Genomic DNA, 144179 nt, shown 5'->3' with positions numbered 1-144179 from the left:
GGATGTATTAAGACGAACATGTATTATTTTTTATCTATGTGATGCACGCTGTGCAAACATTTCGACACATATATATGTACATATGCTTATTTTGGATGGATCTTTTACATGTGATGATGTTTTTATATACTATGCAGATGTCTAACACAAATGTAATCTAATGTATCATTTACATAACAAATGACCCAATGCGAAATGTATTTAATCACATGTTTTATCTTTACGCAAGCTTAAAAGCACACATGACAACACATATGAAAACTATGCTTGGAAATGAATTTTATTTTTATGCAAGCTTAAAAGCACACACATGCAAACTATGCTTGAAAACAATGGAAACGGGCATGCCCCCCAGCATGATGTCTCAATTCGAGGTACATGCCCCCCAAGCTTTAGTCCATTGAAAATGGAGTGAAGGTTGACAATAGCTTGATTGCACTCGAATTGAACGAGCTCATGTTTCATTATTTTAACAAGGTTGACACACTTAAGAGAACTTTCCTTATGACACCTAGTTTCATTTGTTAAGGAGCTTGACACAGGAAAGGAACTATGCTCCAACCGGACCTAGTTTCATTTTTTAAAGAGCTTGACATAGGAAAGCGAACTATGCTCTGACCAGACCCCCTTGACATAGGAAAGCGAACTATGCTCCGACTAGAGCTAGTTTCATTTTTTAAGGAGCTTGACATAGGAAAGGAACTATGCTCCGACCAGACCTAGTTTCATTTTTTAAGGAGCTTGACATAGGAAAGGAACTATGCTCCACACGAACTTCATCATAATGAACAGGAAGTCGTTGCTTCGAAGAGTGCCACTCCCAATGGAAGGACAACATCTTAGAAGTCAGGGCCCAATGCCCCCAGGACATCATGCATGACAGCATCATCACTGGAGACAAGCACAGGATAAGTAGCCACGTAGTTGACCTGCAGTGGGGAAGATACATCCGGTGGAGAAAAACCAGTAGGGGATGTGAGCTGCGCAGGAGGCATTGGGGTACCAAAGAATGATAACTGATCGATGGTCACGATTCTTCCAGCGTGTGGAAAGCAGACCACACGGAAAAGGGAAGAAACGAGGGCCCCCATGGCATAAATGTAGTCACGGCCAAGGAGAAAACTGAAATTCGCACCTTGGACAACCATGAAGTTGAAATAGACGGTTTTGCCCCCCAAAGTAACAGGAAGATTGGGGAGGACTCCTACATATTGATAGGCTCCTCTGTCGAAGGCCAACAGATTCTACATGACCGGCACAAGCTGTGGGGAACCCAAAGCTTGCCAAGTAGTGGACGGCATAAGACTGACCGACACACCCTCATCTAGAATAGTGCCAGGTACTGCTTTATCATAGGCGTGTACCGTGATCTCGAAAGGCACATAGGCAGGGAGGCGGAAAGTAGTCAAGTGACTCCAGTCGAAGGAAGTGACCAAACTCTATGGATCAGCTGAGACAGGAGAATCGTTTTCGAACTCTGGAGAATCTGATGAGATGAGAAGGACATGAGCATGATGCTCTTTCGAAACAGAGCGATCAACAGGTGGGGAACCCAAGTTGATACTCTCACCGACCAATGATTGGTCTGGACCAGGCTTAGCATAGCCAAGTTCGGGAAGAGGAGTTCGGACAAGAGAAGAATCTAAGTCAATCTCCTTGTCGACAGGGGAGGATTTGAAGAGAGACTCTAATAACCAATAGGAAGTTGGGGTGAGGAAGCTGTAAGAATTTCCAAAACAGCGGAAACTTTATCCATGAGCGGACAAAGGTGAAGGGGATGATCGCCTTCACATAGTCTACAGGGTATTCAAATCTTCCCTTTCTTCTGAATGTTGTCAGTTGAGAGGGTGGCATCGCCATGAGATTCATAGGATGATGAGGGGCAAGTCGGATCATGAGACCATGCTTCTAAGACCCTAGGAATGCCAGGACAATCACGAAGAAGATGTTCTCCCTTGCACAATCTACAAGGAAACTTAACCTTCCGCGGAGGAGCAGAAGGAGTTCTGACTTGAGATGTACTTGGAGAAGTAGCTGCACAGGTGGCCTCACATTTATCAAACTTCTTCTTCTTCTTCATCTTCTTCTTCTTCTTCTTAGTCACCTGGTTACTTGAATCCAGACTTTCACCAGGCGAAGTAGAAGATGAGGACGTAGAGACAGGTGAAGAAGGGGAGAGGTCAACCTTGGAATCAACATGATGTTGTTCAGGTGGAGGAACTGATTGACCAGTAGTTAAGACATTAGGGACCATATAAGTTGAGAACAACCAAATAGGCAACCCAACAGTTAACCCAGGAAGGGACAACATTGCCATGTAAGGAGCACCAACATTCCCAAAAGGAGGAAAATGACTAGGATTCCTGTCAGAGGGGATTCCTGGGTTGGTGAACTCTGGAAAAGTTGCCATCAAAAACTGAAAATCGCACACGGGGATGAAAAAGAGTCAAGACACATATTCAAATGGCCAACAAACAGAATCTAACAGGGTGTGTGAGCACAGGGGATTTAATTTTTACCACATTGAAATTAAGAAACTTCACCGTTTCATATTTTAAGAGTCAAGAAACGGATAAAAGGTGACTCTATCACTTTCAGATTTGAAGCAAGCATGAAAGGACAAGCGCTTGGTGATCCTTTCAAATTTAGGGAGTCAGAAAAGATCGAATGACTGCTCAGGGATACTAGGCAAAGAGGGTGTACCAAATAACCGTGAACTGCAATATACACCTTGGTTTTAGAAATGAAAGAGAAATCAACCAAGGACTTTCCGTACGTGCAGGAAATCTCCCCGAATGCTGTGTTCGGTGTATCATGGGTATAGGGCGGCAGACTCGGCTTCCTATGGATAAAGGATGATAACCTAGTGGGGTCTCCCCATATACTCGATGGTACGTGGGAGCACAATTTCGTACTAGACCACTATTGAGTCACAAAAGGAGGAATCACCCAACCTTGAGTGGAAACAAAAGTGACTAGGTTTAACGACGCCGGAGCACGTCTCTAGCCTAGACCTCTAAATATGTTTCGTTAAATTCCAATGCTGCCTTAGTGTAAATTGAGTAGATTTTAATGTTTATCTTCAATTACGTTTCAGTTTTCAGGCCCTAACGAATGTAGTATCTCAAAATCTCCTAAATGCAAGCTATATGCCACAATATATCATTTCATTCGATGAATGCTAACTATGAGAGAGTTGAGAACTTTCACACAAACAAAATGATCATAGAACAATCAACAATATCTCTAATGTAGCTAATGGAAATTAACAAAATTTTCTTCAAAGTCACTAATCACTAATAACAACAAAAAGCTCTAATTCACATTAACTAATGAAAAGCAAAAGATATTTTTTTTATTTTTCAATGTTAAGGGCAAAGTGCACTTAAACAAACTGAAAAACTAATGAAAAGAGAGCAATCTGAGAAATGATGATAAGAGAGAAAAAACAAGCAAATTTCACTCAGTACAAGCGCAATCAGATCCCTAAATTGAATCTTTTAAAACTGAGAAAAGTCCCAAAGACACAAATGTGCCGTGTAATCTAGGCCCAAAGCGAAACAAGGCGGAATTCAAGTGAAAAAAAGGTAGGTCAATCAAACAGTGCAATGAAATGATTAACAACCACTAAACGAGTACAAGGGAGCAATCAGAAAGTCGACTGGACCAATAAAAGACCAAAAACTCCTAAGGAAGGTTCAACACACAAAGCCACTAGATGCCCTAGGGCTAAAAACTTGGAATCGATAGAAAATGGAAAAAAACCAAAGGATGAAGGTTAAAACCAGTCAAACAGGACTCCAACACACTCAAGCAGTCGAGAAAATGTAACCAAAATCAAAGACCAGGCTTAGAAGGCTTAAAATCAAACAAACTCTAGCATTCCCAGGCCTGGCGCGACTGTCAGGCTGAAACTAGCTCATTTTAAGGATTGGCGCGAGTGATACATTGACAACTAGTTCCAATTGAATATTGGCACAAGTGATACATCGACAACTAGTGCTAATTGGCATGACTGTTACACAAAAAAGAGTGCCAGTCAAGCTTGCTGTGCCAAAATGAAAAATAAGCAATCCAAAACCAGGCCAACGATAACCAGGTAAACCAAGAAGCAAAAACAACAAAAGAACCCAGCCTAAAAGGCTGACCAAGCAAGCAAAAAATCAAGAAACAACCAAAAAGGCAAGACAAGGTCCCCAGTGGAGTCGCCAAATTGTTGAGGAGGTAAATCCCCTCTACGGACAGAGGCGATCCCTACTAGCCCAGACTGGGTCTAGCAACAATCATACAATGCTACAGTGCAAGTTCCTAATTGCAAATTAATAGACCAGTGATGAAGGCCTACCTGGATTCCAACGCTAGTGCTTGTAGAAGAGGTGGTGCTCTCGTTCCTTTGCTCCGACAGATCACAATCCCCACGATCTCCACGAATGGACACCTGCACATACAAGAAACGACGCAAACACAAACATAAAATCCAACATATGCAACTATATATCAGTCAGAAAGGATATAACTCATCATCATCACAAATAAAAATAAGGGTGGAACCATAACCAATAGTCGTTCATTAACAATTCATCAAAGAAGAATACAACCAAAGTTCTGACGCTAGATTCTCCTTCGGCTGGATAGTCAGCAGCACATGTCTTGCAAAGCTTGTTGGGAATAGGGACAAGCCTCTCTCTCTTTGGTTATTGGACAAGAATCTCCTTGCTTGGATTTGGCCTTGTGGGAATTAAGAAGGCTTTTGCAACATGAAGCTTTTGGAAACTTGACAATTCTCAATCTCTGGAACTATGGAACTATGGAACTCTCCAAAAACTCAAAAACTAGCTTGCAAAGGAAATGGGCAAGCTTTTATGGAGGAAGGGGAGTTGGGGTCCCTATAATCATGGGATTGGCCATATCATCAAGGAAGCTTCCATGAGAGGTGGAAAACCACTTCCTCTCTATGGAAATCTGTAGCCAACCCACCCAACTCAAGATAGATTCAGTCCAGGAATTTGTTAGGATGAAACTTCTGCCATTTGTTTGTTAAAAAACACCACTGATTATGGTTGGCGTGGGCATGACTCTGTGACAGAGCGCCAACTGGCGCGCCCTCTTTGGAGGATTTCCCCCATTGGCACGAGGTCTGCACTATGGAAAGGCGCCAATGGAAAAAGGGCTATTTTTAGGGTATTTTAGTAGGAGATGTCTTCAGGGCAAACAAAGCTCATGTTCAGAGGAATGCAATGCAAGTGTTTGTAGGCCATGTCACTTCTCATAGGTCCCGGAATGAGTCCTCCAAGATGCAGGAGAGGGGTAGCAGGGACGGTGACAAATTGCTGTGTAACTAAGACATTCTGGGCGTGGTGGAAGAATCTCAAAGAAACCAGAAGGTATGTCTAGGCTTAAACTCAACTCTCCTATCTCTTATTCCCAAAACTGCTAAGTCTAAAGATCCCCAAGGTTTTAGACCCATTGCCCTTTGTAATGTAATATATAAAATTATTGCAACTCTTATGGCCAAAAGACTTAAGCCAATCCTTTCTAGCATTATCTCCCCTAAACAAATAGGTTTCATGGAAGGGCGTCAAATTCTGGATGGATTGGTAGCATCTCAAGAAGTAGTGCATTCCTTGAAAACCAAAAAATAAGCTGGAATGATGATCAAACTGGACCTCTCCAAGTCTTATGATTGTCTGAACTGGGCATACCTTAAATCGGTACTAGCGGCCTTCGGTTTCTGCATTAGATGGATCGAATGGGTCTTTGCCATGATCTCTACCCCGAATTTCTCCATTCTCCTGAATGGATCACCATCTAAAACCTTCAAGGCCTCTAGAGGACTGTGATAGGGGGATCCTCTGTCCCCCTTCTTGTTCATCATTGCGGCAGAGGGGTTAGGAAGATATATGAAAAAGGAATTGCGGGAAAAGAAAATCAAAGGGCTCCAGATATGGGGGAATAACCTCCCGATCACACACCAACAACTTGTGGACGATATCATGTTGTTTTGCGCAGTTTCTCTCAGAGAAGTAAAAAGAATAAAAGGGATCATAGACCTCTTCATGGAAGCTTCTGGTACTCAAATCAATAAGGAGAAATCATGTATATATTTCTTCAACACTGCAGGAAATGTCAAAACATATTTAACAAGATTATTGGGTTTCCGTTCGGGAGAATTGCCCACAAAATATCTTGGCACCCCGCTAGCCTTGAATCCTCTAAAGATGGCGAATTGGAAACAAACCATTGAGAAACTTACCAGCAGATTGGCCAATTGGTCCTTCAAAACCCTGAATATAGTAGGAAGAGTAGTACTGGTCAAAGCAGTCTTACAATCGATTCCAATCTACCAACTCTCGGCAATGGCTGCCCCCAAAGGTGCGTGCACCAAAATGGTGGAGATATTCAAAAAATTCCTCTGGGGAGGACCGAAGCAGCAAAGAAAGTGGGCATTGATATCCTGGAAGGGCCTGGTTAAGAGTAAAGATGAAGGGGGATTGGGCTTGAGAGATCCATACTCTTTGAACCAAGTAATGGGGGCTAAGCTCTGGTGGAGATGGATGATGGGAGGGGGAGACCTATGGAAAAGAATCTGGACAAAAAAATATAACATGCCAACAACCCCAGAGGAAATCTTAAGACTGGAGGAAACCCCGAAAGGCTCAACAATATGGAATCTGGCCAGTCAAAACAGAGACATAGTATCCAAGCATGCCTTCTGGGAAATTAGGAACGAAAATTCAGCCAAATTCTGGGAAGAAGCTTGGAAACAAAGGGAGAAACTGAATGATGTTCAGGCTCTAAGAGGCACATGCCAGAAGGCAAAAGAGGAAGGGTTGAACTATGTTAGATAATTCTGGAACGAAGATCGCCAAGAGGAATCGTGGAGAACCTAGAAAAATCTGGAAGAATGGGATAGGAATATTGATATGGAACAAAGAGAGTTGTATATAAAAGAAATGAAGACAAGGAAAATAGCTATTAGAACAAGTCCAAACATACTGAGATGGGGTCATTCAATAAAGGGAAACTTCACGATCAAAGAAGTATACAATCTCATCACACAACAAGAACAAGATGACATGACACCCCTATGGAAATAAATATGGAAGGGTAATTGGTGGTCGAAAGTGACTCACTTCCTAGGGTTGGTTGGTAAAGGCTGCATTATGACCTGGGATCAACTTCAAAAGTGTGGAATTCAGGATCCTCCCAGATGTTTTCTCTGTAAACAAGATCAAGAAACACAGGAACACCTCTTGAACTCTCGTCGTGTTGCCCAACAACAATGGGAAGAAATAAGGAGACTCTTTGGAAGGAAAAATAGAGATCATCAAAACATCAAAGAAATAATCAAACAATGGGGACGAGGTCAAATCATGAGCCCAGTGGTAAGAAGAGCCTGGAGTCTAGCAGTAGGCATGAATATATGGATGATATGGAAAGAAAGAAATAGGAGAATCTTTCAAAAAAAAGAGCTGTCTCTACAGCAGGTCTGGGAAAAAACCCTGAGTCATATAAGAGAAACTATTCTAGCGGAAACATGGAGTCAAGAGGATTAGAAAATGACACCTGAGGAAGAATAGATTCTGAACAAGCTTAATCTAGAACAAGGAATGGTAGCACCTCAAATGTGGAAACTCCCTAACATAGGCAGCATTAGCCCTATCCACTTTTCTCGCCCCTCGGTAGGGTTCATCAAACTGAATTTTGATGGAGCCTCCAAAGGCAAGCCAGGGCCGGCAGGGCTTGGAGGCATATTTCGGGATGACCAAGGCAAAACAAGATGGGTATACTCAGACTATGGTGGTATCATAAGTAACAATGAAGAAGGGCTTATGGCAGTCTATGAAGGACTAAGAACAGTTGTAAGAAATGGCTATAACAACCTAGAAGTAGAAGGCGACTCCCAACTGGTTACTAACATGATAAAGAAGCTCAATAATGGGACGACATGGGATAAAGTCATGAAAAGATGGAGGACAGCTAGCCTAGTCCAAGATTTGGAAACCATTATAAAGAGATTTGAATATATGATCATCAAACAAGTAAGAAGGGAAGGCAACAGAGCAATTGATTTCCTATCAAATTGGGGAAGTAATGAACAAGGAGGCAAGCTGGATAGCATATGGCTGACCCAACTAGAGGAGCCAAGATTAGAGCCCCTCAAAGTAATCCTTGCCTAAGATTGCCATGAAGACACGACCTCAAGATAACAGACACAGGTGGCCCCCGATCGAGGTGCTAAATAGGGATAGTACGAGAAGGTGGATAGTGTTAGGGAGAGGACGGCTAGGACGACCACCTACTACCCTCACCGTAGATCAAATGGTCATGGTGGCGTCCTGCATGCCTACGGGAGTTTTGAGGTAGCATAGTGGAAGGAGTGTGGGGGGAGAGGAGGTAAGAAACAGCGACGGTAGTGGGATGGGATGTGGACCAGATGGGCTAGGGTACATGAGGGTGGTAAGGTTGGGAGAAAAACTTTGTATGCAGCGAAGGGAGGAGGAGAAATGTGCAGCGCGGGCGTTGGGATCTTCAGCAGGCGAGCATGATTACAGGTATGTATCCTTTGGCTTTCCTCCTGCATTTCACTCTGACTTGATTAGTATGGTGGAGGAGGGGGGATCGATGGGAATTGCTGGGGAGGGGCGACGTATGAGAGGGTTTTCTTTTTACTCTGCCATGCATAATAAGGTGGAAGAGGGGGGTAAGCAGGGAGCTGTAGGAAAAGGGTTGTGGCTGAGCGGGTTAGGGGTTTGCTTGGTGAGGAAGAGTGGGGATCAGAGCATAGATATGTCAGGGAATTGTAGTAGTGGGGCAGGGGGTCAGCCGGAGAAAACCAAGAACCCTTCCCAGGCGGAGGGCAACATGACAGAGGGCTTGCCCACCTTCCTTTTTCCAGGGGGGGAGAGACCATTGACTCTACAGAACAACGGGGGTGGTCGGAGTGGGGCAGGAAGGCTTAGTGACAAGGAAATGTAGACTGATGGGAAGATTGTAACTCCTCGAAAGCTAACTTTTGTTGTTGATAGTTGCAAGCAAGAGGCAATAAAGGAGAAAATGGCTTGCTTGGGTATAGGCAAGGGTCGTGGAGGCAGAGGGCGATAGAGCCAGTCGGGCAGAAGTGATTCGTCAACCTCGGCGCCAGCAAGCCAGAGGCAAGGAAGGAAAGCCATGAGGACGACAGTCCAGGAAGCCATTTGAGCCTATAGAGAAGGGACATATGCAGACATTCGGCAACTAATTCAAGAGATGGAAGACAATGTAATGGAAGAGAATTCAGAACCAGAGATGGAGGAATGGGGAGATATTATCCCCAATCCAGGGCACACCAGAGGCCGAATGATGCTTTATCGGCAAGCTCTGCATGTGTACTGGGTTTTAAAGTGGTTACTAGCTAAGGCTCTGGAGCAGGTGGTAGGAGAAGTGGCAGCAATAGCCCAAGGCATGCCTAATATTAAAAAGGAAATGAAAAACTTGTAGATCATCATGATAATGCAAGACAACAAGTTGGATGAGATCCAGCAACGGCTGATGAGGTTGTCTCCAGCTCTAAATGACTCGATGGTAGCACCTGCTAATGCAGATTTTGACACAAATGACCGAAGGATTAGTCCTTTACAGTTTCTTGTCTGATTATTTTGTGGCTAGCTTTTCTTTTCAGAAGTTTGTATGTTAGTATGTAGCATGTTTAGTGTTTTTAGATGTGCAGTTCACGTAGCATGGATGGAAAGACTGATTAAATTTTGTTATTGGATGGCATATAACAAAATCAGGTGGCCAACAGACATGGTTTCCCATATGGGCAAGTTGAGGCCACCAAGACGCTGTATCTAGATCAACTTGTTTTTATAAATAGAAAAGGAAGGTACTACCCTAGTTACAAAAAAAAAAAAAAATCAACATATAAATACGTCATTTTAATAATACAACTAGTAATGTTAAATTTAAATTAAATAGATTGTAAACATGATAGGTATCAAAACACTTACCTCATCATACATCTCACATTGTTCAAATAAACAACAAAAAAAATATTAATTAACTTATAACTTTATTTTAAATTATTATTACCAGCCTAAATCCATCTTAACTCTACATCAACCAAGCTCCAAGAGGGATCAAATCTCTTGTGATGCAAAACCTCTTTGAGAGTGAAAAGAGATTTAATCCCTCTTGGTACTTGGTAGAATAGACATAAGAAGGATCTAGACTACACACACACACACATATATATATTACCACACCATTACTTTTGTATTCTTTAATGCTTTAATAAGTAGGAGTAAAAATGTAAATGTGCAATCTTAGTACTGGTTATTACCCACCAAAATTTATACAATTCTTTCTCCACTTCAAATAGCAGTTTATTAGTCTTGGATAAGTCCTTTTGCTTAATTTCACCACTTCAAATATCAATTTATTAGTCCTTTTGAGGACATTACTATAACAATTGATTTATTGACAATTTTAGTTTGACATTGATCATTGCAAATTATGATGTTTAACCTTAAAAAATAAATATTTATTTTTTAATATTATTTAAAAAACTATTTTCAATACATACCTATTTATAGTCTTTATGTGTTAGCCATTTTCAGTGACTCTCCTAAATTCCTATCAATTAGAGCTCAAAATCTAAATTCCTATCAATTAGAGCTCAAACTCAAATTCTGCAAACCCATAAAATGATTATGAATTACATTGGACACAACTATCTTATATGCAATTTTTCCGAGAGTATAACTACTAGCTTGAGTGCTAGGGAGGGACTAAACTGTCATGCAACACTTGATATAACAAAATTCATCAATATATATATATATATATATATATATATATATATATATATATATATATATATATATATATATATATATTTTATAAGTACATAATAAAATAAATATACAATTTTATGATTTATTTTCTCTTTTTGTTTATTGTAATTAAGTTTTTAAAAAATATTATAGTTTTATATACTGAGGAAAAAATGTAAGAGAGTTTTTTTTTATCAATGAATATAAAATAATGATTAGAAAAAATAAGATTTTAATAGCAAAAGGTACTAATGTAAAATAAAATTTCAACATATAAATATGTCATTTTAATAATACAACTAGTAATATTATATAAATCAGTCTAGATCTATCTTAAATCTGGATCTACCAAGCACTGAGAGGGATCAAGTGAGGAGTTAAGATATATCTAAGCTCATACTCTTGTGTTCCACGGTGGATTTCCTCAAGGCTTTAAAGATACTTCATCTCAACAAATACCACAGACAAATACCATGAGCTATGCAATACTATGAGCTTGTAAACCACAATTGGAAAACCCATCAAATGACTAACTCAAACTTGTATATAATTACTAATTATTATTTTGTTAATTATTTATTTATTTAATTTTAATTTTAATTTTGACCAAGTGAACATAACATTACATTACATAACACTTTACATAACATTTTACAACATCACTACCATACTCGGTTGTAGAAAACCTCATATAAACCAACCTAGATCCATCTTAACTCCATATCTACCAAGTGCCGAGAGGGATCAAATATCTTGATATGAAAACCTCTTTTAGAGTGAAAAGAGATTTGATCCCTCTAGGCGCTTGGGAGATCTGATGCAAGAGCATCTGGACTTAGCCTTGATGGGTCAAAAGGCAGTTTTACTGATTTAGAATCTGGACCTTATTCGGATTTAGGGAGGGATTGCATCACCGAATTCCGAAATCGCGACATAACCGGATCCGAAATGTTATAGAGACGGGTTGATAGTCTATCGGGTCTGCAAGCGATATCGCATCGCCACTTTAAAGCGCAAGGTGTCTGGCAGTTGGACTTTGTGACTTGCGATCGGGCGATCAAACCTCAGCCATTGGATCGCTGGACAAACCCGCTACAGTGGATGGTTATCGGGCATGTGGAAAGCCATAAGAGGTTTTAAGTGGTCCGGCCCCGATTCCATTGAGGAGGTGCCACGTAGCAAGGCAGAATAGAACGAAACCATATATCGGGCGGTTAAACCCCGATATATTGAACCACTCGAAACCTTGGACAACCGTCAGATCTCGCGGCTCCAGATCGATGACCATCAGCGCTCGGTGAGTTGACTTTTGTGTACTATAGGCGCGCCAATAAACAAAAGGTAAATATCAATGTTTTTAGTGGGTTTTCAATGTATTTCGATTAAAAGGGAAAACAATCAGATATAGTTAAAAAGGGTGATCCGCGGGGTGATTTGGGTTTTTTTGAGTTTCGCTTCCGCGCTGCGTCATTTGTGGTATCAGAGCAGAAGAAAGGGCTATTTGCAGTGAAAATTCCACCAAGGAGAGGCATTGGTCGAGGAAGACCTGAGCCAAATGCAATTCTACTGGAAGAAGTAAAGAGTCTATGTACAAGAATGGATTCAATTGAGACTGCTCATAGAAGAGCACCCGATGAGGGAGAGGAAATTTCTTCAGAAGAATCTCCTGCAGAGGAGGTAGTAGAGGAAGACAATGAAACTGCCAAAGTCATCAATATGTTGGCAAAAGTAGGAGGAAAACCTAAGGCAGAAATTCCGATGTATGAAGGGAGTCTGAACGCAAAAGAGCTAATGGATTGGATTAGATCCTTAGACCAATACTTTGACTATGAAGAGGTTGATGAGAGGAAGATGGTGAAGTTTGCAGTTACTAGATTGAGGGGTCATGCATCTATCTGGTGGGACGAGTTATAGACATCAAGATCGAGGAAAGGGAAGTCCAAGATCAAGCTATGGGACAAAATGGTGAGTAAAATGAAAGCCAAGTTTTTGCCTAAAGACTATCATTGACACCAGAAGTGATGATTGACGCTATGTGATTCATTTCACTAGTTTCAATCCCACTTCTTCACCCATGTGAGCATTACCCGATGCAATGAGTGCTAAGTTAACTATTAAAAAATAATAAGAAATTAGTCAGTTACGACTACCTCTCATGGAAATGGTCATACGTAAATGACTTACTTAACGCAATTGAATCCCAAAATGATATCTAATATAATGCACTGTGTAAACCCCCTAATACTTAAAATTCAAAAAGAGTGAAGGGATCTCTTCTTGAATGGTTCATGAGGCACAATACTTGCTAAGGTTTTGAAAATGGGGTAACAAGCTAAGTGGGTTTGATTGTGGGGAAAACTCCACAGTTAAGCGCACTTGAGCCAGAGGCGATCTAGGATGGGTGACCTCCTGGGAAGTCCTAGTTACCGGGTGCAAGCCCCAGAAGTGATGATTGACGTTATGTGATTCATTTCACTAGTTTCAATCCCACTTCTTCACCCCTGTGAGCATCACCCAATGCAATGAGTGCTAAGTGAACTATTCAAAAATCATGAGAAATTAATCAGTTACGACTACCTCTCATGGAAATGGTCATACATGAATGACTTACTTAAAGCAGTTGAATCCCAAAAATGATATCTAATATAATGCACTACGTAAACCCCCTAATACATTTGAATCTTTTTAAGCAATTGCAAAATTTAAGGAAAAAAGGAATGTCTGTTAAAGAATATACAAAAGAGTTGTATAGATTGAATATTAGAGCAGGGCATGTAGAGGATGACATGGAAAAGGTAGCTAGATATATCAATGGCTTAAGGTATGACATATAAGATGAAATTAGCTTGTTAAGTTTGAAAACTATTGAGTATGCCTATCAAGCAAGTTTGAAGGCAGAAGAAAATATCTTAAGGAAACAAAGTCAATGGAATAGAAGAAAAATCTTAGCAATAGGTAGAGGAACTACCAGACCAAGGGGACAATAGCATCAGCATGAAGCAGGAAGCTCAAGTAGCAGACCACCATAGAGGGGAGAATCTAATAGAGGAAGATTTGTGCCCAAAGGAAGAGGGCGAGGAAGAGATGTTCGATGTTATACATGTGGACAATGGGGACATATGTCATGGGATTGTCCTCATAATAAACCAGAAAGTCAGAGGAATGTGAATGTGGCTGAGGCAAAGCCAGAACCACCTTGACTTATGGAAAATGAAGAGCCCCCTAAAGAAGGCGAATCACTGTTATTGAGAAGGACTTTTCTTAGGGCAAAGCTGGAGATTGGAGAACCAGCATAGAGGAAGAATTTGTTTAGAACTACCTGTAAATCTAAAGGTAAGTGTTGCAAAGTAATAATTGACAGTGGAAGCACTGACAATCTTGCTTCTACAGAGATGGTGGACAAGCTCAGACTAGTGAAGACCATGCACCCTACTCCTTACAAGGTATCATGGTTACAGAAGGGACATCAGATTATTGTGACTGAACAATGCAAGGTGGAGATACAAATTGGTACGTATAAATATGTGATATTATGTGATGTAATGCCTATGGATGTACACCATGTATTTCTGGAAAGACCATGGAAATTTGATAGAAAATATATTCATGATGGAAGGAGAAACACTTATACTTTGGAGAAGGATGGAACTAAACACACATTGCTACCATTGAAGGATGATGCTGACAAAGGAACCCCTGGAAGTAGTATTATGCTGATAAGTAGAAAGGAGCTACTGCAAGAAGTAGTGAAGAATGAGGAGTTGAATTTTGCTATTGTGGGAAGACCAAAGGTAATTTTGACTTCCACAAACTTGGATTATTTTCCTGAAGAAGTTAAAATGATGTTAGATGATTTTGCTGATATTATTGTGGATGAGTTGCCAAATGCATTGCCACCGATCAGGAGTATTAGTCATCATATTGACCTAATACCAGGAGAAAGTTTTCCAAATAAAGCAGCATACAGATTAACTCCTCATGAGAACGTAGAAGTTGGAAGGGAAGTGCAGGAGATGATGGATAAGGGGCTAATCAGAGAAATTCTTAGTCCATGTGCTGTACCAATAGTACTCAGTCAAAATAAAGGAGGAGAATGGTGTATGTGCACAGATTCTAGAGCCATCAACAAGATTACAATCAAGTACATATTTCCTTTGCCATGCATGGATGATTTAATGGACTGTTCAAGTGGATCAAGATAACTTACTAAAATAGATTTGAAGAGTGGATATCATCAATAAGAATCCGAGAAGGCGATGAGTGGAAGACTGCATTTAAAACAAATAGTGGGTTTTATGAGTGGTTAGTGATGCCTTTTGGACTCACTAATGCACCTAGCACATTCATGAGATTAATGAATGAAGTCTTGAAGGAATATGCAGGAAAGTTTGTTATTGTTTATCTTGATGAATTCTAGTTTTTAGTAAAAGTAAAGAAGAACATTTAGAGCATCTTAAGTTGGTTCTAAGAACTCTACAGAAAGAGAAACTACTGATAAATCTAAAGAAATGTAGTTTCATGGAGGAAGAACTGGTTTACTTGGGATTTGTAGTTTCTAAAGAAGGCTTGAAGATGGATCCAGAGAAAGTCCAAGCAATTTGGAATTGTTCTAATCCCAAAAATATATTTGAGTTAAGAAGCTTCCATGGTCTTGCAAGTTTTTACAGAAAGTTTATCAAAAGTTTTAGTCAGATTTGTCCACCTATTCTTGAAACAATCAAGGAGATCAATCAGCCATTCAAGTGGACAGAAGTAGCAGACATAAATTTTAATTTGCTGAAGAACAAGATCACTGAGGAACCAATTTTGGCTTTACCTGATTTTGAGAAAGTCTTTCAAGTAGAAACAGATGCTAGTGGAGTTGCAGTTGGAGTAGTTCTGAGTCAGGAGAAAAGACCAATAGCATACTTTAGTGAGAAATTGAATGACACAAATAAGAAATATTCTTCTTATGATAAAGAGTTTTATGTTATTGTGCAGGCCTTAAAGAAATGGAGACATTATTTTCTTCCAAAAGAATTCATATTGTATTTAGACAATCATGCCTTACAGTTCATCAATAACCATCCGAATCTGAATCAGAAACATGCTAAGCGGGTAGAATTTCTTCAAAGCTTTACTTTTGTAATAAATCACAAGATTGGTAAGTCAAATAAAGTAGCAGATGGATTAAGCAGGGTAAGTTCTATTGTGCAAGAATTCAAAGTGGGTGTTGTAAGATTTGAGGAAATGATTGAAATGTATAAGGATGATGCAGATTTCAAAGATATATATACAATAGTTCAGAATCCAATGAGTCATAACAGAAGTTAGTGGTTGGACTATGTCATTCAAGGAGGCCTATTGTTTAAAAGCAACAAGTTGTGTATTCCCAAATGTTCCACGAGGAAAACATACTAAAGGAGAAACATAATGGAGGATTATCTGGTCACTTTGGACAAGATAAAACCTTTGCTCAGGTGAATGCTTTTTATTATTGGCCAAAAATGCAGACTGATGTTAAGAAGCTTGTTGACAAGTGCAAGATATGTCAACATGAAAAAGGAAGGAGTCAGAATACAGGATTGAGCCATTGCCAATACTAGACCGACCATGGGATGCAGTTAGCATGGATTTTGTTCTGGGATTACCAAAAACCCAGAGAGGGAATGATTCCATTTATTTTGTAGTAGATAGATTTTCTAAGATGACACATTTCATTGCTTGTAAGAAGACTAGTGATGCAACACATATAGCTAATTTATTCTTTTCAGAAATTGTAAGATTACATGGATTGCCTGTAAGTATTGTGTCTGATAGGGATGCAAAGTTTGTAGGGCATTTGTGGAGAACTCTTTGGAAGAAACTGGGAGCTAACCTCATTTTTAGTTCAGCATACCGTCCTCAAACAGATGGACAAACCGAAGTAGTAAATAGGAGCTTGGGGAATATATTGAGGAGTTTAATGTGTCAAAATCCTAAGCAGTGGGATTTAGCACTAGCTCAAGCTGAGTTTGATTATAATGATACTCCAAACCGAAGTACTGGAATGAGTCCATTTCAAATTGTTTTTGGAATAAATCCAAGAGGTGTGTATGAGCTCAGAGATTTGGGTAAGCAGGAGACCAGAAGTGCAAAAGCTGAAGAGTTTGTTGTTGGAAATAATACTGAGAGGGGGGGGTGTTGTGGGGAAAAGTATCCGATGCGGATGACACTAACCCTTTCTAAAGGTGACAGACTTTAGCAACAACTGAATGACAAAGTTTTCATGTTCATCTTTATGAAAGCACAGAGAGAATAGAAAGAGGATCAACCAACCTGGTGTCTTGCGCTTAGTCGATCCTTGTCCTTCTCGCTTTGTATCCCGTTCCCAGCTCTTTACTCTCCAAGCCGATCCAGCTACACACAGAATCTGCGCAACAAAAGGGAGCAAACTACGAGATACAAGCAATCATAATTGAAGCATGGATTAGGTTGCATCAAATATACATGTAAACACAAAAGCATCTATGTAAAACAAGTATATAGAAGAACATGCAAACTTTATTGATAGAAAGTAACAGGGTTCCAGAGGAAGTTACAACCAATGATGTTGGCCCCAATCCAGCAGCACCTCCTCGGCAGCAAGAACTCTCTTCTTCACCTCTAGTAAAACAATCACCCAATAATCCTGGCAGTATACCAACAGCACCTCCTTGCTTATACCAAAATTCCAGCCTCTATAGACCTCATAGAAGAGCTCTATATATAGGAGAGAAGAGAAAAGGATGAGTCAGCTTGAGACTGACATGAAGCTGCCTTGTGTCCTCTCCATCTCCAGTTAATCTTCAGTTCCTGTGTCCACTTGGAGATCCTTGCTTACACATGGTGATCAAGTACCTCTTACTCATCACAGGGCGAATCTCATGACCCAAGTGTCAGTTTGGAAGCTTCCTGGGCAATTGACACCTTGCAGGAGGACTGTGCCACTTGGCCAATCTCGCCCAGCGCAGGTAGCCTTCATTGTTTTTGACTTCCAGCGCAGGTACAGAGTGGGACAGTTGCAATACAGCGCAGAAGCTCAGTTAAGCAGCTGACATGATCCAAAATAAGCCTGTTCTGAAGTGTTTTCAGGTGGAGAACTGATTGGAAGTGCTGTTGATTGATGACCTTGTTCTTTTAGGGGTAAGAACAACATGTTTAGGGACTGAGGATCCCTGTAATTATCGACATTTCCTGCTCCTTGACGCGAGGCACAAAAATGTCTATAACAGTTGCCCCCTAAAGTATGAGGCCGTTAATCGGGTGAAATGCTTTAGCTAGAGGGTCCGAAGTTCGTTCCAGTGCTGAGGAGAGTGCCCTGTAATACAATACAATACAATACATTATCTTTCATTCATCATTATTCTCATGATCTAGCTGAGGCGGCTATTCCCATGCTCAGCTTTCTATAAATACATTTTGGTACATATGACAGACGATCGTCTGAAGACAGACTGATAATCTTCCGCTAAAATTATCATCCTTTGAGGAGGATGATCATCTGCTGCAATGATGTACATGGCAAATGCTTTTATATTTCCTGAATATATATCGCAGCCCGGATGGATGAAACTAGATCCGGGGTCTTCAAACTCGTTCGATCTTCACTCTAAGTACAAGTCGATCCATGTGAGAATTACGCTGAAGTCGAACATGGAAAGACATCGCTTGATTACCGGTCAATAATGAAAACCGTTAACAAGCGCGAGAGGAATCACCAATAATGACGATGACCCTCAAGGTACGGCAGTACAATTCACGTGGCGTGAATAAAGGACTTGGCGTCGAACGCCACGCAAAATCTTCTGGTCGAAGGTCATTGATGTATACCTGTCGCCGGAAGTGAGAAACTTGCCATTGAGGCATGCAAGCTTCAAAGTACTGATGGGGGTGTTCCTAGATCGACTTCTTGGATAATGAGTTGAAGTCGACAAGAAGTGATCCGTCAAAGGAGGGCCTTGATGAATCCCACATCAATGACACGGAACGGAGCTAATGATTTAGTGGAGGTGAAACAAACTGTGACATATGATTCAGGGTGGCGATCATGAAATGGATGAAGGAAAATGTATGGTAGTGGATGGGACACGGTTGACACTTTCTGAATGACCCCTCTTGAACATATAACGACACTGATGTGATGGATCGGTAGCATTACCCCGAATGGATGGTGTGGCGAGGACCATGGTGATGAAACCGGTGAATGAGACAACCCAACCCGATGTGATACGGAAGAAAAGTGTCATGTTCAAGAGTGACTTGCTACCTCTAAATTTTGATGTTCTCCCAATTTTTCCCCAGTCATTTCTGATCAGTACCTCTTTATTTTTGTCAAGCTTGAGGAGGATAACATATGCTTGTTCTATAACCTGCCCTTCGGGCAAGCCCATCGCTAAGATTTAACGAGCCTAGCGATAGGGAAACTCGTTCTCGTCTAAAGACAAGTTTGTCGCTATTTAATTATTTTAACGAGTCTAACGACAAGGAAAACTCGGTCCTTTTCATTTTTAGAGAGTCTAAAAAGGTACAGAAAGTCAACTCCATAATTCCTTTTTCGTCATCTAATCCCTTAAGTCCGAAAAAGTATAAAACAATACAGAAGGGATGGCTATTCGGTACTTTTACGAGCCGAACAAGACAAGCGCTCGATCTTTTTGTGTAATAATCCCTCAGGTCCAAAAAGATTAAAATCTAGAGGAGGGATAGCTTTCGGTCGTTTAACGAGCTAGAAGGCCAAAAACTCGGCAAACTTTTCATATTTTACGAGTCAGTGAAAAGAGCTCAAAGAAGACTCGTCTTTTGAGGAACGAGTGATAAACAAGGATAGCAACTGATTCCAGGTACAAATTGGAATTTTCCAATCACGGTAGTGTTACAAGGAGGGCTAGGTGAAATCACTCTTCGCAGCCGTTCCTCAAAATAGGTAAACACACATGGGGGTGAACGATCGGCCAAATGAAATGGAGGTGATGGATGAGAACACGACCAAGGCTTTTAAGGCTTATAAATTTACGATCGCAATGGTTATTTACCGAGACAGGTTCATTTCTTAATGAGCTTGAACTTTGGCGAAAAACCTTGCTCACACTTTTCTATTTTTTAACGAGCATAAATTCCGTGGTAAAACTGCTCGATTCATGGTCAAATTTACTTTCATTAGCTTTTCTCTTTTCAAATGTAGTACTTCATTATCAATTGCTGCAACAAATTTTGTTAGAAATGGATAATAATTGCATGAAAACGAGAATATAACCCTAATATTTAACTTTAAACGGTGTAAAAAGTCATAAAAAGGGGTTTTTACCTCTCATTTACCATTTCATTTGTATTTTGCTTGTTGGAGCTCTGGAGGTGCCTCTTCTTCCTTGATTTTCACCAGCTGATTTCGGGAGATTCTGTGGACGATTTTCGGCGCCGTTTGGACCAGGTAGGAGCTAAACTTCAGCCCTTCACTTTCATGGTTTCCTTTTTCAGTTTCATGCCTGTTTTTCAGTGTTTCTGGGCCCCAGGGGTTCCATTAGGGCGCCCTGGCATCAGCGCAAGTTCCCCTTTCGAAACCTGCGCTGTATTCCAGTCAGCTTTGAGGCAAACTGAATTACAGAGCAGGGGGAACACTCTCTGCCTGCGCTGGGCCTAAAAAGACTGAGTTTGCATGAGTTTTTTGATGTTTTTTCGCCAGATTTTCATCAAATTCAGGAACTTACTCATTCTCTTGTTTGATTGTAGGGAACTTTGGACAAAATGTCCCTTACATGGCGAGAACGAGAACATGAAGCAGAGGACATGGTTGCACTCCATGACCCAGTCACGGTGAACGCGCTTCGGAACTGTGGCCTGCTGAAGTTCTTCCGTATCTCTAGCATGAGAGCACAGATTTCTTTACTGCAGTATATGCTTGATGCTTGGGATCCTGTTAACCAAGTATTCCAGATTAGGGGGAAGTCCTTTCCCTTGACCATAGAGGACATGTACTTCTTGACTGGGTTGTCAAGGCGGGGTGCTCCCATTTCTTTGTCAGGTACGGCTCGAGGGACTACTTCCACCAGAGACTATATACGTCAGTATTGCCGGGAAGGTTCACAGCCGAGCAAAGACGGCAAGATCAATATCCGTGACATCACTGACAGGTCTCTCAGATCCATTCTGTTTACTATTGGTAGGATGGCCGGTAGCGCAGCTTTGCATGTTGCCAACAGATCTTATATGCAGCACGCCTTGGAGTGTCTCCAACCGAAAGTGTTTAACTGGTGTGACGCAGTACTTGTTCAGATGAAAAGTCAATTGACCAAGGTAAAGGACGGGGGGCTGAAGAACTTTGGATTTGGTTCTATTCTTACTGCCTTTGTCTTGGAGAAAATCCCATTGATGCAACCTCAGTACATCTTGCTTGATATGCCTTCTCCGACCGAGCCACGCATGCAGAGGTGGGTCGACCATATGTCCCGGCATGCTGGTCAACCTCATATTACATTCACTGAGTCCTTCTTTAGGTGGTTCGAGCGTCAGGAGATGGCATTTTCTGAGTATCCATACGTGGGTATGGACTACCGAGGTGATCCGGACTTGGTGCTTCCGGATGGCGAGCAATGGGGTGCTATTGGTAAAATCTCTGACCATATCACTGTTTATTGTTTTCATTCATGATGTTTACTGTTCAAAACTGATCAAACTCTTGGGTGCATGCAGATGTTGGTCCTGTTCGTCCAGTAGCTCGTCCACGGTCGCCAGTTGCTGCCCCAGCAGCAGAGCCTGCTAGGAGAGTTGTTATTCGCGACCTTGGTGATATTGAGATACTTGCAGCTGTGCAGGAGCAGGTTGAGAGCCTTACTCGTGGCCTTCCGGATGTACAGATTGACGAGTTACCTTTACAGTTGCAGCGACACACCATCGGCGTGCCTAGACGATGGACTCGTCTCTTGCGCATGATCGCACAGACCGTGACGTACTTTCATGAGCACCATTAGGCTAGGGTGCCCCCTAGCATCTTTTTTGAGTTCTAGGTCGTATGACCAATTTTGTTTTGATTACAGCACATTATGTACAAACTATAAACAGCTTTATATATTTTGATTTTCGGAGTTTATTTCGGTTTATTTGTGATCCACTTACATAGCACCGATGCATCTCTTTTTATATATGTTGTAAATGTCTATCTAATACATAGTTTGCCAATGAATCTGTTAATGTGTTCAAGTTTCTGGAAATATGCTGGTATTGAATTGAATCAAACTCTCTTTCCAAAATCTTAACTCTTAGAAACATACGATAAATAGCTGGATTGCGGACTGAGTATATACCAGTGAGCTGTAGTATCACAAGTTGTGAGTCTAGCCTGACAATTAGTCGGCGTATACCATGAGCAATGGTATCAGAGAGGAGTTCGATCAACGCACTATACTCAGCGATATTGTTTGTCGACCGTCCAATACACACACCTCTGAAACTCACTAACTCGCCGCTTGGATCAAAAATGGCCCAGGCAGCGGAGGACAAATTCCGCGTACTACGACTCGCTCCGTCGGCATATCCCACATATGTTTCAGAATAATTCGACATCTGCAACAAACGAGAAGGGTGGATTACTACCGAAGCAAACATTTTAGCGAAAACAAAATACAACAAAAGCACTCAGGTTACTATTTAGGCATAGTAACGCTTGAGGTACAACCCGTTACGGGGTTGCGCCAGTGGTATTCCGTCATAATCCATTAACTCGTAGGCTCCTTTTGCTAACACCCTTTTAACAATATAAGGACCCATCCATAAGGACTGAAATTTTCCTGCTCCTAATTTATCGGATTCTTGGTCGTAAAGCAAAACCAAGTCACCCTCAGAGAAGTTGCGCGGTTTGACATTCTTATCGAACTGTGCTTTGACTTGTTTCTTATGAGCCTCGTTCGCCAAAGCGGCGTCACGACGGTTTTCATCCAACTGGATCAATTCCAGGAAACGAGCCTCTTCTTCTGAGGTTCCGGGGAGGAGGTCAATTGCGAGTTTAAGTGACGAAATTTCGCACTGGATCGGTAAAACTGCCTCCAGGCCATACACCAATTGGAATGGTGTGAACCCAGTGGCGTTTTTTACCGAGGTTCGGTAAGCCCATAGTGCTGAGTACAGGATTAGATGCCATCTTCTTTTATGAACCCCGATCATCCTTTGCAACATACGCTTCAGGACCTTGTTGATTGCCTCAACTTGTCCGTTGGCTTGTGGATAATACGGAGTAGAGCTGTCGTGAGATAGCCCTAATTTGGCAGCTAATTCGATCATCATGTGATTGCGAAAATGCGATCCATGATCTGTCACTATAGCTTGCGGTACGCCGAACCTGGCGACTACATGATTGAAAAAGAAAAGGGCAGCTGTTTCACCAGTGTTATCCAATGTAGGCATCGCCTCGGCCCATTTGGTAAAATAGTCAACAGCGACTATAATATACCCATGCCCCCCGGTCGAGGTGGGGTTACATTGCATGAAATCGATGCCCCACTTGGCGAAGGGCCCAACAGCAACTATCGGCTGTAAGGGTGCGGGTGGTCTTCTGGTTTTGCTATCAAAGATCTGACATGCATGGCAACTTCTGACAGCTATTATGCAATCTTTAAACATAGTTGGCCAGAACTATCCTGCTCGTAAGATTCTTTGTGCTGTCGCATATCCAGATTGATGCCCCCCGCACGCGCCTGAATGACAATCATTCAGGGCTTTTTCGGCCTCCTCATGGGTAAGGCACCTCCTCAGAACCGTATCGATGCCACGACGGTAAAGTGTATCACCGACGATCATGTAGTCTTTTGATTGGTATCGTATACGTTTTCGTTCCGAGTGTGAGGTATTAGGCCTAAATTTTTGGGTTTGGAGATAAACAATGATGTCTCCATACCACTCATCGCTTACTGATATCAGAAACAAATTTTCATCCACGATTGACTCTTCTGATGTATCATCGTTGGACGACGATGGGAGATCGCATAATAATTCCGCGAAAACTAGGGCTTTCTTCGATTTGGATTTTACAAAATCTAAATCAAACTCTTGAAGGATGGCTATCCATTTTGAATATTTGCCCCCAAGCAACTGTCGCGACAGTATATATGTCATGGGATTGCAATCTGACAAAACGGTAGTTTTCCTAAAGAGGACATAATGTCGAAACCTTTGAATCGCTTGAACAGCAGCAAGCGCTAGTTTTTCAACATAGGAATATTTACTTTCTGTGTCATTTAATTTTTTACTTAAATAATAAATAGGATGTTCAATTCCATCGACTTCTTGCACTAAGACCATCGCAATGGTCGTATCTGCTGCAGCAATGTACAGGTTAAAATCTCTTTGATAGTCCGGGGCGTACATTAATGATGCTCTTACTAGACAATCTTTCAGAGCGTCAAAGGAAGCTTGCGCAACCTGGTCCCAGACAAAAGGTACATCCTTTTTCAAAAGACGAGTATAACCTTTGGCAAGTTCTGCGTAATTAGGAATGAACCTCCTCAGAAAGTTTGCTTTCCCTTGGAGTTTCTGAATCTGAAGGAAATTTGAAGGTGGAGGCAAATTAATGATTGCCTGAACCTTACAGGGGTCGAGACGAATCCCGTCCTTAGAAACTACAAATCCAAGTAAGCGACCAGAGCCGACGCAAAACACACACTTATGCGGATTGAGTCTTATCTTGTAATGTCGGCAACGTAGAAATATTGCTCTCAAATGCCGCGGATGATCAGTCCGCTTCCGCGAATGAGCCGGAAGATCGTCGAGGTAAGGTTGAACGATGTTCTTGATGTCATGGAAGGCATAATTCATTGCCCTCTGAAACGTCGCCCCTGCGTTCTTTAAACCAAAGGGTAATTTTCGATAAGCGAATGTGCCCCACGGACAGATGAATGCAGTCTTAGACTGGTCCTGTGGGCGGATATTTATTTGATTATACCCGGAAAATCCATCCATAAATGAAAAGATTTCACATCCGGCGCATTCATCAATTATCTGGTCGATGAAGGGTGTAGGGTAGTTGTCCTTTGGACAAGCTTTGTTTACATCCCTATAGTCGACGCACACTCTTATCGTCCCTTGTTTTTTTCATAACAGGGACAATATTCGATACCCAATCGGTTAGAGGAACCGGGTAGATGAATCCAGCATGGAGGAGTTTTTCAACTTCCGCCTTAATGGCAGCGGATTTCTTCGGATGTACCTGCCGAAGCCGTTGTCTTACTGGTTTGACATCAGGATACATTTTAATTTCATGTTCAACTATGTTCGAGTCAATGCCTGGCATTTCATCATATGACCATGCAAAGACATCTCTAAATTCGCGAAAGAGAGCACTATATATTTTTAGTTCTGAAGGGGAACAACTTTTGCCGACATGAATATTCTCAACAACATCAGATTTTGTCGAGATATTTATGGCTATGGTCTCTTCAATATTGGATAGGTTTCTTTCTGAATCCACCGTATTTACAGTATTTGTTAGGAATTCAAACACTGAAGGGTGGTATAGGTCGTGATGAGTTTCTTCTTCACACTCTGGAAGAAGGGAACGATGGTGGTTATCATTCCATGGTGCCCCCTTAATCATCATTGATTGCAAGATTCCTTCGTCAGTCCCATGAACTTTTGACCATGGATCTAATGGGGTACCATATTCTTCGGATCTATCTACCCAAATGCTTGACGAGCGTTCTTTTGGGCTCGCCTCCCATGCCTGAAACATTGATTGCTACAATATTTCAATAGGGCTAGGGGGCAAAACCATTTGATGATCCATGACGACTTTGTCTTCTGCGACCTTCGACGAAGATACCATGTTGCATGTTGCTACAAACGGGATATTCCCTTCATGGAACGGAGGTGGCAACGCGAAAGTTCCCATCATTGTGGGATCTTTTAGCAAGCCTACTCCTATATCTTTTATTGAATGGTCGCTCCCATGGATCAGGGGAATGCTTCCAGTAACTTGTGAACCATTAGGGAGGAAATTCTGTTGGTCGACGATCGTAATCCCTCCTTCAAACGGGAATGCGATCTTCCTAAAATATGTCGACACTACAGCTGCCATGGCATATATCCATGGTCTTCCCAGTAGAATGTTATAGTCAAGATTGCCATCAATGACTTCAACATCAATCTCTACTGTTTTTCCTCCTAGTTCAACCTTAAAGTTATTTAGGATTCCGTACGGAGTGTACGTCCTACCGTCAAATGCTTTCAATGTCGTCGAAGATCGCGACAATGTTGGAGATCCAAGAGTTTTCCAGCAACTCATCGACATGATACATGTCGATGCGCCCTCATCAATAATCGTTCTATGAACAGTTTTGTTGAGTGCTTTCACTTGAATAAGGAAAGCTAATTGCGCTGGTAACTGAGGATCATATCCTTTGTGATCAAAGGATACAAGATTGGAATCTTTAGGATCCACTCCACCAATTGCTGATAACAATGCCTGTCTTTGGGATGGGCAATTTTGTAGTACCTCAAGAGTCGACATAGCAGATGGCGATTGGGCCAAATCCTCCACTACATTATAGTGTTGCGCCGCTCTGGCGCGAGGGTTGAATGTCGACTTGTGGACTACTCCCTTAGGTGGCTTTATTGTTAATTCATGCGTGAGGGGGGGTACAACTTCTGCCGAAGTTGTTGTCGAACTACTGGGTTGATCTTTCCCTTTGTCGTTCGACACCGGCGGATTTCCATAATCTTTATTCCTAGTCGATATCAAAGCATCACTTTGCTTAGAAACCGACAGCATAAGCACTTGTGACGGGGAAGCATTTCCACTATCAACCATATTCTGACCTGGGGCAGGAAACGGATCAGTCAACACAGCTGAAGTTTGGGAACTTTTCAGGAACCTCTTCAACTCAGCTTTGAACGGACAGTTCTTTGTTGAATGATTTTCATCACATATTTGACATGGAGGAAATTGTTTCTTTTGCCCAGGAGGGTTTGAAGAAGTTTTTTGAGGGGATGATCCACCTTGTTTCTTCTTCTTCCCTTTGTTTTGTTTCTTCTTGCTTCCTGGTTGATTGGAGTTTTTGTTTTTATCTGTAGATACAGCATTTACCTCCGAAGCAAGAATCTCTTGATTTGCTTTTTGATTCGAAGTCTTACGGGCTTTCTTATTCGAATCCCTTGTCGACTTAGCGTTTGCAGTTCCAATCACGCCATCACCGGCATGAGAGTCACTATTCGATCCGGGAGGAGGAGGGATTGAAAATTCCGGTCTGGGGGCATCAGGTATCTTATCATAGAGCGTGCCCGACTGAGTATACACTAAGTCCAAATACTGAGCACGAGCAATAACCTGCTCCTCTGTTACGACGCCCCCCTTGGCCACATCTTCTGTAATTGCCGGCAGAAGCGACTTTATAAACCACTCAGCTAATAGCTGATCTGGAACATAGGTCTTTACCATTCTGCGACGACGACGCCACTCATGTATATGATCAGATATATGTGTGGCGGTTGTCTGCTTGAAATTAGTTAAGATTTCTGTTCCAGTTTCGTACCTTATAGGTAACTGAAAGTGTGTCAAGAAAGTCGTGGCTAGGGAACTAAAATTGTCGAAAGAGGCTCTAGGTAATTCAATATACCATTTGGCCGCCGGACCAGTCAATGTCCTCTGGAAAAGACGAAGCCTTATTGAATCATCATTCAAGGTATTCGACGAACACCACAGATGGAATGTCATCACATGATTCGACGGGTCTTCGCCCGGATTTCCATTGAATTTAGGAATGTCCGAAGGAAGTTTGTGAGGAATCGCTGGCCACCAATGGGCATAGGCGATTGGATCGTTCATCAATCGATGTAAATCTGGTAATTCTAAAGTCGCCACGAATGGCAACTGCTGATTCAGGTTTGGCGAGGCGTACCCAGGGTACGATTGAATCGCCTGAGCAGTAGGTCTTTGCATACCAGTATAATGCAACTGATGTTGATATGACTGATATGGTTGGTGGGCTTGGCCACTGTAAAGTGGTTGGTTTAACCCGTTCTGAATATAGGGTTGCCCACTATTCGCAAAGATCTGTTGCTCAGATCCCTGGTATACCTGTTGAAACTGAGGTTGTTGGTATTGCACCATCCATGGTTGTGAAGCCATGTTTTGTTGTGCAACACTAACCGACGGCCCAAGATGCGGGGTTATGGTCCCCGTTTGTATCTGTGTCGTCCCGGCAGTCGGCGATTGTGGTTGTGTTGCAGGGTCAATTGGCTGTTGCATTACAACTTGGGGTTGACATACAACAGGCATCGATTGAACTTGCGACACGGTTACAATTGCTGGCGTCGTCGGGATATGAGACATAGGTACACTTTGTTGCATAGAATATACAACTCTTGGTTGTTGGGGTAACATAGGTACCCAACCACTCGTCGTTACTTCAGTCAAACCTGAATGTGGTTGAAAACTGCCATATGGGTATCCTCCCGAAAGAGGAAGTGAAAGGGCATATTGCCCCCCATACGGTAACAATCCGGAGCTCAAGGGTATAGATGGCCTTTGAGGACTGGATGGCCCAAAATGATTCCCAAAGGGATCAATTTGTCTAGTTTCAACATAAGAATTACCGGGTATTATACCGGAAGAGCAAACTGGAACAGACCAAGTTGTCATAATAGTCCCTGGGTGGACTCCTTCTAGTTGATGAGAACTAGTTGGGACAGATGGTATGCCGGCAAACATCGTTGGAATGGCAGCAGGAGCTTCTGCTGTCGCCGTGTCGTTTGGCATAGTTCTAGATGTCGACGATTGTTCAGACATTTTAAGTCTATCCAATAAACTTCCTAACGATTCTTCAGGAACTTCTTGTGGCGATAGACAAACTTCTGATGCAGAAGGAAAAAGAGTGGAACCTACTCCAAAATGAATTGGAGTATTCGCTTGCTGGTCCTCTACGATTTCTTCTATTGTGATCAGACCAGGAGGAAGAGGCAGACCGTCAGGTCCGTAATAGATTTCTGGTGCCGAAGAAGGGGTTGTTTCGACAGCGACAGTTGTTTGAACAACAAGACTCTGTGGACCGGTTTCAAATGGAACTGGTTCAGTTAAACAAGTACTTGTTTTCAGACTAGGATCAATACAATTGTCCTTCTGTTGCCGTTGAACTTCTTCAATAGAGGCAGAGATTCCAGAAATATTGGGAGTGACCAGAATCTCAGATGTTGTTGGAACTTTCGTTCTAACTTTAAAAGGAGATTTTGACCTGGTCCAGCGAGATCGCTTTGCTCGTACTACTTTCGGTTTCGGAGACAAAGATGGTCGACCTGCAAGCCTCCCTGAACGACGGGGTTTTAATTGACTTTCCTCCACGATTGCGGATTACTTGATCAACTAAAATACAAAAAAGGGGAATTATGTTTCCGTATTGAATGAATTTTATTAGACGCTTTTAGACACAACTTTGCTTTTTCATGTTTTAAGAGTCGAGAAAAAGCTAAAGATGACTCTAGTCGCCTTCGATGTATTAACGAGCCCGAAGTGACAAATGCTCGGTTGGACCTTTTCAATTATAGAGTTTGAAAAGAGCCAAAAGAAACTGCTCTGGAGATCTAGGCAGAGGGTGTGCCAAACCTTTCGCGAAACCACAGAATACGTTTTACGGTACGGGTGGTCGATCTTCGTGAATGCTGTGTTCACTGCATCGCGATCAGTAGGGCGGTCGACACGGCTTCCTAAGGATAAAGGATAATTGCCTATAGGGGTCTCCCAATATACGCGACGGTACGCGGGAGCTCAAATCCGTATTAGTGCTATCGTCCCTCAGGAGGAATCACCCACCTTCGTAGAGATCGACAGTCACTACGTTTAACGACGCCGGAACACGTCTCTACCTAGACCTCTATTGTGAGCGTTATGTTACAATGCGTTTTTAGATTCATTCAATATATTTTAAGTTGATCTTGTTTATCAGTTTGTCTTTCAGGATCACCACGAGATGTATTGGTACAAATTCCTAAATGCAGCTAAAATGATAAGCAAGCTTTCACAATCCTTTTAGCTTTGAAAATCCTAACTACTGAGGGGAGAGAAAAACAATATCTTTCCACACAGAGCACAAAGCACAAACTAATGCACTTTCTCCTAGATCAGACACCCAAACTTATCAAAAATGCAAATGCAAGATGCATGTATTTCTTTTCTTTTCCTTTAATGTTGATGCTTAACAAAAGGAAAACTGTTGTATGACTTTCGAATTCAATTTGAAGCGTAAACAAACAAGTATTGTCTAAATGAAAAGACGCTTTACAGGTACTTGTTTTACACCAAAAATATATGAATTAAAATCATAAAGTGAAAACAAACCAACTTAAACAGCTATGAACAGTAATAACACTAACTCATAAGATCGCAATCTAAGAGGCCACAGCTACTAGGTTCGCTTTTCACAATGGGAAATTGTAACTGAAACAAGAAATACTGAAAGAACATTTACAATTTCATCACACAACTGAGGCGGAATAATGTCAAGGAGATAAGGTCTACAGCAAATACAATAACCAGCAAGCAATCAGCCAAAAAACAAGTGCAAACAGGGCCAAGACACAAAGGAAGAGCTGAGCTAGACTAAGGCCAACTGGACCAGCGCAGGCACTGGTCTGCCAGTTTCACTCTCAGCGCAGTTCCCGAAGGGAGCACCTGCGCTGTAATGCAGACTGCCTGTGGACAGCCTGCACTGACTTACGAGAGTTACGTCTGCTAAGAATTCCGGGTCATAAAAAGCTCAAAAATGTACTGTTTTGACTGAAATAAAATGCTATGGGTTAAGTACAGGCTAAGGGATGATCAAGAGGATAAAGATCTATCACAAAGAGTAAGGATTCATCTGTAGATTAGCTCTTTAAATCTTGAATTTGCTCAGCAAAGGAGCAAGAGTAGCAAAAACCCTCTACTTCGCTTTTGATAGAGTCAAAAGCTTTTCGATTCGGTACTCCTTTCTTCAAGAAATGAATAGCAAAATACTACAACAACAAGATACTAGGATCTCCCCAGTGGAGTCGCCAGTTTGTTGTGGGGAAAAGTATCCGATGCGGATGACACTAACCCTTTCTAAAGGTGACAGACTTTAGCAACAACTGAATGACAAAGTTTTCATGTTCATCTTTATGAAAGCACAGAGAGAATAGAAAGAGGATCAACCAACCTGGTGTCTTGCGCTTAGTCGATCCTTGTCCTTCTCGCTTTGTATCCCGTTCCCAGCTCTTTACTCTCCAAGCCGATCCAGCTACACACAGAATCTGCACAACAAAAGGGAGCAAACTACGAGATACAAGCAATCATAATTGAAGCATGGATTAGGTTGCATCAAATATACATGTAAACACAAAAGCATCTATGTAAAACAAGTATATAGAAGAACATGCAAACTTTATTGATAGAAAGTAACAGGGTTCCAGAGGAAGTTACAACCAATGATGTTGGCCCCAATCCAGCAGCACCTCCTCGGCAGCAAGAACTCTCTTCTTCACCTCTAGTAAAACAATCACCCAATAATCCTGGCAGTATACCAACAGCACCTCCTTGCTTATACCAAAATTCCAGCCTCTATAGACCTCATAGAAGAGCTCTATATATAGGAGAGAAGAGAAAAGGATGAGTCAGCTTGAGACTGACATGAAGCTGCCTTGTGTCCTCTCCATCTCCAGTTAATCTTCAGTTCCTGTGTCCACTTGGAGATCCTTGCTTACACATGGTGATCAAGTACCTCTTACTCATCACAGGGCGAATCTCATGACCCAAGTGTCAGTTTGGAAGCTTCCTGGGCAATTGACACCTTGCAGGAGGACTGTGCCACTTGGCCAATCTCGCCCAGCGCAGGTAGCCTTCATTGTTTTTGACTTCCAGCGCAGGTACAGAGTGGGACAGTTGCAATACAGCGCAGAAGCTCAGTTAAGCAGCTGACATGATCCAAAATAAGCCTGTTCTGAAGTGTTTTCAGGTGGAGAACTGATTGGAAGTGCTGTTGATTGATGACCTTGTTCTTTTAGGGGTAAGAACAACATGTTTAGGGACTGAGGATCCCTGTAATTATCGACATTTCCTGCTCCTTGACGCGAGGCACAAAAATGTCTATAACAGGGGGGGTGAATCAGTATTGTCACATCAATAAAACTTTTTCATTTCCATATTCAGATTCATATATGCTACTTCCACAACTTCTTATGATTCAGTTAGTTGATCCTTAATGAGTGCATTAGAACATTATCAACCATATTAACAGTAAACAGGTGCAGTAAAATAGAACAAATCATCACACATAAGCCACACACATGAACACCATGATATAAGGTGGAAACCCAATGTGGGAGAAAACGACCTGCTGCAAGTCATCTCAATCTTCTTCTTAATAAGAAAATCCTTTTACAATATTTCTGTACTAGTGCAGTCTTATACCAGTACGCAAGCTTCTACCTATAGAGAGCTACAACCCTCTCTCGTTCTCCAGTCTCTCCTGGAAGGGAGCTACAACCCCCATAGTTCTTGTACTAGCCGATCCATTTACTAGTACGCAGGCTGCTACCTGCTACAATGCTCCAAAGTTTTCAACTGCTACTGGAAAGGAGCTACCACCCCCTTAGCTCATGTACTAGCTAAGATACTAGTACGTAGGTTCTGCCCTACAATCTTCTCTCCTCTGGGTACCACGTTTCATACATTTTCATACTGGATACTCCTGAAGCACAACACATAATCTGAAAGGCCACGTTTCATCCAATTTTCATACTGGACCCATTAATATCATTGAAGCACATAATCAATCAATCTTCTGAATCACCCAAACACCAGATCAATACATATACAAGGATAATATGTGAGTTAGCAACTAGATCTAGTCCATTAGATCACATAAAGATAAGTCATTAAGAACTTGATCCATTCAACCATCAATACTGAAGCTAAACATAATCATGTTGTTATTAGAACTCAATACCAGTAACCAGACAACAATTACGCACCCAGAACCCTGCAGAATAGTCAAAGGCAGTTAAAACAAATTTCAAGCAGGGTCCGCAACTTCACCAATAGACATCTGCAAACATCCGCGCCTGTGCTGCTTTCTGATATGCGAGTATCTACACCTGCACAGTCTTCTTATCTGCGGGTATCGACACCTGCGCACTCTTCTGCTCTGTAGGTATCTACACCTGTAGTGTGTCACACCAGCGGTCCTGCGGCTACATCCGCACCTGCACACTCTTCTGCTCTGCGGGTGTCCGCACCTGCACCGTGTCGCTCCTACGGTCCTGCGGCTAGATCCGCACCTGCACACTCTTCTTCTCTGCGAGTATCCGCACCTGCACTATGTCGCACCCGCGGTCCTGCGAGTATAGATAGTTTTTTAGTCTTAAAGCATACCCTAGACTATTAGATCTACAGATCTAATCATGCGCCATGGAGATCTCAACCCATTCATATCTAGCTATCACTCAGATCTAGCTATCACTCACCAACCAATCACAAGTATTTCAGATCTAGCTCACCTTAAGATATTCAACCCATAAGTGTACAACCAAATGATCTCCTTTCCTTTTTATAGCCTTAGGCCTTCCACAATACCACGGACCAAAAACCATAACAATTCAATACCATGGACCCAATACTTGGGATCAACACTTTTGGATGCAATACCACAGACCAAAAACATAGGATCAAAAACTTTCGGACTAATACCATGAACCAATCATGAAAGTGCATGATCTTTTCTCTACATGAAAGAAACTTTTCTCTGCATGAAAGTGCGTGAACTTTTCTCTACATGAAAGAAACTTTTCTCTACATGAAAGTGCGTGAACTTTTCTCTACATGAAAGAAACTTTTCTCTGCATGAAAGTGCGTGAACTTTTCACCATATGAAAGAAACTTTTCTCTACATGAAAGTGCGTGAACTTGAAAATAAATTTGTTGCACTATAATTTATCATCTGTGTGATTTGCCATCAAGGACAACACTTGTCTCATAATGCCAACATTTGTAGAACAGATGCAGTGACTACAGGAAGATGTCAAAGGCAGATTGCAGGGAAGCAGCAACAAATACAAACAGAGGGTAGATATTGAAAGAAATGAGAAAGAATTCCAAGTGGGAGATTTAGTGATGGTGTCTTTGAGAAAAGAAAGATTTCCTGCTAAAACCTACAATAAATTGAAAATGAAAAAGATAGGACCATGTAAAATTGTAAGGAAGTTTTCAGCTAATGCATATGAAATTGAGTTGCCAGAAGGGATTGGAATATCACCCATATTTAATGTTGCAGATTTATATCCATACAAAGAGGCAGAGATAGAGCTACAGGAGGAAACTATAAGAGATGAATTTAAAACTCTGAACTGGGAAGAACAAATGCCAAAGACAACAAAGAAAGAAGTGGAAGTTGTTTTACAGAAAAGAGTATCAAAAAGAACCAGAGGACAGACTTATTACCAATATTTAGTCAAATGGAAAGGACAGCCAGTGGAGGATGCTAGCTGTTTGAAAACAACAGAATTGCAGAAGTATGGAGTAAGTCCTGAAAATTTGAAGGAAAATTCTTTTCTTCCCCGGGAGTCTGATGCAGGAGCATCCGGACTTAGCCGACAATGTGAAATTTTGTTCACATGTTGTGGCTAAAACAAGTGAATTTCATTAACTTGACGGGTCAAAAAAAAGTTTTACTGAGGGTTTGATCTCTCAAGAAATGAGTTGTATATCATTATTGTAATAAGTTAGAAATTATCTTATTTTCGGCTAAAGGATGAGTTGTTAGCATAGGTGTGAGATAGAGCTAGGAATTAGAAGATTTTCTGTTAGATTTATTAAAAATAGGGATTGATTTGTTAGATACAGTTAGAGTGGTATCCAACTTATAAAAAGGAGGAAAAATGTAATGACATGGAGAGAGGATTGAGGAGTGGATTTAGTAGAGAACGAGCAAGATTGTGTGTGGATTGTATTGGAGACATAGGTTTTTATTTGTATAATCAGGCCCAAGGCCGAGACTCTATAACTCTATTATTATGAATGAATTGATGTTGTGCACATAATTATATATATGCTGCCCGTGGAGATCCTCGAATGCTTGTTTTCTCTATATTTGGATGATATTGATGCTTGCTCTATTTTCCTGCTTTATAAAATATAAACACTGAGTTAAAAGAGTAATTGGCGAGTCTTTTTATATCGTTTTGGTTCCGCAAGCGAAAAACCCAAAATACAATAAGGATCGATGAAAAACACATTCGGATTTAGAATCAGGACTTCAAATTTTATGGATGGAAGTTTTTAATGCTATCGCGTCCGTGGAGCCCAAATGACATCGCTTAAGTGGAGAGGAATTGACTTGTTGCATCACCGAATTCTGAAATCGCGACATAAGTGGATCCAAAATGTTATAGAGATGGGTTGATAGTCTATCGGGTCCGCAAGCGATATCACATCGTCGCTTTAAAGTGCAAGGTGTCTGGAAGTTGAACTTTACGACTTGCGATTGGGCGATCAAACCTTAGCCGTTGGAACGTTGGACAAACCCACTACAGTGGATGGTTATCTGGCGTGTGGAAAGCCGTAAGTGGTTTTAAGAGGTCCAGTCCCAATTCCATTGAGAAGGTGCCACATAGCAAGGCAGAATAGAACGAAACCATATATCGGGCGGTTAAACCCCGATATATTGAACCACCTGAAACCTTGGACAACCGTCAGATCTCGCAGCTCCATATCGATGACCATCAGCGCTCGGTGCATTGACTTCTGCATACGATAAACGTGCCAATAAACAAAAGGTAAATATCAATGTTTTTAGTGGGTTTTCAATGCATTTGATTAAAAGGGAAAACAATCAGATATAGTTAAAAAGGGCGATCCGCAGGGTGATTTGGGGTTTTCTGAGTTTCGCTTCCGCGCTCCGTCAAGATCCGAAGTTAAGATGGATCTAGGTTGGTTTAATTTCTCCTTTAAATAGGCTATATTCCACATGAATACCATGGGCCATTTTATTTTTAAGGAAATGGGTATCTTTATATTATCAATTTGGAGAATGGGCTAGAACCCTTATATTAACATACTGTTCATCGACTGTTGGAAACCAAAACTGATCAAAATGCATCCATCTCTACTATGCCTATGTACTATAATTTTAACTGAATTAAGCTTATAATTCTCCAATACAGGCCATTATAAAGCACTATTTTACATAACATTAAGCATAATCAAAATTAAGACTGAAAGTAATCTAGTTTTCTGGAGATCCTCCACCCACCATCACTATGTTATTTTCTACCTTTGTGTGCACTAGAATATATTCATTTACTGGCTCCTCAGGCTTGCCTGGATTTTTTGTTTCAGGAGAAGGGCGGTCTTGCATACCAAAGACTTCCTTAAGAATCCCAATTTCTGCTACTTTGACTGTTACCTCGATTCTATCTACCTTTGCAGATAGAGTTTCAACCTTTGTTACTAGATTCACTACTGTAAGTTGAAGCCTCTTAATGTCCTCCCTCATCATATTGAATTTTCTCATCAGCACTGAGAAGTGATATCTTGCCTCCTCTAAAAACTGGGCCCCAACACCACCATGATTGGAAGGATTCTATGCCATTGACGCCACTTCTAGAACTGCTCCCAACCCCGCTGCATTGGCCTGAGCTAAGGATGCCAATCTCAGCCTCAAAAAAATTGATACAAAGACATGCCGAAGTACCTCTCCAACCACTGGCCATTTATAATAGTGCTTGTTTCCCATACCGAGTGGTGAGCCCTGGTATTGCACCATGAGTGTTACAACTCCCAAGGGTTCCTCAACCCAAATTATCAACTCAGGGTTTGTGCAAAATTAGAGGTGATAATGCTATATGAATAGTAGGTTATATTCTACTCATTCCACCCTTAGTCATGACATTATATCAAGGTGTTCAGAGACCATTCCTTCAATTTCAACTATAGTGAAAGCACAATTGAAAACTAATTCTTAACTATGAAAATGAAAATGCCATTTGTTCAACTTGTAGATGCTAACTAACATTACATGAAAGAGAAAGGGATAATCTACCTGCAGAAGTAAAGCTACTCTATCTTGCATAATTCATCAAATCAGTAACCTATTTGCATGTATCATTGATCTACTTCACATTTGCTTGAAAATCAGAAATCTAACTTGTATCATGCTTGTGAATGAAAAACACTAATTCTACTTTGTTTTGCAGTGAGAAAAAGAGGTGGTTGGAGTGGTCTAGGAGCTTCTCTTGATCATCAAATCACAAGTTGGGGTCATTATTCATCTTGAATGAGATAAGGTTGAAGTGGGGAGAAAAACAGGTGGAGGAAAGTGGTGCTACAGGCTGACTACAGGTGCTACTATAGGAGGTCATGTATTGCTACAGGAGGACCTGTATTGCTACAGGAGGGGTTTCGAGAGCCTTTTTAGGGTGGAGATGGTGTCTTTAAGGCATGAAGAGGTGGATGAAGGTAGGAGGGAGTGAATGAAGGTTGGGGAAGCCTCCTAGCCAATCTCAAGACCTATTAGAGGTTTGTCTTGCACCAAGATGAATGCCCACGATGTTCTTAATTGTCTAAATAGAGTGACTGTGGAAATAGAGTTTTGGGAGAAAAAATGGAGGGTGGAAGGAGAAGATGGAGAAATCCAAGTGGTGATGAAAGAGGTGTGTTATAGAAATATTTGGGCACTTCAAACCCAATCACATATGTTGATAAACCAAGGGTTCTTTAACCCCTAAAAGTGTTGTTTCATACCCTAAAGGATCATGGTCAACTGATTACATCATTTCCCAGAAGTTCCACTTGAAAAACCACTCAGAACTGGCCAAAACTGGACCATACTGATTGCTCCATGGTCAAGGTGTGATGCATATTGGCTGCTACACTAGCCAGGTGTGATGCATACTGAAAAAGCCTTCTGTGAGGTGCGATGAGAGAGAATAGACAAATGGCAGAGACAGTTTGCTAAGTGGATGCCCAGGGAATCTTCTAGAAACTTCTCATATGACACTTGCCTCTCTGAATTCGCCTAGGGATGAGTAAGAGATCAATGAAATATCCAAGTGGAACCAAGAACTATCAGTGGAATGACACTAACAAAAAACCCAGAGCTAACTCACACCCTTGCAAGACATCTATATATGGATCCCTCATCTGAGAGATCTGGAGGCTGGAATTTTGTCATTTGTAAGGAAGTGCTATTGGTTTCTCTTTGAGAAGAGACATTGTATTGTTGGGTGATCTTGCTTTTCATGAGGTGAAGAGGGCTTTGATGCTGAGAGGATGATGCTGGATCAAACAGCTGGGTTGTAATCCTCTCTTCTACTATTAATAAATTTATTTGAGTTTTCCTCCATATAATCGTGTATTTGTGAATCTTGTTATTTTTAAATGCAATTGTATGGTCAATGTATTTCTGATTCTGAATTGTTTATGGTATTATAGATCGATATGCTTTGATGGTGTTTTGTTTCTTTGCCTCTACAGGTATTCTCTAAAGTGGGAAAATTAGGACAGGAGTGGCAAGCTCTATCAAGGGAGAGAGGAAAAAAGCAAGGAGCCAAGCGGAAGATCCAGGTTGGTACCCTTTGCTTCTCTCTTATCTATCATACATAAAGGAAATCACAATTTTCTTTGATTGTTTGTTTCTAAGATAGCTACTCATCTTAGTGGGACTAGAAGATTAAAAAGACACTAGTTTCCCGGAAACAAAATGGTGACTCCGCTGGGGAGCGATTAGTTTGTTTGCTTTATAAACTACAAATGGAGTCTGAAGTTAGCCAGCTAGCCTTCGAACTGCTCTTGCTATGCAATTGCAAAGTAGATGAATGTTGCTTCAGTCAATCTCCGGGTTGGTTTATGAATTGAACATCTGACTTACAAGCATTCTAAGCACCCTTGTGGTAGCTCAATAACCTCCTAAGATCATACCCCTGTACTTTGTTTTTTTACTGTTCATAATACCTCAGCCTAAATCTCTGAACTCAACTGCAAATTTGGCCAAAAACCCAACTCAGTTTCGCTCCCTAGCCCATCGCACTGTCTGTAACTGGAAGCCTGTATGCATCGCACCTCCCGTGTGTAGCAGGTGAGATGCATCCCTGTTTCTCTTAAGGACAGGTGCGATGACTGAGTATTCCTATTTCTCTCTTTGAAATTTGGGTTTTTTCACCTTGTTTTCAGCTCTGTTTGATTGTGTTGCTGCATATGATCAATATCTCATTGCTGAAGCCTTCTTCCTTTACATTATTTAGCCTCCATTGATTAGGATTTGTAAACGTTTTTTATGTGTTTTTCATCATTTACAGTCCTTCCTTGTCAAAAGTAGCTTAATTGAACTGTCATTTTTTGATGCAAAAGTGTCGTAATTGTCATTTTGAGTCAAGAAGAAGAGTGTCGTAAAGTCATCCTCCTCTAGATAGTCGATTGTACTTTTTTCATTGTATTTGATTTGAATTGTCAATATTTGAAGTGTCGAAAGCAGTTTTCCATTCGAAATCGAAAGTGTCGTTTTAGTCTTCCTTTCATTTTGAAAAGAAATTGTTGAAATGTCACTTTGAAGAAAATAGTTTAGATCTGTACTTAGTTTTCCTTTTGGTATCCTCACATTAAGGAAACGAAAAACAAATACATGCATTTGCAATTGCATTTAGACTATGTGTGAAAGATGATTTAGGAAAAGTTCATTTAGTGTGTGCTCTTTGCTCTTTGTTGAAAGAATCGTACTCTTCTTTCCTTAGTAGCTAGGATTTTCATTGCTAAAAGAAAATAAATGATTGTTTATCATTTTAGATTGCATATTTAGGAATTTTACATCTACATCACGCGGTGAACCTTGAAAGACAAACTTATTAAAAATATCAACTCTAAAATAAATCTCAATGAATATAAAAACGCTTTGGAAGCTAACGCAACACATCTAGAAGTATAGGCTAGAGACGTGTTCCAGCGTCGTAAAACCTGGTAACTATCGTTTTCATCGAAGGTTGGGTGATTCCTCCTCTTTGATACGACAAGTGCCAGTATGGACTTGTGCTCCCCGTACCATCGAGTATATATTGGGAGAGCACAATAGGCTGATATCCTTCATCCATAGGAAGCCATGTCTATCACCCTATCGATTGCAATGCACTGAACACAGCATTCAGGAAGATTGACTGCCATATCTAAAGTCCTTGGTAATTTCTCTTTATTTACCACCAAGGTGTATATTGTAGTTTTGCGATTGGTTTGGTAATCCCTCTATCTAGATTTCCAAAGTAGTCACTTTCATTCCTTTTCGACTCCTTAAAAGAAAAGTTCCATATGAGCACTTGTCACTTCAGGCTCATTAAAAATCGAAGCGGACTAGAGTCATCTTTAGCTTTTTCTCGACTCTTAAAAATTGAAAAAGCAAAGTTGCGTTAAAGCATCATTAAAATTTATTTAATACGGAATAACATCCCTGTTCCTTCGTTGATCTTAGGTTGAGATAATGGAGTCCACCAATCAAGGGATCCCTCTTGGAGGGAATCCTAGTCCTTTCTCTTCTTGGGGAGATATTGGTGCTCCATATATGGCTACATTGTCCCTTTCGGGAATCACAATTGGCCTGCTAGTATGGCTATTCTCAACCTCTGTCGTTCAAAATACCGTAATTCCTCAACAATCAAATCAGCAACCAGTTGATATCGAAAGTGACCCTTCACCTTCTACTTTGTTTGTTTATCCCTCCCCTTATTCCTCTTCGCTTGGTGAAAATAGTGATACTAGTAACCAAGTGGCTGAGAAGAAAAATAAAGGGAAGGAGAAGAAGAAGAAGAAGTCAATTAAGCAAGGGGGCAACAATGAATCACCTGGTGAAAATCCACACATTAAATCTCCTAAATATCCTTGTCTAATTTGCAATGGAAACCATTTTCATTGACATTGTCCTTGCATTTCACGGAGCTTGAGAGAATGGTCTCCCCGTTTGAACTATCTGGTGTCATCAACCTCTATCGATCATGTTGACAGCACACTGTCAACTAGTGAAAATGAAAGTCCCGGATAGGAGAGAAAGGTCAGAACTCCATGTCTATTATGTGAAGGAGACCATCACCTTCCCCGTTTTCCTTTTCTAGATGAGGCTAAGAGAATCTTGTATAATCGTCCTGCTTCACCACAACGACTTCCACCTGGATACAAGAAACTCTTAACAAGTCCATCACTAGTTGAAAATCCGACTGAAATAACTCAATCGTCGGTCGAAATGCCTACCATTGAAAGAAAACTTCCGAGTCCATACTGGACCAAAGTCAACAGGTTGAGATGGCAATTGACCCAGTCTTGCCTTCAGAAGGTCCACCTTCAGATGATACAATTTCCAAAGAGAATGAGAATGACACCGTTCAAATTCTTTTTGTTAATACAAAGTCTAATGAACTTGGGGGAAATCTACCCATTCCTTTACAACAGGAGGAAAGTTCCTTAGTTTAGGAGGTTCATTCGGTCGTTTATCCAGTATCTCCTCTGAGCAGTCTAGTTGTTTCCTTTGATTGGAATCAACTAGCAAGACCCCGCCTTCCATCTAATGTACCATTCCAGATCATAATACAAGTGTACAAAATGATCATGTCTGACACTATCATAGATGAAGGGGCTTCAGTGAGTATCCTTTCCTCAACTGCTTGGAAAGTGCTTGGTTTACCATTGCTTGCACCTATCACACAAAATTTGTCAAGCTTTAACAAAGGAACCAGTCGACCGTTAGGGATCCTTCTGAAGTTACCAATAACTTTGAAAAGGAAAACTGTTCACTTGAATGTGATGGTAGTCCAAGGGCCACTAGATTACAATCTACTTCTTGGACATGACTACATATATGGCATGGAAGCTATTGTTTCCACACTCTTTCGAGTGATGTGTTTCCCGCATGAAGGCAGAATGGTACAGCTTATTGACCAGCTTTCATTTCCCGGTTCAAACACAGCTACAAGTCAAACATCATCCCTAAATGGTCTCTTTGCATCAAGAATGTCTCTTCAACCTTCATTCCATCCACTTGATTGCAGTGAGTAGTTCGGTGAATGTAACGAAGCTTAAGGGGCATGCACCCTGGCCTGCTTCAGCAGACGAACCCAGCTGAAAAGATAGATTTCCTTATAGGTTATATGATTGGTCTGAAACACCATTTCCTTATAGGTTATGGGATTAGTATGAAACAGTTATTTCCTCATAGGTTATGTGATTGGAAGCTCACACCATTCACCTTTGTCTATTTTGATGGGCAGAGCCAAGGAAGAGTTTTTGTCTAACCGCTGACAGAAACAATCCTGCTTAACTGCAGGGACTTCCATATGGTTTCCTGGGAACTCTCCTTTTCTCGATGCCTGGGGGCATGAAAACCTTTTTATGCAATAAAAAGATGTCAAATTTCATTTTTTAGCTTTTTAGCATTTTTAGCCTTTTAGCTTTTTAGTGTCAACTTCTTAGGTTAGGAAGTTGGTCCATAAATGTCTACACAACAGACGGACCAAAGGAAGTGTTTTGTCCAATCTACTGATGAAACCATCCTACCTAACTGTTGGGCAATTTATTGGGCTTAAATTGCTGCATTAAATTATCAACCAGGGAAACTCGTAAGCTTGTGATGGTGCCAGCAATATATATGCAAGAGTAGGCAACTAACTTTATGTCTAGCTAAATTATTTACGATTCAATATAATATGCAAGGGAAGAGGCTCCTAACTAAGGAGGTCCTGGTTGTCCTTCCCTACAGTATCATAAAGAGATCATTGATTACATAAAACTAGAAACTTGAAATGAAGACAAGAGAATGAACTTTAATTGTTGTTTAGATTCAAAGAGAGAGAAAGACTAACTTAGTCTCTTGATTGTCCTCTCATGTACTAATCCAAACTAAACTAAGATTCATCCATAAGCATAAGAAATGAAATAACTTGAAACTTAAAAGCAAAAGAATTTCAATTATCATGTGAATCAAATGGAGAGAGAGCCTAACTTAGACTCTTGGTTATCTCCTCATATGATACTTGAAACATAAAAGCAAAAGAATGAATTTCAATCATCATGCAAATCAAATAGAGAGAGAGAGCCTAACTTAGACCCTTGGATATCTTCTCATATGTTGATAAGATTCTAATTTAAAACTCATTTATCAATCACAAACAAATCCTCAAACATCTAAGCAATTAAATGAAATAAGATCTAATATGAAATAACATGTTCCTCTCATCCTTTTAGAGTGAGCTCAATTCTCTTAAGAACAAGACAAGTTATTCCATATACTACATTAAGGAAACTTATATCTAAAAACTACATAATGGAAATGTATGTAAAATGGAGCTTTATTCTATTCCATCATAAGCTGGATACATGCTCTAAGAGTCCTCCTCTTGGAATGGAGGAGGTACTCCTATTTATACAATGAGATGAGATAACAAACTCATAATGATGATCCACTAATCTCTCTTTAGTTCCATACATTTCTCAACCATCTAGACACATAACCCTATCCTCCATGATTTCCTCCATGAGGTCCATGATCTTCTCCATGAGGCTTATCTTATCAAATTCGAATTTGATCATTCAAGGCCACATAAAGATGCCCTGGAAGCTTCCTTTGTGCCTACACATGTCAACAAACTCATTCTAATTGTTAGGTATAAGTATAAGCATCTTATTTTCTAAAGTTTAGCCATAAATTCACTTAAAAATGTTAAGAATTAATAAACTTTGGAAAAGCATTGTTAGAACCCAATAATGAGGTAAATGTAATGATATGGAGGTGGAATGGAGATGACATGAAGGTAAAATGTGAAAATATTGATGAATAATGGAGTGAAAATAGGGACTATTTTGAGGCCCAACACTAACCTCAGTATTTCCTTAGCTTAGTGCAGTTAGCTTTGTAGTTTGGTCATTTCTAGCCTACATGAAAAGGCAATGAGCAAAGTTTCGCATGGTGCAAGCTCACTAAAAAATGAACCTACCAATGAGAGACATCTTTAAAACGACTGGCATGAGCAGTGTTCCCACAAGGTTCAAGCTCGTTAAAAAATAAACCTGCCACTGAGCATAGTTTCTCCCGATTTAAGCTCATTAAAAAATGAATCCACCTTAAGTAAACAACCTCTGTGATTGCCATGCTATCAACCTTTTGAACCTTGGTTGTGTTCTATCGTCACCTCCATTCTTTTGGCCAATCATATGCTTCCACTTGATTTTTTACCCTTTTGAGGAACAGTTGTGATGAATGATTCTGTTAGCCACCCTTTTCACACTGCCATGTTTTGAGAAGTTCCAAACTTACTTGGAACCAATTGCTACCCGAAAACACCACTCATTCCTAAAAAATGAGTCTCTTTTAAGCTCTTTTTAGACTCATTAAATATGAAAAGATTGTTGAGATATTGGCCTTCCCAGCTTGTTAAAGTAAAGGGAAGCGTTGTCCCTCCTGTACATTTTAATCTTTTGGGACCTGAGGGATTATCAAACAAAAGATCGAGTGCTTGTATTTTTCGGCCCGCTAAAGCGAATAATCATCCCTTTCGTATTATTTTATACTTTTTCGGACTTAAGGGATTATGCTACGAAAAAGGACCACTGGAGTTTCCTTTTCATCCCTTTTCAAACTCTCTAAACATGAAAATGACCAAGTTATCCTTGTCGTTAAACTCGTTAAAAAAATCATGACAAACTTGTCCACCCAGACAAGAACGAGTTTCACTGTCGCTAGGCTCGCTAAAACATAGTGACAGGTTTTCCTGAAGGGAAAATTATAGAACAAGCATATGTTATCCTCCTCAAGCTTGACAAAAATAAAGAGGTACTGGCCAACAATGACTGGGAAAAAAGGGAATAAAACTTGAAGAACTTCATTGGTAGTAGGTCGCTCTTGAACATGACACTTTCACTCCATCACCATGATTGAGTCGGGTTGGGTTATTCCGTTCTCCGGTCATATCACCATTGGTCCTCTGTACCATCCATTTTTGGGGTTAATGCTACCAATCCATTTCAGTTTTGCCGATATGTTCAAGAGAAGTCATTCAGAGAATTCACCACCCAGCTAATGCCTCATCCACTGCAATACCTTCACCCTCCATTTTTCATGACTTCCATTCCTAAACCTTGTATCATTAGATTGTTTTCACCTCCAAAAAATCATTTGCTTCGTTTCATGTCGTAGATGTGGGATACATCAAGGCCCTCCTACGACGAGTCACTTCTTGTCGACATCAGTTCATTATCCAAGAAGTTGACTTAGAAACAACCCTTTCAGTACTTTGAAGCTTGCATGCCTTAATGGCAAGTTTCTCACATCCGGCGACAGGTTTACATCAATGGCCTTCGAGCGAAAGATTTTGTGTGGTGTTCGACATCAACTCATATATTCACACCACGCAAATTGTATTGTAGTACCTTGAGGGTCATTATCATTATCTGTGATTCCTCTCGCGCTTGTTAATAGCTCACATTATTGGCTGGTAATCAGGCGATGTCTTTCCATGTTCGACTTCAAGACATCTTTTCACATGGATCGACTTGTACATTGGGTGAAGATTTAATGAGTTTGAAGACCTCGGATCTAGTTTCATCCATCTGGGCTGCGATATATTTAGGAATATAAAGACATCGAATGTACATAGAAGCTGCACAGATGATCATCCAAGCTAAGGGATGATGACTCTACATATAAGGGATCACCAGTCCGCGACAACAGATGATTATCTGTCCTATGTACATGAGAATGAATTTATAAATCTGAGCATGGGAATGCCCGCCTCAGCTAGATCATGAAAATAATATGATAATGATGTATTGTATTGTATCTTATACAGGTCACCTTCCAGTTCGAATACCTCCGATCCTCATGATAAAGCATTTCACCCGACATTGAAAGATTTACGACCTCATGCTTTAGGGGGCAACTGTTATAGACATATTTAGGTACTTCAACCCCAATCACATATGTCTATAAACCAAGGGATCTTTAACCCCTAAAAGTGTTGTTTCATGCCTTAAAGTATCATGGTCAACTGATTACATCATTTCCCAGAAGTTCCACCTGAAAAACCACTCAGAACTGGCCAAAACTGGACCATACCGATTGCTCCATGGTCAAGGTGCTATGCATACTGGCTGCTACACTAGCCAGGTGCAATGCATACTAAAATAGCCTTCTGTGAGGTGCGATGAGTGAGAATAGACAAATGGCAGAGACAGTTTGCTAAGTGGATGCCCAGGGAATCTTCTAGAAACTCCTCATATGACACTTGCCTCTCTGAATTCACCCAGGGATGAGTAAGAGATCAATGAAATCTCCAAGTGGAACCTAGAACTATCAGTGGAATGACACTAATAAAAAACCTAGAGCTGACTCACACCCTTGCAAGACATCTATATATGGATCCCTCATCTGAGAGATTTGGAGGCTAGAATTTTGTAATTTGTAAGGAAGTGTTGTTGGTTTCTCTTTGAGAAGAGACATTGTATTGTTGGGTGATCTTGCTTTTCATGAGGTGAAGAGGGCTTTGATGCTGGGAGGATGATGCTGGACCAGACAGTTGGTTTGTAATCCTCTCTTCTACTATTAATAAAGTTATTTGAGTTTTCCTCCATATAATCATGTATTTGTGAATCTTGTTATTTGTAAATGCAATTGTATGGTCAATGTATTTCTGATTTTTCATTGTTTATGGTATTATAGATTGAGATGATTTGATGGTGTTTTGTTGCTTTTCCTTTACATGTATTCTCTAAAGTGGGACAAGTAGGACAGGAGTGGCAAGCTCTATCAAGGGAGAGAGGAAACAAGAAAGGAGCCAAGCGGAAGATCCGGGTTGGTACCCTTTGCTTCTCTCTTATTTGTCATACATAAAGGAAATCGAAATTTGCTTTGATTGTTTGTTTCTAAGATAGCTACCCGTCTTAGTGGGACTAGTAGATTGAAAAGACTCTAGTTTTCCCGGAAACAAGGTGCCCTCCCCTGTAGATCAAAAAACCCTGTAACTAGCCAGATGCATGCATCAATTGATCATTAGCACAATGATATAAACTATGATGGAAAATATGAGTTGAATTTGAATAACATCTATTTTATGCCACAACACTATTCTGATCACTGAATTAACTCTTAAGTTGCAGAAATTAAATATGAAGGAGGACAAATAAAATTTATTTGTTTCCAAGAAATCATAAAAAAAATGTTTTTAGACTAAGATTGTAAATCTTTCCAACAATTCTCCCACAAGAGAGGTGATAGGGAAGCCTACAATCACATATTTTTATAACTAACATCTACTGCAATGAAAGAAAGACATGAAATGCTTTAAACTAAGAACAAGACATAAATACAAAAGAGGGACCAAAGCCTTTGGGTTGGGCCCAAACCCAAGGGTTTCAACCCTCTAAAACTAGCTCAGATGAAACTTAATAACCAACTTCTCATTATCAGAAAATAGTAGTCTCATACATCATATGAAAGTTAACAATGACAATGTCAAGCTCTGGGATCAATATCTACTCCTATTTGAATAAAAAATTCGAATCATAATGAGCCTTTCAGCTCATTTATTTATACAAAAGGGTATCTGATAGCAACTCCCTTGAAAATAGGAGTGATTTCCTCCTTGATCTCAAAAATTGTGGATCTTATCGTCCTTGAGCTTCTCATGCACTTGGATTTACTTGGATGTCAGTGAATTCGAGCTTGTGAGTGAGGATTTGGTGATCTCAAGTCAAGTTAGAGAGTTAAGGAGGTGGACAAGCCTCCCTAGATTCCCTCCTGATTGTCTTCATCAATACCCTACATAGTAAATGCCTAAAAAATGATTCTTTTTCCTGCAATTTAATCACATTATGCCACATACTATGACAAACACCTTTTACTCTTCTTACTAAGCATATTATAACCAAAAATGTGAATAAATGTGAGAAAATGATAGTTTTAAGGTTGGAGGATAGAATAATGAACTTCAAGATATACCTATTGATGGGAATCATTACCAAGCTTGACTTTCCTTCTTAAGCATTGAATGCCTTTGCAATTAATTCACTCTGTGATTTTATTTCTATCCTGCATCCTTTCCATATTCCAATAATCAATCTTTCCACATTTACTTCATCTGCTAAGGAATATGTGACTGACATGAGAGATGTTATATTTTATGCGAGGAGAATATTTTCATGTTTCCTTTACTATGACATGTGCCTTCACCATTGTACATATGGAGATGCTGCTTGCCATGATGTTTTCTCTTGAGGATCGTTGCTTCATTACCTTCTTTGATTTTTTACCAGATGATTAATGAATACCCAGACATACCTTAGGTCCTTTTCAATCCAACACGTCCTCCAATGATTAATGATTCCTATTATGTCTTTATCATAATTGATTATTATCATGGGATGTGATGATATGTTTTATCACCCTGATTAAGTAATAAATCACCTTGTTCTAGGAAAGCACTAATGTTTGCCTTCTCATAAGCAAATCCATTATTTTCTCTTCTTATATGATAAAAAATAATGATATCAAACTTTATAATTTTCTCTCTAATCCTTAAGTCCACGAGAAGCCAATCATGCTCACGATGCTCCTTATATTTATGAAATTTTTGAATGTTTAACATCAAGTCCCCTAGAAAAATTAACTAATGTATACATTTTTTTATGGCTAGCTTCAGATTGAGCCATAGAGCCAATGCTTCTACTTGATTATTGGTGGAAATTCCAAATCCCCGTGCATATTTAATCTCTATTTGTTCGTCAGGGAAAAAAATTACCCCTCCTGCTCCTAAATCCCTTAGATTTCCTTTCAACACTCCATCAAAAAATAATTGGTGGATTCACAAGGAACTTTTCCATTTCCTGAAATGATGTCCTTCGAGCCTTATAACATACGATGGAAGAAAATGTTGTTTTCTAAAGTTGCAAGCACGATAAATGGGTTTAATTAAATAGTAATATTCCTTTTCCTCAGGGTTGAGCTCTTCCATATATTCTAGGTCAAAGCCTTTGGATGAGATATTTTCAAAGATGAACTGAGTTACTTTCAAGGCTGATATGATCGGATCAAGAGTAAGGCTTTGGAAAATAGTCTGATTACATGTTATCCAAATTGAACAACAAATAAATCTTGGTAAAGCAACCCAGCTCTGAATAATTACAGAATCATACATCCTTTTCCATCGGTATTAAAGCCTCCAACTTTCAAACATATATTCCTACGACGGGGGGATGGATTGGATGGATTTGAGAGGGATTATTGTTGAATTCCAAAATGCATTAGAAAATTGACATCTAAGGAAAACATGTTGGATATTCTACTCCTCCTCTTTGCACAACGCACACCTTGATGGTCCTTGGATTGACCTTTTCTTAAGGTTCTTCGTCTTCATGATTTTCCCATGAACTAATTTCCAACAACATGTGTTGATTTTGGGAAATCCATCATTTGACCATATCTTCCCCCATATATTGGATGAGGTTGGATGGGGAATCTGAGATATTAATGTGACATATCCTTATTTTACCATGTAATAGGGTTTCTTCCCTCCTGTCTAGATTTTATGTTCCTATTTATTAGTCGCTAAAAGAGTTGACCCTTTAAGAGCTTTAGTCAAAGCTTTCCATTGAGAGGAGAGGTGAACCAAGGGATTTTTATACTAATATGCTATCCACAAACCACTTGGATCCCATTTAGAGACATCTTCTACCATGTGTTTCCCATTCTCTTCCATCCATGATGCCAATTCTTTGTATTCAATCCGTCACAAATATATGAGGAGGATGGAATCTGATCCTTCAAGACATGGATTCTTCTTCCATTACCTACTTTCCAACCCAAATGTTGCATGACCCTTGGTGCTGCGACTTTACATAATTTCCAGATTTTTGAACCACTTGCCTCCCATGATTCCTCCTCTAGCCAGATAAGTTTACTCTTGTGAAAATATTTCCTTAGAAATGCAAGCTTCCACCACTCCTTGGATTCAAAAAGAAGCTTCCATACTATCTTTTCTCCTAGAGACAAGGTCATGTATTCCTAGTCTTTAATTGACAACCCTCCATAGTTTTTTGGTAATCTTACGATATTCCAATTGATTAAGTGAAAATGTTTGTCATTTACTTTTCCACCCTGCCATAGGAATTTCTGTATCACACAGCTTATTCGATAAGATATTCCTTTTGAGGCTAATAGTCTAGAGCTGATGTACACTGGAAGAGAGGATAATACATATTTGATAAGAATAATTTTCCCCGTCACATTCAACCATTGAGCACCCAATGAAAAAAATATTTTCATTATTTTCTGAATGACCAGTTCCAAATCATCACCATATGTTAGGTCAAAGGATATTGGGATGCCTAAATATGAGAATGATTTCTAGTTTCTAGTGACTGGAAAGCCCAAGACACAAGAGATATCTTGAAGGTTTGACTCAGATCAATTCTAGCCAAATAGTTGATTCTTTCTCTTGTTGACTTTCCCACTAGATAGGAATAAGTACTTATCCAATATCTTTATAAACCGCAGAGCTATAATTTTTTATATTCCACCCATAAAAAGAGTATCATCTGCAAATTGGGAGTGATTGACCTCTTTGACATTTTTTGCTATACTCAACCCTAGGACACTTCCTTCTGCTCTTGCCGCTTCTAAATTCTAGCTTAAACTTTGTACCGTTATAATATAAAGTATGGAGGAGAGGGGAACCTTGTCTCAACCCTCTCGAGGCTACAAAGAAGGGGGTTGGCCTCCCATTTCAAGTAGTGCTACCTAAGTGGCACCAATGCATTCTCATATCTATTGCATGAACTCCATGCAAAAACCTAGCTTTTCTAGAATTAGAAATAAAAAGGAATAGTTTACCTTGTCAAAAGCATTAGCCATTGAACTTAATTACCATCCCTGCCTCTCCTGCATTTTTACTGGACTGAATTTTTTCCTCCACCAAAACAATGTTGTCTAAAATGTTCCTATGTTGCATGAAGCCCCCTTGATTCTTTAACCTATTTTCCATCACCTTTGTTAATATTTTATATGTTGCATTACAAAGAGATATTGGATGAGATCTTGAGAAGTTAACAAGGTTTGATTCTTTATGTATGAGGGAAAGGAAAGAGGAATTTGTACCACCACCTAACTTATTTTTATTTTTGGAATTTTTTAACATTCACAAGAGATCTTTCTTAATTAGGAACCACAAGGATCTATAAAAAATGATTATAAATCCTTAAGGTCTGGGAGCCTTATCCGAATCTAATGTTCATATTAACCTCATGACATTTTCCTCTTTTATTGTCTTGATGAGCTCCAAATTCGTCGTTGGTGAGATTATCAGGTCAATGTTCTGGAGGAATTCATTGGCCTTATGCGTTGGGATTTCCTAAGCTATATATAAGGATTTAAAATGATTAAATGTCTCTAGTTTGATATCTTCAAAGGTTGTGATTCTTGGTTTGCCTTCAGGAGCTATTTCTATGACTCGATTCTGGGTTTCTTGAGCTTTGACTTGTTTACGGAAAAAGGTGGTAATCTGATCTCCCACCTTCAACCATAAAATTCTTGAATTTAATATCCATAATTTGTCTTCGTTGCTACTTGTTGCACCATTTTTATTTTTACTATTATTTTATTTTTATAAGGTTATTTTTATTTTATTTTATTTTGATGGTTATTTTGATTTTTATTTTGAGTTAAAGGTTTACATTACATTAATTTTTTTTAATTTTTTAATTTTTTATTTATCTAATTTGACTTAGTAAAATGTTAAAATTACATTACAAAATCTCTACCATACTGGGCTAGAGAGCACCTCTTGATGCAATTAAATAACTGGTAAATGTGATAGGCATCAAAACACTTACCTCATTGTACATCTCACATTGCCAAAATAAAAAATAAATAAAAATAAATGATAACTTTCTTTTAAATTATTATTACCATCCTAAATTAATCTTAACTCTAAATCTACCAAGCACGGAGAGGGATCAAATCTCTTGAGGTGCAAACCTCTTTTAGAGTGAAAAGAGATTTGATCCCTCTCGATGGTTGGTATATCTAGAGCTAAGATGGATCTAGACTAGTTATATACACACATGCACTTACATAAGAATACCACTGATAAAGCCATGGATTGTCAAAATATGGAGCGAAAAACTACCAACGGTGAACTGACTATTTTATTTCAATTTATTTATTTTATTTTTTTAATTTTAATTGTATTTTATGTAATTTGACCTAGTCAAAATGTTTACATAACAGGAAAAGACATTACAACATATCTTCCCTGGAGAGCCTAGTTGCAATTATTATTTATTGTAAAAAGAATTAATATATGAGTTAAACATATATACATTTAGAAAAACATGTAACAAGATTCTTAACCATGGAAATTCACCCCCACCTTACCATAATAACTCTTAATTTATAAATAGAATTTGTTACAATAAAATTAAATCATAATAATAATAATAATAATAATAATTATTATTATTATTATTATTAATAAATTAATAATAATTTTATTTACTATTAAAAATAAATTTAATAGAAAAAAATATGTATTGGTTGTCAATTTCCTAGAATTTAATCATGTATAGATTTTGGACTGTCCAACATTTCGGGTGGACTCATTACCCATCATCATGGACAAAAGAAAATCTAGATGAACTGGAAAAGGAGTTGTGGTGAAGTAAAATTATAAGTGCGGACACGAACCAATTCCTCTAGCCCGATAATGGGTCTAGCCACAACAGATACATTCTATGGAAGATTTCCTTAGGTTAGAACCAATCAAGAGGGCCTGCCTCTTGGTTGCTTATCCCGCTTGATGATGTCCTCACTTGCTTGCTCCAACAATCTCTCGCTTCATTCTTCAAGCTCCTGAAACAAGTAAACAACAACAACACACAAACATAATAATAGACAAATTGCAATTCAACCTATTTAATGAGTCAAGAAGCATCAAGATACGAATATGTAATATTACAAAACATGTAGGAAATCAATCAATAGTTGCATATATTAATATCAAAGATAGATTACAACCATTCATCTTGACGTCGCGTCTTCCTCTGACAAGCCTAGGTTCCCACACACTTCTGCTAGCATTCCATGATGGCTTCAAACAACAATAGTTTAAAGGCTCTTACCTTTAGACTTCACTCCAAACCAAACACACTTCTCCCTCACACAACTAGATGGATACAACTAGTAATAGCTTGCTTGACACAGTATACTCACACTCAACCAACACTCTAACTGTGACTAACTTGTGCTTGGGAAGAAGGGAGGTTTATATAGGAAATATGGATGGGAGAGGGATCCTCTTCTCATGGGATAAGGACTTATCCCTTGAGGTAGTTTCATCATTATAGGAGAAATGAGCCCAAACTGTCATCCTCGACCCCATCCGGCCAAACCATTTACTAGACTTCTATTACAAAGCTTCTAGAGTTGGAAGCTTTGGCTCTAATTTAAAAAAATTTCCATAACAGGACCGACACGACTGAAACACAACTAAATCGCTTCGATCGACGTGAGGATTAGTGCTAATCTCTGCACATTGGCGCGGGGGAGACAAAGGCCATTAGCGTCGGTCTTGTAAGTTGGGCAAAACAAAAGTTTCAGGGGAAATGGTGTAAAAGAGAAATGATCTGCTCATGAAGAGGGACATAATGGGAGTTTCTCCGTGAAGGAAAAGCATGCAGGGTTCACTGTAGAGGTTCTCTAGGATCAAGGAATGGGGAGTACAAGGACAGTGAAAAAATGTTGTGTAAAAGATGCCCCCTAAAGCGTGAAGGCCAAGTTGGAGTGAGGGATGAAATGCTTTATAAATTAGTACAGGGAACCGGTCTGCTGTTGGAAAACATGCAAGCAAGTATAGATACATATACATAAACTGAGATCTCTGTCAAATGATACATGAATCGTGGCATGGACATAACCATCTAGGGAATGATCATGTAAATGGATCAAGGTATGGGTGCAACCATCTGTCAAAGAGGATCATAATGAATCCAAGGTATGGTCGCAGCCATCTGATAATGAGAAGGATCACATATGATAACTCATGGTTTGGTCGTAGCCAGCCATCTGATAGAGACATGCATATCATCATAACCATGTCACATCGCTTCGCAACCTAGACTTTTGTTATCTAAGTCCAGGGTCTTGCGCTCCAACATGACTCGATCAAAGTACAGATTCTAGCATGCGAATAGATGTGTTGACATCGAACATATTATAAAGTCACTTGATTACCAGTCAATGATGTAAATTGTTAACAAGCACGAGAGAAACCACCAATAATGACAATGGCCCTCAAGGTACTATCAGCACAATTCACGAAATGTGAATACAGGAACTGAAGTCGAACACCCATGAAATCACTCGATCGAAAGCCAATGATGTGAACTTGTCGTCGACTGCGAAGAACTTGCCATTGAGGCATGTAAGCTCTAAGGTACTGGAAGGGAGTCTCTCGGTCAAATTCCCGGATAATGAGTTGAAGTCGACGGAAAGCGACAGTGTCGAAGGAGGGCCATAATGAATCCCACATCATCGACTCGAGACGAGAGGATGCAAAATGATTTTGGATCATATGGAGAATCAAGGGTAAGTGTAACTGCAGAAGGATAACTCTTTAACATATCGGCAACACAACTGGAAGTTTGGCAGCTTTTGGATCCACGGGATTGGTGGTCATAAGGACGTGGGAGAGATCAAATGGAAGGCAAAAATGAATGGCCTAAACCCAAGAAGGTCAAGGATGCAAAGGAAGATGTCCCCAACCTAACACGAAGCAAAGAGTGTCATGTTCAAGAGTAAGCTACCAACATGACTCGATAGATTTCCAAATTTCACCCCACCATTTCTGGCGAGTACCCCAATTATTTTTTAATCGCAAGCTTGAAGGGGATAGCATATGCTTGCACTATAAGTTCATCCTTCAAACGAATTCGACCTAGTAATTTTAACGAGCCTTAGGAAGGAGAAGCTCGTGTTCATCATGGTGACTAATCCGATGTTGTTTAATAGTTTAACGAGTCCGACAAAGGTGTAACTCGGTATCTTTTTCATGATTAGAGAGTTTGAAAAAGACACGTAAAAGAAAACTCCACATGGTCCTTTTCGTGCATTTGTGTCTCTTGAGCCTAAAAAGGTAGAAAAAAATACTTGAGAGAACCGCTTGACCATTTTAGTCAAGGAGTACCTTTTTCATAAGTAGTGCCTCCTAGTCCGAAAAAGGGGTAAACTTACACTGGGCGCATGACTTTTTGCATCCGTTAACGAGTTCAAAACGACAAGGGGTCGACCATGTTTTCACTTTTAAATGGTTGAAAAAGAGCTGAAAGTGGACCCCCCATTTTATTCTCTTTTACGAGTAAAAAGGGAAAAATACTCGGTGATCTTTTCATTTTGTACGAGTCAGAAAATAGCTTAAAGGTGACTCGTCCTGGAGGAATGAGTGGGATAAAGGGTAGCAACTAGTTCTGATAATGGTAGAACTACTCAAAACATGTAATGGTCAAGAGGATGGCTAACAAAACCACTCATCGCTATGGTCCCTTAGGAAAGGAAAAACAACCAAGTGAAAGCATATGATTAGCCAAAGATATGGTGGTGATTGAAAACAACCAAGGCTCATCTAGTAGAATTTAGCTGATAAAAATGGCAATCATGAGATGTAAATTGGGCATGGGTTCATTTTTACAAAATCTTTAACCATAGATAACTCTGCTTGGATTCAGTTTCATGTTTACACAAACTTGAAATGAAAAACTATGCTTGTTATAAGCTGGCATGCCCCTAGCATAATGACTCAAATCGAGGTACATGCCCCCAAGCTTCACTTCAGTCAACTAGGTGGATGGAACGAAGGTTCACTTTCAAGACCTTGGAAATACTCGACTGGGATTTTATGAGATCTTAATCAAAGACTCTATTTGGAAAAGGGAGGTGCTTCATTTCTTAATGAGGTTGACACAGTAAAAGAACTATCCTCGGGATTCCTTGTTCATTTTTTAACGAGCTTGACACAAGACGAAGAACTATGCTCACCCCTTGCTTCATTTTTTAACGAGGTTAACACAAGAGCAAGAACTATCCTCATTCGTTGTTTCATTTTTCAATGAGGTTGACACATAAAAAGAATTATCCTCGTGACCCTTGTTTCATTTTTTAATGAGATTGACGCAAGTCAAAGAACTATGCTCACCTCTTGTTTCATTTTTTAATGAGGTTGACACAAGACCAAGAACTATCCTCATAACATATGTTTATGGACCATATGATAACATGGCTCCCAAGAGGTCCTCATTAGATGGAAGAGCCATGATTTGGGAGGAATACATGTTATTTGGTACCAAAGACAGATCGGGTTCCAATGCCCCGAGTACATAATGTACTATACCATCGTGTGATCATCAACAGACGTGGAGAAGGAAAGGGTAGCCACATAATTGACCTGGGAAGGTACTAATTGCAAACAAGAGCCGATAGGGGATGATGGTTGCAAAAGAGGTGCTTGGTGACCAATGAACGACAATTGATCAATGGTCACTATTCTCCCTTCATGTGGAAAACAAACCACACGAAAAAGTGAAGAAACAAGAGCTCCCATGACATAAACATAGTCGCGTCCAAGGAGAAGATTGAAATCTAATGAACCTTGGACTAACATCACGTCTATATAGATGGTCTTTTCTCCCCAAGTAACAGGGAACTTCAGTAGGATCCCTAAGGGTTTACTGGTTCCTCCGTTGAAAGCCAACAGATTCTGGGTGACAGGCACAAGCTGTGGGGAACCCAAAGCTTTCCAAATAGTAGAAGACATGATGCTAACAGACGTGCCTTCATCTAATATAGTGCCAGGTACTGCCATATTATAGGCTTGTACTGTGATTAGGAAAGGCACATAAGATGGGAGGCGGAAAGCAGTCAATGGAACCGAATTGAAAGAAATGACAGAACTACTTGGTGGGGGCATCATATGATTGCCCCTATGCTGTACAGGAATAGGAGAAGGACTCTCCTGAAAAAATGGGATGGGAGGATCACTCTTCGATTAATTAGAATCTAAGGAGACAAGAAGAACATGAGCAATATGATCACCACTCTCTTTTGGAACAGAGTGAGCAACTGGTGGCGAAACCAAGTCGACACACTTTTCGACCAATGGTTGGTCGGGAATCGATCCAGGTCCGAGTGTGACAAAGGACCCTTCCAAGACCTTTTACTTTCATGATTTGTTAAATTTCATTTTTAAAAGAACATAAATGAATACATTTGCATGTTGTAAAGAAGAGGAACATGACAATCATCAGCACATGAAATAACAAGACGTTGATAACAGAGTTCATCGAGGAGGGACTATGTCTCCGGGCCCCGGTGTCAAGATGGTGTAGGTCATTACATTAAGTGTTGTCAATAGTGATGATGTACATAAGAGGTGATGTCGCTATCATACAAGGAAAATGCTCTCACGCAGGAGTGGCTCCAAGAGATGTTCCACTACAGGAACTCTCAGTCACAAAAAGGACTCCTATCAGTATGACACAAAACTCATGCATGATGATAATGAGCATCCTGCCAACATGGCATAAAAGGGATCTCAATGAAAACATACATGGTGACAACATGAGTATCCCATCAACGTACAAAAAAGGGATCTCGAATAAAACATGACGAATCATGACAACAAGTACATCACATATATGGTTCCGCATCACATCAAGCAAGAATCATGAAAACGAGTAAGAAACAAGATCCCACATCAAGCATCAAATAGGGATATGTGTAGCACAATGAATAGCAATAATTACATGAACACACTGCATATGCCTCACATCCAGGGCCATCTAAAGAAAAGGATGTCAAACTGCTAAAGCTATTCATACCATCGATCTCATGGCATTGAATAGCATGGAAAAGACTGCTCGCTCATGAATGTTGACACATGCACTCCACTTAGAAAAGTGGCTGAAAAATGAAATGAGCAAATGGAAAATCTGAACACACCATCAGATTTTTGGTGTCGAATAGTGCAAAATCATTTGTCAAATTTCTGAATTCTTAGAAAGTGAAAATCTGGGGCTCAAGGAATATTTTAGATTCCCCTTAGATTCCTCAAAGATTCCCTCCTCCGGGTCCTTTGCAAATTTGTTGCCCAGATCAGGAAACTGATTGTGCCATCGGGTTCGTGTCACTGAGAGGTGTAGGATCGACATAAAATTTGTCCATTTTGGACACTGCAAAAATTTCAACCTCTTGGAAATTTCGCTCAATCATGGTTCCCCCTGTAATAAATTAATTAAAAAAAATCGTCTCAATTTCCATGCCTACTCCTGGTTCCTCCATGCCTGGGTGCATTGACAAAAGATAGGTTTATATATAAATTTTCGGGCGGAGTTTGCAAAAATTATTGTTGGTGCATTGGTAAATTTGGAAAAATCGTTGAGGAGGGGTTGGGGGATCAAATCCCACCCCTCCCTTTTTTTGGAATGGAATGGTTATATTAGTTTAATTGGGAGGCAGGTCCGCCGGTTTGGTGGCCCACTCCACTAACTTATACCGCAATTTCAGTTGGTATGAGGGTGAGGTGGAGGGGCGGTGGGGTTGGCAGCCCGTGCCCCACCACATTTATGTGTTATCGTTGTGTGGCTCTGGAGGTGGCGAGGTCATGGCCGCCCACCCCTAATTTAAAATGTTGTTTGGTGGTGGAGGGCCAGTAGGGATCATGGCCTGCCGACCTGTAATTAATATTTTCTTTTAATACATGGGATATTGGGGGGTGGAGGTGGCGGGGTTGGTGGCCCGCCACCCCAAATTATATATATATTTTTTGATTTTTAAAAGAAATTATCCATTTTTAAAAATTCAAAAAATGACTGAAGGAGACAAATTAAACATGCCACGAATTCTTCCAAAATCTAGCCCAGGTTGGCTGGAATTCGGTGGCTAGATTTTGTCCAAATTGCTACCTCCTTAACCTTGCCTAGTTAGCGAAAGTCAACCAAACTTTGACTGGCTCATTCTCCCTCATACGAGCTCGGATTGATGAACCGTTCACACCACTGTGATCAGGACGACGAGATCTACACTCTGGTCCTAGTTTGAAAGCATTCTGATCACTTTGATTTTTGAGCTTCCATAAGCCCTCTTTGTCCTGTGTGTGTCCCTAGAGCCACCTGGATAAATCCTCCCCACTAAGGAGCTTTTGGTCCTCCAAAAGCATGAAAAACAATTTGCAACTTCTCTGTACCTTGTCTACATCATGACTCATGAGCGTCCTGAAAATGTCTCACTCCCATCTCCTTCACCTTTGTTCTTCGGAGCCTTGAGCAATGATCCGAAACCTGCAACCTCTGCATCCTGTAGTACATTGTTTCGCAAATTACACGCTTGAACTTCATGACCAACTAATGTCCCAAACATACCACACTTGCCACAAGTTTATAACACATACTCGATGGTCAAGTTTACGTCGAAATGGACACAATACCCTAGCTACGAAAACAAGGCCAGCATATCATTGTTGCTTCAAAAAGTGATGGAAATCACATCATCACTGCAACAAATGATTTACAAAAATAAGGCAAAACACTATTTTTTCTTTGACAAGTGATGGAAACACGACATCACTTTCATAGTTTATCATGCAACACAAAACAATATCAGACATCATTGTTGCTTAAAAATTGATGGAAACACGTCATCACTTTTACATTTTAAAATGCAACAAATGATTTGAAAAAGCACGACCATGCCAAGCTAACATATCTAGAAACCATTTTTCACTTATCGCTGTGAATGGGTCATCTCCCTGTGGTGGTTTTTCTTGTCAAACCATTGTTTAACCTGTTTCATGCACCGACACTTTGTCTTTAAGGTGCTACTCTAGATGGAGCCTCCAACAAGTGGCTCTTTGATGGCCACTTCTGTCACAATGACTGCAATAGGTCTTCTTCCTCCAAATCTGTTTAACCTGCTGTTAAGAGGGCCTTTCATGCCTCATCCTTTTGTGTGCTGCCATTCTTTTCCAACAATTAGAAAATGTATGGTTATGTAATCCACAAAAGGTACATGTTTTTCGATGTCTTGATTTATGTTCGTCTTTAACAACATGATCATAATCGAAATGAACATTCGAATGTTGAAAGTGGTTATACCTTTCCTTGCAATCTCTGGTGTAAGTATGGTGATGAAATCTTGCCTCAGTTCTTTCCCTGCCATGGGATGATGGGGATGTGTTACCATCATTCTCCTTCCTAGTTGATTTCAAAGATGTCTTGGAAGCATCTAACACCTTCGAGCATTCTCCCTTGGTGTATCTCAAGCCTGCAAGTTGAGGTCTCTGCACAACCTCCAATGGTTGAGTTATGCCTTGGTTATTAACACCAAGTCCTTTTTCCTCCTTGTTCCTCGCCATGGTAAGGAGCCTCATGTTTGTCCCTGTAATTGGGATCTCCACATATCCAACAGAAATCATACTATGTGATGACGAAACTGAAAGGAAATCAACATCCTTTACCTCCTCTGTCGATTTGGAAAGAACTGATGAGGGCTTCTCGTCATCTGTTGTTGGTGGTTCGCTAGCTGTCTCGACACATTCCCGAACTTCCTTTTTGACATACCCAAGTCCTGCCTGACGGGGTAATTCTTCTACTTTGATGGGTTTGACAATGCCTTGGCCATTAACGCTTAAGACTTTTCCTTCATATCCCATTTTCTTCAACATTTTGGAGCCAATTCCCGTGGTATGATTTTCAGAAACAGCGAAATCATCATCCAGACACATACATGAATTCAGAGAATTACATTTTACCTCACATGGGTCATGTTGCAGCTTTTCAAAGGCCTTGTCCTTTGCTTGAATCTTTCGTATCAAACTATGTTTCTCCTCTTTCTATTCATGTAGAAGCATCTTCAATTCAACGTTATTTGTTTGAAGACTTTGGTTGTTGTGCTTAAGTTCTTCCAGGGCCTCTTCCATGGCTCGCAACTGAAGCTGCAATCGCTCCTTTTCCTCTGTCTCTTTCTGTAGAGCTTCATACCTTATTTCCACCCTTTTGGAAATTTTGAGCATGGTCCTGTACATCACGTTTTCATCCTCTGTCACTGCACGTTCCATTGTTCCTGCTTTCAATTCACATCCACGCAAAGACCGCTCTGATACCACTTGATCCAGGTTCGGGTGTGATGAAGGACCCTTCCAAGACCTTTTACTTTCTTGATGTGCTAAATTGCATTTTTAAAAGAACATAAATGAATACATATGCATGCTGTAAAGAAGAGTAACATGACAATCATCAACACATGAAATAACAAGATGTTGATAACGGAGTTCTTCCAGGAGGGACTACGTCTCCGGGCACTGATGTCAAGATGGTGTAGGCTGCTGCATTAAGTGCTGTCAATAGTGATGATGTACATAAGATGTGATGTTGTTATCATACAAGGAAAATTCCCTCATGCAGGAGTGGCTCCAAGAGATGTTTCGCTACAGTAACTCTCAGTAAAAAAAAGGACTCCTATCAGTATGACACAAAACTCATGCATGATGATAAAGAGCATCCCGCCGACATGGCATAAAAGGGATCTCAATGCAAAAATACATGGAGACAACATAAGTATCTGATCTAAAAATGGGGCACTAAAGGCTTCTTGTCAAGCTTACAAGAACCTCTCCCACTCCCAAAGCTTATATATTCCCAAGACCCAAATGATTAACCAATTGCGGAATTAATAATGTGCTTGAAAATAAGGTGTATGCTGGTGTTTATTTTTTACTGTTTATGTGCTTTAAAATTCTGTTGTTTATGCTGATATAACATACATATAACAATAAAATATTACAGCAAATAACAAACACATAAGACAACAAGTTTAATATGGAGTTCACCCAAAACTCTTGGGCTACGTCTCCTTGAGCTCTAGTCAACTCAACTAGGCTCTCTGGGATTATGGCAGCAATTCTTTTACAAGCTCCACGCTCAACTCCACTAGTTTACACAGAACATAATGGGCTTAGAACACCATCTCATCCCTGGCCCTAAAGCTCTCATCTTCTTGGCTCTCGGCTCTTGCTCTGGCTCTCAGATCTGGCTCTGGCTCTTGGCTCTAGCTCTGGCTCTGGCTTTCGGCTCTGGCTCTAGCTCTTGGCTCTAGCTCTAGCTCTCGGCTCTAGATCTGGCTCTTGGCTCTGGCTATGGCTCTAGTTCTTGGCTCTGTGAGCTTTTAGCAGTCCGCTTGACCTCCAAGCGACTCTCTCGACAACTTTCAGCTCTCTGGTTTTTCCACTTGACCTCCAAGCGACTCGAAGGCTCCCTCAGCTGCTATGCGCATTAGCGTTTTGCTAGTTGCCCCATTAATTGGGCTCTTTGGCTCTCTTGAGGCATTTTTTTGGCTCTGCGGCTTCCCTTGCCATTTCTTTACATGTAATCATCCCTTTGCGGCTCTGTGGCTTCTTTGCTCCTTGTCTATTCGACTAACCATCTCGCTCTGTGAATTTGTGGCTCTGCGGCTTCTCTGCTCCTTGTCTGTTCGACTGGCCATATCGCTCTGTGACTCTGTGGCTCTACGCATTCCCAAACATATCATTGTCTGCAAAATGCCTGTTTGCAGCGTGGCATAATGATTAGGAGCCGTTACAAAGGGATTGGGGCCTTTTTCTAGGAAAAAACCCAAAAATGGACAAAAATTCCAATACACAGAAATTTTTCGAAAATTACACTATCGGGCGTGAAATCCGGACTTCAAACATTATGAAATCTTCCCTATAAATCCTTTTAGGTCCACCTTTTATGGCTATCGCAAGCCCACTATTGATCTGCATGATCTCCGATCCAACGGCTGACAGTATATTTCGGGTGGCTTAAGTGCACGGAGATTACCCGCCCAAAAAGGCGGTTTTCTCTCTCCTATGCCATGCCACGTGTCGGTCAGTGTATGGGTTCAGGCGGAGCCCGTCCAATACCACTTACCGCCTAAGGCTTGCCTGAAATCCTGCTTACCACAGAACTCAAAATTTATAGGGTTGCATTTATAAACCTTTCGGGTCCGCCATTCTATCCCAAATCGCTATCGCATGGCGTAATGGCCAAAACCCCATTTACACAGGAAATACATTGAAAATCCAAATTTTCCAGATTTCAAATTATATGAAATCGGGTCTATAAACCCTATTGGGTCCACGCCCTGATTGCTAATCGCAATCATGCTGCCCAATGACCCTTTATATCAGGGATCACCGATCACCTGATTGTTGATCTACCGATCCGCCGATCATCGATATCGCACCTCACGTATCGCATGGGCAGGGGTCTATTCCTTCTGCTCCTTCGATTGCCGATCGTTCGATCACTCCGATTGTCAATTATCACAATCGCATCATCGTTATCGCATTATCGCAAGTCTGGGGTCCCGATATCACATACATGCCTGCCTCCGATGCGATGAGTCGGAGATCACTGATCGGGGATCCTTCCGCCTTGGCCTTAAGTCCACCCCTTTTCACATTTGCGATGCGATCTGCTTAATGAGCCTTTTAGGCCATTTTTAGAAGAAATGCCTCCTTTTCCAAAGGACAAAGGAAATCTTCTTTCTGCGATAACTTCTTCATCCAAAGTCCATTTTAGCCCATTCAAGTTGCAGTAGATTTAGAATGAGAAGATCTATGCAGTGGGACTATTTCCAAGAGCATCCTTGGAATTTCATTTTCCTCTGTGAGGAACACTTTAGACTTAGAAATCTTACCTTAGATCTATTTTGGATCACACCTTCCCACTAAAAGAACTTTTGGTCTCCAAAAGACTGACATACTGATCTGAATAGTAAATGAGAGTAACAACACCCTCTTCTTTTAGCCTCCATACACTTGCCTTGCATACTGCCTCTGAACTAAAGTCTCTGACCACTTTCCTTCCTAGATGTGTTGGTCCTCTTGGGAAGAACTATTTTCCTCCTTGACTTCACGCAGAACTCCTACTGAGATGGTCACAAAAGGTAGTTTGAAATTCTCTGCCTTGATCATTGATCCAAGGTGGCTCAAACAAATTTGAAGTACATCTTCTCCACAAAACTTTCATTTGTACCTGTTTAACAAGCTGTCAACAACAACAAAAATACAGACAACAACTGGATGGCCTAAACTCCTGCTTGAACAAAAGAAACAGATTTCACATCTTGTGAACACCTCCTTGTCTTACATCTGCATATAAATTATGGACTAGATACCAAGCCCACAAAACATGCCTTTAAAACAAATGACCCTTCAAGTCAAGCATGTAGAAAAAGACCTCTAGGACTCTTTTTCAAAGATGAAACACTTCATCATTATCTCTGACTTGGAGACCAAGTTAACTTCTCCCAAGTCAACATTGCATCACATGCATGTCAAAGCAATCAACCCTTCAAGTTAATCACACACACATGTTCAAAAACAAGGAAATCATCAACATCCCTGTGTTCATGCACAACATTCTCATGCATGCATTTCATCCTTCATCTTTCACTTAAGAACACTATACTTTCGAAGCTGAAATGAACATAATGTTGCAGCAACAAAGTGAGTCTCCTACTCAATTTTTCCATTCACCTTCTTGGTAAAAACCTGCAACTTGCATTCCATTAAAAAAGAAATACGAATAGATGCATCAATAGACATGCAATCTTAATTGGATAAGAAATCTAACCATTTCTTACCAATCCATTTCAAAGGTACTACCTTTGTCTGTACATCAGCACCAATATGTGAATCATCCTGAAACACATCAATCATGGAAGCTTCCTTTCCATTTCTGCCATCTTCTCTTTCCACTTTCTTCAACTTTTGTGGAAGCATTGTTGGGTTTAGAGTCCAACACTTTTTAGCAAGATGCCCTTCCTTATGGCAGTAAGTGCAACACATGTGCATCCTCTTAACAACATGATTTTCCTTGTCCAATGGACCTTTGGCTTCTTGCTTCCTTTCCTCCAAAAGTTTCTTTCATGTGGCTATCCTCTTCCAACATCTAGAAACATTATGGTTATCCAAACCACAAAGGAACATGCAATTGTTTTTCCATATCTATGTGGAAATTTACCATGTTGAACATAGTCAAAAGGAATATGGTAGAACCAGATTTAAACCTTTCTCTTTCACCTTTATTGCCTTCATGAGGAGGTGAATCAAATGAAGAAGTGGCTCCCTATGGAACACTATCAATCTCTTCAAGGATTTCAAAGTTTCCACAACTCTCTGGTTCAAGTGTGTGCTTCTAAACACCTGCATCCTGCAGATGATGTTTCAAGCTATTGCATTCCTCTTGAATACAATCTTCACACTCTTGAGGTAGAAGACCTGCACTGCAACTCCTTCTTGGAGTTGTTTCAATGGCCTTCATGGAAGCTTTGGAACTTTCTCCATAAGACTGTCCATAGCCAAGACCCAAATACTTAGGCCTTTCCTCAACTATTATTGGCTCAAAAATACCTTATGCATGTCTACCCAAGCCTTTTCCTTCATAGCCCATCTTGGACATTAGCTTGGAACCTATGCCTCTGGTATGTTTTTCAAAAGAACCAATATAAGCATTCTAGAAGAATTTGAAGACAAACAGGAATTGTTTACCTCTTCTTCAAGCTGATACTTGACCAAGGCTTCCTTGGCAACAAAGAGTTGTGACTCCAACTTATGCATCCTTTTCAGGTTCATATTTGCAATATGAAGTTTCCTCTCCATTTTTTGCAATTTGTCAGAAAGCAACCGCTTCTCTTCCTCCACGGAATTCAACTGCTCTCTAATTATGCTACTCTTCCTTCCATCCTCATACATTTCCCTCACCATATCCATCATGGTGAACAAGTCTTGCTTCTTGTCTTCATCAAAGAATCTTGTGAAGAAAGAAGAATTTGAGGACTCACTTGTAGAAGTTTTCATTATGCCAATGAACAAAATAACTTCAAACAAGATTAATAAAGAGCTTATTTAAGAAACCTTTTGCAACAACCTCTTGTGCTTCAAGGATTTCCTTGACGTCCTTTGGGATAGGAAGAATGCCTTTAGCCTTCTTCCTCCTTGTCCTCTCCTGGACTTAGCTATCAATAGCTTTCCCTTCACCTCTGCAAACTCAAACAATAGTCAATTTGCAAACAAGCATACAATCAACCTCTGACTGTTTAAACACCTTTCAGACAAGCAATCTTTGCTCTGTCAATCAAGAATTTTGATTTGATACCACTTGCTCTGGTATAATCAGCTTTGATATCACCTTCTTGAAGGTGAGGTTAATCAATCTCAACTCTGATACCACCTGATCTAAAAATGGGGCACTAAAGGCTTCTTGTCAAGCTTACAAGAACCTCTCCCACTCCCAAAGCTTATATATTCGCAAGACCCAAATGATTAACCAATTGCATAATTAATAATGTGCTTGAAAATAAGGTGTATGCTAGTGTTTATTTTTGACTGTTTACGTGCTTTAAAATTCTATTGTTTATACTGATATAGCATACATATAACAGTAAAATATTACAGCAAATAACAAACACATAAGACAACAAGTTTAATATGGAGTTCACCCAAAACTCTTGGGCTACGTCTCCTTGAGATCTAGTCAACTCAACTAGGATCTTTGGGATTATGGAAGCAGTTCTTTTACAAACTCCACACTCAACTCCACTAATTTACACAAAACACAATGGGCTCAGAACACCATCTCATCCTTGGCCCTAAAACTCTCAGCTTCATGGCTCTCGGCTCTGGCTCTAGCTCTCGACTTTGGCTCTGGCTCTGGCTCTGGCTCTCGACTCTGGCTCTGGCTCTTGGCTTTGGCTCTGGCTCTCAGCTCTGGCTCTGGTTCTTGGCTCTGGCTCTGGCTCTGGCTCTTGGCTCTTCGGCTCTGGCTTTGTGAGCTTTTAGCAATCTGCTTGACCTCCAAGCGACTGTCTCGGCAACTTTCAACTCTCTGGTTTTTCCACTTGACCTCCAAGTGACTCCAAGACTCCCTCAGCTGCTCTGCACGTTAGCTTTTTGCTAGCTGCCCTGTTAATTGGGATCTCTGGCTTTGCGGCTTCCCCAGCCGTTTCTCTGCATGTAATCATCCCTCTACGACTTTGCGGCTTCTCTTCTCCTTATCTATTCGACTGACCATCTGGACCTATGACTCTGTGGCTCTGCACGTTCCCAAATGCATCATTGTCTGAAAAATTCCCCGCTTGTAGCGTGGCACAATGATCAGGAGTTGTTACAATGGGATCGGGGCCTTTTTCTAGGCAAAAACCTGAAAATGGACAAAAATTCCAATGCACAAAGATTTTCCGAAAATTACACTATCGGGCGTGAAATCCAGACTTCAAACATTATGAAATCGCCCCTATAAACCCTTTCAGGTCCACCTTTTATGGCTAATGCAAGCCCACCATTGATTTGCGTGATCTCTGATCCAATGGCTGACAGTCTGTTTCGGGTGGCTTAAGTGCACGGAGATTACCCGCCGGAAAAGGTGGTTTTCTCTCTCCTACGCAATGCCACGTGTCGGCCAGTGTATGGGTTCGAGCGGAGCCCGTCCAATACCACTTACCACCTAAGGCCCACTCAAAATCCCGCTTACCACAAAACTCAAAATTTATAGGGTTGCATTTATAAACCTTTTGGGTCCGCCATTCTATCGCAAATCACTATCACATGGTGTAATGGCCAAAACCCCATTTACATGGGAAATACATTGAAAATCCGAATTTCCCAAATTTCAAATTCTATGAAATCGGGTCTATAAACCTATCACCGATCACCTGATCACTGATTTTTCGATCTGCCGATCACCGATATTGTACCTCGCGTATCGCATCGGCGGGAGTCTATGCCTTCTGCACCTCTGATCGTCGATCATTATCGATATCGCATTATCGCAAGTCTACGGTCTCGATATCGCATACATACCTGCCTCTGATGCGATGAGTCAGAGATCACTGATCAGGGGTCCTTCTGACCTGGCCTTAAGTCCACCCCTTTGCACATTTGCGATGTGATTTCCTTAAGGAGCCTTTTAGGCCATTTTTAGAAGAAATGCCTCCTTTTCCAAAGGACAAGGGCAATCTTCTTTCTGCGATAACTTCTTGATCCAAAGTCCATTTTAGCCCATTCAAGTTGCAGTAGATTCAGAATGAGAAGATCTATGCAATGGGACTATTTCCAAGAGCATCATTGGACTTTCATTTTCCTCTGTGAGGAACACTTTAGACTTAGAAGTCTATCTTAGATCCATTTTGGATCAGTATCCTTTCAACATACAACAAAGGGATCTCGAATAAAACATGACAAATCATGACAACAAGTACATCACTTAGATGGTTCTACATCACATCAAGCAGGAATCATGAAAACGAGTAAGAAACAAGATCCCACATCAAGCATCAAACAGGGATCTCTGCAGCACAATGCATAGCAAGAAGTACATGAACACACTGCATATACCTCACATCTAGGGCCATCTGAAGAAAAGGATGTCAAACTGCTGAAGTTGTTCATACCATCGATCTCATGACATCGAATCGCATGGAAAAGACTGCTCACTCATGAATGTTGACACTTGCCCTCCACTTAGTAGAGTGGCCAAAAATGAAATGAGCAAATGGAAAATCTGAACACATCGTTAGATTTGTGGCATCGAATAGTGTAAAATCGACTATCAAATTTCTGAATTTTAAGAAATTGAAAATCTAGGGCTCAAGGAATCTTTTAGATTTCCCCTAGATTCCTCAAAGATTCCTTCCTTTGGGTCCTCTACAAATCTATTTCTCTGATCAGGAAACTGACTGCGCCATCAGGTTCGTGTCACCGAGAGGTGTACGGTCGACATAAAATTTGTTCAATTTGGACACTGCAAAAATTTCACCCTCTTAGAAATTTCGCTCAATCATGGTTCCACTTGCAATAAATTAATTAGAAAAATTTCGTCTCGATTTCTGTGCCTGCTCCTGGTTCCTCCATTCCTGGGCGCACTGATAAAAGACGGGTTTATATATAAATTTTGGACAGAGTTTACAAAAAACACCTTTGGTGCATTGGTAAATTTGGAAAAATCGTTGAGGAGGGGTTGGGGGATCAAATTGCGCCCCTCCCTTTTTTTGGCATGGAATGGTTATATTATTTTAATTTGGAGGTGGGCCCACCAGTTTGGTGGCCCACTCCCCTAACCTCCACCGCAATTTCGTTTTGTACGAGGGTGAGGTGGAGGGGCGGTGGGGTTGACAGCCTGCGCCCCACCACATTTATGTGTTATCGTTATGTGGCTCCGGGGGTGATGAGGTTATGGCCACCCACCCCTAATTTAAAATGTTGTTTGGTGGTGGAGGGCCAGTGGGGGTCATGGCCCGTTGGACCATAATTAATAATTTTTTTTAATACATGGGATATGGGGGGGTGGCGGGGTTGGTGGCTTTCCTGCCACCCCAAATTATATATATATATATATATATATATATATATATATATACATTATTTTTAAAAGCAATTATCCATTTTTAAAAATTCAAAAAATGATCGAAGGAAATAAATTAAATATGCCACAAATTCACCCAGAATCTAGCCCAGGTTGGCCAGAATCCAGTGGCCATATTTTGTCCAAATTGCTGCCTCCTTAACCCTACCTAGTCAACAAAAGTCAACCAAACTTTGACTACTCGTTCTCCCTCGTACGAGCTCGGATTGACTAACTGTTCACACCACTGCGATCAGGACAACAAGATCTACACTTTGGTCCTAGTTCAAAAGCATTCTGATCACTTTGATTTTTGAGCTTCCATAAGCCCTCTTTATCATGTGTGTGTCCCTAGAGCCACCTAGATCAGGAACATACACAAGAGAGTCATGCTCAGGAAGAGTAGGATGGGAAAGAGATGAACCTAAGTCAATCTCTTGACCAACCGAGAGAGGGTCAGAAGAAAGCCTCCAATAACCAACAGGAAGTTGGGGTTGAGGAGTTGCAAGGTTTTCCAAAATTTTGGAAGATTTATCTATAGAGGACAAAGGTGAAGAAGATGCTCTCCTTCACATAACTTATAGGGGAATCTAAGCTTCCCTTTCTTCTTACCATTGCTAACCAAAGGTGCAACATCGACATGATCTCTAGACACTGATGGGGATGGTCAATCTAGGTCTTGAGACCATACCTCTAAGACTCTGGGAATGCCAGGACAATCTCGAAGGAGATGTCACCCTTACACAACTTGCAAGGAAATCTGACCTTCCATTGAGGATCAAATGGTTTGTCGACGGGAAGTACATTTGGAGTAATAGTTGCACGGTTGGCCTCTTGCTTATTTGACTTCTTCTTCTTTGTCTTCTTCTTCTTCTTCTTAGCCTCCTGGTTACTAGATTTCAAACTTTCACCACGCGAAGTAGAAGGGGAAGAAGGTGAGAGTTCAACCTTAGAATCATCGTGACGTGATTCAAATGAAGGAGATGTTGTAGAGGAGTTGGGACACTTGAGGCCACCGAGGTTGAAAATAACCAGATAGGTAAACCAATGGTTAACCTAGGGAGGGACAACGTCGCCATATAAGGAGCACCAACATTTTCAAAAGAAGGAAAAGGACCAGGATTCCCATCCAAGGGGAACCCTTGATTGGTAGACTCTGGAAATGTTGCCATTGGAATCGATCCTAAAGAATTACTAAGGAAGAAAAATTTTACCAGGAATATTTCGTGGGAAGTTAATTTTAGAACACTGAAACAAAACTTACCTTTTCATGTTTTAAGAGTTGAGAAAAGGATGAAAGATGACTCTAGTTGCTTTCGGAGTTAGCGAGCTCGAAAGGACAAGTTCTCGAATGATCTTTTAAGTTTAAAGAGTGAAAAAGATCAAATGACTACTCAAGATGATCTAAATAAAAGGATTACCAGGTAACCGTGAACTGCAGAGTACCTCCCGGTGAACCGAGAAGTACAGGCAGGCAATCTCCCCAAATACTGTGTTCGGTGTATCACGTTTACAAGGCGGTAGACTCGTCTTCCTATGGATAAAATATTGCCGACCTAGTGGGGTCTCCCTTTATATACATGATGGTACAGGGAGCACAAGTCCGTAGTAGCGCTGTCTAGTGCCGAAGCGAATGACAGCTGCTAGGTTTAAAGATGCCAGACACGTATCTAGCCCAGACCACTAAATGTGAGTGTTAAGTTTCAATGCTTCCTTAGGTTAATTCAATAAATTTTAACAATTGATCTTGAATTAGGTTTCAATTACAAGGCCCTATCGCTGTCATCTAACAAAACTCTTACATGCAGCTATATGTGAAAAGAGATCTTTCTTAAATGAAATTTTTCACTAATTGAGAGATAGAGAGCACACAACCAATGTAACAATCAAAGAATGAAAAATTTCACTTATGCATGTCCTAAATGCACTTAATCTTCCTATAACAACATAAGAAGTTTCATTTCATTTTTGATGCTTATGATGATGCAATTATAACATTTCAATAATGCTACTAATGCAATACTTTCACTTAAGTAAACTAGAATGATGTTCTTATTTTCATAAAATGCAAAATGAATCTTTCACATAAAGCACTTTAATGAAAATTTTCAAAATTCCGAACAAACAAGCATCAATCAAATCCAAAGAATTATAAATGAAACTAAAAACAATTTCTTCTCTGAATCAAACAAACCAAACACATATATGCTTCAATCGACAAACCAAGCAATGTAATCTATGGTAGGAAAGAGAAAAGAGACACTTGAAATAAGAGAACAAATGATACTCTTTCACTCATTAATTGAAAATGAAGCAAACAAAGCATCCTAGTCACCTCTGGCGGAAGAAGAGAGTCTGAGGGTCAAGACACAATGGCACTGGAATGGGAGAAATTCTGATTTTTTCTTAACTCAAAGACCGGCGCGACTGAACAATACTACAACTAGCACCGATTGGCACGACCAGCTCGACTGCCTAACTGAAAACTAGCGCTGATTGAGGGATTCAAAGAAAAATAAAAAAAATAACTTCACACAGGGCCAGACTTAACACATCAGAGGGTGGGCTAAACCAAGCAAGCACACAAAGCAATCTAAATGAAGCTTTCTAGTCAGGGAGAAGACGGTCCAAAAGGCTTACGGATCAAAATCACAAGAGCAGAACACACTGGTCAAGATTTGGGACAAACCCTAATCTTCACTTACAGGCATCGACGCAACTACCTAACTGGCAACAAGCGCCAAAGGCTGGTCGGCACAACTGTTCCTCAGTAATTCGCGCTGGTTGGCGTGACTGTTGGTGGATTAAGCGCGTTGGTCGAGGTGACTAAGGAAGTTTTTTTTTTTTTCCAAAATAGGGACCAGATCTGCTACTATGAATTTTAGACTTAAGCCAGTAAGCATGAGAAAAGAAACAGAACCAAAGGGAAAACGTGAAACTAGAAAAGTTCTCATGAAATCATGAAATCCAAAACAAACAAAAGATGGGAACTCCCCAGCGGAGTCGCCAATTTGTGGTGAATTAAAATTATAAGTGCAAACATGAACGAATTCCTCTAGCCCGATAATGGGTCTAGCCACAACAGATACATTCTATGGAATATTTCCTTAGGTTAGAATCAATCAATAGGGCCTACCTCTTGGTCGCTTATCCTGCTTGATGATGTCCTCACTTGCTTGCTCCAGCAATCTCTCGCTTCCTTCTTCAAGCTCCTGAAACAAGGAAATAACAACAACACACAAACATAGTAATAGACAAATTGCAATTCAACCTACTTAGTGAGTCAAGAAGCATCAAGACACGAATATGTAATATTACAAAACATGTAGGAAATCAATTGATAGTTGCATATATTAATATCAAAGAGAGATTACAACTATTCGTCTTGACGTCGCAGTCTTCCTTTGACAAGACCAAGTTCCCACACACTTCTGCTAGCATTCCATGATGGCTTCAAACAACAATAGTTTAAAGGCTTTTCCCTTTAGACTTCACTCCAAACCAAGCACACTTCTCCCTCACACAACTAGATGGCTACAACTAGTAATAGCTTGCTTGTCTAATCAAAATAGTATACTCACACTCATCCAACACTCTAACTGTGACTAGCTTGTGCTTGGGAAGAAGGGAGGCTTATATAGTAAATATGGATGGGAGAGGGATCATCTTCTCATGGGAGAAGGACTTATCCCTTGAGGTAGTTTCATCATTATAGGGGAAAGGAGCCCAAACTGTCATCCTCGACCCCATCTGGCCAAACCATTTACCAGACTTCCATTATGAAGCTTCAGCTCTATTTTAAAAAACTTTCCATTACAGGACTGACGCGACTGAAACATAGCTCAGTCGCTCTGGTCGGCACGGGGAGTAGTGCTAATCTCTGCACATCAGCGTGGGGGAGACAAAGGCCATTAACGCTGGTCTTGTAAACTGGGAAAAACAAAAGTTTCAGGGGAAATGGTGTAAAAGGGAAATGATATGCTCATGAAGAGGGACATAATGGGAGTTTCTCCATGAAGGCATAGCACGCGGGGTTCACTGTAGAGGTCCTCCAAGATCAAGGAATAGGGAGTACAGGGATAGTGACAAAATGTTGTGTAATAGGAGTTCTTGGAGGATTATATAGTTGAGGTAGGTGTAGTAAACAATAAAGCGAAGTTTAATGTTAACGTTCAAAAAGGGGGTCCAACTAATAAATATTCACATTTTTACCTTTGACCCAAATGAACGTTAAAATAAGAAAAATAATTAAGGAATTTAGACTTCTGTGATCCATAACATTGTTTAGATAATCTTCGGCAAAATCACATAACAAATCTTTTGTCGACGCGTTTCGAACCAACCAGTGTGGTTCATCGTCAGGACAAGTTGAAGAACCAATCTGGCTTAGCTTGATTAAAAAGGGTGTGCAGAGACTCCAATAGCTATATTGCCAACGGCTAATTTGACCTAATGATCCTAGTCAAACCACTAATTAAAATTATATAATTCATTATTATTAGCTTATCTACTAAAATTGAATAATATAATATTTATATAATCCATATTTATTATTTAAATATAATGGTCATTATGTCTCGTCTAATGGTTCACATTTATTAAATAATCTATATTTATTATTATTCAAATATAAATAAATAGTATTAAATTACTATTATCCTTAGAAATTAGTTACAATAGGTAATTATGTATTTAATTAATAATAATTATTTAAATCTAAGGGTCCATTGGTAAACTAGATCTCCTCTATTTGTTCTTTAAAATATATCATATATTAATTATTTAAATATAAGGCACATTCGAAAATTAAAATAATAAGTTATATACAATAATTTATGTTTATCAAATAATCTATATTTACTTAATAATTTATAATTCCAATATTATTAAAAAACAAATAAAAAGTATTCTAGTTAAATCATTATTATTCTTAGAATTTAGTTACATTGGGTAAATACCATAGTCAAAGAATATGTTAATTAATAATAGTATATCCATAAAAATTAACTAACTCAAACTAACTCAATGTTATTGGTATATCAAATATTTATAATAATTTCTTAATAATTTTTATTCAATAAATAATCAATATTTATTCATTAAAAGAATTTTTATTAAAATTAACTATGTTATTAGGAAAATATATTATTACTTAAAAGGTTAAAAAAAAGGGTTTATTTAATTAAATATATAAGAAATTAGTTAAATGGAAAATTGCATAAGTAATTGAAATTATGGAAACAAACAATCTAATCTAATTATAATATACCCTTTAGTATCATAAACGGGATAAGGTTAATACACTGATTAGCCTGAAATTACTAATAACTTATTAATAACTCATGCACTTCATAATAATAGGACTAACCCGCCAAAAACAGAACTTAAGGAGAGGGAAGACAGAAACCCTAAGACCTAACAAAAGGGAAATGAGGAGGCTAGGAAGACAATGCTGGGACCCAGCAACTGCTAATCTTCCAGCCATCATCCCTATTAAGATTGTTCGGCCTTTTCTCAATCTCCAGGGCCTCTCTAAATTTGCGATGGTGAAACTGCGCAACTTTGGCAATGACTTGAGCTTCTTCTATACAAACATGATGCATAGTCTTCCCCGCATGCTCAGCCAGGGCGGAGGACTTGGTCCTACCATGTCTTAAGTCAGCCGAATGCTCGCTAATCCGTTGATTGACAGAGCGACCAGTCTCACCGATATAAGGGGTCCCACAGGAACAGGGAATGACATAGACGCCCTTCATGTCCTTAGGGTCAATAGGGTCTTTCACAGACCTGAGGGAGCCACAGATAGTGTTGAGAGGTCTAAAAGTTGCGGGCACATCGTACTTTCTCAGAATCCTCGCAATCCTATCTGTGGTCCCCTGGATGTAAGGAAGGTTCACACCTAAGATAGGCTCCTTAGGAACCCTTCGGACTGAAGGCTCCTTCTTGGCCCTGAGGAAGGCTTTTTGACCGAGGTGCCTATTGTAACCATTCTTCTCAAAGACATCTAGGAGATGAGCCTTCTCCGCTTCCAGGCTCTCCTCATCCGAAATTCTTACAGCACGTGTGGCAAGCATGCTAAGAACCCCTAACTTCTGAGCCGGGAAATGATGCGAAGATGCATGCAAGTATTGCTCAGTATGCGTCTTCTTTCTAAACACCTGATGAGAAAAGGAACCATCCACCTTCTTAGAGATGAGAACATCCAAGAACGGAAGACAACCATTCTCTTCTAATTTAATTTTAATAAAAATTCTTTTAATGAATAAATATTGATTATTTATTGAATAAAAATTATTAAGAAATTATTATAAATATTTGATATACCAATAACATTGAGTTAGTTTGAGTTAGTTAATTTTTATGGATATACTATTATTAATTAACATATTCTTTGACTATGGTATTTACCCAATGTAACTAAATTCTAAGAATAATAATGATTTAACTAGAATACTTTTTATTTGTTTTTTAATAATATTGGAATTATAAATTATTGAGTAAATATAGATTATTTGATAAACATAAATTATTGTATATAACTTATTATTTTAATTTTCGAATGGGCCTTATATTTAAATAATTAATATATGATATATTTTAAAGAACAAATAGAGGAGATCTAGTTTACCAATGGACCCTTAGATTTAAATAATTATTATTAATTAAATACATAATTACCTATTGTAACTAATTTCTAAGGATAATAGTAATTTAGTACTATTTATTTATATTTGAATAATAATAAATATAGATTATTTAATAAATGTGAACTATTAGACGAGACATAATGACCATTATATTTAAATAATAAATATGGATTATATAAATATTATATTATTCAATTTTAGTAGATAAGCTAATAATAATGAATTATATAATTTTAATTAGTGGTTTGACTAGGATCATTAGGTCAAATTAGCCGTTGGCAACATAGCTGTTGGAGTCTCTGCACACCCTTTTTAATCAAGCTAAGCCAGATTGGTTCTTCAACTTGTCCTGACGATGAACCACACTGGTTGGTTCGAAACGCATCGACAAAAGATTTGTTATGTGATTTTGCCGAAGATTACCTAAACAAAGAAAAATAATATTCGATTGGATGTTTTTATATATATATATATATATATATATATAAACAACTTTATTTTGGCAAAAATATTGTACATAAGTTACATGCAAAATTTCATGGTGAGTCCTGGCTCCAACGCCCCACTCATAAGGGCTTGATGAGGACCACCTGCCTGAGACAGGGGAAACTTGATGGTCTATTAAGGAGGGAAAAGTCTGATACAAATTAAATTTCTGGGAAAAAATAAAAAACACAGATAGGTTATAGAAATATTTTTCCAAAATGACTGCAATGTGGTGGACGATACATGTGTTTTTGTCAGAACAAAGGAAAACATAAGCAAGTAAAAAAAATAGTGAACCTACACATGTTGTGTGCTTTCATTTCAAGCCTGAAAGAGCTAGTTTTGCTTGACTAAAAATAGCTTCAACATTTCTCATAATGCCATAGGCACCTACATCTGGAATTTCCTCCATAATGAAGCATCCACAGGGGCTGGGGCATGGAGGAGAGGGTGCCTTATTGATGAGATGTATAAGATTGATGGAGAGTGACAATTTGTTATTCTCCTGGACAATAAACTATTGATTTGGAGGACCTTGGTTAGACAAGCCTTTGGCACACCCATCTCCATCCAGGATGATGGAGGGAAAAGGAGAGCAAGGCTGATGAGAAGGATGTCGACTTGTGGGCCTTTCCAAATAGATTGAATATGTGGAGGTTGCGAGAACGGGAGGAAAATATATGCCAATGGTTTGGAGAGGTGGAAAAGAGAGGTTCAGATATGTCTAATGTATGTGTTTGATTCGACTACCCTTCTTTGAGCCCCAGCTCGAGTGCATTCCATGCTCTAGAGATGAAGCACAAGTAAATTCTTGATTGTCGAGTGCCCATCTCCAAGTATTTTTGACTCCTCCACCTCCATGGTGGAAACATTACGTTAGATGTGCTTAGGGATGTCAAGATCAAATAATTTCATGTGGTCTCCCAACCAGGGAGTGTTGGGTGGGCACCCCTCGCCCTCTACCACCACGATGAGCACAACCTCATTCTCTAACCATGACACCTATCCAAAGAGTTGTGAATATTGCAGGAGGAGCTTGGAATGCAATGGTTGTGGGATCAGAGAGAAGCCATACTATGCTTTTTTAAGTCACAACATGGAAAAATAAAGGGAAGGAGCACTCAACATGTATAGAGGCATGTGAATGTTCATTAATTGAGACATTAAGAATGCCGAGGGAGATAACCAGGTAGATGTAGAGGATTTGAAAGGGACATGTTGTAATGCCTTGGTGATAGAACACATGGTATAAAATAGTTATGCAGGGATTCTTGATGGTAGCAGTCACCATGATACGTGTGGTTGGTGTCCTGCTTGAGCTATTGGGGCGTGTTTGGCTAAGAGACACCCAGATCCAAATGAATTGGATGTTGAAATATTAAAATATATTTAATTAGGAAATTTAAAATTAAATATTAATATATTTTAAAATATAAATTCATACCATTAGAGAAAATAAAATTTCCAAAATTTTGACGTGTGATTATTAATTATATAATAAAAATGTATTAGATGATACATATAAATAATTATTAATTATATAATAAAAGATGTATGAGATGATACATATAAATAATAATGTATTAAATAATGATTAATGAATAGATAATAAATATCAAAATAAACTTTCAAAGAAATAAATTACTAAATTAAAAACACAATTTCATAAATTTATAACATTTTATAATATGAGAAATTAATAATAATTTAATTTGAAACATAAAGTCAAAAAATTTCATAAAATGTTACAAAATGAGACATTAATAAAAGTAATTCCTATAATAAAGCGTAGCATTAAAAGTGGGGATGGTAGAGATAAGTTATAAGATTGAAATAATTTTATTTAAAACATTTCAAACTAAAAGTAAAGAATTATAAGAATGAATATTAGGATTAATAAAGATTAAAGTATTTAATAGGCGAATAACTAAATAATTAATAAAGATGATTAAAAATAACATCAATAGGCAAAAATTAAAATAATATGAAAGAAGATTACGATTTATAAGAAAGAGAAAGAAGATTAGTATCTTTAAGAATAAAGATTAGGGTTAAAGATATTGAAGAATAAATATTAAGATGGTGAAGAATAAAGATTAGGAATATTAAAAATAAATGGTGATTAAATTATCAAAGAAGGAATGAGAATATGGAAAGAATAGGCTACAAGCCGGAGGCTAAAAGGAAGTTAATGACTAAGCTTATGAATAAGGGATTTTCATGATTAGCTAAGTTTATAGCTATCTTCCCTATTGAAGTTATTAGGGTGTTTTTCAATTTCTAGGGCCTCTTGAATATTTCGGGTTGATTAGAAATGGGAAGGAGCCAGGATCTAAGCTTGATCGAAGCTGATGAGGTGCTTGGTATTGAAGGAGTGTTATGCTAATGTAGATTTTAGGCCCAATTATGAGTTGTTTTGACAATGTGCTCATTTAGATGAGTTATACAATATATTCTTGTTAACATTAACAACCACTTTATTATTTATGACACATACCTCAACTATATAATCCTCTAGGCACGCCTCTTCTGATTCATCTAGATTTTCTTTTGTCCCTAATGATGGGTGTTGGGCCCACCCGAAACATTGGACAATCCAAAATCTATACATAATTAAACTCCATAAAATTGAGAACCAATATGATGAATAGTTGTGGAAACATACACACTAATATATATATATATATATATATATATATATAGAATTGTTATTTATTACAAAAAGAATTAATATATACGTTAAACATATATATATATATTTAAAAAAACACGTAACAAGATTCTTAACCACGGAGATTCACACCCATTTTATCATAGAGATTCTTAACTTGTAAATAAACTTTGTTACAATATCATGGGCCAATACCATGTCTTACTAATACAAATATGTCCAAAAACCATAATTCATGTTCATATGGCATTTTTTTTAATTAATCAATTTAATTAAAAGGGTATAAAGGACATAGCTACTTTTTGTATAAATCTCAATCTTTGATTTGTGAATATATCGCTAGACTAATCTCAATCTTTGAATGGCTTGTAAATCCCTATACGCATGAATTAATAATAAGCATCAAAAAATTTACTTCAATCTCATATTGCTAAAATAAAAAAAATCATAAAAAACAAACTCAATTATAACTTTATTTTAAATTGCTATTATTATTATTAATTATAAAAATAATTAATATATAATTTAAACATATTTAAAAAACATGGAACAAGATTCTTAACCATGGAGATTAGTCCCACTTTACCATGGAGATTCTTAATATGTAAATAGGATTTTTACAGTACCATTTGCCAATACCATGGCTAATCAAAGACCAGATGCGAAAAAACCATAATTCTCTTCGTATGACATTTTTTTTAATTAATCAATTTAAGTAAAAGGATAAAAGACCATAAATACTTTGGGGATAAATCTCAACCTTTGATTTGTGTATACTACTATGAAGATTCTAGAATATTTCATGGAGGTTAAATCCCTACCATCCACCTAATAATTATTCATAATTATATTAAAATTCTAGAAGCCCTATTCCAAAATAGACACACCTATTGGTGTAAATATTCTTGAATATTTTGTGGACATTAAATCCCTACCATCCACCAAATAATTAATCAATTTAAGTAAAAAGATAAAAGACCATAAATACTTTGGGGATAAATTTCAACCTTTGATTTGTGTATACTACTATGAAGATTCAGGAATATTTCGTGGAGGTTAAATCCCTACCATCCACCTAATAATTATTCATAATTAAATTAAAATTCTAGAAGCCCTATTCCAAAATAGACACGCCTATTGGTGTAAATATTCTTGAATATTTTGTGGACATTAAATCCTACCATTATGCCAATAGGTATGTCTATTTTGGAATAAGACTTCATAAATTTAAATTTAATTATCGATAATTATTAAGTGGATAGTAGGGATTTAATATCTATGAGATATTCTAGAATATTCTTAGCAGTACTTATTGTAACATTTTTTTTCAAAATTGGAAAAATTATAAATAATTTCTTAACCAATATATATATTTTTTTATTTAAAACTTTATTAAATAATTTATAAAGTTAAAAATTTCAGTTTTAATAAAGTGTCGATGCAATAAACATTGTGAACCTTCCAAGAAGCGTGGAGCTACCTGATTGTAATCAAGTGCATAAAAGAAGTTTTGAGGCCCCCTCAAACCTCTCAAGTTTGACAGAAAGGGGGAGGGTAGTGGTATACCGATTTCGATACGTGGTAGATGATGACGCCCCCACCCCCTGGGTTTTGCCTTCTTGGCATGATTGTGGGACCCAGGCAATGTCAAATAATAAAGAGTGGGAAAATAAGGTGATGAAAAGTATCTTCAAATGGTTAATTTAAAAGATATTATAAAAGGGGGAAATCACATTTTTATCGAAGCACAAATTACAATGTTCTACACATTCTCTCTCGTGTGGTGTGGTGTGTCGTAACTTCCAAATTTTTTCGTTCGGTGAATACATACATACTTTCATCCATCCTCGGTAACTTCAACACTATTTCTTTTATTGAATCAATAATACTTTTCTATTTGAAATGAAGGTCAAAGTAGTTAAACCTTTCAACCCTGTTAAGTTAATTTTGATGATTTTCTATTAATAGATAAATAAGTTGATACCCACGAAACTCAATGTGAATTTGAATTGTATGAGCTTAGAGAATGGGCTTCAAATACATCAACAACAATATATATTTGGTATGGGAGTCATATTTAGCCCAAAACTCACCCTTATCCAGAATTCGTATCACGTGCTGAGAGCAATGCTTCCCAAGCAAGTAGACAACTGTGTCAAAAAGTGGAGCAACGTTATTCTACATCAATTCTGCATCAATTTTAGAAATGTTGAACATTTTAATGCCGGATCAAGTCTAACCCTTAAATGAAGATCTGTTGACTTAGAATAGAATGAGCTAACTCCTAACGAAAGGACTACCATTCTTTAGACCTATTTTCCTATAAGTTTTCAAATATATGATAATAATTCACCTTATTCATCCAACATTTTTCCTAAAATGTCTAGGAAAATTATTTCTATGATTTGTTGCTTGTTATGGCATGATAATGACCAATTAATAGAATAGAACATATTATGGTTTTTAATATCCTTATCACCAGTAAATAAGTCTTTTATTAGGTTTCATTTCATTCAATTTCTAGTTGATGTCATAAATGATTAATTAGCCAATTTCAATCTTACTAAGTCATTAGATATCGATTAGTTCTAATATATCTATTCCTTTTTTTTCAAGTGGACATATTTTCCAATTTACAATTGAAAAAACATGACTCAAATGGGAATGTTCTCTTTGTAATTCCTTGGAAATCAATTGTGAGAAAACATTCTCTGGTCTTTTTTATTTTTATTTTTTCAATAAGTTCTTTATCATTATATTATATGAAAAGGATACTACAACTCAGTGAGGGGGTTAAAGTTGTGATATTGGTATTTGTAAGCAGATTTCACAGAGATCAAAGTCTATGGTTGTGAATTACCTCACTTCCTATCTTCCTACCAATCAAAACTTTTGCTCTTGAGTTCATAAGATAGAGCCTCAATGTTGATTAGATTCATTTTGTATCAAAAAATAATCCTGCCATTTTAAAATTGAAGGCAGAAGTGGGACCATTTTTTATTAATATAAGAGCAACAAGTTAAGAGATCGAGGTAATGTTGAAACAAAGGAATTTCTCACATGGAAAAAATTGGCACTATTATCCCCACAATATTATATCCAGAGCAAGGTTTAAATCCTTATAGGCATGTTCCAAGTGGATAGTTTGTCAATAAAGAAGTCTAGGAACATGACCCCATACTAGTTATACAAGTACATAGTGAAATAGGCCATTCATCAAAATCAGTGATTATTGAGACTCCACAACAAAAGTGGAAATAACTTAATATATATATATATATATATCTATATATATATTTTTTATATTTTTATATTTTATATTTTTATTATTTATTTATTTATTTATTTTATTTTATTTTATTTTTTATTTTATTTATTTATTTTTATTTTTTATTTTTTATTATTATTATTATTATTATTTTTTTTCCTGAGACATAACAATTAGCATAAGCTTCAGAGTTAGAGAATGCAGAGTATAGAGTACAAAAAAGGTAGAGGTTGGAAGAAATAGAGGCTTCAATCACTGAGGTGAATACTTGATAAATTACATCAAGCAAGCCTATTTCTCAATCTAGAGATTTTATCATTAACTTCTATTACACAAGAAACATCATCTTTTAGTGTTTCACGTACTACAACTACTAAGCAAGATAATATTTTCTCCTAATTCATGGGAATAAAGAATAAAAATTTGAAGTTAAAACAAGATGCCTGCAGTGAATTATGGAAGCATGACTTAAGATAACAAACAATAATACTCATAGCCCTAGACTATGAGAAAGGACAATCAACGATGACATTTTTAGAACCTAAGTCTCAAGTTATTGAAACTAGAGAAGCTTATAAAGCAACCAAGTTCACTATTAATTTGAAATCGATTCATGTGGTTGATCAAATGGACCTGAATAGGAAGATAGGGGAAATTTATGCAAGAGCTTAACCAATAAAACCACTGATGATTTAGAATTAGAAAATATGTTAACTAAAGTAACTGCCCAATTGAAATAGGATCGAATTTCCACCATAACAAAATCGATGAAAAATAATAATTTGGAGCAAATTAAAATCAAATTGGTTGCATATCCAAATGATCCCTCTTCAATACAAGCCTTGATTAAATCAAGAGACATAGATATTCAAGTTCTCAGAAGAAATATTAAAATTCCAGCTCTGGAACATGTGCAAACACCAGAGTTAGAAACAGTTCAGAAAGGGAAGGAACAATTGATATCCTTAATATTAGAGTAGAATAAACAGATTGAAAAACAAGAGAAACACATTGAAAGTTTATTAAAGGAGAAGAGTGAGTATGTCTATACAACAACCATATTTGAGGCAACAAGTACAGAGGTGGATTTCTCAGAAAAAAGTGGCTGAGATAATGTCAGCACTTAGTATTAAGGATCAGGAGGTTGAAAACCTCAAAAAGTTACTTTAGGTGCAGAATAATGAAATAATGGATATCAAAGAGGAATTGGATGATAGAAATACAACTATTAGCATTGATCATATACTTAAAAGTGATTTTACAAAGTCAAGTAGAATGGTATAAAAAGCAGCTAGTTGGATCACACACTTTAATTGATGCAAGTAGGTTTTTATGGAAGGAAATAATTACTTTTGTTTCAGAGTTATGGGAATCATTTGTAGTGATTGGAGAATAAGCATAGTTTCTAATAAATTATGAAGAATCCATTGATCAAATTCAACATGAATTAGAAAATAAGCTAGAATTTGTAGCTAAGATAATTAAATTTGTTAATTTTAGAAGCAAAGCACAACTTACAAAATTCAGAGTTAATAATATAACTAATGTGATAATGGAAACTAATAAAGTTACCACCAAATGAAATTTTGTACTATAGGTAAAATATAATTTTAGATCAATGAAAAAGGAGGTGGACTCATTCAATACTATGTTGGATGTTTTAAAGGGTATGGGAATGCCTTCATGCAGGGATGCAAATGAAAAATTGTTACCTATTGATGTGTACAAAAACATGTTATTAAAAGATAGAACACATGATAACAAGTTTTCTGATATTAGTGGAGCATTAAATGGAGAAGTATTAGTTATTAAGATTATGGATGATTTCTATATTCAGTGCCAGACCATAATTCTATTTCCGACATTACATCAACATATAAATAATACACCGAGTTGGACGCAACTTACAGGGAGATTGTATCATATAATTATTCAACCGGATGATAATGGGAATGGTTGACTAAGTTTTCTCCATACATTTCTCAACCTCTGCAATAAATTCAACTTAAAGAGGACAGATGATAGCTCATGATTAGACCGCAGAAGACATTTTCTATTTTAATGATTAAATGCTAAGTTTTTGTTTTTGCAACAATAAGTTGTTTATGGAATTTTATATAAAAACTAAAAAGCAACTAATGTAGAGGGTTCACTTTTGGAGAGTAAAAGCTTGTATTTTGTATTCAAAGACATTACTTTAGAAAATTTTAATCAAAATATTCTTCTTTTAAAATATGGAAATTTGTTTTGTTTGTGAATGTTAGTTTCCTATAAGTTTCATACTCTATTTCATTTGAACATTTTTAAGTTATATGAAACCCTTGGGAGGTTATGTTGAGGATCAAATTCCCTTATAGAGTCCCAACAAAATTATATTTTATGCTAAGATCTATGATATGATCAAGTTTTTTTGTATCATACCTTTGCATACATATATTGTTGCCTCGATTTCATGTGACTAAATTTTGTTATGTTGTTAAACCATTAGAAAATCATTTTGTATGTTTTCATTAGGGGAATTTTGAGGTCTAAAATGGACCTCCTAAGAAAATTATAAAATAATAGTGGAAATAATAAAATAAGATTAGATTACGTCATCAAATTTTAGCGTGAAAATAGAAAAAATTGATTTTTTCAACTTGTATTTCCAACTTATCTCCTTGTGGGTTTACTCAAATTTTGAGCAGAAACACTCATTAGATGAAAATTTTGATTCCTCATCCAAGGAGTACCAATGTTTCATACTTTCGATGGACCCTACTGCACGAAAAATGAAAAATACATGAAAAATGTGATTGCAATCACGTTTTTTCATGTATTTCTCATTTTTCGTGTAACAGGGTCCATCGAAAGTATGCAACATGGGTGCTCCTTGGATGAGGAATTAATTTTTTCATCCAATGAGTACTCCTACTTGAAATTTGAGTAAAACCTTAGAGAGATAAGTTGAAACAGGTTGAAAAAGTAGTTTTATTATTTTATTACTTTATTATTTTTTAATCTTTTTACTTTTTTACTCCAAAAATGGTGAACCATCCCCCATGGTTGACATCATTATCTTGAATCCTATTGGTCCTTATAAATTTTATTTTGGTTGTATATTTTTCTTAGGAGGCCCATTTTAGACCTCAAAATTCCCCTAATGCCACTATATCAGATAGCTGATATATTTTGGTGAATATTGAGGAAATCTATTATATTTCTTATTCTTCTTTCATTACTTTCAACTCTCTTAGTATTTGTCATGGTTGGAAGTAAGCCTTTTGGTTAAACATCTGGAGGGAATTTTCTTTTACATCTAAGAATTTTTTTTAATCCATTGGAACATTCCATTCAAAAAATGCAGAACCTGGTGCTTTGGCATAGTTTCCTAGTGAGGAACTATCTTTAAGTAACTATATCAATTGGGATCGTTGCTGGGGAATGACGTAGTGAATTATTTTTTCCCTTGGGACAATGGCCAAATCCTTTTCTTGACAATGAAAAAGAAATTGGAAAGATGATATTATTCACTTGGCAAACTCCATTGTGTAAAACCTTCCATCTCAAAAGTTTGCAAGATCCAATCCTTATCCTGAAGATATTTCACCACTTTCTGATCCTAAAAAGTTAATTAGACAAGCTAGTTTAGGGCATATAGTTGAGCCTCATCTTCAACTATTCCCCATAAACCTACTTCTCATCCTGAAATTTCTAGAGGAAATCCTAATATTCCTGAGGAAAAAACTAACATGAAGAGAAATATGCCTCAAATATCCCCAAAAGTTTTATCTCTTGTTGAATAAGGAATTTCACTTCAAACAACCTATCTTATTGAACAACTGGAAGCCCTTAAATTTCCTACTTCTACTGAGCCTGAATTGCTTGAAGTTAAGCCAGAGAAACCCTTTCATTTTTTTCTCATTCAATCCCTCTTCCTCCAACTCAACCATAAGGAAAGTTAAAGTTACATATTAATTCACTTTCTCATGAAGTACAAAAGGCCTTACAAACACAAATTCTTCAACAAAAACAATCTCCAAAATAGAATTTATCACAAATTTCACAACTAAAAATGGTTGGAGTGGTCACATTGGTAAATTGTAGGTATGCTCCATTGTGGTTACCAAGTCAATTGCACGATTTACCACAAGGATACTTGAAGCAATTTCCAAAATATAAAGGTGAAGGTGAAATTACTGCAGAAGAAGACCTTTCTACTTTCCTAGATTTTGTTGATAACTTGAATGTTGAACATGATGATGTGTATATGAAACATTTTGTACAGTATTTGGATGGGGAAGTTAGAATTTGGTTCATACAATTGGAAGAAGATTAAATTCATACTTGGAGGGCTCTTAAAAATATATTTACTAATAAATGGGGTGAGAAAAAATATATTTTCTATTATTTAATAAGCTTTGGGGCTATAAAGAGAAGAGTAGGAGAGACAGTTCCTGATTTTATCAAATTATTCAACAAGTTGTACACATAATAGTACTTGATATAAATATTTCTCCAATAACAATTAAGGTTACTTAAGTTTCCGCATTTGAGGATGATTTTGCATTAATATTGAGAGAAAGAATGTCCAAAATGTTGATAGTTATGCATAGTGATTCAATTGAGGTAGAGGCTAACATAGTAGTATCACGAAAACTGAAAGCTAAAGCAAAAAAGGAGAAAGGAAAAAGATAAAAGAAGAAGAATGAGCTTCAAGTGATGTTAAAGAATAAAGTGATAAAAAATGATGAAATAACTAGAATGATAAAAAATTGTCAAAAAGAAGAAGCTAGAATGGAAAATCCTCATAGACACTGTTAAGAGCCTATGAATAGACCATATAGTTAGTTTTAGAGGCCCTTTAATCATATATTTTACAAAGGGAAATAAGAAACGTTGATCATTGAGTTCAAACTCCTCTAATTATAAATGATCAGATTGATGAAGAACCTAAACAATCAACAAATCAAGTACATTTTCTTGATGGCTAGACTTCTCAGATTCATAGCACACCTCAATGTATACTTCAGTAGTAACAATAATTGCTTGAAGGTATTAATCCATCTCTCATTTATTAGTTTTTTTTCTACACGCTAAACTTAATTGTTAGGTCCCTATAATATTAGTGTATTCCCCTTATTGTTATTGTTAGTGTAACCTCATATTGTTATTGTTGTACCCATGTATCCCCCATGTTGTTATTGTTGTGCCCCATAGAAGCCCACTATTGTTATTGTTGTGCCCTTACATTATTATTGTTATGTATGATCTGATTATATCGTGACCCCTTATACTCCTATATATACCAAGGAGGTATTATCATTTGTATCATCCAAGAATTGTTCATTTTTGTAATGTAAAGGAGGTTTCCCCCTCGAAGAGGCTAATATTTAAGTCGTTAATCTATCTTTTCTTCTATTTTGTGAGCTGGTTTCATAACATTTGGTATTAGAGATTTGGATTCTAGGGTTTTTCTTCTTCAAACAAGCCATATTGGAATTTTTTCTATAACATTTTTTCTACGAGGCTTCATAAGCTAAATTTGAAACCATGTGGCGCTGAAATATTGGTGAAATCCATGTACGAATTTTAGATCTTGGTTCACTACATTTTTGGAGATATGATCTGAGGAATTTAGGGTTTTTGCAGGCTCCAAAATTCCATCTCAAATAAGGCGAAGGTCGAAAATGTGACACATGGCACTCCGTACAAGTTAGCTCTACTGAACCAGTCTATAATCAGGTCATCATGGGAGATTGGGCATAACTCTTTCTTGAAGTATCTAATCTTAGTCTAACTTGTGGGGTTGGAATGAAGAATCATAGGGCTACCACAAGACGAAAGTTTAGACCTTGGAGATATGAAATTACAAAGATACAACAACTTCAATATTGAGCTCCTAAAAAGCAAAAAAAATGTGTGTTTTTCAAATTTTGTGTAACTTTGTTTGAAAAATTAGTTTGTAGTCATTTAAAGGGCATAGTGAAGTATAAATATCTTGTTTGATTCCAAAATTCCTCAAAGAAATAAAATGGACACACCTAGTAAGCAACCATAGATCTCTACTATGACACATGAAGGAGAGGAAGAAATGCAACATGATATATCAAAATTATGAGACTAAGTGCAACAAATTTTGCTCTCACAAAGAGTAACCAAAAATGAAACGTAAGATTTGAAGAATGGTTTAAAGGTAGACATGGAATATCTAAAGGATGGCATGAATGTTAAGATGGAAGGTTTGAAGGAGGATTTGAGAAAGTACTACAAGAAATGCTTCCTAATGGCGAAAAGGTATTCTATGAAACACATGAGGAGAAGAAAAGGAATATGAATGATGATTTTAGAGACTCCAATGTTGGGTTTAAGATGCACCACATTCCAAAGATTGATATGAGGAAGTTTGATGGCAATGATCCAATAACATGGATACTACAGATGGAGAAATATTATGATATCCATGATGTGAAACGCACAAAAAAGGAACTCATTGCATCTTTATATTTAGAACCCAATCATTTTGTATGATATCGATGGCTTTGTTCTCGTAAACCACTTGTCACTTGGTCAATTTTTACGGAGGAAATGATAGCACATTACAATGATACAAAGAGCAACACCTTCTTTAGGCAATTGATAAATCTAAAACAAAAGGGTTCAATGGTGGAGCACATTGAGGACTTCCAAAAATTGAATAGCAGGGTAGATGGTATTCTAGAGGAGCATAGGGATGATGTATTCATAGGAACTTTGAAGGATAACATCCAACATGAGGTTCATCCTTGTGAACCGTGTTCATTGGAAAAGGAATTCAGGGTGGCAAGAAAAGTTGAAAGAAAAATTATGTCAACAAGGAAGTCTAACATTCACAACTATAAATATGGAAGTGTTGTTGCTCCTAGACTTCCACAACCTACAAGGTTGATGCCACAACAATTGGAGGAAAAAATAGCAAAAGGGATTTGTTATTGTTGTGATAAATGTTAGAGTCCTATAGTGATAGGATTCATAATTTTTGAATTAGCTGATGTTAAGTCTTGTAATAGTGTACATACCTTTGCTTTCTACAAATGTTTTCCATATTAAAATTAAAAAATGTAAGGAGGGTATGTACTAAAAAAAATCAAAGGACAACAAAAATAAGAAAAGATCAAAAAATGAAAAAATATGAACCCCAAACAAAAAACAGATCATGAAAGTGTGCAAGTCCAAGTGCCAATACTCTTTACTTTACTGTCTTAAATACTTTTTGTGTGCAGCTTGTCATACATGCCACAACCCATGATAGTCAAACTGCTTAATCTTGACTACTTCATGCTTTGAATTTCATGTTTATAGTTAGAGAATAAAAATCTGACCAAACAGTTTAATCTTGGCAGATTAGTAGATAGGTAGAGAAATAAAAGGAGCTCATCAGCTTAATCTGAGCCCTTGGAAGATATAAGGTTAGAATTAGATAGTTTGTTTCATAAAAGAAAAAGGAAAGAAATGGGTTTGCTAGCTTAAGTGCACCCACCAAAGTGAAGAAAAAATGTTAGGGTAGGAAAATGGGTAGGTAGAAGAAAGGTTGCAGAAATACAAGTCATTTGAATGATAAGCACTACTATCATGATTAACCATGTGCTTTAGTGTGTAGGAGTAGTTATCAAAGTGAAGAGCATATTCATAAGCTGATTTGCTTAACTTCCCCTTCATTGCCCTTCACCCCCCATTACATACTTTCTAATTTCCCTTTTACACCATTTCCATTCATTTAGACTCCTACCCCTTGGTTTCACACATTTCCTAGCCTTCTACATTCATCCCCTTTCCTAAAACTCCCTTTCCCTTAGTGTGAAACCATTTTTCCCCTTGGAAAAATCACTTTCCCTTTGTTAAATTCCCTAAAAACCCACTAAACCCCTTATCCTAACTTTATTTTCCTCCCTCCACATTACTTTATTAAACCCGAATTTTTTTTTTCACCAGTTATATTTTATAATCCCACTTTACTTCATAAATGCGTAGTTAATCATGGGTTAATTGCGCTTAACCGTAATTAATCCCATGGGCCCCGCTAAAATCCTGCCCCCATCTCCTGCCATGCGATGAATGTTGGATCATCCACCCCCAGATCCAATGGTCCTCACACATATCGTACCCTCTCAATGCCTGACCTTTATTGGCTCGAGAGCACGCGATATGGGCGGTTTTGCTCGAGACCATTTTGCTACGTGTCAACCTCTCGCATACATTGCGTTCCCTAGGAAAAATACTGCCTGACCCTCATAAGCGGTGCGATGCCCTCCAATACTGCCTCCCCGCCATAAAGCAAAACCACCACTGTTCATTTAGTTTCCCCACCAATTCTAACCACTCTTAGTTAAAAGCCCGCATACCCAATTTTTGGCCTTTTTTCGCCCGTTTGCACTATTGAAGCTTCCAAAGCACACCAACGGCCTCAGAGCTCTTGCGACTAGCTACCAACTGCCAGAACCTTCCAAAATGCCATCACTACACACCTTAAAGCCACAGAAGTCTCTGCAAACCTCAATTTTAAATTAGTTTGCAACCCCTGTTACATAAAATATTGTCACCATGACATTCTGCAGCCAGTATGAGTCTATCACCATTCATACTGTCCTCCTATGCAAGTCTTAAACTTCAGCTCTTCATGTCAAGCCTTGAAAAATGAGAGAAAGTCCTTCAAAATATCTAAAACTCTGGTTCCACACTTTCTCTTAGCATTACCTATGGTCCCGCACTCCTTGGTCATGTCCCTTGTGGACCTGCTCGCTCTGTTTTTGTGTAAAGGGTGCGGACCCCTGTAAAGTCAAAAAGGTGCAAGTACATTCTTAAAAACTCACTTTGGGTTATTTCTGGAAGCTTCTAGAGGGAATCTTGAGGTGTCAAGTTCGCTCCTTTGATGTTCATGCATCCCATAACTAAAGGAGCTAACCCCTTGATGTGAGGAGCTTATCCCTTTGAAGGAGGACTCTATCCCTTCATAGGTGGACCTGTAACCTCCTTCCTTTGCACTATAAAATAAGGCATTGGGCTGGTTACTTGGGAGGTTGAAAGATGAATATTTTTTAGGGTAAATGCTATTGGAATTTAGACTTCCTAGTTGAGCTTGAGAGGAGAGATTACATACCTTTTGATCTCATTGGGAAGAGTGTGAAGCTTGTCAAAGTAGAGGAGATTCTTACTTGGACCCTGGGAGGAACTTGTACAACATCAAGGCACCAAGGTTGTAAAGTTCTTTGTTTAAAGTTAATGCAATCAAGTTTATTTTTCTCAATAAGCTGTCTCTTATGGTTTATTTCATGGATTCCTTGATCACCATGATGAATATGATTTATTATATTGGCTATGCAGGTGTTATTTGATGTGTGCTTGTTTGTGTTTGCAGGTTCTCAAAAGGAAACTCATTTGGATGGTTGAAACGTGGCTGCCAAAAACTAGCATTGGACTTAAGGTAGGGTCTAAAACACCTCTTGGTTTGATTTTCGTTTGGTCTTTGTAGTAACTCAGAGATTAGAAGCCTACGAAACCTTAGATTACGCTGGTCTTTGTGGTCTTCTTGATGAGTCTGAACAATTTGTGAAATCTACCTTTGGTGAGAAATAGATCTCGTTTTCTCTTTGCAAAGCTTTGAAATAACTTGTTTTGAAAGTTTTGAATTTCATTTTTAAAAAGAAAACATAGCTGGGTGTTTTTTGATTAATTTGTTATTCTGAACGAATTAGTCCTTAGTTTGCTGAATAACTAAATAAAACGTCCTCAAAAGAAATTTTGTAAGCTTTTACGTCAATTAGATTTTTAGAGGTTGTAGATCTCAAGATTAGATTTTTTTATAGTTTTGAGTGTTTTCTAGAAAGTTTAAAATCTCTTTTGAAAGAATTTGTTTTTGTAGTGTTTGAGTGTGGAAAAAGCAAAATGATTTTTTCGTGAGCATAATTAGTAGTCTCGTTTTTGAGTTTATTGAAAAATACAAAAAAGTTTTTCTTTTCATTTATATGTTAAGGAAAGATTTGTTTTTCAAGCAATTGCATTCTCAACTCTTTCTTTAGCTAGAAATTCATTGAAGAAAAAGGATTGTTTATCATCTTAGGTGCATTTTTAGTGTTTTGGAGTCGAGTCTTCACACCATAAAGTTTCATCTCCATACCTTTTGACCTAAGGAACAACCAATAAAAATAACGCTTAAAGTAAAATTTATCTAGCAATCTTTTTATTTCTAGGGCTCTTTATCACCAACATAGCTTAGGCTAGTATCTTGGAGTAGGGAGCAATTAACTCTCCAAGATAGTTAAAACAAACAAGTAGCCAGGGAAAATTTTAAGAACCCCCCTAAATTTATAAATATAATAAATGGGCGAATCTCCATGGTATATAGGGAAAATGGAAGGCAATTTTATCAATAATATAATATGTATATATAATTTTTTGGCGAATCTCTCACCTGGCATGGCGAATATTTTACTCGATTATAAAATCTTGTAAGATCTTGGCGAGTCTTGCCATTTTGGTGAATACCATGGGTCAATACCATGTGCCATTTTGGTGAATACCATGGGTCAATACCATGTGCCATTTTTATTTTTATTAATTCTAATATTAGGGTTAATAATGGTTTTTTGCATGGTATTAATAACAATCTAGTCCATGGTATTTCTCCCATAGTATTTTGGCCATAAGTTTCACCTAAATATAACCCATTTTTTGAGTGTTCGTAAATATAAGGTGACTTATGGAGTAAATATAAAAAAATGTTTTATTTGTTTACCATACCTCTCGTTTATTTATATTTTTATTAATTTACCATACCTCTTTTACAAATATGGTATTTGGCCCATAGGATTCACTTAAACAAAACCTCTTTCTTGAGCCTTCATAAACGGAACGAGGGTTATGGACTAAATATAAAAAGAGGTTTTATTTATTTACTATACGTCTAGTTTATTTATATTTTTATTTATTTACCATACCTTTTGAGTATTTATATTTTTATTTATTTACCATACCTTTTGAGTAAGTATAAAAAGGCGTTTTATTTATTTACCATACCTCCACTTTACTTATATTTTTATTTGTTTACACTCTTACATGTATATAAGGTGATTTATGGAGTAAATATAAAAAAAAAATTATTTATTTACCATACCTCTCATTTATTTATATTTTTATTAATTTACCATACCTCTTTTATAAATATGGTATTTGGCCCATAGGATTCACTTAAATAAAACCTATTCTTGAAAATGGGCGAATGGATTCACTTAAATAAAACCTATTCTTGAAAATGGGCGAATGGAAGGTTGTAAGTCCTAATTTCAAGGGCTAAATTTACCTTTTTTACCCTCTCCCTTAAAATAACGTGGGCTATTTGAGGTGATTTGTAAAAATGTACTATGATACAAAATATTCGCCCACTAAAAATTTAAAACCCCTTAATTTCGCCAAAGGGCGAACATTCGCCCCTAAAATTATCCTTGCAAGTAGCTATATCTTTTGGTAGGAGATAAATTCCAATTGTTACATCTATGCTCTGGGAAGCTCCTCTTAAAGGAGTCAAGCACGAGATCATATCCGAACCAGTGGGGTAATCAATCCTTCCTCATTGGGAACGATATAAGATATACACGTATTAAAAACGGTAAACCTCGGATTGACCATTGTTGAGGAGCCTGGGGGTCACTTGTTGGTAAACCTTGGATTATGTCAAGGAGCCTTCAAGGGGACTGAGCTTTGTTACTCTACCCTTGCGTGTGTATTGGATCATAAACTATTCTCCTATGTATATTTGTTTATGTTGGTAACCATAGTGACCATAATCTATAGGATTCTTTCCTAAGGTGACGGTGGAGGGAAGATCCCACTATACCTGGAGCAGACTTTGACTAGACTCACTTGGACTGTCTGGGGTGTTCTCTTCACTCAAGACGATTTAGTGAAGAAACTTGTGCCAGTCTGTTTCATTAAGCAGGTTGTCGGGGTAACTGTTCCAACCACCATTTCTATATTTAATTCTGCGACGTTGGATTTCATCACCAACTAGTGTTTTCGGTACGGAAAGTTACTGTTTGTGTGATTTGAACTCCTAGATTTTTTAGGTGTGTGATTCAAATTGTTTGGTTCTTTAGAGACTTTAGGTGGTTTTATTGAGATTTTTCTTTGTTTGTGTGTGAAGTAATTAAAATATTTAATCGTGGCTGAATTACCGAGACAATCCCGTAGACTTCGGGGGCAACCTCCCGAGTATTCAACAAGCCAGCTTGAAGGACTATGAGCTCTTGTAACTCCTAGTGACAGTAGAGTTGGGTCACTGAAAGAAAGAGAAACTTCTTTAGTTGTTCATCCTGATTATCAAGTTCAAGCAACAGAGTATATTTCTGAACCAATTTCATTTTCCGAAGTTACTAGTAGTTTTTCTTCTACTAGTGAATTAGCTGAAGAACCTGAAATTTCTGAGCCTGAAACTGAACCTGCTGCTACTCCATCATCAGGATTTGCTTCTCCAACTTCCAGTGGTCCTGGTTCACCCAGGGTAGGAAGGATCATTACCCAAAATCTTCCTTCTAGACTTATTGCTATTGAAGAACTTGTTAATCCGGAAGAAGGTATAACTATCCTTGAAAATCAACCAACTATAGAACTTAGAGAGTGTGAATCTATCTTTTACAGTCCACCTAGGAGGGACGCTTGGTATCTTTCATTGACCAACTTTTTAGAAAATCCAGGTCTCAATTTTTCACCACCTCGAGTTCCTTTTCATCCAACACCTAGAGGTTATTATCCTCCTTTGAATATGTCGAGATAGTCATCCATGTTTTCCCAATCACCGGAAACATTTTTGTATGGCGGTCCTTCTGTTCCTTCTGGGTATCAGTCACTCACTGGTACTTTTTCAGGAGCATCTCCTCAACCTGTTGAACATGGGTTATCAACTGGTAATAACAGAACTAAACCGTTGAGTGTAGAAGATATTCTTATGATGTCAGGTACCATTCCAAATCTGCAACCTCAAGGTAGTCAGTTACCGCCTGGGGGGCAACCTCAAGGTACTCAATTATCACCTGGGGGCAACCTCAAGGTACCCAGTTACCGCCTGGGGGGCAACCTCAAGGACAATACATACCTTTGGGATAGTACATTCCTCAAGGTCAACCCCAGACTCAGTACGTACCTCAAGGTCAACCCCAGTATCAATATATACCTCAAGGTCAACCCCAGTTTCAGTACGTGACTCAAGGTTATCAACCTCAAGGTCAGTACCCAACTCAAGGTTTCCAACCACCTTCAAGTCAATCATTTGTCCAAGGAGTTGGAAATGTACCTTTGAATTATCAACCCTACCCTTAACCCGGTTATGGTCCTCAATATGCTCAACCTTTATGGGTCCATACCACGGAATGAACATGGTGTGGGATCCATCTCAATCTCAACAGATCTTGCAACCGAATGTGCACTTGTCATCTCAATCTGGACAACCTTTGGTTTCTGCTTCAACCCAGCAACCTGCCCAGCCTACCATTCAAACATCTGCACCTGGTGTAGCTCATCAGTCTAGGCCTAGTTTTCCTTGAACTCCACCTCAAACGACTGCTGCAACTACTGCAGCATCTGTTCAATCTACCCCACCTACTTCTGGAGTATCGGCAGCTCTGGTTTCTACTGTTCCTGCATCAACTCCTCAAGCATCTTTACCTCAGTCTGGACCTACAATTCATACTTCGGTTCATATGCCTGTAGGACAACCTGGTCCAAGTACGGTTGTCACAAGTCAACCTCAATTTACTTATCAACCGTACTAGGGATAGTACAAATTCGGTTTTGTTGTGCAGAACCCAGTCTATCAGTATCAACCGTACCCTGGATATACTTATTAGCAACCTCAACAACCCCAGTATGGTCCGGTTAATGCTGGTTTTCCAGGAGGATATAATATCCCAAATGCAATTCCAATTCCAAGTTATCCTGGATATCCTCCTCTTGGGGCTGGTCTTATGACCTAGGGTTTTCGAGACCCTAATCGTCAGTTACCATTCATTGCAACTTTGGACTTGCCTAATTTGTCACGCCTTACGAACTATCCGATTAATTATCTTCTGTTTTGGCCGCCAATGCCGAATAAGTTTCCCAGTGATATCCCAAAGTTTGAAGGTAAATCAGGAGAGGATCCGTAAAACCATGTGATGACTTATCACCTCTGGTGTGCATCTAACTCCATTATAGATGATTCAATTTGTTTACGTCTTTTTCAACGCACTCTGATTGGTCTTGCAGCTAAGTGGAACATTGAGTTACCGCAAGCCTCTTTTTATAACTTTAGTCAGTTAGCCACTTCGTTCTTAACTCATTTTCAGTTTCCTGTCAGATATGACAATGGCACGGAATTATTAACTTCATTAAAACAGTCAATGTCCACTTACATTTCAGATCATATTCATGAATGGAGATGTCGATGTCGTTTAGTGATAGTTTTTATTCCGGATCAAATCTTAGCAGAATGGTTTGTTAAATCATTATTACCTAAAATCACTGAGGATGTAGCTAAGGCAGGAGTTGTTACTGAAGAGAAAGTAATTGCTCAAGCTCAGTACCTTGACCTCATTTATACGCAGTTGGGTACTTTACACGAGAAAATCCCTGATCTTCCGAAACAAAATCAAATAACTGCAGCTCCTTCAGGGTCTCATGCCGCTGACGGTATGATTGGTTCAGTTAACACCAAAAGTAAGAAGAAATATTCAAAGAATTCTTCTCCTATCATAACTTTACCAGACTCCCCGACAGGAGACTCTTCCGCTGAAATTCCTGCCGATATTCATGTCGTAGAATCATCTACAGCCAAATCAAAATCCAGCGGTAAAAAGAAGGGGAAGAAGAAAAATAAACAAAATTCGAAAGAGAAATCAGATAAAACGGAATATACTGACGAGAAACGTAAACCTCTTTATCCTTGTCTCATTTGTGATGAAGAGCATTTTACAAGAGACTACCCTCATCGTGTTGAGGTTGCGAAAATCATCAAAGGTTCTCAAACGCCTGTTGTCTTGAAGGATCCTTTTCCTAGTCAAGATAGTAAGATGATCGGTTCTTCCTCAAATGCCTCAGAAGAACCCATAATGATGATGTCCCATGTTAGGATTGCGACACGATCACAAGATTATGGAAGTAAAAGTCCTGTTGGTGGTAAGGAAGTAGAATCTTCTAATTCGAACCATCAAATTCAACTCCTGGTTCTAATCCGCTATAGATCAAGAAACCTAACCCAGACTTAGTAATCAAACCACCTGCTAAAGGTATACTTCGAAAGTCAACTTTCAATCCGCATGCGAGAGCTGCTCAGAACTATAACATTGTTGAAGATTTAGCTATTTCCCCTTCAGCAATGTTGGCTTTGGAGGTGCTGCAATCATGTCCAACACAACGTAAATTGCTATTGTCGGCTATAGGAGCTGGTGATATTCAGGGCTCGAACCTTATAATCTTCGATTTAGAAAATAGTACACCTCACTTACCTCATCAAATGGCTTTCCAGATTCTAGTGTTAGTCAAAAACAGACCTTGCTTTAGGACTGTGATTGATGAGGGAGCTTCAACGTGTATTATGTCGATCCAGTGTTGGAGATCGCTTGGTTCTCCTACACTTAATCAATCCCTGATGATTCTAAAGGCTTTTGATGGCCGTGGGTTCCATCCTTTTGGCATTTTATAGGATTTACCTATAGGGGTTGAAGGCAAAACTATTAATCTAGATGTGGAAGTGGTTGATACCCCTATAGATTACAACCTTCTCTCTGGTCATAGTTGTTCTTACGCTATGACTTCTATTGTTTCATCGGTCTTTCGACTTATAAAGTTCCCTCATAATGAAAGATCATAACTATAGACTAGCTAACTTACTTTTCATCCAACCCAGCCTCTTCTGAAAGTATCCAACATGTCGACAAAATAACTATCCCTTATAAGGATGTTGGGGTAGCATTGGTTAAATATTCTAGTTTACTAAGAACTTTTTCCTTTCCTCCTCCTAACGTATCGCCTTCTACTACAACCATTCATATGATTTCATCAGACACTATTGTTTATGATGATCCTTGGATCGTACCTTCCGAATCTGAGGCGGATTCATTTGGTGATGCGATGCCTTTGAGTCCCTATGAAATTGCATATCAGGTTGTACAGTCGTTTTCCGACCCTTCTTCAACCGAAATTGACCTAATGAATGTGGTTCATGGAGAATCACTTTCAACATCAAACTCAGATTCAACAACTTTTTCCGAACTTGTTCATACTAATGAGTAGATTCGTGAAATTTTGTCTGTTGATGATTTACCATGGGAAGATCTTCATCATAGATCTTCGTTCTTACCTGAGATTAATCATTTTGAAAATGATTTTTCATCTATTTTTACTACTGATTATGTCAAGGAACCACAGAATCCATTGAAAAATCCTGATTCTGGGTTAAATTTGGGAAATATTTCTCGAACGGTTCCTATTGACATTTCAGTTAAACCGGGAATTGTTGAAAACATTCATATAGGTGCCTCCTGTGCGGAAAATGAACTTCAAACATATAAGGCCCTATTTCAAGAATTCCGTGACGTGTTTGCCTGGTCATATGAAGAAATGCCAGGAATTGATCCAACAATTGTTGTTCATGAAATCAAAACTTACCCGGATGCTAAAATCGTCCAGCAACGTTTGTGTCAGATCCACCTGCGAAAAGCTGCTGCTATTAAAGCAGAAGTTGAGAAATTACTTAAAGCATGTTTCATTTATCCAAGTCCCTTAACGGATTGGGTATCGAATATTGTTCTTGTTAACAAAAAGCAAGGAACGATAAGAATATGTATCGATTATGGGGACATTAATCGAGCCTGTCCCAAAGACAATTACCCAACTCCTTATATCGATCAAATCGTTGATGATTGTGTTGACAGTGAAATTTTCTCCTTTATTGATGTTTTTTCCGGTTACAATCAAATCAACATTCTACCTGCTGATCAACTAAAAATGGATTTTATTTGTCCATGGGGGGAATTTTCTTATTGCAAATTACCTTTTGGGTTGAAGAACGATGGAGCAACTTTTCAAAGAGCTATGTCTTACGCGTTTCATGACATCAAGCACATTGTGCAACCTTATCTCGATGATTTTCCTGCCCATTCATTACGTAGATCCGATCATCTCACTCATTTACAAGCGATATTTATGAGATGTAGGCATTATCGAATTAGGTTGAATCCACACAAATGTGTTTTCTGTATAGAAATGGGTCATTTACTGGGATTTGTTGTTTCGAAAGCTGGAATTCGTGTTGATCCTTCGAAGGTTGAAGCTATCATCAAATTGCCTCCTCCTTCGACTCTTCGCCAACTCCAAAGTTTGCAAGGGAAATCAAACTTTTTACGTCAATTCCTTCCTAACTACGCTGAGATAACAAAGGGTTTACCAAGTTGTTGAAATAGAATACTCCATTCTTTTGGGATGAGATAGCTGACAAATCTTTTGATGCACTTAAACACGCGTTGACCCATGCACCGTTATTACATCCTCCCAACTACAACCAGGATTACTTCTTGTATCTCGCCACCTCTCATTCCACCATCGGGATGGTGTTAGTTCAGGAAGATGAATTCGATAGTGAACATGTGATTTACTATCTTAGTCAAACTTTGAATCCGACTGAGCTAAAATATTCACATGTGGAGAAATTGGCCTTAGCAGCTGTTCAAGTTGTCCAAAGATTTCGTCATTACATCTTACTACGCAAAACTACCGTAATTTCTGACTCTAACCCTATGATCTATATTTTGATCAAATAATTGCTAGGGGGAAAGTATTCCAAATGGATTGTTATCCTGCAGGAATTTGACTTGGAATTTGAAAAATCCAAGTCAAAGAAATCTTTAGTTTTTGCGGAACTGATGTGTGACTTCCCGCGTGCTGATACTGAAACTGTGGTGGAAGAGCCCATTGCGGACGAATCTTTGTTTCTTATCAACACTCTAGATCCATGGTATGGAGATATCATAGTTTATCTCCAAACCCAATCTTTTCGGCCTAAAATTTCCGGATCTTAGCGACGGAAAATACGTTTCCAATCCAAACAATACAAGATTATTGGAGATACACTCTATCGTCGTGGGGTGGACTCTGTTTTCCGACGTTGTTTAACTCATGAGGAAGTTGAAAAGGTTCTAAATGACTGTCACTCTAGAGCATGTGACTGCCATATGTTTGGGTATGCCACAACCCAAAAGATATTGCGTGTTGGCTATTTCTGGCTGTCTTTGTTTAAACACTGTATTTACGTGGTGCGAAAATGCCACAATTGTCAAATTTTTGATCGAAAGATGTGTGCTCCACCTGCTCCTCTCCACCCTATAATTGCCATCGGTCCTTTTGCAAAGTGGGGTATCGACTTTATTACATGTAACCCTCACTCGGCCAAGGGGCATGCGTATATCATCCTTGCAGTAGATTATTTTACCAAGTGGGCTGAGGCGATGCCTACATTTTCGGTAGACGGAAAAACTGCTGCGATTTTCATTTTCAATCATATAATTACTAGATTCGGTGTTCCACAAGCGATTATCACTGATCATGGGCATTATTTTTGAAACATCATGATGACTGAACTAATAGATCATCTTGCCCCGCGTCACGATAATTCTACTCCATATTACCCACAGGCAAATGGTCTGGTTGAAGCCATCAACAAAGTTCTAGTCATTATGATCCGACGAATCATTGGTATTCATAGGTCGAATTGGCATAACATGTTATTTTTAGCGCTTTGGGCGTATCAAACCTCAGTAAAAACATCAACTGGTTTCACTCCTTTCCAACTGGTTTACGGTTTGGAAGTTGTGTTACCCATTGAATGCGAAATCCCGTCATTGCAAATAGCCATAGAATTACTCCCAGCCACTTTGGAAGAGGAGAAATGTTTGTTGTACTTGGCTCAGCTAGATGAGAATCAATGTGATGTTGCACTAGCAATTGAAACTCATGCCAAACGTATTAAAGCTCAGTATGAACGAAATGTTACACCTCATAATTTTTTGGAAGGAGACCTAGTCTTACTATACGATCAAGTAAACAATAAGCTAGGGGCTGGAAAATTCATACCTATGTGGCATGGTCCTTATGTTGTTAAATGAAAGCTGGCGAAAGGGGCCTATGAATTGGTAGATTTTGACGGTGTCTCTTTAGGTAAACCCAGAAATGGTCTTTATCTGAAGAGATATTATGCTTAAATCTGGGTGTGGAGATTTTAGTTAGATTAGTTTCTTTCTAGCTGGTGTGTTTTAGATTAGAAAAGTGTGCTTAGTTTAGAGAGTTTTTTTGTCATTATTCCTGCATATCTTGATTTTACTCTTGATATTGCAGATGTCGACATCTCTTCAAACATACATTGGTTTCGCTGATGGTGCTTGTCGTAATACACAGAACATTTCTTCCGCAGCTTGGGTTATCTATTCACCCTCTCATGAGTTGGTATCTATGCATGGGGTAAGCCTTGGTCAAACAATGAACAACATTGCAGAGTATAGTGCAGTGATTGAGTTATTATTTGAATCCATCTCATTTGGGATTCGGAGTTTGATTGCGAGGTTAGATTCTAAACTCGTTGTATTGCAGCTTAATAGAGTTTATGCCATTAGAAATCCAGTGTTATTAAGATTATTTTTAAGAGTTTGTCTCTTGGAACGTGAATTTGATTATATTGAATATCAGCATATTCCAAGATATTTAAATACATTAGCAGATGCAATCACTTCTCAAATGTTAAGTAGACATTTGCAATAATCAAATAGTAAATTTAAAGACATTCCATAACATGTTTTACAAGATAGCCAGTAATAGTGATATAGCATAGCATAGAAGTGTGTCAAATATACATCGTCTTCGATCATAGGTTGAAAAACACCTTATGATCGGCAAAAATGATAGTACAAAAAGCAAAAATGTCATATGAGTTTACAAAAGGTGATCATCCTATCACTGGTGATGATCATGATAAGAAATCACTGCTCGGGCCACCCTACAAAGGAACCTCCTAAAAGGTCCTGGGACCCCAATCACATAGCGTTGTAACCTAAGAGGAATGTCATCTATGCTAGTCTCTGGAATATCTGTTGTCAAGCGCTCTAGATGGTTTTCCAATTCGGCCAGGGTCTCTGTAGATTCATCCCGTGGGGCTGGTACTGCTGTAGCTGGGTGTCTCCTCTCATAGGGCCAGAGAGTGTCTGGTCGCCGTGGACCCACATCTGCATTTGAAACTTTTACTATCAATTTTGGACGATTTGAAAACAAAAAAAAAGTTAAATTAGGAAATGTTGAGAATGATTTTACCTGAGTCATCCCATTGCTCTCCTAGTGGAAGAGCCATGTCTGGGTCACCATGATAATCCATCCCAGCATAAGGAAAATCCTGAATTGCGAAAACTTGGTTCTCCAACCAATGAAAATACTCAGGAGGAAATCGAACAACATCTGAACCCTCCTCAGGATGACGGGCCATAACTGCAACCCAACGCATCAGCTTGGGCTCTCGAGGAAGTCCAGCTCCAACGGAAAGATGCTATGGGACCAACATCGGGACCCTCTCTAGACCAAAGCTCACAACTAAGAAACCATATCCAAAGTTTTTTAGTTGTCCATTCTTTGCTCTAGTCAGTTGGCCTTTACCATTAGCCAACACAGCTTCACACCAGTTGAAGATGGTGCCTCGATAACAGTCTACTGCCATCTGCATTTGGGATCCAGTGGCTACATGCAGTGTTGCGCTTCCGTAGAGTCTGGTGACAGTGAATGCAATCACTTTGAGTTCAGGATGGGAGATGGTTTTGATATCAATCCCTTTGTCCTTGGTTTGTTCGTTACAAAACTCTAGCCAGAGACTATTGACAGATTGGTCACCTGGCCTAGTCTCAAATAGAGTCAATTATTCACCTCTTTTGGGAGAACCAGTCAAGATGTAAATGTCCTCTGGCTCCATTTCGAGCTGGTGGCCACCAATAATGAAACACTAGTCTTGTATATTCCATCTGTCCACCAGCCACTGCAAAAAGTCTACTTGGGCCCTCATGCCATGTATGGCCCAGAATTTAAATAACTTGCATGCCTTCAATGCATCTATTGAAGGTTGATGATTAATTGCGGCAAGGTCCACATCTTCGTGCTCCTGTTCCCACCAACTGAGCATTGTGTATATCCTACATTGAAAGAAAAGGCAGATTAGAACATTTTAATTCAAAGTTTTTGGGCAGAAATTGAAAAAATTGAAGTTGTAAAACCTATATCGCGGGGTTTGCACTCTCTAATTAGGGACAATGCATAGGTCCGCACTCTGCCCAAATAGCAGGTGCGGGCCACTGGCTCTTTCCTTTGTAGGAAAAAGTCGGGGTTCGCAGGTTTCGCATGCTGCGCTTGCGGACCTCCACGAGCGGTCTTGTAAACTAAATTTTTCCTAAAAATCAAAATATAAGCCTAAAAAAAAAATTCAAATGGTTGAAATGCAAGATTAAAGTGATGTGGATTACCTAGAGGTGATGGTTTTCGATTCCAACGGACGGATTTTCTGCAATTTGCACGGGAAGTTTCTTACCCAAAAGCTCTCTTTTCTCACTCTGAAGTCAAACGGTAAAAATGAATTTACAAAAGCCCTTTTTATAATCTTTTTTGAATAAATGATTTTTTAATTTGTTTATTTTTCACTTTAGAAAGGTAACTGTTTGATGCATTTTTATTTATTTTAAACAGGTATGAGTAATGTTCGAGTTTTTGTGCAGAATATCGGATTTTTCAAGAAAAATTGATCATTTTCAACAAAAACATTTGAGTCCTCTTTAAGCTCTTTTCTGACTCGTAAAATATGAAAAGGTTTCCTAGTTTTTCTTTTTGAGCTCGTTAAAATGGAATTAAAAGGACGGTCCACTTATAGCTCTTTTTTGACTGTATAAACATGAAAATACTGCTAGACTTTTGTCGTTTCAAGTTCGATATTGGTTATTAAACGATGTGTCTTTGATTGCTTTTTTACTTTTTTCGGATCAGAGACACTAATTATGAAAAATACTCCTTGATCATAATGGTCAAGTGGTTCTCTTAAGTATTATTTTATACTTTTTTGGGCTTGGGAGACACAAATTTACGAAAAAGGACAACCATGGAGTTTTCTTAAGTTTTTCTTCCAACTCCCTAAAATTGAAAAACGCCGAGTTTCTCCTATACTGGACTCGTTAAAATTTAACAGTAAAGGACCTGTTCAATTAAAAACAGGAATGGACCAATCCTTCTTAGGGTTCGAATTTTAAACTAAGTTGGACTCATCTGAAGGATGAGCTTATAACCAAGAAAATGTTATCCTCCTCAAGCTTGTCAAAAATAAAGAGGTACTTGCCAAAAATGGTGGGGAAAAAGAGAGAAAAATGAACCTATTTTTTATACTTTGTGTCTCAGAAAAGCATTCAACCACTCTTGAACATGACACTTTTTGTTCACCCGGGTTGGGAAATCCTTTGCCTAACAGTTAATCAAACCATATTGAAAGTCTTCAGCCGGTTTCTGGGTATTAGATTTGGGTTAATTGTCACCAAACCATTTGCAGTTTCGATATGTGTTCAGGAGGTCAATGCAAATACCATTCATCTGTAAAATATCTGTCATCCATCTTGACCATCCCTGAGTTAGTCCTTGCAAAAATATTTCTTCAAACTTGATCTATGATTTCGTGTTGTGGGCTTGCCTACGACGGATCGCTTTCTATCGACTTCAGCTCATTATCTAGAAATATGATCTAGAAATCGTCTGTACCTTGGAATCTGCATGCCTCAATGGCAGGTTTCTCGCCTTCGATGACAGGTTGCATCATCAAACTTCGATCAAAGGATTTCGTGACATGTTCGACATCAACTCATCTATTCACATTTCATGGATTGTACTGAGTACTTTGAGAGCCATTGACATTACTGGTGGTTTCTCTCACACTTGTTAACAGTTTACATCATTCATTCCTTATCAGAGAGGGGCCGACCCCGAGGAGCGGGGCGGCGGCTTATTGGCCCCCCCCACTAGTCAGTGTCTCTTTCTCTTAAGCGGGTGAGGGTGGTTCTTAGAGGGGGAGAGAAACTCTGGAAATAATCACCCTCACCTGGGCTAACAGCCAGCATTTGACCAGATCCTTCAATCCAACCAACCAACCTTCGATCACATCTGAGAACAATTTATAAGGCCTATTATGACTATCTCTCATTGGTTGTCCGCAGATACCATTATCGAGAAGTGCATCTACGGCTTCCTGGATCAATTTTGTTTGATAAATAACAAATGACTCATATCCAGTTCTTGCTGTGTACCGACCACCACGATTAGGAACGAACCAGCGGTGTTCCAACCAAATGGGGAATCTTGTTCAATCCATAGACGTTCCCACCATCCAGGCTGCGAGGAATTTTGTTATTCATTATACAGTGGACTATTCATAACTAGATGGCTGCACCCATACTGTGTCTACATATGTCTATATTTATGATGTATTACGAAATCATTCCTATATCAGAGCAGTTTAGTTAGTTTTCTAGTCAGTTTTGATCTGAGTATGGGAATGCCTACCTCAGCGATGATATGATCACATATATATATTTTGTATTGAATGTTTTACAGGTTCCAACCAGGCTCTCCACAGGATGATCCTCGAAATGATAAAGTACTTCACTCTTCTTAGATGACAAATACTATCTATTACAGACTTCGCACTTTAGGGGGAAATCTGTTACACAAAATATTGTCACCATGACATTTTGCAGTCAGTATGAGTCTATCACCACTCATACTGTCCTCCTATGCAAGTCTCAAACCTCAGCTCTTCATGTCAAGCCTTGGAAAATGAGAGAAATTCCATGAAAATCTCTAAAACTTTGGTTCCACACTTTCTCTTAGCATTACCTGCAGTCCCGTACTCCTTGGTCATGTCCCCCGCGGACTTGCCCGCTCTGTTTCTGTGTAAAGGGTGCGGACCCCTGTAAAAGTCAAAAAGGTGCAAGTACATTCTTAAAAACTCACTTTGGGTTATTTCTGGAAGCTTCTAGAGGGAATCTTGAGGTGGTAAGTTCGCTCCTTTGATGTTCATGCATCCCATAACTAAAGCAGCTAACCCCTTGATGTGAGGAGCTTATTCCTTTGAAGGAGGACTCCATCCCTTCATAGGTGGACCTGTAACCTCCTTCCTTTGCACTATAAAATGAGGCATTGGGCTGGTTACTGGGGAGGTTGAAAGCTGAATATTTTTGAGGGTAAATGCTGTTGGAGTTTAGACTTCCTAATTGAGCTTGAGAGGAGAGATTACATACCTTTTGATCTCGTTGGGCAGAGTGTGAAGCTTGTCAAAGTAGAGGAGATTCTTGCTTGGACCCTAGGAGGAACTTGTACAGCACCAAGGCACCAAGGTTGTAAAGTTATTCTTTGTTTAAAGTTAATGCAATCAAGTTTATTTTTCTCAATAAGCTGTCTCTTATGGTTTATTTCATGGACTCCTTGATCACCATGATGAATATGATTTATTATATTGGCTATGCAGGTGTTATTTGATGTGTGCTTGTTTTTGTTTGTAGGTTCTCAAAAGGAAACTCATTTGGATGATCGAAACGTGGCTGCCAAAAACTAGCGCTGGACTTAAGGTAGGGTCTAAAACACCTCTTGGTTTTTATTTATAAATCGCAATATTTAGAGAAAGGTAGATTTGCTTGTTTTGCTTGTCGCTAGATATCAATTGATACTAGGGAGATCGGTCTTGTTTGCAAGAACGATTTATCCGTCGACAACCTCGACGTATTTAAGCAGAAAACTAAGAATTTCCCTCTCATTTAAAAAAGTACACTAAATTCATAAAATAATTGAAAGAATTTGATTGAATTCCCTGTTAATTGAGAGTATTCGCCCTCCTAAACTACCAAAACCCCTACCTACAAATTGATGATACCCTACTCCTATTACAGAATTGTCAAAACTTCACTTCTAATAGCCATATAGCCCAAATTTCCACACTTTATTGTAGAAATGGCTGCCCAGATTTATCTAGATGTTAGACCAGTGACAACCCCTCATTTAGACATTGACCACCTGGCCCTCGTAGACAGAGACTTCCAAATCAAAGATACAACCACCCCACGCCACCTTCTGAGAATCCATTGCTGGGCCAAATATAGGTTACTAAAACATGCTGACGATATAAACCTTTGGGAATCTAATCTCCCCAAGTATACATTCCAAGAAGTCCACCCATTCCCAGACATAATACATTTCTGCCAAGCCTATTATGTTGCAAGCCATAGGGCTATTGAGGCACCAAACCATGAGATACTATTTACTATTATTGCTGAATCCATCAACCAGATGCTGCAAATCCAACCTAGTCCTAATTTGACTCCATTGTCCATTGGACACCTGTTGGACCTGTACATCACACTGGGCCCAGACAGGATCAAACAAATATTTCAAAACTTCATCATTGAGGAGTGCCATACTCCTAAAGGCATTCCACCCTATGTTGCCACTATTTTTTTAGAGAATGGAAAGAGAATAATCACCATGATTTCATGCATCCTAGGATGCACATCAGACGAGTTTGTGGATGAGGTCATCATGGCCTTCTTGTCCATTTTCACTCCAGGCAAGCCTCCTGCCATTTTGTATGATTATGCCCAGTTCATTGCAAACAAAATGCATGAACAACTCACTAGACTTCCCACTGAAAGAGTTTTCAAATACTCTTCAGTGTTGTTTCATATGTTCCTCTACTACCAGATAGATAAATTCCCTTTGAATATCTATAAATTGGACACCAAGGGAAAGGAAAGACCAGTCATCTTCTGGATACCCTTGGTCCACAAGTTTTCCACCTCATACAAAGACTTCATAGGCTCTTTTGTACACCAAGTTATGAACATGCTAACTTCTAAGACTCAGCCTAGAATCATCCTAGAAATTAAAAGAGTACTGCAATTAGCCAAGAATAACAAAGTGGGAGACTGGTACCTCTACCAGAATCACACTGAAATCAGGATCTATGGTTGTGAGCTAGCCCCTTACAAATTTCCTAAATACCTCCCCATGAGGATATTTTCCCTGGAATACTTCAGGAAAATGATAAGTGCAGTGAGGTTAACTTCCTAGCTGCTAGGAAGAAGACATAGTTTAAGATGAAAAACCAAATGGGCCCTTTTATTTGCAACACTAGAGAAGTTGGACCTGAGGATGGTAAGATACTCCAAGAATTGAAATTCAATAATAGTTTCATCTGGAATTATGACCCTCATGGGGTTATAAACAAGCTCAGGAAAAAGGTCAGGCTGGGACCTTACATCCACTACCCAAGACCTGACATTGAACAGTATGCTAATCAATCAGAATGGGTAGAGAATACATTGATTGACATGGACAACATAGTTGTGGATGTGGAGAACACCATGATTGCTTTAGAGAAACAATTTGACCAGAGCTCTTTCTTGCAGGTTCCAGAGTTGGGAGAGCCAATGAACATCCCTCCTATCGTTCAAACCCCTCTTAATGAGGAGAAGAATCCTAAAAGAAACAGGGAGGAAGCATCAAGTTCTTCCAGGAGACACTGATGAGCAGTTTAAGCTAAATAAAAGGCCCAAATTGAATCCTGTGTCTGAACAGGAGGAAAACATTGCATCAGAAGACATCATTGACACTGAGGCAATGGGGCAGAGCAGTAAACATAAAATAGAGATAGTTGCATCAATAGAGACAAAACAACCATCTACTTCCAACACACAGATTATACAGAGACAGAAGAGTGTGGAGCTGTCTTCCTTTGTCAAGCCAGCTGACAAGGAAACAAACATCAAAGAAATATTTAAGGAAATTAAAATAAGCAATGAAAAGTTGAAGGTAGACACATATGACAAGTACTTGAAGATGACACCAACAAACCAGAACAGATTGATGTCAGCCTTTGACATCAAAGAAGGAAAAATGCAGATGTCATTCCTACAACCCACTGTACAGCAGCCCAAAACCTTAGCAGACTACAAGAGGACCAATTTTGAGGTCTTGGCCAGGGATGTTCATCCCATTGATCAAATATAATTCCATAAATAGGCTGGAGAAATGATCTACTCCACCCTCACAACAAAGGCCATGGAAACTTTCAAACTGAAAGATTCATTGGACAATGTGACAGCCTAGTATAAACTGGAAAAGGCCTCCTCTAGCGCCAAAGACACCAAGATAAAGTCCTTGGTGGACCTGGTTATTGAAATGGGACATGACCCAAAGGAAATCAAGGCTACTGAATAGTTAATCAAGAAGAAGAATTAGGATATTATAGCCATTAAGAAACAGCTCAAGCTACCTTAGTTACAACACCCACAAACAAAGGAAGTCCTGGAAAGCTAGACAAATCATGAAGAGATGATGTACTTTGTGCTGCAACTCAATGACCAGTTGAAGGAGATGGAAAAGAAAGTAGAAAGTTTGATTCAACTCAAACAAGCTAGTATTGATAGTGCTCCTCCAACTGTCATTCCAACAGTGACCACAACTATACCTTCCACTATGGAAGCAAAATTAGCTCCCACTAGTCCAATGACCATTGCATTGCCAACATCAACTTCGACTACATCAACAACAACATCAATAGCAACAAGTACCATAGGTTAAGAAGCGAACAAGCTGGTCAAAGCAATGGAAGAAATGTCCATTCAGACCAATGAGATGAACAAATTGAAAGAGAAAGTCAGCAGCCTTGAGACATATTACAAACTTGCATAGATTATGCGTAAGCAAGAACAACAAAAGGCTGCAAGGATGAATAAGAGGATTAAAGGGTTGGAGAAAGAATTGATCTTGATTGAGCTAATAGGAAAGGCTAAAGAGCAACTGTGGGTCAATATCATTGACTCTGTCAATGATATTTGGCCATCTATCTAGGTCATTTTTGAGCAGATTGATTTGGTTAAGCAAGCAACATAAGCCATTGAAAGGGTGAAAACAAAACTTGGATATATGCCAGAGGAAGCAGTAAGAATCATCCACTTCCTCAACTCCAAGAATAAATATGAACTGCAAGCGCTTGAGATACTTGATAGGACAGGTACCATTCTAGAAGTTAGGAAAGTACTCACCAAGAGGAACTTAATGTTGAACTTAGAAGATAAGTGTCAGAACATGCAGCTAGCCATTGACAGGTTCATGGCTAAGTTTGAATTGTTGAAAGAAAAGGGATTACCTAATCCCTTAGTTATAAATGATAAGTTAATGACACAGGAAGATTGCAACAAGAAAGTCAGGGAAGTAGCCAAAGAGCAGGTGATGATTGCATCTATGAAGGGCATGCCAACAGGCAAAGTCTTGTACCAAACTTTTGAAAACTTGTTTTACCTCCAGCATGAGGTAAAACACTTGTTTATTAATAAGCCCACTTTTCCAAATAGACAGAGGCAGATGAGATATATAGAAAAATGATCAATATCCCATTACAAGATGAAGAAATATGGGAAAACTGAATGAATTACTGTAATAAAAACATAGTAAATTATAAACAGTAAATTATAAATGTATAGTAAAAAGTGAAACAACAGGGTAAAAGGATATTGACAGGTCAACAGGGTTAAAATATATTAGATTAAAGAGTATCAGGTGAAATTTTAGAGTAAAATAGAGCATTCATTGTGAAAGCCAAATAACCTAGCAGCATAAAGGGCTAAAAATCAAAGTCTACAGCTAGTAGAACCAAAATAAAGCATGAAACAGTTCAATAGCTATCTCTATCTTCTTGCAAGAAGATATTTCTTTCTTCCTAGATTAGTTCTGAATACAGTTTCAGATATTTTGTAATTCCTTTCGTATAAATACTTCAAAGTTCGAAGTATTAGGGTGGATTATTTTACATTTGTAGAGTTATTGTGATCTTGAACCTAAGGGTGATTGTACCATTTTCAAGTTAATAGACTGGAGCAAGTAATAAAAGCATTTCACTACAGGATTCATGGGATGATCCATTTGCAGTGAAGTACTTCTTTGTGTGATTTTGTTACCTTTCTTATGTGTTTTCATAATCTTAAATGTGTTCTAAATCTAAATGAATTAAATGGAAATATCACTCAGAATTTGTTTGATTACACTCTGTTTTGCACAGTTATTTATTTACATGTTTTCTTTTGATACTTGCATTTGAGAACCCTTAATTCTCTCCCGTTCTGGTTGACTTCTTTCATTCCTTCCAAAGTCCAGCCTAGGGAACCCTTAATTGCTCCCTGGACCTGATTTGAAGCCATTCACCATTTAGCCTTTGAGATCTGCAATAACTCATCTATCTTGCCTTGTAGACATTGTTTTTAGAACTGAATCCAGTCTTGTTTGTCAAAAATCCGACTCCATAGCCCAATGGTATAAGCCAAACCTTTGTCCATCTAAGTAAAGTGATACCACCACCAAAATTTTCAAAACAAAACCAATTGTAAGCAACAACTATCCTAAAATTATCTTAACTAAAAGAAAGTTAAATCTTAAAGACAAAGCCCTCTTTAAGCCCTATCTGAGCATCGGGAAGGCTAGGTCCTGATCTCCAAAAGCAGTTTGTGGTTACCTTTGGTTTTTCTTTCTTCATACTTCAAAAGAAATATCAGAGTGATAACATTTTTGGCGACCATATTGGGGACTTCGATCCTTAGTCTCATAAAACTTTAAGGAAACCTTAAATTTAATCTTGAGCCCCTTAAGGTTATTATCTGAAATAATTTTTCAAAAAAATTCATAAAAAACAATTTAAAAACTTAAAATTTTGGCTCCTAAGAAGATTCACTATACCATGGCAAACCCAGATCCAAACTCTGTAACTATAGTTGATGACCCAGACAGAATTATAAGAAAACCAAAAAACAAAGAAACTCAAGCAAGTAGCAGCCAGCTAGCGAGAGCCAATTCACTCCCTCAGGAGTTTTCAACTTTAGAGGAAATCCATTTTGATTTGTCTTTTGACCTCTCATTTTTTAGAACTAAATATGGGAATGCCATCCATGAAATAGTCTTAGACCCTGAGTTTACTCAACTCATCAAATCAAAAAGGGTTATCCATCCAGATTTAGATAAATTTGTCTTGGACACTTTTGACAAGTTAGAAGCTTTGACCTCAACATTGTTCAACAATATAGATAGTGCTTACCTTCAACAATCTGTTGAGTTAGCTGCCCTTACTACTGCTGCCTTTGAAATTTCTGCACAGTCTTCACTCACTGTAAATACACCTTCCTTTACCACAACTTCACCAATTGTATCTACCACAATCCAATCACCTAAACTAGCTATTAATCAACCATATTCATCATCATCTAGTTCAACTCCTTCAGTTTCAAGTCCTTCCTCAAGTACTACACCTAGTCAAGCCAGAATCACAGCAATGGAAAATCGATATGCTCCTCTTGTTTTACCTGCACAACTCCATGCCATGCCTATAGATTATCATAGTAAGATTTTCCTGTTTGATGCTATTGGTCATTACATTGCCCAACAACACGTAAAAATAATGTTTGACTTTTTTGAGTTGCATGAGATAGATGAGGCAGATGTCTAAATGAGGTTGTTTTCCCAAACTTTAACTGGGGATGTCAAGAAATGGTTTAAATCATTTCCTGCAAACCATATTGCAGACTTAGCTAATTTTCATAGGTTATTCATTGATAGATGGGAGAGAAAGAAAAACCCATTGCAAATACTTTCTGAATATGACAATATTAGAAGAGCTCCTAATGAGTCAGTTCAAGACTATTGCACTAGGTTTAATAATATCTACAATGCAATTCTAGCCAATATTAAGCCTCCACATGACTTAGCATTAATTAAGTTCCCTTATGGTTTTGATGCTGACATGTCGTACCAGCTAAGGGAAAGAAACCCTGAAACACTTGAACAAATTTAGAAAAATGTTGTTAGTGTAGAGGCCAACCTATTAGCTAAAAAAGAACGAATGAGGAATGAAAAGAAAGTTGTATTTAAAGAGGAAGCTTCCACTTCAGATGGAAAAGTAGATATTTTAGCTAAGAGTTTAGAGAGAATCATGGATAGGTTAGAAAACATGGAGAGGAAAAATCAATGGGAGAATCAACAACAACAACCCCCAATAAGAAACCCAAATTTTAGGAAGAACCCTAATGCTGGAAAGAATGCTACACCAGATCAACAGATTATGCCCCCTTTCCAAGAGAATTATGTTAAGGATTCACAGAACCAAGAAGCAGAGGATGATACCCAGATTAACTTACTAGAAACCAAAGAAGAAGACACTGTTTTTCTTACTCAAGAAGAATAGGAGTTATATATGCTGCAGCAATTGCAGTTAGAATCTGGTGAATCCTTTGATTTTAAACAGGGATATGAGTCAGCTATATATGAGGTACATAAACAATATAGCTTGAGAAATAAGAAGAATAACGAGACTCCCATTAAAAGATCCATCCAAACCCAAACTAAGATAATAAAAGAAGCTTCAGTTAACAAAGTGTTACAAATCCTCCCTAGGGAACACCGGAGACTTCAACCCCTAAGATTGTAGATATAACCTCCAATGAAACCCAAATAGAGACAATTACAGAAAATAATCAAAATAAGAGAAATCAAGGCAAAACAATAGAAACACAGAGTAAAATTCCAAACACTGAGAAATAGAATAAGGACACACAAACTGCACATATTAAGGAAGATCTAAATCAAACAAACAAACCTTAGCTCCCTTTCAACATAAAAAATGAAATAGAAAAATTAAAGATATCAGTTCCTTTGACCGAACTAGTAAAGAATGAATCTTATAGGTCACATATAACTGAAACTTTGAACATCGGAGAGGGAGAGGATTCTGTTAATTTGAATGATGATAAGCCTGAATTGTTGTTTGGCCCTAAGGCCAATGGTATTCATCAACAAGGGAGAGTTCTTCCTTTTTACATCAGCCTATATATTCATGATAAAATATTGCATAATGTTATGTTGGAATCAAGGGCATCCCACAATCTGATGCCAAAAGCAATAATGGAAAGACTGAACCTAGACATTACCAGGCCTTATAAGGATTTGTTTTCTTTTGACTCCAGATAGGTTAAATGCCTTGGTATGATCAAGGACTTATGTGTGACTCTTGTCCAGTGCCCTGCAAAGAGCATTTTCATGGACATTATAGTTGAATACATCCCACCGAAATATGGAATGCTACTATCTCGCTCATGGGGAGAAAAACTGTAGGGATCCTTGCAGTTGGATATGTCTTATGCCACCATATCTGTTTTTGGCCAACAAAGAAAATTATATAGGGAAACCTTGATGAAATACATGGTCAGTAGTGAGGAAAAGCCACAAAAATTTCCCATATACTCCATGCATTCAGATATGGACTCTTTAATCTTATACAATGTTGAAAATGATAAAAAGGAAATCACAGCCAAAGACCTAAAATACAGAACAATTGACAGTGAGAACATATTTTATGAGTCACTTTGGCATTTAGACTTTGATGGGTCTGTAAATAGGTTAGGGGTTGGTGCAAGAGTGTGGATCCATAATATGGAGAATCATCATACCGAGGGACATGCTTTCAGATTGAACTTCAAATGTACAAATAATATGGCCGAATATGAAGCCCTAATTCTAGGGTTACAATTGGTTAGGAAACTGGGAGCCAAAAGAGTTTCCATCATGGGAGACTCAAAGCTGGTTATTAAACAGATTAGTGGTGAATACTCTATGAACAATCCTAGACTTGGTCGATAGAGGGATACTGTTCTAGACTTGATCAAATACCTCCTGGAATCAAACCTTGTTGTCATTCCTAGAAAACAAAACATGCAGGTTCACAGTCTGGCCACCTTGCTAGTACTTGTAAATTTCCATTTCAACCAAACCACCAGTACATTGCAGAAGTCAGACATAGGCCTGTTATACTAGACAACCTGAAGTATTGGCGGATTTCCTCCCAGGATTTTCAGATCTACAATTTCATGAACAATGAAGGTGAATTTCAGAATTGTAAGATAGACACTGACTGTATAATAGACAATAATATAGAAAGTAGCATAGATATAAATATTTTAGATATAGCTAAACCAACTAAATTCACTAGAGTAGAATAGATAGTTTAGAGAATGTAGAGATTGAAGAAATAATGAATGACGATCCTGAGATCATTAATTTTAAAAATAATTTTTTTGCCTAAAGGATTAGCATCTTTGGAAGATTTGTTTGACTCTAATGATGTAGCTAGGAAACCCAATATGGAACCACTGAGAGCTGACATAGAAGAGGTTAACATAGGGACTGAGGATAAAGCAAATCTCATCAAAATATCAAAAACCTTACCTCCAGAGGAAAAGGTTAAATATATCAATTTGTTTAAAGAGTTCCAGGATGTATTCGCATGGAGTTATGAAGACTTAAAATCTTATGACACTAACATAATCCAACACAAAATACCTCTAAAAGAAGATCATAAACCTTTCAAACAAAAACTTAGGAGGATAAACCCAATTCTTATGCCATCCATAGAGAAATAGGTTAAAAGAATGTTTGATGCCCAAATAATAGCCCCCATTAGATACTCAGACTGGATTTCAAACTTAGTTACAACTAGGAAAAAGACAAGTGAAATTAGACTTTGTGTAGATTTTAGAAATCTAAACAAGGTCTCACTCAAAGATAACTATCCTCTACCAAAAAAGGACCATATATTGCAGAGGGTAGTAGGATCATCTAGGATTTCACTGTTAGATAGATTCTCTGGGTATAACCAGATCTTAATCCAACATGAGGACCAAGCCAAAACTACGTTCACTACTCTTGGGGTACCTTCATGTATCTGAAGATGCTCTTTGGATTAATGAATGCAGGTGCCACATTTCAAAGAGATATGGATATAGATTTTTCCAACGAGATCCATGATTTCTTAGTAGTATACGAAGATGCCATCACATTCTTATCTAAATCTGACAATGAACACTTAGATCACCTGAAAAGAGTATTTATCAAATGTAGAAAATTTGGGATTTCTTTAAATCCCAAAAAGACACTTTTTGGTCTAGAAGAGGGAAAGCTGTTAGGGCATATCATATCTAAATATGGGATTAGAATAGATCCTACTAGAATAGAGGCCATTTTGACCATTACCCATCCTAGAAACATTAGAGAGTTACAGTCATTTCTAGGCAAGATAAACTTCCTTAGGAGATTCATTTCAAACCTAGCCGAACTGATTAGAGAGTTAAATAACATGCTAAGAAAGGACTCAACACTTAAATGGATAGTGGAGGCCAAACAATCCTTTGAAGCCATCAAGGAAGCCTTAACCAAGACTCCAGTCCTAATAAGTCATGATTTTAATAAGCATTTTATAATTTTTTCTTTTACTTCAGAACACACCATTGCAGCAGTCTTGTTGCAAAAGAAAAACCAAGGATATGAACAACCAATTGTATTTTTTAGTAAATCCTTAAGAGATGCCTAACTCAGATACAATATCATGGAAAAACAAGCATTAGCTTTAGTAAAGGCTATCAAAGACTTCAGTGTATACATCCTGTATTCTCACATTGTTGCTTATGTTCCAAATTCTGTAGTTAAGGACAGTTTGACACAAAATGGACCTAAAGGGAAAAGAGGCAAGTGGATTGCCACAATATTGGAATATGACATATAGATAAATCCAACTAAGCTTATCAAAGGCCAAGGTTTAGCTAAACTCATGGCTGAATCGAACTGTCAGGCTCTTGATACAAACTTTATTAGTGCCCTTGATTATCAGGAAGAGATGGCGACTCCACCGATCAGTGAACCTTTCACTGATTCACCCTGGTATGCAAATATTATATTTGTATTACAAAATTTACAAGCTCCTCCTGGTTTGATAAGAACTAAAGCTATATTTTTGAAGATGAAGTCATTAAAGTATTGTATTATAGATAATGCATTGTTTTGGAAAGACAATAGTGGCATTCTTTTGAATTGTTTATTGAAAAATGAAGTTGATAAAATCATGCAAGAGTTTCATGCAAGGGATTTTGGAGGACACTTGTACTGGAAGACTACGGCTAAAAAAATCCTGAGGGCTGGTTTCTACTAGCCCACTTTGTTTGCAGATGTTAAGAAACATGTGACCTCCTTTCATCAATGCCAGATATTTGAGGGAAAGAGAAAAATTTTACCTTTTCCTCTTAAACCAATTTCCACTAAAATGCCATGTCAACAATGGGGGTTAGATTTCATTGGAGAAATACACCCAGCCTCCTCAGCTCAGCACAAGTGGATTTTGACAACCACTAACTATTTTAACAAATGGATTGAGGCCATACCCTCTAGGAAAGCCACAGACATTGTCATAATCTCCTTCCTAGAGAGTAATATCCTGTCAAGAGATTGGATGTCCCCAAAAGCTCATTATTGATAATGCAATTGCCTTTAAATCCAAAAGAATGATAGATTTCTGTAACAAATACCACATCACCCTTGTCCATTCCACAGCCTATTACCCTCAAGGTAATGGACTAGCAAAGTCATCCAACAAAAGCCTGGTCAATATTATTAAAAAATTGCTAGAAGATAACAAAAATACATGGAACAAGAAGTTAGTTAAGGCCTTATGGGTAGATAGACTGACTACTAAGAAGTCCATTGGAACATCACCCTATCAGCTGGTTTATGGGATGGATGCAGTTTTCCCATCATCCTTGGAACTTCCAGTGATGAATATCATCCAGGAATTATAGGTGGAACCAAATGATATCCAGAGAAGAATAAATCAGACCATACACCTGCAGCAGACTAGAGAAGAAGTATATGTAAAATCATAGGTAATCTAGGAAAAAATCAAGAAAGTCTTTGATAAAAAGACTAAAGAAGATGATTTTTACATAGGATATAAAGTCCTTAAGTGGGATTCAAGGAGAGAAGACAAAGGAAAGCATGGAAAATTTGATTTTTTGTGGCATAGGCCTTATGTCATTTATGGATACAGAGGCAACAATGCCTTTTTTTGACAAACATAGATGGATTAGATCTACTAGGAGGCCCTGTAAATGGTAGGATGCTGAAGCATTATTTTTCCACTGACTCACAATAGTTCACTTTACTTTGCATCATTGTACATAACATTGCAGAGTGTAGATTGGATTGGATGGTAATCCTTTGAAGTTGAAGCCCAGAGAGAAGGCCCTAAGCTTTAGAGGATTCACTGTCATAAGTATCAATAAAGTAGAACCACAGAAGGACAATTTACAAGGTAACTACAGTCACAATTCAAAGTCTACTGGTCTTTAGAGTTCTTGAAATTTCACTAGGAAATTCCATCCCCATGTGGAGCCACTGTTAGATTCCTATAGTGATAAGATTCATAATTTTTGAATTGGCTGATGTTAAGTATTGTAATATTTTTCACACCTTTGCTTTCTGCAAATGTTTTCCATATTAAAATTAAAAAATGTAAAGAGGGTATGTCCTAAAAGAAATATCAAAGGATAAGAAAAATAAAAAAAAATGAAAATGAAAAAATATGAACCCTAAAAAAAAAAGAGATCATGAAAGTGTGCAAGTCCAAGTGCTACTACTATTTACTTTACTGTCTTAAATAATAGTTGTGTGTAGCTTGTCATACATGCCAGAACCCATGATACTCAAATTGCTTAATCTTGACTACTTCATGCTTTGAATTTCATGTTTATAGTTAGAGAATATAAATCTGACCAAACAGTTTAATCTTATCAGATTAGTAGATAGGTAGAGAAATAAAAGGAGCTCATCAACTTAATCTGAGCCCTTGGAAGATATAAGGTTAGAGGTAAATAGTTTGTTTCATAAAAGAAAAAGGAAAGAAATGGGTTTGCTAGCTTAAGTGCACCCACCAAAGTGAAGAAAAAATGTTAGAGTAGGAAAATGGGTAGGTAGAAGAAAGGTTGCAGAAATACAAGTCATTTGAAGCATAAGCACTACTGTCATGCTTAACCATGTGCTTCAATTTGCAGGAGTAGTTATCAAAGTGAAAAGCATATTCATAAGCTGATTTGCCTAACTTCCCCTTCATTGCACTTCACCCCCCACTATATACTTACTAATTTCCATTTTACCCCTTCATGGCTTGTGAAGACAACATTTCCATTCATTTTGACTCCTACCCCTTGGTTTCACACATTTCCTAGCCTTCTACATTCATCCCCCTTCCCAAAAATCCCTTTCCCTTAGTGTGAAACCCTTTCCCCCTTGGAAAAGTCACTTTCCCTTTGTTAAATTCCCTAAAAACCAACTAAACCCCTTATCCTAACTTTATTTTCCTCCCCTCGCATTACTTTATTAACCTCGAAAATTCGTTTTCACCCGTTATATTTTATAAACCCACTTTACTTCATAAACCCGTAGTTAATCATGGGTTAATTACGCTTAACTGTAATTAATGCCATGGGCCTCACTAAAATCCTGCCCCCATCTCTTGCCGTGCATCTCCACCATGCGATGACTGTTGGATCATCCACCCCCAGATCCAACGGCCCTCGTGCATATTGCACCCGCTCAATGCCCGACCTTTACCGGCCCGAGAGCACGTGATATGGGCAGTTTTGCTCAGGCCCATTTTGCTACGTGTTAGCCTCTCACATACATCGTGTTCCCTCGGCAAAATACCGCCTGACCCTCATAAGTGGTGCGATGCCCTCCAATATTGTCTCCTCGCCATAAAGCAAAACCACCACTATTCATTTAATTTCCTCGCAAATTCTAACCGCTCCTGGTTAAAATCCCACATACCCCATTTTTGGCCTTTTTTCGCCTGTTTGCACTGCTAAAGCTTTCGAAGCACACAAGCACCCTCAGAGCTCCTATAACTAGCTACCAACTGCCAAAACCTTCCAAAATGCCATCACTGCACACCTTAAAGCCGCTAAAGCCTCTACAGACCTCAATTTTAAACCAACTTGCAACCCCGATCATAAAATTCCAGGTATTTAAGCAGAAAAATAAAAATGTACACTAAATTCATGAAATAATTGAATGAATTTGATTGAATTCCCTATTAATTGAGAGTATTCCCCCTCCTAAACTACCAAAACCCCTACCTACAAACTACTGATAGCCTACTCCTGTTACAGAATTGTCAAAACTTCACTTGATCCAGGTGGATATTGGTGGCCACCCGCCAATTCCACTTGGACCCCCACCATTGCTTCCTTCAGTTTTTCAGTTTCCTTAATTGTAGCACAATTTACTATTTTTAGCAATTTTTCGGGTCCTAAACTTCAAGAGCTGTTTTGAGGCCCTAAACGATGTTTTTTTGGAAATCTACTTGCCAACAATTTTCTGTCTAAAATTGTATTTTTACGTTGTAGTCCTCAGAGATACCTTTCGAATGGGTTATCATGCACATCAAACGGAGATAATATGACCAAGTCACGACCCCGGGAAGTTGGCTATCCAACTCACCCCAACGGGGCCCATAAACTCTTGGTGTTACATCTCCTCGGGTTAGGGTTTTGGTTGTTTAGGTTTTTATCTTATTGTTCAATAATAAAAAGGCCCTTGAGCTTCATTGTAAGGCAGTTCAGAGGCATGTAGCCACCACATCTCTTCTCAGAGATAAGCTATCATCGCCCTAGATGGTTTATTTCCAATTCTATTTGTAAGAATATTTTAGTATTTTACATTAATGAAATGAAGTATTGTAGAGTCTCCACTTTACACTTGGTTATCCATCATTTCCTACAGTTTTCCCTCACTCATCTCTCCCTTTTGCTCTATTTTGCTGCATAAACTCACCCAGATCATTACATATGATGGCATTAAGCATGATTTAGGGATTTTGCTAATGTGTGACTGTTTTGTTTAGATTTTGACATACTTACAGGCATTCCGCAGCCATCTGCTGATTCCGCAGCCATCTGATGATCCCGCAGCCTTTTTGTTAATCTCAAGGTTCCACGTGTCATTTTGCCAAATGAGCCACATGGGTACTTAGGAATCAAGGTGCTCGAGGTTCCTGTGCTATCTGTTCAGCCATCCACGTCATCTGTACCTCCGGTCAACGAGGGTCAAGTTACGGTCAATAAAGGCAGCTTAACGGTGATACGTAAGCTGTTGGGTCACGTCAGTTCAAACGGTGACTTGTCCGTCTTATGCAGGCCGTGGGGGACATAATCCAACTCTGGATTCAATGCCCATAACGACCAGAACCTCCAGCTCATCCACGCAGCCTTATGACGTGTTTTGATCCTTAATTACGCATGACAGTTAGTTAGTTTTCCAGTTTTAGCTGTACGCATTAGGCCGTCTTTCAGATGCCTATAAAACTAGCGTTTGCATACGCTGAAGGTTACTTTTTAGTTGCTGCATTTTATAAACTTGTTGTTATTTTAGAGCATTCGAAGACTTTGTTTTTATAGTGCTGTTCTAGCACTCTGGACTGTATTTTTCTGCACATGGAGTAATAGAAACAGTGCTGTTTTGAAGTTTCCAATTCCTTGAGTCTCTTTTGGATGATATGAATGGAGGGCCCCTGTTCATGTTAGCCTTGTAAAGTGTTTTATGTATTTTATATGCAGCATTTCCTTATTTCTATTCAGCATTTCTCTTAGTTGAAACATGTACAACGTAATTTACTTTCTTGTTATTTCATTTCCAGCCTTTCTTTTTAGCTGATCAGCATTGTTCTTTTGCAGGTTTTTAAGCCCGGGATTGATTTTGTGTTTGTGTATTTGCTTAAATATCTAGTGGTAGTTTCAGTTGACAGATTCAAGTTGCTGCCTTTACTTTATTTTCATAGCTGATTTTTTTAGTTTTATTTCTCAAAGTGGTTTGCTAACATATGAATGATCTCTTTATTATGAATTGTCTATCTTTTAGAGATCAGAATATTAATAACTTGCAGCTGGCTTTGGGTGCTTTTTAGACTAATCTTTAACTACTTTCTAATCGTGTCTTACACAGTACTATGTGTTAGAGGCAGAGAGTTAGAGAGAGCTGAACATCATAACTAGTCTTTAAAGTAGACTTTTCTCATTTTTATCATTTCTTAGAATTATCTTTAGCTACTTCCTAATCGTGTCTTACACAATACTATGTGTTAGAGGCAGAGAGTTAGGAAGAGATAAACTTTATCATTGGTCTTTTAAGTGATTTTCTTACCTTTTATTTGCAGCAGCATGAATGGTGTCTAATGCCATTAGAAAGTGGTTCTTTGCTTTCAAGTTATTTCAAGTTACTTATTTCCTTCAAGCTTTTCCTTTTCAGCAAGTAGTTAGAAATCACTAATCACACACTCTCACTCATCTAGAATTCACTTTACACACACCATCACTCATCTGTTTATAAATCACCACTCCATTTTAGGAAGATAAATCAACCACAAACAACACCCCCAAACGACAAAAACTCTAAGAGGTTGCTTAAGTACATATAGTACACCTTCACTTCATCAGCTTACGAGCCCCGGGTTGACAATTAATGACATCAATTTAGGAACACTAAATTGACTAAACAAGTATTATTTCTGCTGCATCTCCGTGTTTACGGTCATGTCTGTAATTTGTTGTGTTCCTGTTTAAATCCGGATAAGTGGTATCAGAGCGGTCTGCTTATTTTCTCTGTATTTCTTTGTATGTCCCCAAGGAGGTTGGGATATAAGCAGTTAGGGATTGAACTGGTCGAACCTTTACAAGACCAGCCTCGCAAATCCCGACAGCCTCCCATTGCAGATGAAAAGAAAGACGAGGGGGCAGGAGATCTATCAAAATCATGCTTGAAGAAGCCCTCGAGTGACAAAGGAACGCGATGATGGACATCTTTGCCCAGATCCTTTAGCGGCTACCCAGGGGCGATGCATTAGCTTCCAACAGCTACTCTGGAAATGCCACATCGTTTAAGGTACAAGTTAATTTTGAAATCCCCATATTCGAGGGTCAGATAGACACAAATGTCGTCGATAAATGGTTAAATATACTAGAGGGTTATTTTTCTATTCATGATTTTTCCAGTTGGGAAAAGATTATTTTCGCTCTTCTCAAAGCAGCCCCCCACATCAAGGACTGGTGGGAAACCTACTGCGAGCAGAAGGATGAAAGTACAGGCTCACTATTTTCAGCCGCACCCACTTGGAATTCATTTTGGGATTCCATCAAGGAGCAGTACTACCCTATTGGAAGCTATGAGGATCAATACATAAAGTGGACCATGCTACGGCAGGGAAGGGACCAAGACGTGCCAGAGTTTACCAATATTTTCCATACCCTTCGTAGAAATTTGGGTATCAAGGATTCAGAGCAGCATTTGGTACTCAAATATCGCAGCTGCCTGCACAAGTACATCCAGGAAGAAATAGAATTCCTAAACATCTCCTCATTCAGCACGACATACCGATATGTCGTCAAGGTCGAGCAAAAGTTTAAATAGAAGAAGCGAGACTTTGGATCTACAAATCCGAAGCAAGGGAAAGGTGCCCCCAAACTGCAAAACAAAGGACAAAGCCAAGGCAGGGCAGCCCAAGTCAAGCCACCAAAGCTGCAAGCAAAGAGCATTACCATGAAGCTGAAAAAGGACATGGGAAAGTGGTGTGAGTTCCATAAGAGTTCCATTCAACGCACAAGTGAGTGTTAGGCCAAGCAATCATTGGTGGCTGAGCTAAAGGTTTCAGAATCAGATGCATGTTCCGAATCCGAGTTAGAAACTGACAAGGGGAATGACAAAGGGAAGAAAATTATCAATGTGGAGCCCAACGCCACCGTTTCCACCACGAAAATCCAGAAGGAGGAACCCTAAGATCTAGAGGAGGAGGAGCATCTCTTCCACTCCCAGATGTGGGTAAAGGGCTCCCCGCTACAGTTCATTGTCGATAGCGGGAGCCAAAAGAACCTCATTTTGATAGAGGCTGTGAAGCGGCTGGGCTTACCGACCACAACACATCCACAACCATACACCATCGGGTGGCTTCACCAAGGATGGGATCTTTGCGTGAGCCAACAGTGTCACCTTCCATATAACATCAAGCCCTTCATGGATGAGGTATTGTGTGACATTTCTCCCCTTGAAGTTTGTGATGTATTATTAGGACAACCATACTTGTGGAAGCGACATGCTGTGTATGAATCAAGGCCCTGTTCTATTATTGTTACTTTGGGAAATAAGTTGTACAGGATACCGGAGGTAGCACCGCCTACCGCCATCTCTTTGGTTACTACAAAACAATGCAGTAAGCTCATTTCCAAAACCGGGAAATTTGTTTTCCTAATGATATGCCCTCAAGGAAAGAAGAAGACGGTGGCCATGACCTCCAAAGAGGGCCCCTCTGCACAAAAAATACAGATGGACAAGGTCATGGAGGAGTACGAGGACATCTTCACCTCCCCTGCATGGGTTCCTCTACACTGTCAGGTCAAGCACTCCATCGATCTAACCCTAGGTGCGCTATTTCCCAATGGACCAATCTATCAATGCTCCATTCTGGAGAACAATGAAATCAAGAGGAAGATTCAGGAGCTGTTGCAGAAAGGTCACATCCATCCGAGTTCATCACCCTATGGGAGCCTGATCGTGTTGGTATAGAAGAAGGATGGGACTTGGAGACTTTATATTGACTATCGGGAGCTGAAAAAGATCACTGTCCATAACAGGTACCCGATCCCATGGATTGATGACCTCTTGGACCAACTGAAGGGGGAAAATATTTCAGCAAGATCGATTTGAAGTCAGGATATCACCAGGTACCAATCGAACCCTCTGATGTGTGGAAAGTTGCCTTCAAAGCCATGGAGGGCCTTTTCAAATGGTTGTTTATGCCTTTCGGATTGACGAATGCTCCTGCAACCGTCATGAGGCTAATGGATGACATCTTTCAGCCATTCACCAACTCATTTGTAGTGGTATACTTGGATGACATCCTGATCTTCAACTAGAGTTGGGAAGAGAACCTCCACCACATTCGACAGGTTCTCCAAACACTGCAGCAACACAAGTTATGTGCCAATTTAGAGAAATGCACTTTTGGCATGACCTAGGTTCAGTATCTGGGATGCATTATTAATGAACAGGGGGTGCATGTGGATCCAGCGAAGATCCAATTCATTCGAGATTGGCCATCTCCAACCACTCTAACAGAGCTCCGTAGCTTTCTAGGTCTTGCCAACTTCTACCATAGGTTCGTGTTGGGATTTTCTCATATCACTTGGCCCTTGAGTCAAGTCACTAAGGGAGGAGCTAAAGAAAAAATATTTTGATCTGAATCTCAACAGAAGGAATTCACAGAGTTGAAATATCTCCTCTGCTCGGCACCAGTACTCGCATTACTAGACTTGCAACAAACATTTCAGGTCGAGACAGATGCCTCTAACTATGCTATTGGGGCAGTCCTTACTCAACACAAGCATCTGGTGGCATATCATAGTGAGACACTGTCAGAAATAGTCTGGAAGTATCCCACTTATGACAAAGAGATGTTTTCCATTATGCAGGCCTGCCAACAATGGAAGCATTACATTTTGGGGAAGGAAACGGTCATCCACACAGACCATCGAACCCTGCAGTTCATACAGACCCAAGGGAAATTGTAGAATGATCACCATTAGAAGTGGTCCACATACATGCAACAATTCCATTTGAATATCAAGTACAAGAAGGGCAACAACAATAATGTTGTAGATTGCCTCAGTCGACCACCGATCATGGCATTAACCACCGTGCTCAACACTTGTGGGCACGAGACTTCTGATTGGCCACTTCTCTATAAAAGTGACCCAGAATTTGGCCACACATACCAGACACTCTTGGAGGGTCAACATGTTCTAGATTTTCACCTCCAGGATGCCCTGTTATGCCACCTGGGTCACCTTTGTGTTCCTTCAAGCGAGCGTGCCAAGATGATTTGGGAAGCACACTACAGTTGGGTTGTTGGGCATTTCGGGGTCAAGAAAATGGTGGCAGTAGTGCAAAAGTATTTCTATTGGCTGAATCTTTGACAGGATGTCAGGAAGTACATCATATCATGCACTGCCTGTGACATTGCCAAACTGACCATCAAGAAGCAAGGCCTCTATACCTCGTTGCCTACCCCTAGTCGACCTTGGGAATCCATCTCCATGGATTACCAGTCAGGCCTTCCTTGCACTAAGCATGGAAACGAATGTGTTTTTGTGGTTGTCGACATGTTCTCGAAGATGCCCATTATGGTGGCCTACAAGAAGAATATCACAGCCAAAGCCATTTCTAAACTCTTCTTTGAATGAGTGTGGGTACACTTTGGGATCCCACAGTCTATCATCTCAGATCGGGACATCAGGTTCCTCGGTACATTTTGGTCTAGTCTCTGGTCGATGTTGGACACCAAACTCACTAAGTCCACAACCTTCCATCCTCAAATTGATGTCCAGGTAGAGGTTGTCAACAGGATGATCGTACACATTCTGCACATGTACAACTCAAAGCATCCACGCACATGGGACGAGAGCCTCCCCTATGTTCAGCACAACTACAACTGGGCTCTACACAGCTGTTATCGGGAAAAATATTGTCTATACAAAGCTGCTAGTCCCACTAAGGCTGGTAGCTACCTTAGAAACAAACACACTAAAAACTACTTTCGTTTTCCTTTATGAGAAATAGATAAGAGAAGAATAAGGAGACCAACCTCTGTCTTGCGCTTGGTTCCTTGCTCGATTCTCCTCTCTTCTGGTACGTCTTTCCCACTCGCTTCCTTGTCTACCCAGTTTCAAAGAGTACCTGTAGAATCAAAGCAGCATAACACTATCCAAGAACATAGATCTATTGTCATAAACAATATAGGATCAGATGTACATTGACCACACAAATGCATAAATCATCAATCATACAAGAATGTGGAGGAAAACTTGAATAGCTTTATTGATAATCAAGAAAGAGCAAAGAGGATTACAACCAATTGTTCTGACCCAGCATCATCCTCTCAATAATAAATCCCTTCTTCACCTCATGAAAAGCTTAGATCACCCAACACTATGATATTGCACCAAGAAACCAACAGCACTTCCTTACAAGATACAAAATTCCAACCCCTGGATCTCTGGGATGAGGGATCCATATATAGATGTCTGCAAGGGAGGTGAGTCAGCTTTTGAGATTTGATTAGTGTCTTCTCTCTGATAGTTCTTGATTCCACTTGGAGATTGATGATCTCTTACTCATCCCTGGTCGAATTCAGAGAGGCAAGTGTCACAGGGGAGGTTTCTCGAAGATTCCATGATCATCCACCTTGCGGATTGACTCTGCCATTTGTCCCTTCTAGCCCATCGCACCCCATAGAAGGGTTTTTTGACACGCATTGCACCTATGGAGCAGGTGAAATGGTCCAGTTTTGACCAGTTATGAGTAGTTTTTCATCGAGAACTTCTGGGAGATGCTGTAATTAGTTGACCTTGTTCTTTTAGGGGTTGGAACAACACCTTTAGCGACTTAGGGGCCCTTGGTTTATGGAAATTTATGCTTGGGGTTGCAGTGCCCAAAAATGTCTATAACAGTTGCCCCCTAAAGCATGAGGTCGTTAATCTTTTGATGTCGGGTGAAATGCTTTATCATGAGGATCTGAAGTTTTTTCGAGCTGGAAGGCGACCTGTAATAAGATACAATACAATACATTATCTTCATATTATTTTCATGATCTAGCTGAGGCAGGCATTCCCATGCTCAACTTTATAAATTCATTTTCATGTACATAGGACAGACAATCGTTTGAGTGTAGACTGATGATTCTGGTAGAGCCATCATCCCTTAAATTGGATGATTATCTATGCAGCAATGATGTACATTTGATGTCTTTATTTTCCTGAATATATATCGCAGCCCGGATGGATGAAACTAGATCCGGGGTCTTCAATCTCGTTCGATATTCACTCAAAGTACAAGTCGATCCATGTGAGAGATGTTCTGGAGTTGAACATGGAAAGACATCGCCTGATTACCAGCCAATGATGTAAGCTGTTAATAGGCGCGAGAGGAATCACCGATAATGATAATGATCCTCAAGGTACTGCAGTACAATTCACGTGGTGTGAATAAGGGACTTGGTGTCGAAAACCACGCAAAATCCTTTGGTCGAAGGCCATTGATGTAAACCTGTCGCCGGAAGTGAGAAACTTGCCATTGAGGCATGCAAGCTTCAAAGTACTGAAAGGGTTGTTCCTAGATCGACTTCTTGGATAATGAGCTGATGTCGACAAGAAGCGATCTGTCATAGGAGGGCCTTAGTGAATCCCACATCAATGACATGGAATGGAGCAAATGATTTTAATGGAGGTGAAAACGATCTGGTGATATACGGTTCAGGGTGGAGGTCATGAAATAATGGAGCGAAAATGTATTAAAGTGGGTGAGACACAGGTGAATTCTCTGAGCGACTTCTCTTGAACATATCGGCGACACTGACATGATGGATTGGTAGCATTAACCCAAATATGGATGGTGTGATGGAACCATGGTGATGTGACCAGTGAATGGAACAACCCAACCCGACTCGGATGCGGAGTGAGAGTGTCATGTTCAAGAGCGACTTGCTACTAACAAAGCTTCTTCAAGTTTTCTTTCCAATTTTTCCCCAATCATTGCTGACCAGTACCTCTTTATTTTTGTCAAGCTCGAGGAGGATAACATATGCTTGTTCTATAATTTTCCCTTCGAGCAAACCCATCGCTATGTTTTAACGAGCCTAGCGATAGTGAAACTCGTTCTTGTCTGTTATGGACAAGTTTGTCGCTATTAGGTTTTAACGAGTTTAACGACAAAGATAACTCGGTCCTTTTCAATTTTAGAGAGTCTGAAAAGGGACATAAAGGAAACTCCAAAAATCCTTTTTCATCATCTAATCCCTTAAGTCGAAAAAGTATAAAATAATACAAAAGGGATGAATTTTCGGTACTTTTAATGAGCCGAACAAAACAAGCGCTTGATGTTTTTGTGTAATAATCCCTCAGGTCCAAAAATATTAAAATCTAAAGGAGGGATAGCACTTCCGGTCACTTTAACGAGTTGGAAAGGCCAATGGCTCGGAAAGCTTTTCATATTTTACGAGTCAGTTGAAAAGAGCTTAAAGGAGACTCGTTTTTTGAGGAACGAGTGATAGATTCGGGTAGCAGCTGATTCCAGGTAAGGTTTGGAATTTTCCAATCACAGCAGTGTCACAAGGATGGCTAACAAGATCACTCTTCGCAGCTGTTCCTCAAAAGGGGTAAACAATCAAGTGGAGGTGAATGATCGGCCAAAGAGAGTGGAGGTGATGATGAGAACACGACCAAGGCTTCAAAGGCTGAAGTACTACATTCACGATGGTTATTTACTGGAAATTGGTTCATTTTTTATTTTAAAATGAGCTTAAACTCTGGAGGAACATTTGCTCATTACTTATGTTTATTTTTTAACGAGCCTGAAGTCCGCGTTAAAACTGCTTGAGGCGGGTTTATTTTTTAACGAGCTTGAACCCTGCAGTAACACTGCTCGTGGCGGGTTTATTTTTTAACGAGATAGAACCCTGCAGTAACATTGCTCGTGATAAGTTTGCATGCCCCCAGCATAATAATGCAAATCGAGGTGCATGCCCCCTAAGCTTCATTGCATTCAACTTCGTGTTTGGAATGAAGGTTTACCTTTGAGATTTGGAAAGGGATTTGTTTAATTTTTTAATGAGGTTTATACAGTAAAAGAACTATCCTCATGACTCCCTGTTTCATTTTTTAACGAGGTCGACACGAGATAAGAACCATCCTCGAAATCCACCATATTTACAGTAATTGATAGAAAATAAAAAACTGAAGGATGATTAAGGTTGCTGGAATAATCTTCGTGGTAATCTGGAAGATGGGAGCGATGGTGGTAACCTTCCCATGGTGCCTCTCCTATCATCATTGGTTGAATGATTCCTTTGTTTGTAGAATGTACATGCTACCAAGGATCAAAAGAGGTGCCATATTCCTTAGACCTATCTATACGAACATTCAATGAGCGTCGATTTGGGTTTGCCTCCCAGGCCAAGAAAATTGATTGCTACAATATTTCTAAAATGGCGATGATCCATGCTGACAAAATGTTTAGGAATCTTCTGAATCCATTGGAAGATTTCATATTGCAGGTTTCCACTGTGGCCACTTCCACCAGATTACTCGGAGGCGGTAGGGAAAAAGTACCCATTAAGGCAGGGTCTTTTAGGAGGCCTACTCCAATATTTTGAATGCTTCCATGGATCATTGGAATGCTTCCCTTTACTTGTGAACTGTTGGGGAGAAATGTTTGCTGGTCGATGATTGTAATTCCTCCTTGGAAGGGAAATGCAATCTTCTTGAAGTAGGTCGACACAACTGCGTCCATGGCATATATCCAGGGCCTTCCCAGTAGGATGTTGTAATTGAGGTTTCCGTCAATTACTTCAACATCAATTTCTACTGTTTTTCCCCCTAGTTCAACTTGCAAGTTACTTAAAATCCCGTATGGAGTGTATGATCATCCATCAAATGATTTTAACATTGTTGACGATCACGACAAGGGTGGTGAGACTAAATTTTTCCAGCAACTCATCGACATAATACATGTAGATGCCCCCTCATCAATAATTGTTCGATGAACAGTTTTGTTGAGGGCTTTCACTTGAATAAGGAAAGCTAGTTGAGCTGGTAACTGAGGGTCATATCCTTTGTGATTAAAGGATACAAGATTGGAATCCATTGGGTCAATCCCACCTATTACTGATAATAGATCCTGCTTTTGGGAGAGGCAATTTTGCGATACCTCAAGTGTTGACATAGCGGACGGCGATTGGGCCAGGTCCTCTACTATATTATAATTATGTGCTACTTTGACACAAGGATTAAATGTCGATTTGTCTACTACTCCCTTTGGCGGCTTTATCATTGGTTCAGGAATGATGGGTGGCACAACTTCGGTCAAAGTTGTTGTCGAACTACTAGGTTGTTCATTAGCCTTGTTATTCGACAGTTGTGGATTCCCATAATCTTTATTCCTTGTCAAAGCATCATTTGCTGCTTTGAGATAGACAACATAAGCACTTGGGATCGGGAAGCATTTTGATTAGCAACCAGTTTGGTTCCCAGGTTTGGAAATAGATCAGTCAATACTGCTGAGGTTTTTGAACTCTTAAAGAGTTTCTTAACTTAAGCTTCATGTGGACAATCTCTCGTCCGATGATCCTCATTACATATCTAACACCCTGTAGGGGGTTTCCTTTGCCTAGAAGGGTTTGCAGAAGGTTTTTTAGGAGATGAATCATCCTGCTTCCTTTTTCTCCCTTTCTTTTTCTTCTTGCCCCCTGGTTGCTTCAGTTGTTTTCCCTTGTCGGTCGACACGACATTTACCTCCGAGGCGAAAAGTTCTTCATTTGCATTTTGATCAGAAATCTTATGGGCTTTCTTAGATGTAGCCTTTGTCAATTTCGTTCTTGTCGTACCTATCATGCCATCACCGGCATGAGAGTCTTTGTTTGATTTAGGAGGGGGAGGAACGAAAAAATCAGGTCTAGGAGCATTAGGTATTTTATCGTAGAGCGTGCCAGACTGAGTATAGATCAAGTCTAGATATTGTGCACGAGCAATAACTTTCTCTTTAGTGACGACTCCTCCCTTTGCCACATCTTCTGTGATAGAAGGTAATAATGACTTAATAAACGATTCAGCTAGCAGCTGATCAGGAACATATGTTTTTACCATTCTGCGACAACATCACCAATCATGAATATGATCAGATATGTGAGTGACTGTTGTCTGTTTGAAATTGGTAAGAAGTTTTGTCCCCGTTTCGTACCTTATGGGTAATTGAAAATGGGTTAAAAAGGTTGTGGCTAGGGTACTGAAGTTATCAAACAAAGCTCTAGGTAATTCGATATACCATTTTACTGCTGGACCAGTTAACATTCTCTGAAGAAGGTGAAGTCTAATCGAATCATCGTTTAGGGTGTTAGATGAACACCACAGATGAAAGGTCATCACATGATTCGACGGGTCTTCACCCGGATTTCCATTAAATTTAGGAATATCTGACAGAAGTTTATATGGAATCGCCAGCCACCAAGGGGCATAAGCAATTGGATCATTCATCAGCCGGTTTAGATCTGGTAATTCTATAGTTGCTACAAAGGGCAACTGTTGATTCAGGTTAGGCAAAGCATATCCAGGATAAGATGGAAACACCTGAGTAGTGGGTCTTTGCATACCATCATGATGTATTTGATGTTGGTAACTTTGATAAGGTTGATGGGCATAGCCATTATAATATGGTTGTTGATAACCGCTTTGGAAACATGGTTGCCCATTACATACAAAGACTTGTTGCTCAGGCCTTGATATGATTGCTGGAAAGGGGGTTGTTGAGTTTGAACCAGCCATGGTTGTTGGACCATTTGCTGTTGCCCAATACTGGATGATTGACCAAGATGAGGAGTCATAGTACTTGTTTGAGACTGAGTCACTCCAGATAAGGAGGCACTAACCTGAGGTTGTGATTGAGTCGTTGAGACAAGAGGCTGTTGTATTACAACCTAAGAAACTTGGGGTTGACATACAACAGGCAGCGCTTGTACTTGCGATGCAGTCACCATAGCAGGTATAGTGGGAATATTCGACACAGGGTGGACTGGTTGCATTGAATATACAACCCTTGGTTGCTGAGGTAGTATTGGTACCCAACAACTGGATGTAATTCTATTTTGACCTGAACTTTGTTGTAAACTCTCATATGGTTGTTCTCCGGGAGGGAACAATGAAAAGGCATACTGCCCTCCATATGGTGGCAATCCAGTACTTAAAGTGTAGATTGGCCTTTGAAGACACATTGGATCAATTTGTTGAGTTTCAACATAAGAAATACCAGATGATAATCTGGATGAAGAAATAGGAACTGACCATGTCATCGAAACAGTCCCTGATTGGACTCCAGCTTGTTGTTGATAACTTGCCGGGACAGATGGTATACCGACGAACATCGTTGGAGTAGCAGCAGGAGGCTCTGCTGCTGCTGCGTCAGATGACACAGTCCTGGATGTCGACGGTTGTTCAGACATATCTAGTCTATCCAAAAGATTTCCTAGCGATTCTACAAGAACTTGCGATGAAGGGAGACTAACTTCTAAGACCAACGAGGGAACAGTGACGTTATTCCGATTAAAATAAATTTTAGATTCTTTGACACAACTTGTTTATTCAATTTTTAAGAGTCGAGAAAAAACAAAAGATGACTTTAGTCGCCTTCAATTTTTAATGAGCCTGAAGTGACAAGTGATCAGATGGACCTTTTCCTTTAAGGAGTTTGAAAAGGAACGAAAGAGACTACTCTGGAAATCTAGACAGAGGGATTACCAAACCAATCACAAAAACTGCAGAATACTTTTTACAGTACGGCAGTCAATCTTCCCGAATGCTGTGTTCAGTTCATTGCGATCGATAGGGCGGTAGACACGGCTTCCTATGAATAAAGGATAAAGCCTATTGTGGTCTCCCAAAATATACTCGACGGTACGTGGGAGCACAAGTCCGTACTGACACTTATCGTCTCAAAGTGGAGGAATCACCCAACCAACAGTGAAAACAACAGTTACCAGGCTTTACGACGCCGGAATACGTCTCTAGCCTAGACTTCTAGATGTTGTGCATTAGGTTCCAAAGCGTTTTTAGATTCATTAAATTTATTTTATGGTTGATCTTGCTTAAGAAATTTTCATTTCAGGTTCACCGCGTGATGTAGATGTACAATTCTTAAAATGCAATCTAAGATGATAAACAGTCGTTTAATCTTCTTTTTGCAATGAAAATCCTAGCTACTAAGGAAAGAGAGATGACGTTCTTTCAACAAAGAGCAGAGAGCACACACTATATGCACTGTCCTAAATCAAACCAACAAACAGTCTAAATGCGAATGCACATGCATGTATTTGTTTTCAGCCTTCTTAATATATGAATGATAAAAAGAAAGTTAAGCACAAATCTGAATTATTTTCCAAAGGGACAATTACTAACAAGTTTCTTTTCAAAACAAAATGAGGACAATGACGACACTTTGTTATTTGGAATTGAAAACTTGCTTTCGACACTTGAAAAACTACTAACTCAAATCAAATACAAGAGTAACAGTGTAATCGACTATCAAGAAAATTTGGATTCTCTTCTATGACTGAAAACAACACTTGCGACACTTTCAAATCAAGAAACGACAATACAATTATGCTACTTATTTGTAAAGGAGAACGGAAAATGACTCAAAAATACCTAAAAACATTTACAGTTCTTTGCACAATGGAGGTGGAATAACAGCAAGGAAAGGGGTTTCAAATAGAGGCGTACTGACTACAGGCAACAAAACTCCTGAATAGAGCTGAAAAGAGTGAACACATAAACCAAAATTCTGGAACAAGGCCTTGTCTGATCAGCGCACCTGTAACACATTGAAACTGAAATGCAACGCACCTACTACACTTGGGAAGTGCGATGCATTTGAAGTTCACAGAACAGACAGTGCGCTGGACCAGGGACGAGAATTTGATTGGGTTCCGAGTCACAGTTTGCAGTTCAGTTCAGGGATTTAGGCCGAGCAAGTGGTAATCAGTGAATCAATCACAGGGGTAGATCTAAGGAGGTTACTAGAGCTACCATGAGGGCAATTAGAGAGCTTGTAAATCAATCATTTAATTCATAAAAAAAACCCAGAGATAGACTGAAGCAGCGTTGATCTACTTTGCACTTGCATAGCAAATGCAGTTCGAAGGCTAGCTGTCTTGACTTCAAGCTCCGTCTGTAAGTTTATAAAGTAAACAAATGTAGATGAAAAAACAATCTACTCGCTCCCCATCGGAGTCGCCATTTTGTTATCGGGAAAACTAGTGTCTATACAGAGCTGCTAGTCCCACTAAGGCTGGTAGCTACCTTAGAAACAAACACACTAAAAACTACTTTCATTTTCTTTATGAGAAATAGATAAGAGAAGAATAAGGAGACCAACCTCTGTCTTGCACTTGGTTCCTTGCTCGATTCCTCTCTCTTCTGGTAGGTCTTTGCAACTCGCTTCCTTGTCTACCCAGCTTCAAAGAGTACCTGTAGAATCAAAGCAGCATAACACTATCCAAGAACATAGATCTATTATCATAAACAATATAGGATCAGATGTACATTGACCACACAAATGCATAAATCATCAATCATACAAGAATGTGGAGGAAAACTTGAATAGCTTTATTGATAATCAAGAAAGAGCAAAGAGGATTACAACCAATTGTTCTGACCCAGCATCATCCTCTCAACAAGAAAGCCCTTCTTCACCTCATGAAAAGCTTAGATCACCCAACACTATGATATTGCACCAAGAAACCAACAACACTTCCTTACAAGATACAAAATTCCAGCCCCTGGATCTCTGGGATGAGGGATCCATATATAGATGTCTGCAAGGGAGGTGAGTCAGCTTTTGAGATTTAATTAGTGTCTTCTCTCTGATAGTTCTTGATTCCACTTGGAGATTGATGATCTCTTACTCATCCCTGGTCGAATTTAGAGAGGCAATTGTGACAGGAGAGGTTTCTGGAAGATTCCATGATCATCCACCTTGCGGATTGACTCTGCCATTTGTCCCTTCTCGCCCATCACACCCCATAGAAGGGTTTTTTGACATGCATCACACCTACTGTGTGTATTCAGGTGGGATGCAACGCACTTTGCCTATGGAGCAGGTGAAATGGTCAAGTTTTGACCAGTTCTGAGTAGTTTTTCACGGAGAACTTCTAGGAGATGCTGTAATCAGTTGACCTTGTTCTTTTAGGGGTTGGAACAACACCTTTAGGGACTTAGGAGACCTTGGTTTATGGACATTTATGCTTGGGTTGCAGTGCCCAAAAATGTTTATAACAACAGCTCGACTGGCCACAACCCTTTTCAGGTGGGCTTGGGATTCCAACCACTATGTCCCATTGACGTGGCCATACCATTTGCAGCTACTCACGTAGATTCGACTCATGTCAAGTCCGAAACAGATAAGGCAAATAGCTTCATTAAGTACATCTAACATATTCGCTAGTAGGTCCATGACATTCTAAAGAAATCAAATGTCAAGTACAAGCAGCAACATGATCAACATCGGGTGCCACACAAGTTTTAGATGGGAAACAAAGTCTGGTTGCATTTGCAAAAGGAACGCCTTACCGGAGCCTATCAGAAACTCGGACCACTCTGATATGGTCGTTAAACCATTACCAAGGCCATGGGAGACAATGCATTTGAGCTCAGCATTCCCCCATTTCTTGGCCTGCACCCAGTGTTCAACATGGACCGCCTTCGTCCATACTTTCCACCATTACTAGACACATCCAACATTGCAGAACAACTCACACCCAAAAAGTTAAATCCATATTGAATGGAACAAGCTGCAATTGATCAGATCATGGACACACAGATCAAGCACACTCGCCAGCAGAATATCCAACTGTATCGAGTTGTCAAAGCAGGCTAACTCATTCACCAGGGAAAGTGGCTCACCAGGGACCAAGTTCAGCAGAAGTTTCCTCATCTCATGGAGGAACTCAACGCAATGGGGACCATTGCTTCCTAAGGGGGGAGGAATGATCCAGGTAGATATTTATGGCCACCCGCTAATTCCACTTGGACCCCCACCATTGCTTCCTTCAGTTTTTCAGTTTCCTTAATTGTAGCATAGTTTACTATTTTTAGCAATTTTTCAGGTCCTAAACTTCTGGAGCCGTTTTGAGGCCCTAAACGACATTTTTTTGGAAATCTACCGCCAAAATTTTTGTCCAAAATCATCTTTTTTGTTGTAGTCCTCGGAGAGATATTTCCAATGGGTTATCATGTGCGTCAAATGGAGATAATATGACCAAGTCACGACCCCGGGAAGTTGGCTATCCAACTCACCACAATGGGGCCCATAAACTCTTGGTGTTACATCTTCTCGGGTTAGGTTTTGGTTGTTTAGGGTTTTCTCTTTTTGTTCAATAATAAAAAGGCCCTCGAGCCTCATTGTAAGGTAGTTTAGAGGCCTGTAGCCACCACATCTCTTCTCAGAGATAAGCTACCATCGCCCTAGCTGGTTTATTTCCATTTCTGTTTGTAAGCATATCTGAATATTTTACATTAATTAAAAGAAGTGTTATTTTTGCTGCATCTCTGTGTTTATGGTCATCTCTGTAATTTGTTGCGTTCCAATTTAAATCAGGATCATCACTTCTAATAGCCATATAACCCAAATTTCCACACTTTATTGCAGAAATGGCTACCCAGACTTATCTAGATATTAGACCAGTGACAACCCCTCATTTAGCCATTGACCACCTGGCCTTGGCAGACAGAGACTTCCAAATCAAAGATATAGCCACCCCATGCCACCTTCTGAGAATCCACTACTGGGCCAAAGATAGGTTCCTAAACCATGCTAATGATATAAACCTTTGGGAATCTAATCTCCCCAAGTATACATTCCCAGAAGTCCACCCATTCCTAGACACAATACATTTCTTCCAAGCCTGTTATGTTCCAAGCCATAGGGCTATTGAGGCACAAAACCATGAGATACTATTTACTGTTACTGCTGAATCCAACAACCAAATGCTGCAAATCTAGCCTAGTCCTAATTTGACTCCATTGTCCATTGGACACCTATTGGACCTGTACATCACACTGGGCCCAGACAGGATCAAAAACATATTTCAGAACTTCATCATTGAGGAGTGCCATACTCGTAAAGACATTCCACCCTATGTTGCCACTATTTTTTTAGAGACTGGCAGGAGAATAATCACCATGATTTCATGCATTCTAGGATGCACATCAGACGAGCTTGTGGATGAGGTCATCATGGCCTTCTTGTCCATTTTCACTCCAGGCAAGCCTCCTGCCATTCTGTATAATTATGCCCAGTTCATTATAGGCAAAATCCATGAACAACTCATTAGACTGCCCACTGAAAGAGTTTTCAAATACTCCTCAGTGTTGTTTCATATGTTCCTCTACTACTAGACAAATAAATTCCCTTTGAAGATCCATAAATTGGACACCAAGGAAAAGGAAAGATCAGTCATCTTCTGGACACCCTTGGTCCACAAGTTTTCCACCTCATACAAAGACTTCATAGACTCTTTTGTACACCCATTTATGAACATGCAGACTTCTAAGACGTAGCCTAGAATCAACCCAGAAATTAAAAGAGTATTGCAATTAGCCAAGAATAAAAAAGTGGGAGACTAGTACCTTTACAAGAATCAAACTGAAATCAATATCTATGGTTGTGAGCTAGCCCCTTACAAATTGACTAAATACCCCCCCATGAGGATATTTTCCCTTGAATAGTTCAGGAAAATGATAAGTGTAGATGTGGTCAACATCCTAGTTTCTAGGAAGAAGTCATAATTTAAGATCAAAAACCAAATGGGCCCCTTTATCTGCAACACTAGAGAAGTTGGACCTGAGGCTGATAAGGTAATCCAGGAATTGAAATTCAAGAATAGTTTCATATGGAATTATGACCCTCATGGGGTTATAAACAAGCTCAAAAAAAAGGTCAAGCTGGGACCTTACATCCACTACCCAAGACCTGACATTGAACAGTATGCTAATCAGTCAGAATGGGTAGAGAATACATTGATTGACATGGACAACACAGTTGTGGATGTGGAGAACACCATGATTGATTTAGAGAAACAATTTGACTAGATCTCTTTCTTGCAGGTTCTAGAGTTGGGAGAGCTAATGAACATCCCTCCTATCATTCAGACCCCTCTTAATGAGGAGAAGAATCCTAAAAGAAATAGGGAGGAAGCATCAAGTTCTACCATGGAGACCACTGATGAGCAGTTCAAGCTAAATAAAAGGCCCAAATTGAATCCTGTGTCTGAACAGGAGGACAACATTGCATCAGAAGACATCATTGACATTAAGGCAATGAGGCAAAGTAGTAAACAGACAACAGAGACAGGGGCATCAGCAGAGACACAACAACCATCTACTTCCAACACACAGATTATACAGAAATATAAGAGTGTGGAGCTGTCTTCCTTTGTCAGGTCAGCTGACAAGGAAACAAACATCAAATCAAGATTTAAGGAAATTAAAATAAGGAATGAAAAGCTGAAGGCAAACACATATGCCAAGTACCTGAATATGACACCACCAAACTAGAACAGGTTGATGTCAGCCTTTGGCATCAAAGAAGGAAAAATGCAGGTGTCATTCCTACAACCCAGTGTATAGAAGCCCAAAACCTCAGTAGACTACAAGAAGACCAATTTTGAGGTCTTGGCCAAGGATGTTCATCCCATTGATCAAATAGAATTCCATAAATAGGTTGGAGAAATGATCTACTCCACCCTCACAGCAAAGGCTATGGGAGAATTCAAACTGAAATGTTCATTGGACAATGTGATACCCAGTATAAATTGGAAAAGGCCTCCTCCAATGCCAAAGACACCACAATAAAGTCCTTGGAGGACCTGGTTATTGAAATGGGCCATGAACCAAAGGACATCAAGGTTGCTAAACAATTAATCAAGAAGAAGAACAAGGATATTGCAGCCCTCAAGAAATAGCTCAAGTTGCCTTAGTTACAAAACCCACAAACAAAGGAAGTCTTGGAAAGCTAGAAGAATCATGAAGAGATGATGGACTTGGTGCTGCAACTCAATGACTAGTTGAAGGAGATGGAAAAGGAACTAGAAAGCTTGATTCAGCTCAAACAAGCTAGTATTGATAGTGCTCCTCCAACTGTCATTCCAACAGTGACCACAGCTATACCTTCCACTCTGGTAGCAACATTAGCTCTCACTGGTCCAATGGCCACTGCATTGCCAGCATCAACTTCGACTACTTCAGCAACAACATCAACAACAATAGGTAACACATCTGAAGAAGCGAATAGGTTGGTCAAAGCAATGGAAGAAATGTCCATTTAGACCAATGAGATGAACAAATTGAAAGAGAAAGTTAGCAGCCTTGAGACAGATTACAAACTTGCACAGATTATGCATAAGGAAGAACAACAACAGGCTGCAAGGATGAATAAGAGGATTAAAGGCACGGAGAAAGAACTGACCTTGGCTGAGCCAATAGGAAAGGCTAAAGAGAAACTGTGGGCAAATATCATTGACTCTGTCAATGATATTTGTTCATCTATCCAAGTCATTTTTTTGCAGATTGAATTGATTAAGCAGGCAACAGAAGCCATTGAAAGGGTGAAAATAGAACTTGGATATATGCCAGAGGAATCAACAAGAATCATTCACTTCCTCAACTCCAACAATAAATATGAGCTGCAAGAGCTTGAGATACCTGATAGGACAGGTACCATTCTAGAAGTCAGGAAAGTCCTCACCAAGAGGAACTTAATGTTGAATTTAGAAGATAAGTGTTAGAACATGCAGCTAGCCATTAACAGGTTCATGGCTAAGTTTGAACTGTTGAAAGAAAAGGGATTACCTAATCCCTTAGTTATAAATGATAAGTTAATGACACAGGTAGATTACAAAAAGAAGATTAGGGAATTAGCCAAAGAACAGGTGATGACTGCATCTATGAAGGGCATGCCAATAGGCAAAGTCTTGTACTAAACGTTTGAAAACTTGTTTTACCTCCAGCATGAGGTAAAACAATTTTTTATTAATAAGCCCACTTTTGCCAAATACATAGAGGCAGATGAGATATATAGAAAAATGATCAATATCCAATTACCAGATGAAGAAAGATGGGAAAAATTGAATGATTTACTGTAATAAAAACACAGTAAATTATAAATGTATAATAAAAAGTGAAACAACAGGGAAAAAGGATATTGACAAGTTAGCAGGGTTAAAGTGTATCAGATGAAAGAGTACCAGGTGAAAGGTTAGAGTAAAACAGAGCATCCAGCATGAAAGCCAAAAAACCTAGCAACATAAAGGGCTAAAAATCAAAGTCTATAGCTAGCAGAACCAAAATAAAAGGGACAACATGAAACAGTTCAATAGCTGTCTCTATCTTCTTGCAAGAAGATATTTCTTTTTTCCTAGATTAGTTTTGAATACAGTTTCATATATTTTGTAATTCCTTTTCTATAAATACTTCAAAATTGGAAGTATTAGAGTGGATTATTTTACATTTGTAGAGTTATTGTGATATTGAACCTAAGGGTGATTGTACCATTTTCAAGTCAACGCACTGGAGCAAGCAATAAAAGCATTTCGCTACAGGATTCATGAGATGAGCCGTTTGCAGTGAAGTACTTTCTTTGTGTGATTATGTTACCTTTCCTATGTGTTTTCATAATCTTAAATGTGTTCTAAATATAAATGAATTGACTGGAAATATCACTCAGAATTTTTTTAATTACACTATGTTTTGCACAGTTATTTATTTACATGTTTTCTTCTGATACCTGCATTTGAGAACCCTTAATTGCTCTCCCATCCCGGTTGATTTCTTTCATTCCTTCCAAAGTCTAGCCTAGGGAACCCTTAATTTCTCCTTGGATCCGATTTGAAGCCATTCAAGATTTAGCCTCTAAGATCTACAATAACTCATCTATCTTGCCCTGTAGACACTATTTTTAGAATTGAACCTAGTCTTGTTTGTCAGACATTCGACTACATAGCCCAATGGTATAAGCCAAACCTCTATCCATCTAAGTAAAGTGATCCCACCACCAAATTTTCAAAACAAAATGAATTGCAAGAAACAACTAGCCTAAAATCATCTTAACTAAAACAAAGTTAAATCTTAAAGAGAGAGCCCTCTCTGAGCATCAGGAAGGCTAGGTCCTGATCTCCAAAAGTGGTTTGTGGTTACCTTTGGTTTTTCTTTCTTCATACCTCAAAAGAAATATTAGAGTGATAACAATAGCAAATGCACTAAAGGTCATACATGTGTTGAGAAGAAATTATTCTATAGAGATTGTGAAGAGGAGGAAGAAAAGTAACAAGAAACATCAAAAGAGGAGGATATACACCAGGAACCAAACCTAGAGAAAGAAGTGAATTCGATCGTATCTTGTAATGCATTGGTAGGAATTACCACTCCTCAAAATCTCAAGATAGAAGGATATATCAAGAATAAAAAGGTAATAGTGCTGATTGATTCGGGTAGTACCCATAATTTTATTCATTGTAAGATAGCTAAGGAATTGAATTACTTCCTATATCCAACAATAGGGTGTCAAGTTATGGTTACAAATGGAGGAACTATAAATTTCTTTGGAAAGTGTTAGAATATCAAGCTAACCATGGGGAAAATGTATTGAAAAGTCCAATTCTTTCCATTCCAATATGTGGTGTTGATGTTGTACTAGGACTCAGGGGTCCAATGGTTACAATCTTTGGGGACGTTAGCTTTTAATTTACAAGAACATTTCTTGAAATTTTTTTGGGAAGGAAAGGAAGTTGAAGTAAGGGGTATTGCATGGAAAACAAGAAATCTAATCAACTCTAATAGCATGACAAAGCTTCTGAAGAAAGAAAAACTAGGCATAATTACACAATTATGCTCACTAGAGGTTCAAACATCAAAATCATCTATTTCTCAAGATATCCAAATAGTATTGGACAATAATTCCAAGGTATTTGAGACTCCCAAAGGCCTCCCACCTAATCATGATCATGATCATTCTATTCATTTGATTCCAGGAAGTGTTCCTCCAAACATCAGACCTTATAGATATCCTTATGCCCAACAGAGTGAAATTGAACGTATGGTTGCAAAAATGCTAGAGGTTGGTATAATTCAACCTAGTCAAAGTTATTTCTCTTCTCCGGTAGTATTGGTTCACAAGAATGAATGATCATGATGCATGTGTCTGGATTATAGAGAGCTCAAAAAGCTCACTATTAAAGATAAATTTCTCATTCCCATCATTGATGAATTACATGGAGAAATTTACTACACCAAATGGATCTTCGTTCAGGATATCATTAAATTAGAATGAAGACTGAAGACATTTTGAAAACAACATTTAGAAATCATGAGGGTCATTATGAATTTTTGGTCATGCCTTTTGACCTTACTAATGCAGCTTCCACATTTCAAGGTTTGATGAATTCCATTTTCAAACCCTTCCTTAGAAAATTTTTGTTAGTATTTTTTGATGATATACTAATCTACAAGAAGTCTTGGAAGGATCATGTTCAACATGTTGACAGGGTGCTTAAAATATTGAAGGAGAAAGAATTATATGCAAAAACCTCCAAATATTTCTTTGGAGTACAGGAGGTGGAATATTTGGGTCATATTGTATCTCATGAGGGTATTAAGGTAGACCCTAACAAAATTAAAGTCATTAAGGAATGGAAAATCCCCACAACCATAAATCATCTTCGAGGATTTCTCAGTGTCGTGGGGAAAAATGCCTATGCAGGACGATCCTATCCACCTAAGGTGTGACAATGCCTTAGCAACAAACAGAGACAGCTATTCTAGTATTCTTCTTTTATGAATTAAGAATGAAGAGAGATAGATGGACTAACCGATGTCTTCCGTTTGTCCCACGATCCGGTCTCTCTTCTCTTTGAGGGTTCCCAGCTACTTACCTTCTCGCTCGCCGAGCTTCAAGAGGTTTCTGCAAGATCACAAGAAGAGAACACTACAAAAGACATGGATTCATATTCATAACTAGTTCAGGATTAGAAATAAACTAAACATACTAATGCAATCATACATCAAAGATACATCAGTATATAGGAGAAACCAAGATAGCTTTATTGATGAATAACAAGGTTCAGGAAGAGATACAACCCAGAGGGCTCCAATCCAGCATCTCCTTCCCAGCAAATGGAATTCCTATCTTCACCCCCTTCAAAGCATTAAGCACCCAATGATTCCAATCTCAAACCAACATCAATTCTTTGCAATAACAAAATTCCAGCCTCTAGATCTCATGG

The sequence above is a fragment of the Pinus tabuliformis genome, chromosome 9 (assembly GCF_031772625.1).
Source record: "Pinus tabuliformis cultivar Carrire ecotype Pingquan chromosome 9, CPIR1, whole genome shotgun sequence".
NCBI lineage: Eukaryota > Viridiplantae > Streptophyta > Pinopsida > Pinales > Pinaceae > Pinus > Pinus tabuliformis.
This window is presented reverse-complemented; position numbering follows the sequence as displayed.